Source organism: Phascolarctos cinereus, unplaced genomic scaffold (assembly GCF_003287225.1).
Source record: "Phascolarctos cinereus isolate Bilbo 61053 unplaced genomic scaffold, phaCin_HiC Scaffold_8;HRSCAF=390, whole genome shotgun sequence".
Lineage (NCBI taxonomy): Eukaryota > Metazoa > Chordata > Mammalia > Diprotodontia > Phascolarctidae > Phascolarctos > Phascolarctos cinereus.
This window is the reverse complement of record NW_027556291.1, coordinates 25,340,572-25,464,931: the sequence shown is the minus strand read 5'-3', so window position 1 is coordinate 25,464,931 and position 124,360 is coordinate 25,340,572. Positions and strand designations below refer to the sequence as shown.

At 40.2% G+C, this 124,360-nt stretch overlaps 1 protein-coding gene across 1 annotated transcript; it reads right to left on the bottom strand.

Moving 5' to 3' along the window:
* Nucleotides 1-16,658: 16,658 nt before the first annotated feature.
* Nucleotides 16,659-97,977, bottom strand: LOC110193055 (fibronectin type-III domain-containing protein 3A-like). Its single transcript, XM_078147737.1, has 26 exons — nt 97,805-97,977; nt 71,836-71,963; nt 68,261-68,345; nt 66,497-66,573; nt 63,033-63,291; nt 62,189-62,473; nt 52,081-52,136; nt 48,620-48,771; nt 47,488-47,547; nt 47,051-47,189; nt 43,987-44,040; nt 42,831-42,952; nt 42,568-42,745; nt 42,221-42,307; nt 41,135-41,273; nt 40,097-40,165; nt 39,772-39,890; nt 39,537-39,642; nt 37,993-38,168; nt 37,780-37,893; nt 30,592-30,741; nt 28,624-28,898; nt 26,263-26,475; nt 21,377-21,543; nt 19,443-19,564; nt 16,659-19,065 (listed from the first exon to the last, which is right to left on the bottom strand). The coding sequence occupies exons 2-26, from the start codon at nt 71,926-71,928 to the stop codon at nt 18,751-18,753; spliced, it is 3,612 nt and encodes a 1,203-aa protein (XP_078003863.1). The 5' UTR covers nt 71,929-71,963; nt 97,805-97,977; the 3' UTR covers nt 16,659-18,750.
* Nucleotides 97,978-124,360: the final 26,383 nt, after the last annotated feature.

Genomic DNA, 124,360 nt, shown 5'->3' with positions numbered 1-124,360 from the left:
TGAGAACAAAGGACTGGAACCAGGATAGTCGTTCTGCCGTGTGAGTAGAGAGAAGGTGATGAATTTGAGATATACCGCATAGGTAGAATTGACAAGACTTGGAAATTAACTGGGTGTAAGGGAGGGGAAAGAGTTGAGGATGACTCCAAGGCTGTGAACCTGAGGGACTGGAAGGATCGGGGTTTCTCAGCAAAAATAGGGAAGTTAGGAAGGGAAATGGATTTTAGGGAAAAGATAATAAATTTTGTTTCGGACATGGTGAGTTTGAGATACCCATAGTAGTCCAGTTGGAGACGCCCAAGAGACAGTTGGTGGTGTGAATCACTGGGGCAGACGGTGTGAATAGAGTTTAGTGATTTTTCCTCACATAATTTCAAATTGTTTTCCAAAATAGTTGGACTAATTTGTAGCTTCACCAGCAATGCTCTTTAAAATGTTTTAGCATTCTGAACTTAGATGATAAAAAAGAGCATTTGCATGCACTGAGCAGAACATGGAAGTTCCACGTGGTTCCACAAGAAATCATGAATCTCACACCACTGACTTGAGAATAAATTTTTTTACCTTCATAGCATCTTTCCTCTGGCATTGTTATTTTCTTGGCACAGCCCTCATCACCTTGTGTCTGGACTACTGTAATAGCCTGCTGGTTGGTCTGTCTGCCCACTTAGCTGTCAGTGATCTTCCCAAAGCATGGCTCTGCCCATGTCACCCCTTTACTCAGAAAGCTGCAGTGGCTCCCTATCGCCTCCAGGATCAAACAGAAAATCCCCTGTTTGGTTTTTAAAGCCCTCCATGACCTGGCTTCCTCCCTCCTTTCTAGTGTTCTTTCACCTTACACCCCATCATGTTTTTGGGAATCTAGTGACACTGACCTTGCTGTTCCCCCAACAAGACACTATTTCCTGACTCTAGATATTCCCCCTGGTTGTCCCCCACACCTGGAATACTCTCCCTTCTCATCTCCACTGTCTGGCTTCCCTGGCTTCCTTCAGATCCCAGCTAAAATCTCAACTTTTCCAGAAAGCTCTTCCCTATTTCCCTTAGATCTAGTGCCTTCCCTCTGAGGCTGCCCCTCACTCTGTCCTGTATGTATTTTGTTTGGATGTAGTTGTCTGCATGCAGCCTCCCTCATTGGACTGTGACATCCTTGAGATCAGGGACTGTCTTTTTTGCCTTTCTTTGTATGCCCCGTGCTCTCTCATCTGTGGCCCTTCTCTCCACTCACACAGCCACAAACCTAGTTGCTCTCTCTCCTGTACCACAGAAACAGGTTGCTAGTCCTTCTGCCTGCCTCATTTCCAGCCTCCACTCAGCTGCCTGCCAAGGTGATTTTTCTAAAGCAGAGGTCCGACCATGTTATGCCTGCTCAGTAAACTCCACTGGCTCCCTGTTGTCTCCAGCATCACATATGAGATCTCTATTTAGCATTTCAAAGCCTTTTACTGCCTCTCTAGTCTTCTTAGCCTCTATTTCCCTTCCTGGAATGAGCCGCTTCATATCGCCCTCTTCATGCCTTTGCCCATACCTGGAGTGCCCTCACTCCCCAAAACCTGGCTTCCTCCAAGACTTAGCTCAAATGCCCCATCTGTAGGAATGCTTTCCTGATCTCCTCAGGCATCAAATGTCTTCCCTTCTAAGAATACCTTTTATCTAGCACCATTTTGTATCTTCCTAGTTATTGGCTTGTTGTCTACTCCATTAGAATGTAAGTTTCTTGAGAGCAAGGACTGATTTTTTTTTCCTTTTCTGTTCTTTGATTCCCCATTGCATAGCTCAGTGCCTGTCACACAGCAAGCACTTAATGATTGTTGCCTGACTGCCTGAGGTGCGTCTGACAGAGTTGGACATCTGTGGTTTGCATGGTTACGGGTTTCATAACATTGACGTGCAGGTACCTAAAATGGAGCATTCACGTGACATTGCAGCTACAGGAGCATTAGTTAATGCGGCAAACAATGAGCCCAGGGCATTCATTCAAAACTAAGAAAGCAACAGGGAATGAATCACGTAAAATTGGAAAAACATCTAGTGATGGTGAATGGAAAGTGAAGAATAATTAAAAATAAGAAAAAAGCTAAAGGAGAGTAACTCTATCAAGGCCTTAAGTATCATTGAGGGGGAGAATCTTTGCCTTTGGGGGAAAAAAAACAAGACAAAACAAACAAATGAAGGTTTGGGGGAGAGAGAAAAGAGTATTGTCTCTCTCAGTTAAACTTTGCATTAACTAAAGTGTTAGGTAGTAACCCTAAGGCCTTATATTTGTGATGACTGCCTTAACAACAAAACCTCAAGTTAGATTTTGATTTTTGTCCAGATTAAAGTATCATCCTGTTACTTGGAAGATGACCTTTCTGGCCACAAGGTTCATCATAGCAAAAATAATGGCAAAATCTTTTATTTCAGTTGTTTTTAGTTGTGTACAACTCATTGTGACGCCTTTTTTTGGAGAGGTTTCTTGGCAAAGATCCTGGAGTGGTTTGCCATTTCCTTCTCCAGCTCATTTTATAGATAAGGAAACTGAGGCGAACAGGGTAAAGTGACTTGCCCAGGGTCATGCAGGTAGGAAGTGTCTGAAGGCATATTTGAACTTGGGAAGAGGAGTCTTCTTGACTCCAGGCCTGGTGCTCTAAACATGGCAGCATCACCTAGCTGTCCCAAAATATCTTGGGATTTTCATAAATTTTTATGTTCATATTTATAATTCCTTTTGAGATGGGTTTGTTGGATTATTCAGTTGAACCATACCACAAACTGAATATGTTTAACATGAACAGCTAGTATACTTGTTGTCCTCACAAACAGCCTGTTGGTCTATTTTGACACCAGTCACCTTCCGTTTTCTGATTTGGGCGATGTAATACAAATAGTCTTAAGTGCTGGATTTTGAAGTTACTTGCTGAAGTAATCTGAAACCTCCTTTTTTGTTGTAATTAAGTATTAAAATTTGGTGATATATCCAATTTTAAACTCTTAAGCATTTGGTGACTTTTGGTGTTGGTGGATATAAGAAGGCATCGCAGAAAATACATTTTAGCAGCCCAAAGACTATTTAGAGAACAGGTGATGCAAATGATTGTGGGAAACAACTTTTTGTGAGGAAAAGTAGTAGAATATTCCAGCAGTCTTAAGTGTGCTTTTTTTCTACAACCTACCAACATTGGCTGTTTCAATCCTTTGTCATCTTTGACAATTTATGAGTGGGAGGTGAAACCTGAGGAGTTATTTTGTATTTCTCTCATTGTTAGTGGATTGGAGCAGTCTTTCCTGTAGTTATTAATAGTTTTTAATTCTTTTTTTGAGAACTAGTGGTTGTAGTTGTCCTTCGTGACAACTAGTTCTCCAAAAAAAAAAAATCAAACCCAACCCTTTGACTCCTTATCCATTGGGCAATGACTTTTAGCCTTATAGATCTTGGTTCCCTACCTGTTTGGGATATCAGACTCTTATTAGAGAGACTTGATAGGAAGATCGTTTTTGCTCAACTGACAGCTTTCCTTCCCTATCCTACTTGCATTGATTTTGTTTAGTGTAAAACCTTTCAATTTCATCATGGACTTTTTTTTTTCCATCATGGACTTTCTTACTGAAAAAGGGGAAGTGAAAAAAAGTCAGTAACTGCCAGCCCATGTGTCTACTTTCCTAGCTGGACAAAATCTTTGTAAGAGGAAAGTACTTCGGTATCAAGGGCATTCTCCATGAAACCATGAGGAAGAAATAGGCAGGCTTTTGCAAATAAGATTTCTTGAGCGGACTGAATATTTATACCCCAATTCACTGAAAGATTCAGAGAATGCAAGATCCCACTGTGCTTATTGTTTGTTAACTTTTAAAAAAGTATTTGATTATTGAATTTTTTTACTGCTGTCTTTTGTTTTTACATCACCTTCATTTCCAAGTATAGTTCCTCCCCTCCCTTCTCCAAAGAATTATCCCTTGTAACAAAGGATTAAAAAAAAAGAAAAAAAAGCAGTTGAGCAAAACTAACCAGCACATGAACTGAGTCTAACAGTGTATGCAATGTTCCATACCTATAGTCCCCCACCTCTGCAAAGAAAAGAGGGAGGGACATTTTCTTCTCTCTTCTTTGGGCAAAGCTTGATCATTATAATTATATAATGTTTGGTTTCCTGGGTTTTGCTTCGGTTGTTGTTTCTACTTACATTGTTGTAGTCACTGTGTATATTGCTTTCCTGATTCTGCTTACTTTACTTTTTATCAGTTCATATATGTTTTATCTTGTTTCTCTGAATTCTTCATATTTATCATTTCTTACAGAGCAGTGATATTCTATTACATTCATATACCACAGTTTATTGGGCCATTCCAGTTGATGGGCATCTATCTTCCTTAATTCCAGTTCTTTGCTACCATAAAAAGTGCTATTAGAATATTTTGGCATTTATAGGATCTTTCTGTCTTCGAAGACAGATATATATAAAAATTATATATATGTGTGTATGTATATGTATATATGTATATACACACATGCTTGTGTGTATGTGTGTGTGTGTGAGACTCAAAGAATACACATCCATAGCCTCTTTTCCTGCCATCTTTCTCCAAGGGAGACTTTCATTCCTGCCAGGAGGGGAAGCAGGAAGTTGAGGCCAGATTCCACTGTTCTCCTCTCCTTGGAGAGAGGGGGTACTGAATTGAAGTCTATTTGCTCCCCTTAATATTCTTGTTAGTCTTGATCAGGTTCCGACTAACTTCTCTCATTTTAAGATCTATATCTGGGGCTTACCACTTTCCCTCCTAATACCAGTTCCACAATGAACATGCATAGCAAATATCAAAGAAACCCCTTTATCCAAATCATAGCAAAACAGAAATCAGAGAAGATATATATGTATATGTATATATATGCACATACATGCATATATAAAATGAGAATATGTACCAGACAATACAGAGTGGAGGAACTCTCCCATTGGTAGAGAGGTAACTCAGCTTATGCAAGAGAGACAGTTGTGGATCTCACCCAAGGGGAAATTCCCCCAAGTCACTAGTGCAGCAGGCTGGAGATAGGGACATGATAGAGACTGCCCGCTCTTCTCAGATCTTCCCAGAGTCTTTTCCTTCAGTACCAGTTGAAATGGGGTTGGTGTCTTCCATCTTCTCTTGAAGCTGGAAGCCAGGAAAGCCCAAAGTGACTCTATGCTTAACAAATGAGCTTTGGGACAGGGGTTACATTCTTCCCCTGGGCTGAAACTCTTTGCAGTCCCTTGCAAAGATCAGCTGGGCCAGGTCCTAAACCTATGAATTTACATCATGAACACAAACATCAGTGCTTTGAAACAACGAGGATGATTTTCCTGGTATCACAGGCAACCAAGTCCTTCGGTCCTGTTGAAAGTGAAATAAAACAAATGCACTGGAACAATACGTGCAGTAGACATGGCTGGCACTATGTAGAGCGCCACTTGCAAAGATACCTCAGTGACAACGTGTCTACCTGCATACGGGATATCTAGCACGTGTATATCCATAGCACACAGTGTGGCTGATTAACAGGGCAAAGCCAGCCAGTGGCAACAGTACCAATACCACTGGGCCTATAGATAAAGTACGGCTTCACTCTGAGCAGCAGCTTATACACAGACCAACTGGCAGACATTGCTGTAGCCTGAACATAACACAAAACACAGTCAAGTGAACATGACGGCAAAATAAGAAACAAGCCTTCTCAAGCATGCAGTAATTCACATGTACTGCAGTAAACATAAGCAATTATATGCCAGTCACTTTTCACATGAGCAGCCTCTACTGTTGTTGCCTAGAGACATGTAACCATCTCCTGGCTTATCTGTAAAATCATAACTTAGCCTTGTTCTCCAGTCACTGACTCATCTCTCAGCTCCTATACCATGGGCTGACCATCAGGATCATTGTAGATTTGTGTGTCTACACCTGGGCTGGCAGCCATGCCAGTTTGGCTCTCTGCATTTTCGTACTCTGTGTATTGAATCTGTATGCTCTGGAGCTTTGTAGCGGTTGGTGGCGTGAAAGGAGCTGCCTGGGGGGTTCAGCTCTCCTGCCCTGCAGTAATGCAGACAGTCTCCTTCACTGAATGTATTACTTTCAGTACCCATTTGTCCAGTTGGTGAAGGATTGGTGAGTGTCCATCAGTTCTCTTCACTTGCTCATTAGAAAGTACAACTATCTCTCCTGTGGGCAATCGGTAGTTGCAGTGAAGAGTCCTGACAGGGCCCCCTCCATTCTCTGGGGCTATTTTGTAAACAAGCAAGTTGTCCAGTCTCTCAATAACGTTGTGTGGGTTGGCTTTCCAACAGTTGGCTAACTTGTATGTCCCTGGATGAATGAAAGCAGTCATTTCTTTTATCTTCTTCAGATACAGGAAGCTGGTAGAATCCACTATGCAAGTCCAAAACTGAAAACCAATCCGAGGCATCTCGCACCCACAGCAGAGTGGATTGGTTCACTTTAGTCCTTTTGTTCAAAGTTTGGTAATAGACACACATCCGTATCTTTTCATTTTCCTTAGACACCACCTCTATGGGTGATGCATTAGGGCTGCTGGATTTTGTGGTGATGCCATTAACCAACATTTCTTTGATCTGGTTTCTGAGATCCATCACAGATAGAGGAATCCTCCTAGCTCTTTTTCTGAATGGTTGGGCATTGGGGAGCTGCATTCTGTGGGTTGCGGATCCCACATCCCACTCATGCAGTGAAAACACTCCTCTCCTCTTGCTCAGTCCCAGCCTCAGTCTCTCCTTTCACTCTTTTGGTATTAGGGAGTCCCCAAAGTCGAATACCTAAGGATCCAGCACAGAGGGTAAACGATTGGGACTCATGTGATGTTCACTGGAACTGAACCCCTCACCTCAATCCTCTTGTAGGCCTCTATAAAGTCTACGTGGATGGTCAAAGTATGTAGGAATTGGGTCCCAGCTTGTCACTTCCAGTATCCTCTTGGAATCTGGAAAAGACTAGAATTAGTTCCAATCAGTGCAGATACCTACTGAGCCCACATTGGAGGGTCTGGATATACCAGAGCCAGGCTATCTACTTTTCTCTTGACACCAACAGCTTCTTTAGGAAAAATATCCCAGACATGGCCAGTTCTTATCACTCAGATCACTAAGTTCAGGCTGTAAAGTTATTTTACCCAAATACTTGTCATAAAAAAGATTAGAAAATGATATCAGCTTGAGATTCACAGTCCGTCTTTTCAATTTTTATCATCACATCTGCATGAGGTCCTATGAATCCATGTGGAATAGACCCGTAGGGAATTGATGATGACTCGATCAGAAGATTTTAACTTCTCTTTGCCAGTATAGCCATCTAATCTGCAGTTATAACAGAAGGTGGCTGGATCTGTTACTCTGCTGGAGATGGTCTCATGCTAGGCATCTATGCCCTTCCATCTCTCCAAGGAGAATGGGATTGTGCCCTGCTCCCCGTCTCGGCCGTTTGGCTCAGCTTCTGTGCCCCCCGCCCAGCACTGGGGATGCTGTTGTTCTGCCCTGCTCCAGTGGCCCACGGTCAGGAAGGCCCAGAGCCTGGAAGTACAGGCCTCACCTCCGCCATTGTTGACAATGGTCTATGGTGTCCTTTTTTCTGCATTCTCAGGAGCCACAGGGACTATCTGTATCAGTTCCTGCCCGTGTTGTTCAATCCTGAGGACGAACTCAACAGGCTTTTCTCCTTTGTGCTGCACGGGAGTAGAGTAAAATTAGCGTCAAGGCCTTCTGATCTGCCCCCCGCCCCCAAATATCTGCACTAGAGATCATGTACATATCTGGCCTTGCCTCTGTGAGGGTATCCCCTACTCCCACAGCTGCCCCCGTAAGCTGACAGTCTCATCATTGTGTTCCAGGCACACTCTCATCTGTCCAACCGGTTCCTTGATCGTTCACCTTAGGGACGTGGTTCATGCTCAGAGAAAAGTGAAAGACGCCAATTTGGGGCCTATGCTAATTGCATACCACAGGGAATGTGTCCTCTGCCTTACTCCTAGACGAAGTAGGGCTCTTGGGGTAATTGTGCTGTGCAGTATGTCTGTAGGTATGCCTCCTCTGATTCAAAGGGCTTTGACTTTTTTTTTCTCTGACTTCTTTCAGCAATTCTTTATCCTCAGAGGATAGACAAGCCAGGAATTACTTCTGCTGTTCATTCCTCAGGTATAGCTCCAGCATCCAAATTCTCCGACAGGATTAGAAAACATTTTGGGGTATCTCACTTGTCTTAACATCAATTGCCTTAACCGTCCACTCTTCCAATCCCCAGTCCCGACAACCTCCCCATTCTTGAGGGCTCAGTTGATTTCTGACATTAGGACACCTTCATGTTTTTCATCTGCAAAAGCTGACTTAGCTCTTATCTTCTCTGGAGATCACTCCATGTGTGCCCACATTAATACACAAATATTAATACAATGAACAAACGTACAGTATTGTAGCTACAATGATCTATTGGAATAATATACCGTGCTAAAACAATACCATAGTACAGTAAAAGACCTGAATTCAAATGATGAAAAGAGTAACAATGACTTTTTCAGGTATCAGCATATAGCAAATAATTATACATTCAGTAGCATTCAGACTTTTAAGGAAAAGACTATATCAATTAACGTAGCAATTGCATTCACAGTAGGATGAAGCCAAACAGAGGTAAGCTAGATGCACCTCTAAAAAACCCAATAAAACCAAAGCAAAATGACATTGAAAAGAATTCTAGGATAGAACCAGGAAGAAACAAAATTGTGGCTCTAAAAAAATTCTATGTCCTATAAAAAAAATAAAAGAAAAAATGCAAACAAAAGTATTTCCCAGAATCAGAAGATAAAATCCCACTTGGGAAATAAACCTGACCACAAGCAAATGGCAAAAGCTTTCTTTCTAAATTAAGGACTTTTCCCAGGCCACAGTTTGTTTGCCCGTTCATCACTGAGGGCTAGGTTAAGAATTGAGACAAAAAAAAGGAAAAAGACAGCCTTAGGATTTACCATCACGGAAAAGTCATTCTTTGAGAGAAAGCTCCTTCAAGTTTTCTCCCAGAAAATTGTTAGCTTACAAATGCAAAATATAAATCAGGCTGTAGGTTAAAAATAGTTCCTTTTTACGCTTATTCTAAGCCATCAAAACCTGAACTATGAGCCTTATCAGGCTTGGGCTGAGGACTTTTATTGGCTATTGAATAAAAAACCTGAGGTGATTTGGGCTTACATTTAAAACTCAGTGGGCTAGTTCTGAGGGAAAAAAAACCACACCAAAACACAAACTGCTGGAGCAGCACAGGATAGAAAGTAGGGAAAAAACCCAACAAGTAGGCCTCCCTCTCCATCCATCATAATATCTTGCAACCATAAGTGACCACAAATTATATTGCTCCCACATGTCCACATGTGTTGAGGGTGCTGTGCTTGTGTGTGAGTGGCTCCGAGGATGTCTCTAACCTCTTCTCCACCCACCCTTCTCCAAGGGAGACTTTCATTCCAGGCCAGAGGCCACCACTTGGCTCTCCTCAGCGAGAAGTCTGTCTGTTCCCTGTAATTGTTCTTAGTCTTGGGGTATCATCAGGTTCCAGATGACTTTTGATCATTTCGTCATTTTGGGAGGAAGGAGGCTCCAAGCTTTACATGCAAGGCTTGACCTCTTGCCCTCCACAATGTTCCACAATGAACACATAGCGAGTAGCAAAGAAACCTCTTTATCTATATCATAGCAAAACAGAATGTGTGTGTGTGTGTGTACATGTATACACACATATACATATGCACACATATGAATGAGAACATATACCAGATGATACAGAGTGAAGGAGCTCTCCCATTGGTGGCAAGGAAACATAGCTCAACCAAGAAAGAGTGGCCTGGATCTCACCCAAGGGAGTAGCTGGCTGGAGATAGGGCCATGATGGAGACTGCCAGCCTCTCTCATGGCTTCCCAGGGTCTTTTCTTTCAGCAGGGGTTGAAGTGGGGTTGGCCTCTTCTGTCTTCCCTTTTGAAGCTGGAAGCCAGGAGCACCTGAAGGGATTCTATGCTTGAACAAGACTCACCAACTCTGCCCCACCCCTCACGTAGGGCATATCTACCAATAAGGAGAAAGTCCCATAGCAATGAGCTTTGAGACAGGAGTAACACATATGCATATGCATATACATATGTGTGTATATGTATATAGATATGTATACATATCTATATACATATATATAAATATAGGGTTCCATATAATCCTTGGGGTACATACACGAGTGTGCTAGTAAATATTTAATAACTGGCTCTCAAAAAAAGTATGCAAACACACTTTTAAATTTTATCTGCATTATTAGTAATTTCAAATTGCCTTCCAGAATGTTTAGACCAATTTATAGTTTGATCAGCAGTATATTAGTGTGCTTGTATATCTTTTTAAAAATTCAATTTAATTTTTTTCAGTGAATAAAACTCTCTGTTCTCCCTTCCTGTCTCTCTTGGAAAAAAGGAAAAGAAAAACAAAACTCTTGTAACAATAAAATAATATCGAGCATTTATATAATGCTTTAAGGTTTGCAAAGAGCTTCCAAAATATAATCACATTTTATCCTCGCGAACAACCCTGGGAGATGGGTGCCATTATTATCCCCATTTTGTAGAAGAATAATAAATATCCATAACCAAGGAAAACCAATTCCTGCTTTGGCCGTGTCTAAAACCCCATCTCTACCTGTGCCCTGAGTCCATCACCTCTTTGTCTGGAGGAAGGTAATATATTTCCTCCTGGGTTCTCTTGAACCATTGTTGGCCATTGTGTTGATGAGAGCTCTTCAGTCTTTCAAAGTTATTTGTCATTGTAATGTTGTTATTATTGTCTAAACTGGCACTGACTGTTCTCTCGGTTGTATTTCACTCTGCATGAGTTCATGCATTGTTGGCAGGTTTTTCTACAACCATTGTTTTAATCATTTGTTCTAGCCGAGGGTGTGCTGGTATGTGTTTGACATACGAAAAAATATGCCCGTTGACACACTTTTATTTTTTTCTTGCTAGGCAATGGGGTTAAGTGACTTGCCCAGAGTCACACAGCTAGTAAGTGTTATGTATCTGAAGCTGGATTTGAACTGTGGTCCTCCTGACTCCAGGGCCAGTCCTCTATCCACTGCGCCACCTAGCTGCCCCTGACACACTTTTAAATTTGATCTCTATTATGAACATTTTTGTCATCACTTTTTTTTTTTTAATAGCAAATAGTCTGCTTTGATCTGCGTTCAAACTCCTTAGTTCTTTCTCTGGATGTGGATAGCATTTTCCATCATGCGGCTTTTGGAGATGTCTTGGATCCTTGTATTGCTGAGAGGGGTTAAGTCTATCAAAGTCAGTCATCACTCAATGTGGCTGTTACTGTGTACAGTGTTCTCCTGGTTCTGCTCACTTCACTCAGTACCAAACCATACAAGTCTTTCCAGGTTTATCTGAAGTCTGTTCATCATTTCTTATAGCACAATAGTATTCCATTACATTCATATATCACATTCACAATTATGATAACTATCTGTGTATTTCTCTTCATCCTTCCCCCTCCCTTTATGCTTTTCTTTCTTCTTTCTTCTTTTCCCTCCTCACTGATGTTTTGCTTTTGACCACTGCCTCTTATTATCCCCCTCCCTTTTCTTTCCCCTTTTCCCTCCTACTGCCTATAGAGCATGTTAGATTTTCTATACGTAACTGATTATGTTATTCCCTTCTTAAGCCAAATCTGATGAGAATAAAGTTCAAACAATGCTCATCTCCCTCCCTTCTTTCCCTCTGCTGTAATAGGTGCCTTTTCCTGTGATGTAATTTACCCTTGTCTGCCTCCTCCTTTCCTTTTCTCTCGGTATACTTTCTTAGATCAGATTAATTCACTTACTTGGATCCATTTAACCCACTTGATTAAATTTTTTTCATCATTACATCAAAGTCAATTTATTACCCACCCCATTTATGTATACTCCTTCTCAAGAGTTACAAGTGTCATCTTCCCTTGTAGGGATGTAAAGAGTTTACCCTTATCAATAACATGTTACTTTCTGTCCCGTTTACTTTTTTATGTCTCTCTTGAGTCGAGCTCTGGTTTTTTTATCAGGAAGGTTTGGAAGTCCCCTATTTCATTGAATATCCATCTCCTCCCCTGAAAGATCATGCTCATTTTCACTGGGAAGTTGATCCTTGGTTGTAATCCAAGCTCCTTTGCCGTATGGAATATCAGAGGAGCTCAGTCTTTCAGTTGAGCATCATACGACATTGCTGTTACTGTGTATACTGTTCTGCTGACTTCACTTTGCATGAGCTCATATAAAACTTCCCAGGTTTTTCTAAAACTCCCCCCTCATAATTTCTTATAGGACAGTAGTATTCTATTACAATCATATACCACAGCTTGTTCAGCTGTTCCCCCAAATGATGGGCATCCCCTCAATTTCCTTTTTTTTTTTTTGTGGCAATTGGGGTTAAGTGACTTGCCCAGGGTCACACAGCTAGTAAGTGTTATATGTCTGAGGCCAGATCTGAACTCAGGTCCTTCTGAATCCAGGGCCAATGTTCTCTCTATTCACTGTGCCACCTAGCTGCCCCATAATTTCCATTTTTTTTTGCCACTACGAAAGGACCTGCTATAAATATTTTTGTACACATAGGTCCTTTTCTCTTTTCTTTGGGGTACAGACCTAGTTGTGCTATTGCTGGGTCCCATCACTTTTTAAAATCTAGAAATCAACAAAGCAGTAAGTCAACCTTAATTTTGCCTATTTCTGAGGTGTAAAAGCTCACACTGAACGTTTAATGATTGGTGGGCAGGTACAAACAGGCCGTTCTCAATTGATGCCTACCACCTGGGTTCCTACTTCTTTGCCACCACAAAAAGATCAGCTACACACACACACACACACACACACACACACACACACACACACACACACGTGTGTGTGTGTGTGTGTGTGTGTGTGTGTATGTGTATGTGTATGTGTATATATATTTCTTTTCCTCTTTGATCTCTTTGGAGTATGGTATAGATTTATGATAGATTTACTGTTTTACGGCTAGGAGCTTGTTGTTTTTCGGTCGTGTTGTGATTCTCCATGACCCCATTTGGGGTTTTCTTGGCAAAGATACTGGAGTGGTTTGCCATTTCCTTCTCCAGCTCATTTTACAGATGAGGAAACTGAGGCAAACATGGTGAAGTGACTTGCCCAGGGTCACACAGCTAGTAAGCGTCTGAGGCCAGATTTGAACTCAGAAAGAGGAATCTTCCTGACTCCAGGCCTGACACTGCATCACCTACCTTTCCTTCCTTTAGGTGAATGGAATAATAACTTTTTAGCTCTACATAGTAATCTTTTGGTAGCTTGATATGGCACTGAATAATGAAATTAATTTAGATAATATTGTTATCTTTATTCTGTTGGCTTGACCTAACCCAAAGCAATGAATATTTCTCCAATTATTTATGTCTGTATTTGTATAGAGTGTTTTATAAGTTACATTCATATAGTTTCTGTGTGTGTCTTAGCAGGATAGACTCCCAAGTATTTTAAACATTCTGTAGTTATATAAAATGAATGGAATTTCTTTTTATGTCTTTTCCTGCTGGGTTTTATTGGTAATATACAGAAATGCTGACAATTTATGTGGATTTATTTTCTATCTTATAACTTTGCTGAAATTATTAATTCTTTCACTTAATTTCTTAGCTGACTGTCTAGGGTTCTCTAAATAACCATTATGTCATCTGTAAAAAGCAGTACAATAATATTGTTTCCTCTTTGCCTAAACTTATTCACTCTGTTTCTTTTTTGTCTTATTTAGCTAACAGCATTTCTGTTGCTGTATCAAATAATAGTGGTAATAATGGACATCCTGGTTTTACTCCTAATCTTTTTGGAAAGTGCTCTAGTTTATCACCATTACATATAAGGCTGGCTCTTGGTTTTAAATAGACACTACTTATCACCTTAAGAAAAGGTCCATTTATTTCTATGTTTTCCAATGTGTTTTTTTTTTAAAGAGGATTGAGTATTATATCTTGTCAAAAGCTTTTTCTGCATTTACTGATATATGATTTTTGTTGTTCTTATTAATATGATCTATTATGTCGATAGTTTTCCTAATGTAGAACCAACTGTTCATTCCTCGTATAAATCCAAGCTGGTTACAATATATAATCTTTGTGATATGATGCTGTTGTCTTCTTACTGTTATTTCATTGAAATTTTGGTGTTAGTTTTCATTAGGGATATTAGTTTCTGGTTTTATTCCTCTTTTTTGACTCTTTCTGGTTTTGATATCAAGACCATATGTGTATCATAGAAGGAATTTGGTCAGATTCCCTTCTTTTCCTGTTTTTTTTTTTCCCAAACAGTTTATATGGTATTGGAGTTAGTTGTTCTTTGAATGTTTGAAAGAATTCACCTGTAAATCCATGTGATTCCTTTTGTCCTTGGGATCTCATTTATGGCTTGTTCAGTCTCTTTTTCTGAGATTAGGTTAGGAAGTCCTCTGTTTCTTGTTATGTTAGTCTGGGAATTTCATATTTTTGTAACTATTCATTTATGTAATTTAACTCATCAGTTTTATTGGCACATAATTAGGCAGCATAGTTTCTAATAACTTCCTTTATTTCATTTGTTGTGAATTCACTCTTTTCATTTTTGATATTAATAATTTGGTTTCACTCTTTTAAAAAATCAAATGACCTAATGGCTTATCTATTTCATTAATTTTTAAAACCCAGCTTTTAGTTTTATTTAGTAATTAAATAGTTCTTTTGCTTTTAATTTTGTTAATCCACTTACATTCATGATTTCTACTTTGGTATTTAACTTTTTAAAAAAAATTGTTTTTCTCATTTTTTTTAGTTGTATGCCCAATTTATTGATCTGGTCTTACTTTCTTTCATTAATGAAAGTGTTTCAAACGTTTTAAGATATAAAATTCCCCTAATGATCGTTTTACCTCCATCCCAAAAATTTTGGTATGTTGTTTCACCGTTGTCCTTATCTTTAATGAAATAGTCTATAGTTCCTATGATTTGTTCTTTGACTTACCATTTCTAGGATTAAATAATTCAATTTCTAATTTTTTATCATTTCTTATGCTCAGCAAAAGATGGGTTTAGTATTTCTGCTTTTTTGCATTTGTTTTTGGGGTTTTTATGTCCCAGTACATGGTTAGTTGTTGTAAAGATGCTATGCTCAGTTGTGAAATATATACTCCTTTCTATTCCCGTTCAATAATTGCCAGAATTCTGTCATATCTAACTTTGCTAAAATTTTCTTAAGGTCCTTGACTTCTTTCCTATTTTTTGGTTAGGTTTATCTAATTCTTCAGGGGGTACATTGAGGTCTCCCACTACTATAGTTTTATTACCTATTTCTCCCTGTAACTTTTGGCTTTTTGTTTAGGAATTTAGATGTTATACCACTTGGTGCATATATGGCTGAATATTGATATTAATCCATTATCTGTGGTACCTTTCAGCATACCCAGTCTCTCCCTCGAGCTTCATTACTACATCACCAGTTGCCCATCAGCCATTTTAACCTGGACACCAGAGACAGGTGTAACACGTCTCTAACCAAGCTAAACCCTCTTCTCTTCTGAACTTCCCTATCTCTGTCAGAGGCACCACCCCCCTTCCAGTGTCTCAGGCTCTCAATCTCAGTATCATCCTGGCCTCTCCACTCCCCCTCACCCTCCATGTCCAGTCGGTTGCCAGACTTTGCCGTTTCTATCCTCACAACATCTCTGGCGCAGGACCCCTCTTCTCCACGCACACAGCTGCCACCTGAGTGTGGGCACTCATCACCTCTGGTCTGTGTCATTACAACAGCCTCCTCACTGCTCTGGCTCAAGTCTCTCCCCACTCCAGTGTATCCTACACACTGTGCCAGAGGAAGTTCCCTTAAGGGCAGATCTGACCAGGTGAAGCCCCTATGTAATCAACTCCCTCCAGTGGCTTCCTGTTGGCTTTAGGATAAAACATGTACTCCTCTGTTTAGCTTTTCAAGTTCTACACAACCTGCTCCAACCTTTCTTTCCAGTCTCATTACTAGCCCTCCTGTACTCTGTGATCTGGCCCACCTGGCCTCCTTTCTGTTCTTCACATGTGACACTCCCACCTCTGTGCCTTTGCACTGATTGTCCCCTCTGCCTGGAATGCCCTCCCTCCTTACCTCTGCTTCCTACAATGCTGCTCTTCCTTTAAGATGCAGCTCAGGTACCATGTTCTACACGAAGCCTTTCCTGACCCCCTGCCAACGCCCCACCGCTGCTCCCAGCTGCTAGTGCTCCATCCCTCCCAGACCACCTTGTACTGATGACCTTGTGGTATAGGCTGGTTTTTATTAACTTGTTACTCACACTGAATAAATAGATTGTTAGATGTACCTGCTGTCTCCCCCATTAGAACATAAGCTAAGTGAGAGTAGGGATTGTTTCATTGTTTGTACTCATATCCCCAGAGGCATAATGCCTGGAACAGAGTAGGGACTTAATACTTGTTGAATGAAAGGGAAGCAAGGTAATGTATGATTCAGTGTATTGGGGTTGGAAGGCTTGAGGAGAGAAAGTTCAGAACAACTGGCCTAAGGATTTAAAAGGAAGACGGGTTTTTAGTATAAAAATCACCACAAATACATCTGAATATTTTTTATAATTTTTATTGGCCATTTAAAATATATTATCTATTTCATAGTTACAATTTAGTTAACATATATGTATGGCAGTGCTGACATAAGTTTGAGATGCTTTAAACCAATTGCAATAGAAGGGAATAAAGAAAAGCAGGAGAGATCTAGTATAGCCATACCACTAAGATGTTGTATCAATTTGGAATGTCTGGCATACTTTCTGAGACAATTCTAAGGCATTGAGATTTTCTAGAAAGTTAGAATTTTGCTTAGTATGTACTCAGCCCAATTTTTTATCTCTAAAATCTCTTACTTGCAAAAAAAATTCTAAGCAGGTTCTGTTTTCGATGCAGCTTTTTTCATGTTTTTTTTTTTTAGGGAAAAATAAATATTTGCTGAAGACAGATTATTTTATAATTTTTTTTAAGATAAAAGGGCAGGACAAATTCATGAAGCAGAATCCTAAATATCTGTATAAAACTGAACGTGGGGAAGAGGCGTCGATTGTATCATAAATGGTTACGTTCTGCTGCTAATACATTCAGACATACATTTTCCAGGACTTAATAAAAATAAATACAATACAAAATGAATGTATTTTTGGAAAATGTTAATTTATATTGCAGCATAATCTATTTTCAAAGAAAAATTTTTGTATGTTTTCCACACCTCAAATACATCTCAAACCTTAATTGTTTGAACAGCTGCCATCTTAGCAACATTCTTAAAACGTTGAGTTCTATCTTTTGAAAGACTGAAAGTTTAGCACACTACTTAATATAAAACATGCTACAAACCAGTGCAATTCTTGATGCACACAAAGATACAAAATGTCACAGAATATGCAAATATTTGTAACATATGATCTCATTGTCAAGTTAATTGAGACATAAAACATTCAAAATTTGTGGCTTCCAGCTTTCAAATTCACAAAAGAACCCTTGAAGTAGACAATTTTAAAACATTTGCAATAAAAGGCTTGAGAAGGACCAGTCGTATGAAGTGCATAGTGTCTTCTCTGCAAAATCCTCAAAGTAGTTTAATAATGGCAAATTGTAACATTAGATTGATCAAAATGCAAAACCGTTTTTAAGAGCAGATCTTTTAAAAATGCTTTATAAATGGTATTGTAAAAACGTGAGTTATTACATGTAAAACACTTGATCATTTTAATCAAGTCAGAGGGGCATACACAAATGTTGAATTTTCTCTTTAGGCTAAGAATAGTACAAAATCATTTGCTCAACTTTGAGTCAAAAGAGTAAAATATTTGTCATTAACGCACTCCTCCTAAGAGACAGTGCCCTTTCTCTTACCTCCCCTCCCCCCACAAAAAAGGTGCTGCAGACATTTTGTCAGAAGCACTGAGTATTAATTAACATCTTCTTCATTGCAAAGTGAAGTTTGTGCTGGGCCAAAATTGATTAGAAATGCTGGAAACTTTACTTTGAAAAAAAAAATCACAGTACAGAGGGTTATAAGACACATTTTACAATATTTCAGAAGAATGCAAGTAGTCTGACATGTACAGTACATTTCTCTCTATGTCTTGTTGTAAGTAAAGTTCCAAAATTATTGGTACCCTCGCATAGTACTTTAAATGATATTAAATATTTAATCTCAACATTAAAACAAAATTGTAAAGTAATCATTTCACAAAACCACAAATCAAGGCAGGCAATATTTTCAGTAAAAGGTTTAGAAGTGTTCTATGTAACAATACTATGCTCAAAAGAAACACTTATCATTGAAAATTCACAAATTCTAAACTATATCAAATCTTTCTTAAGAAACCAAAAACTTCTACCACTTTCTCAAATGTACTTAGCAGGACTTAATATCAATCTGTTTTTCTACCTTGTTGGATGTTCTGAGCTCAGCAGTTACATATTAAGGCAGTATTTCTGCTTTTCTCTTACAATATAAAAGCTGGTTACAAAAGACCCAGGAGTATTTTAATGCCAATTACATATCCATGGCAAGGCTTCGACCATATAATCCCTAGCTTTTAGGTGACATTTGAGAAAGAAACCTACACATGAATCTTACACAACCATCTTCAGCTACGATTTGAAATAGAATTTGCCAAATAACCAGAAATGTACAGACTCTGCTAAACATTTTTACCTAATTTATTTGATTAGAAAGTACTGGATGGCAACAGCACACAAAACAGCAATGATTGCAAATGCCACGACCAGGATGAAAGCAAATTGATCATCGGTTAAACACCTCTTTTTGTTTTTATTTTCTGCTGTTGACTCATCCTGGGGTGGATCTATAGCTTTCTTCTGAGATGAAAATACTGTACTGGGACTGTATGCTCCTAATAGTTCTTGTAATCCACCATTATGTTGATATTGTCGGCCAGCACATACCCGGAATCGATATTCACAGTTGGTTTGAAAATTCGTGAAACAGAAAGAGGTATCTGGCCCCTTATATACCTAAGGAAAAAAGGAGTTTGAAGATAAGAACAATTCAATTTCCTAGGGAATAACCAAAATCTCTAACGTCCAAGGTATTTATTTTGTTGAAGCAGTTCTGTTTACTGAAACAGTTATATCTGTTAAATACCTTAATTTCCATTTGTCTGGGGAACAGGCTTTTGTAGAGATGCATATTGTAAGCTATGGACCAGACAGATAAAAGAAGTAACTATTTCCACAGAGGCCTGTGTGTCTCTATAGGGGCTAAGATCTCTTGGGGAAAGGGCTGGGGAGATAACATTAGGCAAGATGCATTTCCTGACAGAATATCTTATATACCAACAAGATATCATAATACCAATCTCAAGAACAAGGTTTTCCCAGAAGTGAGTTACCTGATCGGCTCCTCTCCCACTGAGGAGCTGGAGAGTGTAAACAATGCTGTCTCCTTTCATAGGGGGTAGAGGCTCCCATGTAACCTCACAAAGATTTTCTCCCAGTTGACATATTTTGGGTGCTGGAAAAAAAGGGAGATTCCTTCTAAATTCAGAGGTTCCATTTTTCTTAGAGAACTCGACATTTATCAGACCCTCTCAAAAATGGTCTGCCATAAATACCTTCATTAATTTTATGATTCTAATTGTAAGAACCTTTTGATACCCTACATCCAAGGATCTTCACAGTTTAAAGAAAACACCAGGAATTTAAGCATTCCAAGTCAGTCAAAATTGGTTTTGAATCACCCAGTAAGACCTGGATGGCTCTGTGCTCTCTTCAGTGGGGCAGATTGTTATCTAGCCATGCACTATCACAACTCCACTCTTATCTGCATAGGTCTTTGGGTAAATTCTCTAGAAAAGATCTACTCAATGTGCTGGATCCCAGAGGAACACTCAGGTTGTCCCTCTGATGAGCCTCACCCTCAGTACATGAACTGGCCCACCTCCTTTTCTAGTCATCTGTGTTTTTGAGGGTGTGAGCAGTCCACTGCAGCAAACCATGTTTTATGACTTTGGGATAATCCTTGCCTTAGTTGGCTTGTATTCTTCTCTAGCGGAGGCAGTATTCCCACCAATGAGAGCATGGATCCCCTCCATTCTATTTACATACTTTCCAAAGCACTTTCACATACAGTTGGAAGGATCAAAGGAGATCACATATGCCATTATTATCCCCATATAGGAAAGGAAAAGGGAGCAAGTCTTTAAGTCATGGAGCTCTGGGTTCAAGTCCTGCCCCTGACACATAGTGGTGGTGTGACCCCGGGCAAGTCACTTACCCTCTAGTGCCCTAGGCAACTCGATAAGGCAATAGGCAGAGAAGGTGCTAACCTGCTTTGGTGGAGGGTGTTTCCTCATTTGGAAGTTCTCTAGAATACCAATGAAATTGTAGGTCCAGTCTGTATACGTTTTCTTACTATTAGTATTTGAATACCTCCTCTGCACTAGAATTACTGCTCAAATGCCTAGCGCGGTTAGAGTGAGGAGCTGACACAACCAGACTGCAGAGCTGATTACTGCTATGGGGTTCTTGGCTTTGCACAGCAGGAAAACTCTGTATGGTCAGGCAGACCAGGAAGACTGTACAGAAAGCAACTGAACTAACTTCACAACTGGGAAAAGCCCTTCAAGCTCATCTCCTACTGGCATTTTTATCTAGTAAGGAATAACATTTTTTTTTAAAAGCTCTTCAAATCCTTGATTGATTCGTGATCTTATCAATGTGAGTACTCCCTTCAGCAATGAGGAACAGACCATAACCATCCTCAGTTACAACTCTTGTCACCAGCAAACTTTTTATCTGTCTGTTTTATGTAGTACAAAGATTGCTTTCAAGGAGTCTCACAGAATTAAGCCCCTGGCACTGACTGACAGTGATATTGCCCTCTGAATCCATAATCATACAGCGCCTTGACACTTACTTGGGTCTGTGATGTCACTGGTGTCGGTATTCCCACCAGTGACAGAGACCGTAACCTCTATAATTTCCGGATGGTCTTCAAGAGTCAGACAACAGATGGACTGTTGTTCCACCCATAGTTGAAGCCTTTTCCTCTTGGTAAGTGAGCTCTCCTGGAGCTTATGCTGACAAAGCTTTGGAAAACCTACAGTCACTCTTCATGTCATTGTGAGTCGCTGGAAGAGGCCTTCTGTCCCACTAGATAAAAGCCTATTTTAAGGAACCTCAGAGAATTAAGCTACTTGATCTTACTGGTGGCAACACTGCCTTGGTATTGTCAGATACTTAAATCTTTGCTGCCAGTTTTTTATATACTAGGTATAGAAGTTCAAATTAAGATAACATTTAATCACATAGTTAAAATACTTACCTTTGAGTGGGGCTGGTGGAGATTTGGTTGTAGTGAAGGTATAAATATCAGAAAATGGTCCTTCACCAGCTTCATTATATGCCTGTATTTTAAAGTTGTAAGTAGTACATTCACTGAGTCTTTGAACTTTGTATGTATGACAAGGGCCATTAAGAAGTGTAACAAATCTGAAAGAAAAATACAGCAGCGTTAATGAAACATTTTAAACACCCAGTTGTGTGTAACAATTATTGTTATGTATGTATGTATATCAATTATTGGTTAGCTTTTATTTAAAGGTTTACATACTAGAATTCTTTCTTTAAATACACAGTTTTTGTTAAAACTTTTTCTTAAAAAAAAAAAAACCTCTTCCAAAACATGAATGACATTTTCATATAAACTTGGTCACAATATTTAGCAACCTGACATGTTTTTTTACTTGTTGGCTTTTCAGGTGTCTTGTTTAGATTGTATTCAAACATAAGGCAATGTTTATTCACTAGGAATACAAATCAATTAAGTTTCATTTTAATAAGATCACTTTCAAGGTCACAGAATACATTAAAAGGCCTGTAATTTGGCTCCAGCTATAAATGTCAAGGTGTTGAACTTGGCAGTGGAAAAGGATATTCAACATTTGACTGAACCATGATGACATATCAGTCTTCTCACCACTAAAGAAAAGTGCACCGATTCAGGGCGAAGTAGCAGAATTGGGGAGGGGGGAGAAAACAGGATGAAGGATTTGTAAATCTCTGTGTGTGTGTGTGTGTGTGTGTGTGTGTGTGTGTGTGTGTACACGTGTACTCTGAACCTTTCACCTGCTCATTCTCACCTGATGACTTCACCTCCAACTGAACTGTATCTTTCTCTCATCTAAAGCTATGTCCTCACCTATCCTTTGTTCCTTCCCTTCGTTCTCCTGGAAGATGAGGTGGTCCTTCTTATCAAAGCTAAGGCTTCCACCTGTGCCCTTGAATCTCATCCCCTTTCTGTTTCTTCCATGACCATCTTCCATCAAATACCCCCTTTCTCTTTGAATCTTCAATTACTCCCTCTCCACTAGTTCCTTCCCCTCTGACTACAAACATATTAGAGAAAACCCTATCTAAAGGAAAACTTTCCTAGAACCTGACTCCTCAAGCTATTATTCTTTCCTGTCCTTTCATGGACAATTTAAAAAAAAGAGTAGTCACTCCTTTACTCAGACTCTTTCCTCCAAGGTTGCTTAGTGACTTCTCTCTTTCAAAGTTCTGGTTTTCCTTGTCCTTTCTACAGCGATGGGCACTGTTGCATTCCTCCCTTCCCCTTCCTGACATTTTCTTTTCCCTGGGCTTTGGGGATATGAACCTCTCATGGTTCTTATATCCTTGGAGTTCTCCTTCTCTGGCTCCTCCAATGTGGGCTTCTCTCCCAAGGCTCTGTCTTTCATATATTTCTTTTTCTTTACTCTTTCACTTGGCAACTTGAAGAAGATAAGACTTTGTGGCAGGGGACGGGTGGAGATGAGAGTTGTCTTCAAGTATTGGAAGGGATATGAAATAGAAGCAGAATGAAACTTCTTCCTCTTGGCCCCGAAGGTCAGAACTAGTAGCAGTGGGGGAAAGTTGAAAAGAGGCAGATTTGGGCTTGATGTCAGGGAAAAAAACTTCCCAACAATTAGGGCCGTCCCAGAGTGAAGCAGGCTATATATGTAAGCAGACTTGTCAGGTATGATGAAGGGACAAAATGGTGTTCGAGGTCCCAACTCCAAAATCCTGTTGTCTCCTGCTGTCTATAAGCCATGGGAATAAATGAACCGAATAGACTTTTGTTGAATGGACTCACCTCTATGTACATGACTCCCAAACACTACCCACCCCAACCTTTTCTCAGAGCATCAGTTCTGCATTTTTCAAACGCCTGCTGGCTCTTTCCACTTGGACATCCATAACATAACAAAATTATATCTAGAACTGAATTCAGCATCTTGCTTTCCTCCCCCTAACTCTGTTACTTCTACTGATGGTCCATCTTCTTAGTCACCTGGACTTAAAAACTTTGTCCTTGGGGCAGCTAGGTGGTGCAGTGGATAGAGCACCAGCCCTGGAGTCAGGAAGATCCAAGTTCAAATCCAGCCTCAGACACTTAACTAGCTGTGTGACCCTGGGCAAGTCACTTAACCCCATTGCCTAACAAAAAACAACAAAAACTTTGTCCTTTTTGACTTTTCTTCTCTCTTTTTTCCTATCTCCAATCAATTGTCAAATCCTATAGATTCTACTTCAGTAATCTCATGTCTCCTACCTCCAATCAATTGTCAAGTCCTGTAGATTCTACTTCAGTAATCTCATATGTCTCCTCTCCTACCCCCACCCCAACTACCTTCATCTAGGCCCTCAGAACTTCCCTTTCCTTTTAACTTGTTTTCCACCATCCAGTCTCTCTCATCCCTAATCCATTCTTCACACTGTTGCCCAAGTAATCATCTTGGTTCATGGCCCTGATCATGTCATGTCTGCCTTAAAGTCTTCAGTGGTCTCCACTGCCTACTGTAACAAGTATCAACTTGTTATCCTAGCATTCAAGGCCCCTCGAAGATTATCTTCTTGGCCTCAACTCCCTCTTCTTCAAGTAGACTATATTCCAGCCCACTTGGATGAATCGCTTTTTACCTTTGTTCAGGTTTGCAATGCATACCTATAACAGGTATCCTCTCAACTGTTTAAATCTCTTCTTGCATGATTCAACTTAAGGGTTTGTTCTTCTCTACGTGGGCCTCTTTTTTGCACTTACCATACTTAGTTATTTGTGTCCACATTCCATCTGTCTCAATCCACCCACCCTGGTAGACTGGAGGTTCCTGAAAGGCAGTTATAGAACTCCATCCTCTTTCATCTCCGTACTCTCATATTTGAACACAAAGTGGGAGCTTAAAAACTGTTGTTTTTTTTTTTTAGATTGAACTTTGAATTGATGAGCTTTTACAGTTCTGTCATTGTTTCCATAACATGATTCATTCAAGATTCAGCTCAAACCTCACCTCCTCCAAGAGGCCTTTCTGATTCTCTCTGTTGTTTATTGGGGGGGGGGGGGAGGGCCCAGAGGGCGGACATTCAAGGTAGAAGTGACAATTACTTTGTATTGCCAGTCTTCTTATACCTTACTCCACTCCATCTACTATTCAATCTATCCACTTGCCACTTTCCTATGCCTTGCATTTTCATTCTCTCTTCCTCACACCTGAAATTCTCTTCCCCCTCCTATCTGCTTCTGAATTTCCTTGGCCTCCTTCAAGTCGTAGGTTACCTCTCCTCCTGAGAGAAGTCTTTCCCTGTTCTCCTTGGTACGTTCTTTATGTGACTCACCCCAATTGATCCTGTTTCTGTCTTGTTTGTCCACAGTTATTTTTCATGTTTTCTCCCTCTTTCCACTCCCTGAAAGCAGGGACTTTTTTGTTCTTGCTTTTCCTTTGTATCCCCAGCACTTAGCATACTGAAGGTACTTAATACATGCTTGCTGTCTAGCCATTCAGCCCCCAGTGGAATGTCAAGGTAGGGAAGGTTTTGTCTTTGTCTCTCTATCCCCAGCATCTGGCTGGTAGTGGGGTGTGTGTGTGTGTGTGTGTAAAATAAATGCTTGTAAAAGTGAAATATTTGACAGCCTTCCATATGTAGTGCACTATGGGGAATATGTAAAGAAACATCCTCTAGGAGCTTACAGCCTAGTGAGGCAGCATGAATGGACACACACTTGAGTGCCAAAATAAGTAACGCAATCTAACAGGAGCTCCAAAATTTCTGTAGGCTGGAGTGATCAAAGGGGAAGGCTTCCGAGGAGAGGTGGGACGTGAATTGGGTCTTAAATGAGGAGCAGGATTTGTACGTGTGAGGTGGGACACTGATAGGAGGCCACAATGTTAGTTAAGGTCTAGAAGAATGGCACATTTGAGGGACAGAGAGTATGGCCAGAGGTAGGGAATAAAGACTTGCAATACTAAGCTGAAGAATCTGGATGCCATCCTATGGGAAAAAAGAACCATTAAAGGCTTTTAGGATGGCAGCGGGATGATATGATGAAAGAGATTCATGTAATTATGAGACACGGAATGAATTGTAGAGGGAAGAAGCCAGGCACAAAGTGATGAGGGTGGAAGGCAGGGAATGGGAATATAACAATGGATGAAAGAGATAAGATTGTGAAGAATGAAATGGACTTGGTGACTAACTGGTATGAGGGGGCGAGGGGAACACTCAGATGATTCCATGTTTTGAAGCCTAGGTGACCGGAAGGACAATATGGCAGGTCCCTGAGCTGGGAGCTCTCCCCCTCCCTGTGGGTGCTGTCTGATGGCAGCATTTGCTGCAGCTGGACGCCACCACTTGGTGTCTGTCTCACCAAGGGTCAGCTCCTACTCCGAGAGGCCAGCTCAGCTTTGCTGATCCTTACAAGGAGTTAGCATCAGATCCCGCCCCGCCCCCAGCCTCCATGTATTGTGCCTTGATTCAGTTCTCCTCACAATGACCTTAAGGTCCACCATCTTTACAAAAATAGTGTCCAGTCAAGCACTGCCTACCATTTATCTGTAAACAGACATTAAGCTCTCCTTACAGATTTAAGATGAAGTCACCCTGCGCACAGGTATCTCAGGAAACTAGCACCTAGGGCTGATTTACTAACTTTGTTATACCTCCCCATTAACCCCCGTGGGGCCCCACCCCCACAGCAACCCTAATAGAAAAAGGGAAGTCAAGATACGAACCCTAAAGGGGGGGAGGATGAGGAGTTGGATTCTCTTCTCACCTTTTGTGATGAGTTCTCCAAAGAGAGTACATCCACAGGATAAATGAGCTGCTGAGTTTATAAAACCACCCAGGCATACAGAAAACAGAGTTTTCACCCATATTAAATAAGAAAGAGCTCACCTGCCAGTCTTATCTTCCATTTGCAGGTTGAACTGTATGGCGTTGGAGAGTGAAATTCTGTTTGGCCCGTCCCCCCATTTCAGTTTTAGACTCTGATAGCTGAAGCACACGCATTCAAGGACAGGAGGCTCTGGAGGTAGTGGCTTTGTTTTGGCTTTAATGGATTGGCTGAAAGGACTCTGTCCCAAACTATTGATAGCTTGTATTCTAATTCTAGATAGGGAAGGAGAGAAAAAATGTTAATTCACCAGTACCAAAGGTTTATAATACACTAATCTTTCCTTTCTGAAATATGGAAGGCAAATTTTCATGAAGCAAAATATTAACTTTCTCATCACTGGTGAGCATTATTCTTTATCAGAAAAGGAAAGAGGGCCTCAGTAATTTCCAATTTCTCTCAAGAATAATCATGTTTACTGCTATCACAGACAACAGAGTTGTACATCATAGTGGAGAGAGGAGAAAATCCAGCTCAGTTTTGCCTTCCCATGATGAATGAGTGGCAAATAAACCCCACCAACCTTTGGAAGTAAAAATGGGGATTTCCCCCCATGTTTCTAAAAATTAACACCTATGTACTGGCTTTTATGATCTTTATCATGATACATGTATACAATCTGGTCATGACTAACTTTTTTTTTTTTTTACTATCACTTATACATTACAATTAAAACCCACCGTAATATCACATAGGTGGTAACTTGCTATATTAACTGCCTCCTGAAACACAGCCTGAAATTGTGCTTTTTCAGGAGCAATGAATGACATAGGTAGGGTATACTTGTATGATCCCTCATTTTATCAAGGGTTTTGAGACAGCAAGAGAAACAGTGTAGGTAAGGAGTCCAGTTCTGCCTTTTCTTCAAAGCTACATACGTTTCCGAGTCCACGGCAAGTGGACTAAATATTGGCAAAATGAAAAATTCTTGTATTTCTGTGTTTGTTCTGAATTTGAGTTCATATAAACAAATTTAAGTTGAATTTAATGACAGAGAGTGAGAAATGACTCTCCAGAATTGAGATACAAAATTATCTTGAGAGGATAGTAAAATGGGGCCAAGGCTAAGAAGCATACACTGAATAGGGAGGGAGGCAACACAGTCCACTGGAAAGGGCACTGGACCAGGTCAGAGGACCTGGATTCAAATCCTGTCCCTGCCTATGTGATGTTGGGCAGTCTCTTCACCTTTCTGGGCATTGCACATAAAACGAGGTGAGGGGGGGGGGGGGGGCCTAAGGTGCCTTCCAGTTCTAAATCTATAACCCTGTAATCGATGGGAAGTCCTGAACTTGGGCAAAAGCAGACAATTACCAAGTATCACATGGGGAGAGTTAGAGCCAGACAGCAATATCTTTGAAAAAGACCTGGTGTCAGCCCCCAAAGCTACTTAGGATTTGTGAATATAACTTGTGTTCAGAAGCAGGGGATATTGGGAAGGTAGAATAAATAAGATTTAGCAACTAACTGGGTGAGAGAGAGGGAAGAGTCAAAGGGGCTCTGAGTTGTAGGTCTAGTTCAGGGGTGAGGAACCTGTGGCCTGGAGGCCACATGTGGCCTTCTAGGTCCTTGGGTGCGACCCTTTGACTGAATCCAAACTTCCCAGAACATATCCCCTTATAATGGAAGGCCCTCAGTTCTGGGTGCCACATTTTAGGAAGGTCATTACCAAACAGGTTAGACTCAGAAGACAAGTCGTATGGTCACAGTATCATATGTCTAGAGCTGGAAAGGACCTTAGAGATAATCTCGTTGAGGGCCAAAGATATCAAGTGACTTTTCTAAGGTCTCATAGGTGTCAGAGCTGGATGAGAGAACTTGAAATCATGGCATATGCGGGTCAGCTGAAGGACAGCTAGGGCTAAGGTATCTGTGTACAGTGAAGCTAACTGATCCACAGAGAACCTCAATCCACATTGGCCTCTAAGCACCTGGCCACAGATGGGTTTACACACAACTGAAAATATGCTGAAGGGGCACTATGCAGTGTGGCCGCTAGAAGCCCGTGTTGACGTTGACGTTGTTAGTACGTGACCGTTGGCCAAGCATGTACACACAGCGCTCAGAGAGGTAGCCAGGGACCGAGGTAAGAGTCCACCCCAGGCCAAGTATTCTTCATCATTCAGCGCCACTGTCACATTATAATGAGCCTGCAGTCCACTAGCTCTGGCTCCTTCACCCCCTGCCGTGAAGAACACAGAATCCCAGCCAGATGGTGCTCCACAATGGAGGGGACTAATAAGTTGTTCGTGACAGCAGGTGCCTAATGTACTTAACATTATTGAAATACAAACAGCCAACAAAACCAGGCAGTCCCAAGGCATCTATAAATAGAAAGGCCCCGAGTAACATGAGAAACTCACCTATACACAGTGTCCGGCTGCAGGTTTTCGAGGGTATAGCTTGTGACTCGATCCACAGTCACAATCTGTCTTTCTCCATATTCTATGTTATATCCAGTGATCTCGGACCCATGGCAGTTGGGTTCATCCCACTGAAGAGCAAGGCAAGTTGATGCCAAAGGAAGAGGGATCTTTCCTTCGAGCAGTCGTGGCAGTGACATTGCTCCTGGCACCGATGCCGGTGTTGTTACTATGCCTGTTCCCCCAAACATGCCAATTCCAGCCATATTCACGGCCTGAAAAGGAGGTGCTTTTAAAGTCCACTAGTAGCTTACTGGTTTTTGTTCTGAAATCTAACATCATTAAAAAAATTCTCTCACCATGAACCCAAACCCTTAATCCCCAGTGCTAAATAGAGAGCCGACAAGCTGTTTACAGACTGTATAGCTAGCTCAGTGAAGCACATACACATGGGTAATTAAGGCTGAAAACCTTCCTTTTCAGTCTTATTCTGGAACTTCTGATCTATTCTCCAGCCATCATCATATTCCCAAGCTGAGCAGAATGAGCTAAGCTCTTCTTGCCTATAAAACCTTCCCCATTATGAAATGATGGTGGCTGTTTCCAAGTCTGATGGATACAAGAATGGCCAGGAAATGGTCTTTCCTTATACATGTTGATTCATTAGGATCCCAGGGCCATATTAGAACTCCTGAGATACGGGGACATGTGGAAGCAGGAATGAAGGAGTAATGAGTTGGCATTGGGACCTTTGATCTTCCAACTGAGCAGAAAAATCTTTGTTATGTTTACACTCTAAACGTCATCTCTTACAGATATAGGAAATGCCCAAACTGAGATGGCTACCTAATCTCATGTGGCTTCCTTTGCTTATGAGATCTGAACAGTGTGGCTTTGTGACTTCTAGGCTAAACCCTGATCTTCTCTGTTTCCCAGTGGTCAGTTCCAAGGCTCCCCACTTTATCAGGATTCCTCTCTTGGTGGTCTCTCTGGCTCCTACTCCTTTTTGGTGGCTGCTGTGATCCCCTAAGAGGGGCAGGGGATTGAAGGGCTCACCTTTCCCTTCCTAACCATAGTTAATTGACCCTTATAGGAACTTTAGGGATCTGTAGAACACTCTTAACATGTCTTAACTCTTAAAGACTACTCCCACAAATGGCATGTCCTCTTCTCAGACCCATCAACATTTCCTAAGTTATCTGTTCTGTACAAAGCACTGTGCTAGGTACTGGGGAATAAACCAAGTAGATAAGACACGGTCCCTCAAAGAACTTGCAATATGTCTAACTATAAATCATTAAGAAAATTAAGCAGTAAAAACTCCTGAATGAGTGCTTCATAGGAGCCCAGAAAAGGAAGATATTACTTCTGGCTGGGGGTGGGGAAGGTTCCTAGAGGAATTGAGATCTGAATTGGGCTTTGAGGGATAGACTGGCAGGATTTGGACAGATCAGGGAAAGGGGTATTTCAGGCAGGGCAACTATGTGAGCCAAAACACCGAAGCAGGCAATTGAGAGACATCTTTGGGCCATAGTTTGGCTACAGCAGAGCGTCTTGTATGGGAGACAGAGCTGGGATGGTAGGCTGGGGCCACATGGTGGAAGAGCTTCGACTAATAAGCTAATAAGGGGTTTTGAGCAAGGGGGCTATCTTCATTCATGTCATTTGGGAAAGACACTATGGGGAACAAAAAGTATAGTGCAAGGTCAATGCCACTATGGCACCTGAGTGGGGAGAGACTAGAGGTCAGGAGAAAAGATCTCTACTGCCTTCCTGTGGGAAGCCAGATTATTAGGGATTCTTCCTCATGTCCCTCTTCTCTGCTTCCACATGCCTCAGAAGCCCTTTTGGGCTGAGGAGTAATTCTGGTAGGAGATCAGTGCGGCACAGGGCAGAGGAAGCCTCTAGATAGGTTAGCACTCAACTGAATTCTAACTTTGGAGGGAAACGTCACTTGGTTGTAGATACCTGTACTCTGCAAAAATAGGTAGTTGCAGGGGTAAGACCTTTCACTTCATAGTTCAAGCAAGGGCCAGTGTATATTACGTGCATTGATCCTTCTAGTTTGCCCCACTCCAGTCTGTAATCACAAATCTCGGCACCATTGCACATAGGAACCTGCAAGATGTACCAAACACAAAATTTGAGTGCCTCGGCAGGTGGCTCTAGGAGATGCAGCAGCGCTCCCTTCCCTCTAGAAACTTCCTAGGAGACTCATTACCAACATAAATGCAAATCAACCCAAGTGGCCAGAAACAGGTGGGCCTGTAAAGCACCAGCCTAGCTCTCTACAGAGGCCTATGCATTCAGCTGTAATTTGGGAGATGAGAAAATGAGGCCAAGAGGTTGGGGTTTTAGATTTTATGAAAGCCTTTAGAATTAAGTCCTGAAGGAAATAAGAAACAGACATGGTTTGGAAGAGAGGAGAGAGCATTTTAGACCAGGAAAAATGCGCTGGCTGGTGGTGCAGAGCATTCTGAGGAAGCGAGGAGAGCATGGGGCAGGCAGGTTTTAGTTGATTCAAGAGGCATTGCAGAAGCATTCTAGAATCTGGCTAGGTTTCTTGGCTACGCTGTGAAATGAAGGGGCAGTGTGTTGTACTCATCTTTGTTCGTTTTACATGAGCTGCTCTAAGATTCTCAAAGTGATGCCTGAACTGGGGGGAAGCAGTGCACTAGTAGGAACAGTCCTGGAATTAGAATCAGAAAAACCTGATCTGAGTCTTAACTCGCCACTTACTAGCTGTGTGACCTTGGGCAAGTCATTTTGCTCTTCCCAGCCTCCATTTCCTCATCTCTATATGGAGGGAGGAAGGGGTGATAAGATTTTTGCTGCTGTTGAGTCTTTTTCAGTCGTGTCCAACTCTTCAGGACCCCATTTGAGGTTTTCTTGGCAAAGATACCTGAGTGGTTCGCCATTTCCTTCTCCAACTTCATTTTATAGATGAGGACACTGAGGCAAATAGGGTAAGTGCCTTGCCTAGGGTCACGCAGCTAGTAAGTGTTTGAGGCCAGATCTGAACTCAGGAAGAGGAGGCTTTCTGCGTCCAGGCCTGGCACTCAATCCACTGCAGTGCCACCTAGCTGCCCTCTGGTAATATACTAAAACGATCATACTTCCCCCGTTAGGCGTACACCTCAAGGAAGCCAATGACGAAAAGAGAAGTCCCGTATACACGTAGTGCTTTGTGTAGTAGCAAAGAACTGGAAATAGAGTCCCAATGATTGGGAAATAGAATTGTGGTATGTGATTACAATGAAGTGTAATGCAGTAAAAAAAAAAATAAAAACCCTAAATATGAAGAATTCATAAAAACTTGGGAAGACAAATGAAGTGATACAGAATGAAGTAAGCAGAACAGGAAATCGGCACACACAATGATTCTAACAATGTAAATGGAAAGATCAAATGCTGTGTAATTTGAATGGACCCAAAGAAGTGATGAGCAAATGCAGCTTCCACCCTTTGGAGACTATGGGTATATATATACACTGATATATCCCCCGATGACTCTCAGACTTAGTTGATGTGTTGGTTAATTCAACCTGAAATTTTTTAAAAACTATTTTTAATTAAAGATGTTAAAAAAACCCCTAACTTTAGTTTTTTAGCTTCTTTTTTTATTGTTTGTTTACAAGGGATGCTTGCTAGGGAGAGCTATGTTCAGAAATCAAGGTAAGAGAAAAACAAAAAGCTACCAATCAAAAGAATAATAATAATAGAATGATGGTTTAGATGGCTCCTCAGGTCTGATGAAGCGCATACTTATTGTTGGATATAGGACAAATTAGAGGATGAATAACATGCCAGAGAGCTCCAATGTATGTAGGAGTGGAGGCATCTCTTCTAGCCTTGATTTTGCCACCAACTAGGAGTGTGACCATGAGCCAGTTTCTTCTTCCTCAGAGGGCCTTTCCAGCTCTAAACTTCTCCAGGACAGAGAGGCTATTCTAGTAATAATGAGGAGAGTCGGTTAGAGCATGTTAAAAGAGTGGTGGAAATGAAGAAAGAGGTGAAGAACTGAGAACATATGTTAATAGGCTAGATGTGGGGAGCCAAGAGAGGCAGGAGGAAAAAATGATTTCAAGTTATGTGATTACTCCACAGGCCGACCTGAACTATCAGAAATGAGTTTGAGGCCACTATCCCTATTGATTCCCTGACCCCAACTGGAGATCAGTCATTTGGCACAAATTATTCTCTTAGAGTAACGGGCTAATCAACTCCTGGGAGACAGAAAGCTTTCAATTTAAAAAGGAATCCAACTCTAGGAAGTACAAGTTAATGAGATAATTTGTAAACCTTTGTAAACTTTAAAAGAATATATAAATGTCAGTTCATGACCTATAAATATGGTTGAAAATTGATTTACACAGCCATTTTATCATTAGACCTAGGAAATTATCTAATTTCCTCATTTTATAGATAAGAAAACTGTAATCTACAAGGATTAAATGATTTGTTCAAAGTCACACAGCCAATTAGCTGCAAAGGGCCTCAGACCCGGGTGGCGACTTCCAGTCCAGGGTTCTATTCACCACATTACCACCTGTCTATAATTAGCCTGGCCCCAGGATTAGACCAAATCCCCACCTTGACAGGCAGGGGCCAAGAAGCTTGCTTCAGGTGTCTGACTGTCCCCACCCCACCATCCCCAAACATCTTTTTTTCTCCAGACTGATAATCACATCAGTGAAAAGTGTGACAATCTACTACCCTATGCCCTAGAGGCAGCTAGGTGGCGCTGTAGTGGATAGAGCACTGGGCCTGGAGTTAGGAAGACCTTTGTTTAAATCCGGCCTCAGACACTTAGTAGCTATGGAACCCCAGACTTAACCTCTATTTCCTTCCTTGTCCTTAACCATAAAAGGAGGATTATGATAGCATCTACCTTCAAGGGTTGTTGGGAGAATCAAATGAGATATTTGTAAAAATTGCTTAGTATGGCATCTAGCACATAGCAGGCACTTAACTAAACACTTGTTTCCTTCCTGTGGTTTACAGGATCACGGAGATTCTAAGTTGTAGAGGCTGCTCCCTTACATGAACCCTTCACTCCAGGCCCCATCCTTCCAGAGTCTCTCTGCTATTCTCTACCATTACCTTATGCCATCAGGAATCTCTAGTTTATTGTTAACAAACAGTCCTTCATATTAGACCCATACATCCTCCTGCTAGAAATGACTTTGTATATATTTTGTATCTGTATGTGTACATGCTGTTTCTCCCTGATAGAACACAGGCTCCTTGAGCAGAGGGAATGTTTCATTTTGTCTTTGTATCTCCTAGCATGGTGCCTGGCAACTAATAAATGCTTGTTAAATTGGATTGTTAAGCTTGGAAGCAAAAGGGATTTAATTTTTTTCCCTGCTATTCAGTAAAGCCTCCATTAATGTTCCACTTAAAGGTAACCCTGGGGTCTCTTTAAAGGGCTACATAAATGTCAGTTATTCTTGTTCTCAGAGGCTCTACCAAGTTCAACCAAGCTAGAAAGGCCTCAAATAGGGGGGCCTGGTGATAGACTGCAGGAAGGCCACCTGAGAACCAGCCTAGCTAAGTTTAGAAAGGTTCATAACCGAGTTGGCTGCTGTAGAGTGTATTTCGCACCCATAACATCTTTTCAGAGTCATCTACTAAATTACTAACAGAATTTAAGATCTGTTAAATATTCTATAGAGAAACATCTAGTAATAATTATTTCAGCGAGATTCAACTACTGCCAGTTACATCCCAAGAAACTTAGGTTGTGAGTCACAGAATCTCAAGAGTAGAAAGGGACACTGGAGCCCATCTAATCCAATCTTTACTTGAACAAGAATCACTTCTATAAAATGCTCAACAGGAGGTTCTTAAGATTTTGTTGCAGCCCTTAAGTGGGATCTTTGCTCCCCTACCTCTCAGGGCAGCCTATGCCATTTTGGTATAGCTGAAATCATTAGGAAGCTTTTCTTTTACCTTATGCCTCAATTTACCTTTTTGTATTTTCTACCTCTTGCTCCTAGTTTAGCCCTGTGGGGCCAAGGAGAATCAGTCTAATCGCTCTTCCAGGTGACATCCCTTCAAATACCTGAAGACAGCTAATGATGTCTCCTCAAGTTTTTTTTCCCAAGGCCAAACATATCAAGTTCCTTCAAACAATCCTCATGTGGCACGGCCAAGGCCTTTTCTTACTGTGGATTCCCTCCCGTAGAGTCCTTCCTAAAATGTGGCTCATATCACCTCCTCATCCCTAGAATTAGCCTGATGATGCTGTCACACCACTGACTCCTGTGGAGCTTTCAGGCCACTAAAGTTTCTAGATCTTGTCGTCTGACTAAGCCTCTCCTTTGCTTTCCCACCTGGTACTTGGGAGGCTGATTTAACTCGGTGATTAGATTCTATTCTACTTATCTTTATAAAATGTCATCTTAACAGATGGGACTTATTGTTCTAACCTGCCAAGATCTTTTTGTCTCCCATTAGCCAATGTCTTAACTAGTCTGCTGAGCTGTGTAATCAGCAACTTTTATAAGCATGCCGTCCAAGTTATTAATATCAAAACGTTAGACCCCAGAGGTCCACCAAGCACAGATCCCGGAACACTGAACAAGGGGGCATTAGCTCCCCCTTGTCTCCTGGGTAAATCTGTAGTCATACTTCTTCGGTCTGCAAAACGGGCAGCAGACTATTTCCTTCCTCTTCCTAAGACAGATGAAGACCAAACGTTCCCATATATTTGGAATGCCTGTGAGTGTTGAATTACAGAATGTTGTACTTACTCATCTCCAAATGAAGCCCTTTGTAAACCCAATGGATTCTTATTGAGGAAAATCACCTTTGCAATGGAACCTTTGAATGATTCCAAAATGAATACCTAGAGTATTTTCTTTTTCTCATTTAAGGGCCAACTTGCCTGAGCTAAAGTACTTCTAAATTGATTTTTCTTTTGTCCAGATCAGTGCTTTAATCATAGGGTACTCCCTGGGTATCAGTTTCCTCCACATTCAACTCAGAAACTCATCAGTAATTTATTCTTTGAGAGTTGCCTGGGGGCACGGAGAAGTTAAAGGGACTTGTCCCTGGTCAGGCTGGTGTCAGAGAAAGAACTTGAACCCAGCTCTTCTTGACTCCAAGACTGGCCTTCTACCCTGCATACTCCCTATAAAGGGTGTCCTCAAACTCTTGGTACAGTTTTAACCTTTAACGACTACAGAAGTATAAATGCTACAAACTGACAAAAACATTTGAAAGGCTAATTACATTTTGAAAATTTTGATATGTTTCTTATTAAAATTCAGTACAACCACCATCTTGGGCTGTATGTTTCTCAGTCAATTTTCAAACACTTGTTAGCAGCTGCTTAGTGATGGAAAGGATTGCATTTGTAATCCTCGCCTTAAGGTCACCTGAGGAACAAGGTTTTGATGCATATGTGAGAGTTTTGACACGATCCCATAAGAAAAAGTCTAATGTGGATCCATCAGGTGATTGAGGTAGCCAAGTAAGAGGACATCCTCTGCTAATCCCAGGTTTATTAAAATGTCAGTCTGAAAATATCACACACATAATGCATGATGACAGCATGTCCTGTCTGGCTAAAAATTAAAATGAAAAATTTATTATTCAGAATTCACAAAACTGAGTATAAAAGACATTTAAACTTTCAAAATTTTAAGTGTAGCATACTTCTCAAGTTCTTAAAGCTTAAAACTGTACTAAGACTTTGGGGACACCCTATATAAATTGATATTTACTAATATTAATGACTTTTTTGGTCATCAACAAATAACTTTGTTGACATGTTCATTCAACAAACATTTATTCAGTGCCTAATATGTATAAAGCACCGTGTGCTGGCTGCTGTGGGGCATATAGTAATGGCTAAGTCATCCTCTACCCTCAAGGCACTTTGTCAAGTAGAGGAGGAAAAACAATGAGGAAGGAGGGGGCTGGATGAGAGGATCATACCATCTTATAAATCAAGTGATAGGAGACTAGCACAATTTTTTTTTTAATTAAAGGAGTTGTTAGTCCCAAACATCTATGAAGGTCTAGTCTTTCTTTATCATAATGAATGAATAAAGAGGCATTTACAAGGGCTTAGGATGTGCAAAGCCCTGTGCTAAGCATTGGGGATGTAAATGACTTTCAAATAAGTTAAGAGGACAAAACTTTCCAATCCAAATGTCCCGTACTGGCTCTGGGACCTGGTATTCTGTCTACTGATGTAGAGTGTGATCCTTTATGGTTCCTGTCCATGTCCTACACAAGGGATCTACCTAAAGTGGCTTTCTCTAGGTCTCCTGACATGGCACGGACATGAGGGGGGCACATGAATTTTCCTCTTGTTTTCCCTCATTTTCACTATGTGACTGGCTCAGCTTTTTCCAAGCCTAAGCTTTTCAAGATTACCAATCATCATACAATAATACTTGCCACTTACTATTCGATTAAGGCACCCTGTCTTTGCTGTGAGCCTTCTGCTAAAGTCTGGAAAGAAGGGATCACATCTAATTCAGTTTAACCTCCCCCCAAACCCCAAGTCCAAACAACTGCTCCCTAATCTGCCCCTGGCTGTTGCTAGCCAGCCACATTCTTCCTACAAAATTAAATGGCTTTGAAGGCAACTCCAAAAGAAGAATTTAGAGAATGTTGTGAGTAATGTTGGAATAAGTATCCAGGGTGCATTCTGGTATGTTTGTTAGAAACAACAAAACAAATACCACCAAAACAAATGAGAAAAAAAAAAAGCAACCCCCCCCCCAAACACAAAGACAAAAACATACACAAGTCTCATTACTTCATAACACACCTCATATTCATCTGTCCAAATTTGAATTACATGTAATTTTGGTGCTATACTAATTCTGCAAAGTGATCTGATTTTATTGTCTTAGCTGTATTACGTGAAAATTTCATTTATTTACTGCTACAACACAGTTTGTTCTCCAAATTTATTACCCACCTCAAATATGAACTGGAGGGCAGGACAAGTGCCAATGATTCCATGACTGCCTTGTCCTTGGGGGTGTCCTAGGAAGAAGAGTCTGGAGCCTGAATTCCAAACCTTGCTGTGATGATGACTTAGAGAAAACCCTAGGCCTCAAGGAGAACTTCTAACAGAACCACTCAGCTTTTACATGAGCAACACAAAGAGAAGAATGCTTGATAACATACCTCCCAGCTGACAGCCACAGTAGTAGCAGTCTTACAGGTTAACAGAGGTGTGCCACACTGATCAGGAGGTCCTGGGGCTGTGGAGATCTGAGACTTGGCCGAATAAGGTCCAAACTACAGAAAGGTGCAACAGCATGAAAGAAACACTGAAAGCTCACGCTGATTGAGAGAGAAGTACAGATAAGTTTGAATTCAGCAGAACAGTTACCCTACCCCGGTCTTATTGGCCGCTTTAATCCAGAAGCTGTAGGTCCTCCCAGGAAGCAGATTGCTCACTGTGCACCTCAAGCCTGGGCCTTGGTAGACTCTTCTGCACTCAGTTTGGTCGGACTCAGCCATGTCTACTACGTAGTCAATTATTTCAGCTCCCCCATTCACAACGGGAGGAGCTAGGAAATGACAGAGTAAGCATTTAAAACACACTTCTAACACTTTATTTTACAAAATAGTTTTTAGGGCTCTCTGAGAAATCACTATGAAGGATTCTAAACGTGATTATAGCTTGTTAAAATGTTGGCTAAAGTAATGGGAAATTTCAAATTCTATTCGGTTTAGCTTCACTGAAAGGCAGCTTGGCATATCCATGGGAAGACCTGAGTTCAAATGGGCCTCGGGTGCTTGCCTGGTGTGGGAAAACAGCCAAACCTTTCAGTGTCCCAGGCAATTCTCAAATTTTCTTGCAATTTCTTGCAATTGAATCACAAGAAAAGGTATCCACACGTTGCCAGAGGCAGTTTTATAATGGGGAGGGAGCTTCCTACAACTGGTGAAATCAATAAAAAAAGCTGCATATCTTCTTATACCATTCCCAGGCATTTCCCCCAAAAGAAGAATCACTGAAGAAAGGAGGGCTTTAAAAAAACAAAACAAAACAACAAACTATAGGACAGGCCTCTCTTTAAGAAAGTGAAGAAACTTTGGCCTAAGCTGACATCACTAGTTAGTGGCACAGTTGGACCTAGAAGCTCCATCTCCTAAATCCAGGCCGGCCTCCTACCACACTCCACTGCCTGACCCACAATTCTTACCAACAAAACAATTTGCTAAGGTCACGTTCATTGCTGCTAAAGGGCAGGGGACGATCTGTTTACTCAGTGCTTAAATATAGAGCTGATATCATAATTGAAAATACAATGACACAGGTATGCTTTTATTTTGAACAAATCCAATAGACAAACAGCACCATTTACAAACTGGATGAAGCAGGGAGCCGTGATCCACTTCACAAATGGAATTGCAGCAGGCTTCCTCTAAGTTTTATCCTAGTGAACTGAAGTGCTTACTTGTAGATTAAATTCTCAGATGGAAAGGGCTAGGGTGGAAAAATTGCTAAATGAATATCACAAGGCATCTCTGCAATTATGGTGAAACTCAGTTCAAAGAATATGATTCTGATTATGTAAAACTTTTTTAGGAAAAAGGTATAACTCTCAAAAGAAAGAAATCCAAGAAAATCATCAAAAAATTCCTGCTTCCTTTACCAGACAAAAATGTGAATAACAGAGGTAACCATTGTATAAAAAACTGTTCTTTTCCTAAATGCCACATTATAAAGGGGTAACTACATTGTGGTTTGCATTTTTATTTTAAACTGACTGTACTTAGACTAACCTAACTATACCCAAACTTGAACCCTAATGCAGTAAAGACTTCATGTTTTTCTTTACAACTCTAAGATAATTTTCTTCTATCCCTCTTTTTCCCCACCCACTTTTCCATTTAAAATTAAAATGTTGGGTCACAAAATGGTGTCTTACCCCAGTGCAGGCTGATTTCTCTGGGCTTAGCCCTGTTGGCCAAATATGGAGACCGGCAAGGCCCAGGAGGAACAGCAGATGTGTGAATGGACAGGATATCTGAGGCCTGACAGAAGGAAACAACACATTATATCTACACTGAAATGCAAGTTCAATTTCTTTTAGGATTAATTTGTACAATTGTATAGTTTACTTTAGTACCTAAGTTTTAAACTATTTTCATTTTTTTCCTCACCTGGCTTTGCCCTGCAATTCCAAAGCAATATACTCTCAACTTATATGAAGTGCCAGGTCTGAGATGGTCACATACGTGTTCTCTCAAAGTGCCGTCATATATTACATTCCATGTACTTCCTATGGGAGACATGTAAAATATCCAATAAAATATCCATTTACAAACAGCTTAGTAAAATTTTGTGAGAGTCTATGATTTATGTGTGTTATTAAGAAATAACCACTTAAAAAATGAATATAACACATACATTCCAATTATACATAATAACCTAACTCCAGAGCAGAACTGACCTTACAATCAAAACCAGACCATTAAGAATCCTTACCATTTGAAGCTTCAGAAATTTCTAAAACGTACTTAGAAATTTCTGCTCCCCCGTTATCTTTAGGTGGATCTGAAATGACATTTTCCATATAAGAATTATTCTTAAATAAACAGACAAGTCTTTATCATTAAACTACATTAGTTAATGCCATAATTTTTTGTCACATGCCAATGTGGAACTCTGTTTAGTACTGTAACTATTTAGAAATGACTGGTGATTATCAAATATAGTATTAGGCCTTCTCTCCACTGCTACAGCATGGTGGAGAGGAAAGAGAGCTAGATTAGGAGTCAGAGCATATGGCTTCAAATCCCAGCTCTGCCTTGGGTGACCTTGGCCAACTAACTTCCCCTTTCTTGGCCCCAGTTTCCTCACCTGTAAAATGGGGGGGGGGGTAGCCTAGGTGACCTTGTGGCTTCCCTCCAGCACTAAATCTAGAATTCATTCAGGTCATCTAGGGGCATGGAGAGTTGAAGTGACTTGCCCATAGGTCCAAAGGCAGAACTTGTAACTAGATTTCCATGACTCCGAGGCTGGCCCTCTAGCCATTACACCCCCACTGCCTCTCATCCAGAACATTTATAATAAAATATATTTAAGTAACATCATTCGGCTCTCTAGAAAAGGTTATATGAGAACACGAATGCAACACTGAAAATGCTGAGCTGCTTTGGCCTCAGACATAGAAAGAAAACAATCTGTATAATGTCAACAGTTGCTTGTCAGCCTCAGAATCACTGATCACTAACTCTCCCCTCTTAATCATGCCTTTTCCATGAGAGAAATTATTCCCTGGTCCACCAAAAACCCAACAATTTCATGATCTGAATTAGACAACAAACTGCCACTTTTGTGGTCTTGATATAAGAGAGAATGACAATGTAATTAACTACTAAAATAAACTGTGTAGGAACAACTTTATGTCAGAATGGTTAAGAAAATAAAAGTCTAAGACAAAAATCAGACTAAACATTTCTCAATACATTAATGTTACTGTTTAGGAAAATTAGGGTAGATTTTTAAATATAGAAATATTACCCCATGCGACTTTCACATTGTATGCACGGATCTTCCCCTTTGTGTATGGTTTACTTGGGGGGCCTGGCTTATCAGGGTATGTGGTATATTCTACTTCTTCACTTGGGTTACTTTTTCCTTCACTGTTGTGGGCAAAGAGCTGTTTGAGTAGAGAGAATACATTGGTTGATCACTGGAAACATTCAACATATGCCTCAAATACCTGAATAAATTCTGCAAAATTTACAAAGCAGGTTACTTTGGAAACTGGATGTAATTAGAAAAGTGTATTTTCATCACTACAGAAAATAATGAAAACAACATACTTAAAAATAGGAAGCACAAAGTGTTGTTAATCACGTGAAAATGTTCAACCTCACTAATAAAGAGATGAAAATTAAAACAACTTTGAGGTACTACCTCACATCCATCAAATTGACAAGAATAATTAAAAACAATAAAACTCCATGCTGGAGGGGTTATAAAGAAACAGGTGCATTTAGCCACTGTTGACGAAACTGCAGATTAGTAGAATTTTTTTGGGAAAAGCAAAATCTGGCTGTACAGAGTAGAGGTTACAAAGATAATACTGCCCTCAGGCCCACTAACTCCACTGTTAATATTACCAAGAATCAAAAAGAACTCTGCCTTCATAGGTTTTTATAGCAGCATTATCTGTGATGGTAAAAATGGGAAGCAGAACGGTTAAATAACTTGTGTCACATTAATGTAAGGGAATATGATCATACAAATACCATTCCCTTATAGTATGATGAATAGAAACATGGACAGAGCTTTACGAAATAATGCAAAGCAAAAGAAAAAAAAGAGAGAGAACCTGAAGAGGAGAGAACACACAATGAAAATGTACAAGGAAAGGTGAGTGGAAGCAAATGGGCAAACTGATTTCTAATGGAGATGTTAGAGAAAGTGACTGAAAAGTCAGGATATTTTATGCATTGAAATTCATTTGTTTAAATGCAGATCATCAGAAAAACATTTAATTGGTTGCTGATGTTTAATATTATTTGTAAACATTTAAAAATATACTTCAATTAAAAATGAATGACCCCAATACACAAAAAATATACCCTTGCAGGCACCTACCCTAAATTTATATGAAGTGCTCCTCCGAAGATTTTTTAAAGTGCATGAGGGCTCTTCTCCATTGTATTTAGCCTTGAAACCATGACCCTGGAAAGGAGAAAAATGTGGACTTAGCAGGGACTAACCGCTTTCCACTGATAATTACAAATGGATTTAAAGTTCAGACTGGAATGAAAGGGAGCTCCCTCTGGTTTCTGAGGCAGGTGAAGAGGCTGAGATCTAAGAGCCAAAGTAGTCTAGGTTGGGCCCAGAGCAGAGGAAACCATGTGCATCTCACATGTGTCAATGTGGCCATCATACTCCAAACAGATAGCCAAAGTCCTATGTCATACAGAAGGGCAACTTACAGAGCCTTCTTCCTCCATCTCCAGTGTGTAAGTAAACTGAGATTCCTCAGTAACTGCCCCAGTAGGAGGACCCCATTCTAGTGACAGAGTAGTAATTCCTGCTTGATTTAGCTGAGGGGGAGGAGGTGCTGGAGGGACACTTCCTGTTGTGCTGAAGGCAACAGTTTCACTAAATTCACTGGAAAAAATAGGTTGATGAATAAAATTAGTAGTTGTTTTTTTCCCCTAAACCTTGAAAAAAAATTACAAGTAATATAATTTACCTTATTCCCAAGTTATTTTTAGCAGCCAATCTAAATGAATATTTTGTGGAAGGAGACAGCTTGGTTAGCTTGTACTGTTTAAGATGACCAAAATAGCATTCTTTGAAGGTTCCAGGCTTCCCCTAAAAACACATACACATGATATGTTAGTTACTGTGTTTAAAGCATCCTATTGAGGACAAAGTTTCCCAACTTAAACTATTCTGTGGGCTGTTTGCTTGAGGGAGGATAAGAGTGGGTGTCGGAAGATGTTGGAGAAAGAAAAGTGGGGCTTGAAGAAAAAGAAATGGAAGAAGAGGGAAAAGTGGAAGAGAAAGAGGTAAGCAGAGGAGGGAGAGCTGGTTAAAGTTTACAAGTTTTACCAAATAAAGACTTTTGGTAGTGAAATTTTCAAGGGTCAGTGAAAATTCGCCATATATTTGTAGTCGGGCAATAGTCATCTAAGTCACAGTGCAAAATACTATTTTCTTATGCTATTTAAAGTGGGTTTTTTGAGTCAAAATAACAAAGAAACTAAAGGAAAACAGGAAACAAAAGACTGTTAGAGAATGTAAGCTGAAAAGTCTATCTTACCTCTCTATTAGTTAATATACCCTAACAATAAAAAGTCACGGCAGCAAACGATTGATTTCCTGTGCTAGTGGGGATATGGGGGTGGCCGAGGGCAATGAAATCTAGAGATGCTCCCCAAACTTAACTGAAGTCAAACAACCCAGCACATCTGAGTGCTCGGACTTTTACCAGTGCTCAGGTGTTTGCACTGTGATGACATTTAAATGGTGGATCAGTGATTTGTAATGTTATATAAAACAGAATCCAAAGAGATTCTTTACTAAGGATCTCAAATGGATTATCAGACATCCGGTCATGGGAATTCTTGCCAACTATACCAATGACTTCAGAATAGTGCGTGGTCCAAAGGATCACATACTCTCCCAGTAATGATAGCCAGAGTTTAAATGGTGCAAACTCACTTCTCTGCTCTTGTCTGGGAGAGCTGAAGGTATGTACCATTACCTCTTTGGTCCACATGCTGAATGTGGAAATGTTTGTTCTGATGAAACTGTACTTCCACTCAGCTACTAACGTTTCATTTCATCTTCCAAAATTTCAGTGACATTTTATCATTTATAAAATACATGCAGGAAATGCTTACCTCATCCCATTCTAAAAGAAAACTGATTATTTTGGAGCCATTGTCATTAGATCCCTAAAATAATACACAAAAATAACATTAGGGCCACAGTTTTGTTCATTCAATATACTAATACACAGTGTAACTAATACCATATGTAATAAACCAGAGATTCATACATGTAGTGATAGGGACTGGGCCTTGGAATGCACATTAGCCCCTTCACTGCAATTTATAGTCTCAGAGTTTTGAGAGGGCTAATTGCCCGGCCAGTATGTGTCTGAGGCAGGACTTGAACCCAGGTCTTCCTGGCTCTCTTTACTGGACCACGATATATACAATACATGTTAATCTGTTTATATTGCTGTGTACTTTTTTTTTTTAAAAAGGCAAAAATCTACAAAGGTAAAGTACCTTTTGTACTCTTGTTTACTGTCATCCTAACTGAGGGATTTTTTGTCCATTACCCCAAAAGCAACATGAAAATTACTAGTTACGTTGAAGAGAAAGCAGAAAGCGAACAGCTTTTTCTGATCCCCCTACTTAGTAGTAACCTTCACTTTTAGTTGTCACTGAGCATTTTATTTTGGTTCTTTAAGATTCTTATTTAATGTGTTCATATGTAATATTATTGCTAATAGTGCCTACTGGACTGTAAAACCCATGAGGGCAAGGCTATATCTTATCTAGTTTTGTAATTCCTCCAGCACCTAGCACAAGGCTCTTATTATTATTATACTTAATAAATGGAATAGGCAGAGATATCCATTCGAAAAAAACCTCAGTTGACAGCATCAAGGAAAGATCGTCATCCCTTCTGGGGATGGCATGATTTTACAGTGGTTGTTTTACAGCACCCTGCAGTCTTCCCAAAGTTACCATGTCACCAGCCCACTCATATCCATTTTAAAAAGCACACTGGCGTCTGTGAGAAGGTGAATAGGGGAAGATGGTAATATTGTTTCTCCTTGTATTTTAGTTTCTAAAGAGGTGACAGGTTGATGGGGCCAGGCGACAGGTGAGTGGTGAGAATAGGCAGTTCATGCTTGTGCCTAATGAGCTTCTAATGACTTCCTCCTCGATGTAACATTGGTTTATTGTGCTACTGCTAGGTAGCACTGAAGTTGGAGAAATGAACCCTTGACAAGGCACAGAAGTTTTCAAAAATGGTCAATCATCCAATAAGTTTAATTTTCTCATCTGTTAAAGAGGAAGATTACCATTTTAGCTTGAGCTACTGGCAAACCTGATGTTATATAATACTTGTGTATCTGAAAACAACCAAATTAGGTAGAAAGCCTTCAGTAAATTGAATTCATTGAAAGGGCTCTTGTGATTGATTAGTCTGCTGAGACAGGGCGGCTTAGACATTCCAAAGGCAAACAAGGAGGATTTAGGCTAAAAAATGGAACAGCAGGATGCTATGACATTACTGAGGCTATCAAGAATGCAATCTCCTTCCAGATGGTTCTGTTGGTGGATAATATTGTGCTGACTGCACCAAGCCTCAGAATATTTGTAGGCACAATGAGATCTGGGAGAGATGGGCCTAACAATCTACACAGGGCAAAAATGATGTATGACAAATTCCTGTTGTCCAGTCTATGTACACTAGATGCCTGGTCCATCGAGTTAGTACATCAGCACATTTATTTGGGATAGGCAATACGCTGAGACCTCAGTTGATTAGGGGGACAGGAATCAAAGTTGAGAGTAACTCAAAAAGGACTGAAGAGACACATGGAAGGTAGACATAGGCCACAGCACATTTCCAGTGGTAACCCATGCTCAAGAAGTGGCATAATGGATATTACTGAGGAAATGTGTGATCAGAAAAAGAAAAGGGCTAGTCATGTTCTCATAACTAGACAGCCTGAGTGCTTCATTGCTCCCCATAAAGCATAAAAAAACAGGGGCAGCTAGATGGTGCGGTAGCTAGAGCTCCAGCTTTGGAGTTAGGAGGACCTGAGTTCAAATCCGGCCTTGGACACATGACACTTACTAGCTGTGTGACCCTGGGCAAGTCACTAAACTGACTGCCTCACTAAAAAGCAAAAAAAAAAAAAAGCATAAAAAACCAAAAAACAACCTAGAGGATAGCCTCCAGCACATTGGATGGCTCCTCTGTAGAGATAATAGATAATATATATGGAAGAGCACGGACCAGAATAGTATAGGCATGGATAGGCCATGATCTGCACTAATGGAGGGACGCCCACATTATTGCACTTGTAGATGCACTGAAAGATGAAGAAAGTGCAATAACATGTTAATAAAGATTAAGACATTTGTACCTTTTATAGAGAAACAGACATGGTTTTATACACTGGTTAGACTTTCATTTCATGCCTCAGTTTATATGAGACATTATACTGGGGGGGGGCACACAGAGAAGGGGAGAAATGTCTAGAGAACAGAACTTGCCAGAAGAGCCAGTGAAAAGCCTAGGCAAGGTGTGGAAAGTGAGATCCCATGTTGGAAAGTTGTACCTGGCATATTACTATCCACCATTAGCTTTGAGCCATCTTTATAACACGTTACTCATTTATCATAAAATCAATCAGATAACGTATGTAACATGATTTACAAATTGTAAAGGCCTATATAAATGCCATTTGTTGGTTATTTTTCTGAAAAGGATGTTATAAAGGCTTCTTTGCTGTGCCCCAGCACGTCTACTTTGTCTCCCTATGTGCGTGTGTGTGCGTGTGTGTGTGTGTGTGTGTATTTCTACCTGCCATGTTTGAAATGCTTTTTATCTTGAACTTAAAACACTCAATAAAATGACATTTCCATATACATAATATAACAAGGTTGTACATGAAACTGTGGGTCTCTATAATGTACAGCTTGCTTTTCTTTTAAATATATAATACATTCAATGTGCTTTCAAAGCTATCCAACTTGTCTGTGATTCTTTCTAAAGGTCTTCCATTCTCTTCTGTATTGCTTTTTTTAAAAAAAGATTTTTCATTGACCCAGAAAGATGCTTGAGTAACCTGCCACATTTCAAATTCAAGATACATCGAGGTGGTTTGTAGTTCAACAAAATGCTGGAACCTCTCTCACGATGGACGTTTCCTACCTTCCACTGTAAAATCAGGCTGTTCTTGGTTCGGTTGACTAGCTTAGGTACAGCAGGACGGTCTGGTTCACAGCTCTCTGTTGTGAAACTAATCACTTCGGAAGTAGATTCTTCTATAGAGCTGTATGTTGCTGAAACTCTGAATATATAGAACATATTATTATAAGCTTTTAAAAATATTTTAACTTACATTATTGAATTTCAGACCTACTCTAAACCCAGAGCTTGAAAAAAGTTGTAAAAGACCCCTATGTCTTTAGACAGAATTTTTAGAAGTTAACTCTAGGAAGTTGGCACTACTGTAGCCATCTGAGTTCAACCGATTTTCATCTCTCCCACTCCCTCCCCCTTCATACCATTACACTGGATGAAACTAGTCATCGTGCCGCAGCATTATCCACAGCAGCCAAAGAGGCCGAGAAGGAATGTATACCTACCGCACATGATAGTCAGTTGCTGGCTGGAGATCAGGTAGGCTGACTGTCACTTCATCCCCACTGTGAAAATTAAAATTACTTATGAGACCTTCAACAGATTAAAAAAGCCAAATAGCAAATCCTAACTGCTTATATTAACCTTTATTCCAAGTAAACACACCTCCCACTGATGTTATTTACAGCAATTAACTCAAACTGTAAATATGAAGAAAACAATTTTAGTAATAATGGAAAATACTTCATTTACATACCAAGGTCAAGTTAATACAGCATTACAAAATTAAAATTTTACCATTTTGGGTTGAAATGTGAAATCTTCTCATAATATATTTATATTTACCTAGCTTATTGAAAATAACTTTGAAATGGAGCCTCAAAAAATAACAAGTGTTATTTTAAAGAAGCTATGTAATTCCTTGAGTATGGCCCAGAACTGTTTTCCTAGGGCATAGGCCTCTGTACCACAGTATAGGCAATGGTTGTGTGGTTGGTCCTCTTTTCCATTAGTACTAGGTGCCCAAAGGTGCATGTCATTGTGTTCAGATTCATGCCCTGACTTTTTGGTGCCCCCAGCCTGGCCCTGGCCCATTGTTTTCTAGACAGGAAGAGGAATGAGAAGGTTGCTGATTCCAGATGCTGAAACTGCTCTTACATTCACTGAGCTGAGCTTAGGAGGGCAACTAGAAAAGTAGACAGATAAGTACTGCTTAAACTATAAGTCTGCTTTAGTGTTGAATCACAGTATATTTGAATACGTTTGTTTTTATTAAAAAAAAGTATCCTGGGATTAAAAAAAGTATACTATGTAAATATGTGTAAGACTTGCTTTTTAAAAAAAATGGATTTTAATTTTAAATTGTCTCACCTCCATTCCCCTCAGAAGTTTCTATTTGAAATTTTTGAAGTTTTAAAATATCAGCCACTAATTACAAGATAATAGTGGCTTTCTTACCAACTAAATGGAGAACTCCATTCAGATGTTCTTGTTAAGTCAACTCGAGTCTCAGACTACACATGACAAATTTGAGTATATTAAGTTTTAGATGGCATCATGAAATTATCAACTGCTTCAATCACTGTGTAAAATTTTAGAATACTTAGAGTGACAGAAATCTAAGAAAGGCAGACTTACATGTAAATAGTTTTAAATTTTCCACTTTTCCCACAGTTGGACAGTGCCACTTCAAATGTAAATGACACTGGACGGTTAGCATTTTCTTCATTCTGGGAATTCACCAGATGACTCCATGAGAGGACAGCTGATCTTGCTTGAATATTAGAAACCTAACAGAAATAATGAAAATTCAGGCTTCTGTTTCTGACATAAGAAATGAGAAAGCCTTCCTTTATCATATAATCTTTCCTTTCCAGATTGCTTTCTTTTCCAATCTAATTTATTAAGCACTTTGTATGTACAGTGCTGGGCTAGATACTGTTGATTAAAAGACCAAAAGAAATAGTTCCTGCCCTCAAGGACCTTCCACTGGGGAAGGAAAGAGAGGGACAAAGTGAAAAAAGAAGAGCTCATTTAGTCCAATGTCCTCAATTTGTGAGATAAGAAAGTTGAAGCCCTTATCTCCAGCTTAAGTGATCAGAGCCTTCACATCATATTCTTAATTTTTCCTAATTCCACGGGCTGTTCTGCAGGGGGGCCAGAAGGCTGAGGATACACACACAGTAGCCCAGCTTTGCGGGGAGATGCCTGGGGCTTGCATTATTCACTCCATCTGACCTGAGCCCTTCCTTCAAACCCCATAATTTCTAAACTCTAGGGTGCTCCCTTGAGATGACCAAGAAATTGTGCTGATGGTTGATTGTACTAGTTATAAAAGTCTTTAGAATATTCAAAGATATGAAGTCACTTATTTATTTTCTACACATTTGTATTCTGATATAACTTTCTCACAAAAAGGCTCATTGTTATACAAACTAAAAAAAAAAGTTACCTTGATAAAAAACCAACCAAACAAAAGCCTACTTCCATGTCTGGCCAGTCCTACTTGGCCTTCTTTGCTGTCTCAAGTCATCCGCCCTTCACCACCAATTGTGGGTGCTCCCCAAAGTTCTCTCCTGGGACTTCTCCTCTGCCTCTGTACTCCTTCCCATATCTCTCCCTTGAGCTTCATTACTACGTCACCAGTTGCCCATCGGCCATTTTAACCTGGACACCACAGAGACAGGTGTAACACGTCTCTAACCAAGCTAAACCCTCTTCTCTTCTGAACTTCCCTATCTCTGTCAGAAGCACCACCCCCCTTCCAGTGTCTCAGGCTCTCAATCTCAGTATCATCCTGGCCTCTCCACTCCCCCTCACCCTCCACGTCCAGTTGGTTGCCAGACTTTGCCGTTTCTATCCTCACAACATCTCTGGCGCAGGACCCCTCCTCTCCACGCACATAGCTGCCACCTGAGTGTGGGCACTCATCACCTCTGGTCTGTGTCATTACAACAGCCCCCTCACTGCTCTGGCTCAAGTCTCTCCCCACTCCAGTGCATCCTACACACTGTGCCAGAGGAAGTTCCCTTAAGGGCAGATCTGACCAGGTGAAGCCCCTATGTAATCAACTCCCTCCAGTGGCTTCCTGTTGGCTTTAGGATAAAACATGTACTCCTCTGTTTAGCTTTTCAAGTTCTACACAACCTGCTCCAACCTTTCTTTCCAGTCTCATTACTAGCCCTCCTGTACTCTGTGATCTGGCCCACCTGGCCTCCTTTCTGTTCTTCACATGTGACACTCCCACCTCTGTGCTTTTGCACTGATTGTCCCCTCTGCCTGGAATGCCCTCCCTCCTTACCTCTGCTTCCTACAATGCTGCTCTTCCTTTAAGATGCAGCTCAGGTACCATGTTCTACACGAAGCCTTTCCTGACCCCTGCCAACGCCCCACCGCTGCTCCCAGCTGCTAGTGCTCCATCCCTCCCAGACCACCTTGTACTGACGACCTTGTGGTATAGGCTGGTTTTTATTAACTTGATACTCACACTGAATAAAAGATTGTTAGATGTACCTGCTGTCTCCCCCATTAGAACATAAGCTAAGTGAGAGTAGGGATTGTTTCATTCTTTGTACTCATATCTCCAACACAGATGATTGATTGAAAAATCTGACTTAATTCCAAATAAAACTCATCTACTGTGTAGTTAAAGCCAGAAGCAAAAATAGTCAAAAGCCAAACAGGCACCCCTGGTGCATAGAAGAAAGGTATATTCATGGTAAACTTTTTTCTAGATTAATTTGGGCACTAATTTAAAGGCATTACCCATTTAAATTGGAGCACTATATTTCATCACTTTAGAGAATTTCTTTCTTTCTTTCTTTTTTTTTTGTGAGGCAATCGGGGTTAAGTGACTCGCCCAGAGTCACATAGCTACTAGTATCAAGTATCTGAGGCCGAAGTTGAACTCAGGTCCTCCTGACTCCAAGACTAGAGCTCTATGCACTGTGCAACCTAGCTGCCTTGCACTTTAGATAATTTCTAACAAGGCATTAGTACGATGACTATTTGGCATTTAAATAGTGCTTTGATAAGTGATTGCAGAATACTTTAAGTGTAGTTTTTTTTTTTAAGGGGAGTAGGTCATTATGGACAAATTAAGGTACTCATTTCAAGCAATTTGCTCCAAGTTGCAGTAAATATACTGTTCAAATATATCTGCACATTTGGGAGTCTATTAGGAATGGAGCAGCTCCTTCCCACAGCTGCAAAGTCAACCCTTCTCCAATGCGTGCAACCCATAAAGTGTTAGGGAAAACATTTTAAATTCAATTGTCTGGTCAGAGAGAGCTTCAGTGCTTTTTTAAATTGATACTTATCATTAATTCTCAAAGATTTTTGTTTCTTACTCTTGATCTAGGTCAATTTTTTTTTCTGCCTGTTCTTTAAAACATAGAGGGGCAGTGTGATGTAAAGGGATAGAGAGCTAGTCAAGTCCCCCTTCCCATACATACTTGCTATATGACCCCAGTTGAGTCACTTAACCAAACTCTCAGGCAATTCTCTCAATCTCTAAGGTGTAGAAAAGGGACCAACCTGCACTAGCTCTTGGAGTCTCCTCACCTGGGAGTGCCCTATATCTGAAAATATAGGTCTACCTCTTTCCTCCTCTTTAGAACATAAAATGATTGGAGGTAGAAGCTCTATGTTCTCTAGTTCTAGGCATCAACATCTCATTTATAAAATGCTTTACAGTTTACAAAGTGGCTCTCTTACCATAAACCTGGGAGGGAGATAAGGCAAGTATTATTATCTCCATTTTATGTTTGAGGAAGCTGAGGTTTGGAGAATGTACTTGACTTTATGTAAGGGCCAAAGTAGGGCCTCAAAGCCAGGTCCCTGTGACCTCAACGGCAGGATTTTTTACACTATATCAATGCTACCTCTCTATACAGTAGACGCCATATACTTTCATTAAATAATAAATAACTATCCCTTTCTTTAGCACATGCTGACTTTACATTTTTGTGTATTTCACTGATGAAGAAAAAGCATGATTGGATTCCATGTTTGTCATTCTGCTCCAGGAAAAAAGAAACCACATTTATTTTAAAAACCGATGAAAAGTAAGTCTGGAGAAACTATTTAGCATTACTTACTATAGGTTTTCCAGTGCTAAAGAGGTCCTGCAACTCTTTAATTTCTTTTTCAGGTTCTAGGGAAAAAAAACAACAACAAATACACACACATACACACACACAGAGAAACAGAAAGATCATTAAAAGGAAAAAAGGAGCAGATAGTAGTGTATTACCTAATTATAACCACAAGATGGAATCAGATTCATTAGGAGCTCTTCACCAAAGGGCTTTTACTAATCATCTAACTGCCAGTCATACTGCTAGCCCGAAGTATAATAGCATAGAGTCTAAGAAGCCCAAGACAACTCTAAATGAATACTAGTATGGAAACCATTTTTAGTACAAGGCAGTGTGGTTTTTCCAATATGAACATCTCTCCTAATTAACTTTAGCTGAGCAAAAACTTTATATGAAGATGAACTGTCAAATTAGAGCATGTCTGTTTCTTATTACCCTTCATTATGCCTGGTTCATTTCCAATAGTGAGTGGTAGTGGTATTAGTACTGGTGGTGTACGCAACTCCGGTTCAGTTTTAAGGGAGATCGTATAAAAATAAATGTAAATCAGAGGATTTGAGGTTTATGGACTGTAAACACCCAAAACAAAATCCAGAAGGAAAAAACCCTAAGTCCCCAAAGTCCTTTTTTAGGCTCTGTGAATGTTGCCATTCAGTTCTCCAATAGGACTTTCTTTCACATAAAACTAACCAAGCACAGACCAAATGCGCCACGTTGAAGATAAAAATCCAGGAATGCAGAAGCTGTGTACAACAGGGGCAGGTTTGTTTTTCTGGGTGGCATTAGTGGTTTGCTTTTTAAAGCCAAGGCAACACACCTGTAACCTCCTAATTACCTGTTTCTATTAGGATTATTTCAGGAGGCACTTCTTACACTATCAAAATAGTCATCCAATTTGCACGTGTGAAATTAAAGGCCTCAGTTGGTTAAGAGTAAATGAAAATTGACACTGATGCAGTTAATATCTTTTCCAATTTCAAAAAGCACTGGACAGCCTCCAGAGTAGACCATGTTGAAAAAGTTTGATGAACTTTTCAAAGTGTTAACAAGGTAGCCCTCATATCCTCTATAAGACAACAGAGGAATTAAATTGAAGGGAAAAGGTGCTCATTCAGAAGGCTCTGGGAAGCCTGGATGTAACACATGCTATTCCAGAAGGGGCAGAGGGGCTCAAAAACTGTCTTCTGATCTGATAGGAAGAACCTGAGCAAAATAAGAGTATCTTGATTTTCTGTCTCATCAGTGAAATGTTTCCACTTTTATCATGAAGATACAAAGAGGTACAGTTAAGGGCAGTGCTAATTATTTGGAAATCTAACATGTAAATTAATATTTTGAAATATCATCTGGAAGCCCTCCACAGAAACCCAAGACAAAAAGTTACCCTTTTGGTGTGGTCCTGACCCACCCTCAGTGTAAGAATGGATGGCACAGGAAACAGCTGTTACTGTTGCTGTCCTGTGTTCTCTTTATTATAGTAGCTTTCTATAGGGTTCACCCCCCCCCAAAAAAAGAAAAAAAAACAAGAAAAAGAAAATACTCAACATACTGGTCAATAGTTGCAACTTTGTGCTGTCAAAGTATTAAAACTCAACATCAAACATACTTTTCTGATGCACATTGAAGCCAGAAAACCAATCAGATTGATTAGTAGATAACCCAGAGGAATGCAGAGGTTAAACACTCAAGGGGGCACCACTTCTCTGTCACTATGCTGATTGCTCCTGCAAATCCCTCATGATCTGACAAGTATTTCATTTGCTTGCTGACATGCCATTTTCTGTGTGATCCCAATCTGTAAGCCGTCACCTCCACAACACACTTTGGCTTAGCTCCTACTTTCTGTAGTAATACTGGACAAGTGGCCAGAAAGGTCAGACGCTTTATTTTCAAGGTATTAGTGATGGAAATGAACCTTATGCTTGCTTTCCATTGTACCATTCTTAGAGAAGATGATTAAGTGAATGCAGATAACCCTGAGAATCCCAGTATCAAGGCTGTCATAACTCAACATGGTCATATATATGACACACCCACGGAGTTATTGGTTTCCTGCATATTGATATTTATGTCTTCATATCTAGTAAGGACTTGCTTCTCTCCGATCCTTATGAGGAAATTTGTTTCCTGTTGCCTTCCTCTCACCAAGCTCTTTGGAACTCTCCTGGGTGACACTACTATTAGAGTGCAGTGTATGTTACGTTTGGGCAGCCAGAGATGAGGTGCCAGACCTGGTCACACCATCCCTGTCCTGTATTCTAAGAGCACCTTGTAATCCTTCCAGGGCTAGAGTTGCTGCAAGGGAGGAACTGCTACTCATTGGATCTCTGCAGCGGGAAGCCCCCCATGCCCCACTTTACAGGTGAGCTAGGAGGCTGCTTTTTCTGACTAGCTGATGTTAGCTCTTCCTCCGGTCTACTGCTCCATCAGGAGTTGGCAAAGGACACGCTGTTCTTTAAGGAATTTGTTGTTTTACTGGACTTCTATTTTTCATTTCTACTTTCAGCAATCATTTGCCCTTCATAGCAAGAGTAAGCCTTGGGCAAATAACACTTCACTTTTGTGTAACAAACCATTATGTTATGTCACTTCAAACATTAGAATTTTATTACAGCAAGCTTTATAGCAACATTCATTCCAAAATAACTGTTCTCTCTTCTCTCAACCCTTCCTGCTTTGACCTTTTCCACATACTGCAATTAAATCCAGGCTTCCTCACTTCTAGTCATAACTCTGCAATGTTTACATTTTGTCAAGGCCTCTGCTGAGAATGTTTCTATCCTAAGATCTCTCCTCTCTCTGCTACTTGCAAGATGGTCTTAGTAGTACTAAGCAATAAAACTGGAGTGTGGGGAACCGCGGGTTCACAGCCTCATAACACTAACACATGCACACGCGCGCGCACACACACACACACACTCTACCACCAATACAAGTCAGCTGCGGCACAGTCCTGGCCACTGGTCTTCCTCCCACTAGCCTCATCCCCTCAGGATGAGAGAATAGCATCACACTGGGAAGTTCACTTCAATAGAAGTGTGTTCTGTTTCAGAGAAGCAAAGCCTCAATAGCATGAGCCACGAGGGACCTCAAAGATCGGCCATTCAAATTCTCTTACTTTACAGATGACCAACTCCCAGCCCAGAGAGGGGAAACAACCTACCCAAAGTCACTCAAAGGAAAATGGAGATCTTTTTGATACAATATACTATGCTGCTCACTGGGACTAAACATTTATCAAACATTTTCAACTTGGTAACAAAATACAAAACATTTTGAACAGGACCACCTTAAGCGTCTGCGGTACACAGTAATAAATACATTTCTGCATTTTGGGCTAGGTTCTCTTTTCCACACACACCTTTTTTCTTCTGTAATCTTTTCTCTCTTCTACTACTTAAAATGGAGTGTGTGAACCCTGCCGCTTTCGTCTTTGGTTCCTAGTTGCAGGAATGGGCTTGTTTATCAGTTCTGCTAAACATAGGAGGGAGGTGGGGCTCTTCTAGGATGACATCATTGAATCTATATTCCCTGAGAGGTTCTGGAGGGGGGGTTCTTGAGGAGGGACATGACATTAGTTGCCACTGGTTATCATTCTAGATTATTCTACAAATAATACAAAATCCTTTCAAGAAGTGCTTGAAGTATAGTCATACATGGTCCTAAGTATCCCATTATAAAATGGAATTCACCTCTCTACATTTCTTCGCCTTTTGAAAAAGAACACTTGCAAGATTAGTAGTAAATTTTCATATCCGATTATGGTAAAACCTCAATTAACCAGATTGCTTAGGGTAGAAGGTTAAATTTCTCAACTTTAGTAGTAAGCTTTCTTCTCCTCTTAAATACAATATATATCAATGTATCTTAAAATACAGTCCTTTGGAATATCAGTAATCTACAGGATGGTAGAAAGGTGTAAAATTAGACTGAATATATATTAATCCTAGAAAATGGCTTTTTAAATAACTCTGAAACTAGTTTCTCTTAGGATCAATCCAATCTTTTAAAGATTGGGTAGAAAAAAAGATTGAACATTCTTTTTAATAAAAATATTATCATACTGTAATCAATCTAATGACCATTAATGACACCTATTTAAAGGTAGCCTGTCGTGACTTATTTTGTAGCGGAGGCGGCTTTTGTCAAATAATTTGTTTTGCAAGTTCATACTTATACAGATACGTATGTGTGTCTATACATAGATATACCTGCACATATAATGAATTTTTTTTGGGGGGGGCTAGGCACTGGGGTTAAGTGACTTGCCCAGGGTCACACAGCTAGTAAGTATTATGTATCTTGAGGCCATATCTGAACTCAGGTCCTCCTGACTCCAGGGCGGTGCTCTATCCACTGAGCTACCTAGCTGCCCCTATAATAAATTTTTGATCTCATCAATGTGAGCACTCTCTTTTATGTGGGCATGTAACAACCACACCTTCTTATCTTGTGACACTACCATCCATCTTTTCCTGAGTCCTCCAGGGAAGCTTTACCTATTGTGCTGGGGGGCTGCCTTCTGGTTCTCTAAATATTTTGTGGCCTTCTGGGAAGCACCTGGGCCAGCCACCTGTTACCCCTCACCTGTGCTACATGACCATCCAACCTCCTTGTGCTCTTGATAACTTTTACACCATTTCTCACACTCAAGCCATAGGTGCTGCAGCTTTGCACTTACCATGCATCTTTCCATTGCCCTTTGGGTCACCTGCAAGTCTGATTCTTCAATGATTTGCAGCCATAAAGCATCACTGAAAGAGTGCTGCTCTCTGAAAGATGGGCTTTGATGGCAGGCGACAGCTTGGAATCACGGAAAGTGCCACACAAATTCCTGAACGGGCCCTAGCCGGCTACTTTAATTCTGGGACCAGCTCGCTGTCCCTCTGTGTTGCCTGAGATGATAAGAGCAGCTAGCATTTTAAAGTTTGCAAAGTGCTTTACTTATGTTATCCCATTTGAGCTTTACAAGCACTCTGGGATATAGGTGCTATTTATCTCCATTTTACAGATGAGAAAAGTGAGGCTGACAGAGGTTGTGATTTCCACAGGGTCATACAGCTGCTATGTGTTTGAGGTGGGATTTGAATTCAGGTTTTCCTGACTTCAGGTCTAGCACTGTCTACACTGCACCAAGTAGCAGTCTCATCTCATAAGGCTGCCTGTCCAACCTGGGAAACAGGTGTTCTTCATTAGGTTGGCTTTTTTTCTAGGTGGATAGCTAGGCTAATCTCATCTCTGAAGTAACTCTGAAGCTCACTTGTCCTTTTCCAATGACCAAGTCATCGATCCAAAGGAACACTGGGAGAATCTCACCATCTAAAGGGAGACATTCTCAGTGACAACCAAAACCACTTTTGTTGAGCATACATCTGTCTCTCCATTTTATGCTTTGCTTGATAGTGACAACTTTTTGGAGTCAAAGGACCTGGGGTCAAATCCTGGCTCAGAGTGGTATAATGGATAGAGTCCTGGAGTCAGGAGACCTGGGTTCAAATCTTGCCTCTAATGCTTACTAGCTTTCTGACCCTAGCAAGTCCCTTACCTGTCTGTGCCTCAGTTTCTTCTGTCAAATGAGGGACTTGGACTCAATGGCCTCCTGAGGTCCCTTCACTTAGATCAGACTCTGAATTCTTGAGCGTGGGTTCAATTCCTGAAGCCAGAGCTCTTAGCGTTAATTTCCTCCCCAGGGGTCCTTTAAGGAGACACTTCTATGAAGTGTGTTCAGGAGCCTGGGGGCAGGAACCACTTATTTTTGTACTGGCCCCACCTATAAAGGGTTTATACATGGCCCTCAGGTCTGCTGGCCACCTGATCAAGAAGCTTGCCTAATGGAGAGAGAACCAGCCGTGAACTCTGGAGTCCATGGAATCCAGGCCCTCCCCACCACCAAGCGCTGGCTTCCTGATCTCCAAGACTGCTGCTTGCATTGGTAGACAGAGCTCCCTACCTGGTGGCAATCACAGTACGGGCTGGGGTAGACCACACAGCCTGATCCCTTTGGACAACATGAAAGAAATCCAAATTCCCAGCAGCTGGCTAGGTGTCTTATCTTTTACTGAAGTGTTTTCAGCTCCTATTTGTCTAACTGCCGACTTCTAAAAATGAAGGGGGGGGCAGTTGATGCCTTTTGGTTTTACATCACAATTGTTCTATAAAGAAAAACCCTTCTCTCTCCAGAATGCTAACCACTAACTAGTAAAGATGCTTCCCCATCTCCAGGCTGCCCCCAGGCCATATCGAGATTCTTTTTGGATTGAACCTGTAAAATTTCATTGGCATAGGGAACTCCAGAGGATGAAACTAATTCTCCCAATGTACCTACCTTATAATTCCTAGTCTTGGACTTGCCTGGAGTCTCTGACACACAGACAATGTGTGTCAGAGGTGAGACTTAAGCTCAGGTATTCCAGACTCTGAGTCTTGCTCTTCATCCTCTCAATTTGCAACTTAGGGCCCCCATCAATTGCAGACCAGACCCAGATGATGCTTGGGCTTTAGGCCACAGGATACAGGGCCAAGGTCAGAGATTTCATTCTCATAAAGAACTCTCTTACGACGAACTTCCCTCTACCAATTCAAGTCAGCACCTTCTTAGCAACCTAGTTTTACAGAGTTGCCTAGGGCACAGAGGGGTGGAGTAAGTGACTTGCCTAAGGGGTTATAGAGCCAGGGTAGGTGAGAGGCAGGGCTTGAACCTGAGACTTCATGGATCTAAGGCCAGCTCTCTGTCCATTCTCTAGACACATGCTGTGGCTAGGTAATAACCACTTCTTTATAACCCTTTTGTTATTCACTCTTGACATGAAAGTCTTGTCTAGCAAAATCTAGCTAAGGTGTTTTTTCTTTTCAAGAATAAATGGTTTATATACTCTGTTGGAACATCTAGTTTCTGTTGCTTTTTTCTCTGCCCTTTTCTAAATTGCTCCGATATGCAATTTTCCAGGCAATGCTATTAACCTGTGTGTCTTTGCACAAATCCTCTGGTCCAGCCAGTCTAATTATGGTCCTCTACTATCATATACTAAGCGGAGGGTATGACCTGTTTCCAGCTGCCCATTTGAAATGGAAAATTTTCAAACCACTTAGTGCAAATGGTTAGGTTGTCAATTTACAAAGGACACAAAGTGAGAAGGGGACTATTTAATTATGGTGGTGTACCTTAAGTGCCTTTCGTGTACAGTATGTCACAGCTTGTCCATTCCAGCCACGTGCACTATTCCTTATATGTGTAGGAAAGCCATATTTGACTGAGGACAAAAGAGGTGTCCACTGCAGGAAATATACCCGCAAATGATAAATTGAAGGTTAAAAGTCGAATAGATCTTTGTCCTAGATGAGTTGAGAATTCAAAATGCAAAAGATAATCTATTTTTCTCATAATTCAATGTTATTCTCCTCTCCCCCAAACAAGTCTCTACATCCTAGCCTGTGCTGTTCTAGAACCACATTCCCAATTCTTGCCTTTGATTTAGACTTTAGGGGCTGAGCTTTAGAATATACAAGACTTTTTACTAGGCTACAAAACTTGCACCAGCACTTCACACAGTTACCAGTGTTGTGGTAATAATGCATAATGAACCATCGGGGCTTCTTTCTGGCAGTAAGCCTCTGGCTCTATGCTAATTGATGACAGTGCCTTAATCTGGAGAAGAGAAACAGTCTAGAGGTTAAAAAAAAAGACGAAAACAAGGAAAATGATGGGAATAGACATAGTCTGGGTGCAAAGAAAAATAAACAGGACCATATTTCATCGCTCAGAAGGAAAGATACATGACTTAGGCATCTATACTACAATATAGAAGGGTATAACAAGAAATAATAACATTGTACTGTGCTGCGTGGGGATGATGCTACTGACCCACTGGCAGCAGGGCAGGGTTCAGTCTTTCCCCCCCGGTACTAATGATAGATTTATACTGACTGTTTGTTGCCCTTCGTACACATTTGTGAGACAGCTGGCATTGTTAGGGTAGACTGTGGCTGTGGAAAATCACAACTGGCCTGTACACAAATCCAGCATCTGACCGAGGCCTCCTAATACCATACACTAACTAAGCAAACTAGCTATAGTCAATGAGAGATGGAGTATCTACCAACACCAAAATGAGATGCTCATTTGGGCTTCTTAGTCCCCAGAGGACCACTGATTTCAATAAACATTTGATTCAACAAACACTCAAAAGACTGAATAGTTTGCTTTGAGAAAGTGATAAAAGCCTAATCAATCTTCCTCACTACTGAAGGGGGACTTTGAAATGGAGAATGGAAAACCAGATTGTTTGCCCACCTGTATCAGGGTCATAGCCCCGATCCCTAAAAAAGGGTTCCCTTTCACCAAGTTGGGTTGAATAGCTCCTGATGAAGACAGAACTGAAAGATGACAGGAAAAGAGTAGGTGCTCTAGCTTGCAAACAAAATGATGTTATAAAGAATGCTGAAAAGCCACCTCCAACTGGGAGAGCAATGAAGTGAAAACACTGGTGGTTAGCAAAGCACCCTGTTTAGGAAGTTCCTGGGATTCACAGAGTTGGTTGGGAAGACACAAAAACAGTTGGGTGGATACCCGATCCTACAATGGGAAGCTTTTATGCTGGATAGAGAATTCATGCCAATGGTAAATAACGAAGTAGGCTTTCTGTTTGTGCGTGTTATTTAGACCAGGCTGAGCAGGGAAAGGAGACGGTAGGGGGGAGATTCTTTCGGCTTTTGCATGAGGAATTCCCCTGGTCCCACTATTTTCTATAAAACCATAGTAGTCTCTGGGATAGTTACTCTGGGATCCTGCAGCAGACACATGCTCCTTCACCACCACCACTCCCTTCCCTGCCAATCTCCTCTCTCTTTCTCTGTCACACACACACACACACACACACACACACACACACACACACACACACACACACACACACACACACACACACACACACACACACAGAGGCTTCACGTGATAGTCTATCTCATTCTTAGGACACATAATCTCATTACATCTACAACTGTAACCACAAACCTTTCAAGTTGTGGCTAGCACCCTTAATGCCAGAGAGCAGTTTTTCCTTTGTAATATAAATTCAGTATCTGCAGTAAACAGCAAATTGTTTATTTGTAAAACTTATAAGGTCCTTTTTTTTTTTTTAAAATAAAAGCTCATTTTCTATACAGCTTGTCTTTGCTATGTTGGAGAACATTCTTAGGTTTTAAAATCCTCATTGGAAAACCAAGTGGCTTCTATTTACACCTTCTGGGGTGTGACATTCCAATTTTGCTGACTATCATTACAAATCTCTTGTCCTTCCGTGGAGCAGAAAGTTCTCTAGCACTGACAACTTGCTGAACTGGATAATGTATTAAGGCTTTGGGAGATGACAGCTATAAATCAAAAACAGAAACATTAGTAAATCTACAAAAACTAAAGGGGCTTAATAGTAGCAAATTAACAGAAATTCCTAAATTAACTGGACAATTCATAAGCTAGTCGTTTTATGAATTGGTTAGGATCCTGGATTAAATATGAACTGATTTTACTGGTTGAAAATAAAATAAAAGGGGACTTGCTTAAGGACGTTTGGCAAAATTTTATATGGAGACATAATAAATTTTCAACATTTTCCAAACACCTTTTTAATTATATGAAAAGCAAACAAAATCCCACCTACCTCAGTTCTGCAAAATGACCTCATTTCTTTCCCCCTTGCAAGTGTGAAATTAACTAGTAATTACATAACAAATGTATTCCCATAACAAACTAGCTTTGGGTCTTCTGGTCACCCAACTCCATTTGTTATATCACATGGCTCTACTTCAGTAAGTCAATAATAGGAGACAAGTGGCAGAAACCACATGTGGCATTCATGGCTGGCATTCACTGCCACATAAAGTGGAGGACAATTACTTTGGAACAGGAACTTCCCCATGCTTTTAAGAAGCAGGTGAATTGTGGCTCTGTGTTCATACGACAGCTCAAATGGATCATCTCAGAACAAACATTTGGAATCTGAGAGTAAAAAGGACCAAAGGGGAAAATGTTTTAAGATGCACTGAGGTTCTCAGTCTGTCATTTTTGTCTTTGTTTTTTTCTTTCACAATAAGATGAAAAGGCTGATCTTACCTTCAGCTTTTGCATCTTCTGCTGGGCTGTCCTTTGCTTTCCCACTTTGTTTCTGCTTAACGGGTTCTTCTACGACATAATGCCCCTTTCCATATCCATTCTCAACATCAGTATTGTAAGAATTGTGAACTTTAGATAGGGAAGAAGGCGGGACACCAGCTTTGTTGTTATTGTTGTTATGCCCAATAGCATGCCTGTCTTTTATTCTCTTCTTCAAGTGCTCTTGCATTTTACCAGTTCTTTCGTCACGAGGAATATAATGCGTTCTTCCATGGGAACGGGATTCTGAAACAGACCGGGGTCATACTGGTCAATCAGTGTTGGAGACCCCGTGTTTACGTAACCAAATAAGGGCCTGGGCTGACAGAAGGGACACTTTAACTTCTAGAATGGGTCTCCCTTTGCTTCAATTGTGATTCCATGCTGGGGTTACAGAGGGGAAAATCGTCTACAAGAACATCAAAATGTGACCTCGCTTCTCAAAGGAAAGGCCTAAGGATAATAGGCAATATGGCCTCCAAGAGCTTTAACATTCTCACTATACATCTCTAAGAGAGAAAAACGTTCTTATGCTTGTCCATCATGGTTTGGTAGTGCCATAAGGTGGAAAAAAGTAGTACCAAATATAGTTTTCAGTGAGGTACATAATCACAGGGAATTTTCACGTAACACACCCACAATCACGCATAAACATTTTCACCACTTATGATTTATGTACATCATGCAATAGTTATTTGTTAAAGTCTTACCTCTCTCTCTACTTTTTTTGGAACAAGTATCTAAGATAAAAGGGACTGATTACAACGAACTGAAACCATTTTCTATTGAGAACAAGCAACCTTACCGTATTCATGGTAAATGCGTGGTTGTGGCAGCGGTGGCGGTGGCGGTGGCGGTGGTGGCATTGGATGTTGGTGCATATACTGGGGTGGGTGCAATTCTGATCCTGGAACTGGGGGATACATTGGATGGGGAGGGTGGGCAAGCATAGGAGGATGTGGATGCATGTAATGTTGCAGATGTGGAGGAGGATGCATGGGAGGGTGGTATTCTGCAGAATGGGGCAAAATGACAATTTTGCGAACTCCGTTTTCTTCCACCACCTGAGACAGAACACAGGATCATATTAGTAAAATAAAACAACATGACATGCTTCCACATTATTTTTCCTATTAAACTCTAGATTTGTCATCTCATACACATAACCCGTATCTACGAGAAACCTGGTTAATGAGCAGTACACTAACACATAGGGACTTGCTCTCTTCCCTTTGAAAGTTCAGGCGTCAAAGAAACAGATCTCAGGCCCACATTACAACGCACTGCTTGACAAAAGAAAATTCCTTAATGAAAGCAAAATATACTATACAGTGACTTAATTGGAGATATTCCTAATTTGCCACGTAGAAGGCATGACTAAGTCATTAAGGCAGAATTGGGATGCTGCGAAGCAGAGCAAGTTCCACAAAACGAGCAATGCCCATTCAAGGACCCACAAAGCTTCTCTATCTACTAGATGCCAGAGTCCTTGAGGGCAGGGGCTTCTTGTCTACCTTTGTATTCCTCCCTCCACAGGACCTGGGCACAATACTTCATCTTTAAGGAAACAATAAGATAAAAATAATGCTTTCTAATTAATCTGACAGCAAAGGAATACAGCCTTTTGATCAAATTGCTTTAAAAAGTACAGCAGTAGGTTCTGGTAGCCAAATGGGTTAAATTTCCTAAAACTGCACAGAATTAAAATGAATTAAAGCACTTTTCATTTCTGACAAATTAAATTTACTACTAGAAAAATAAGGAAAATAGTGTTTATGTCACCATACACCAAAAGTAATGGTTACATTATTACTAATAAACTTGTCAGATCTGAAAAACTAGCTATAAATTACTTTATACATAAGCTGAAAGACAGTACAGTATAGTGGGTAGAGAGGGGCCTGTAAGCCCTGGGTTCAAGTCTTATCTTTGATCCATTCTGGTCCTGTGACCAAGTCACTGAACCTCTTAGTGGTCTAGGCCAGGGCTGTCAGACTCAAATGGAAATGGGGTGTTGAGGGGGGACAAATCTGGATATAAGGATCCCTGTGGCTGCATACGAACAAATGTTATCTATGTCTTATTGTATATTTATTGTGTTAAATACTTCCCAATGACATTTTAATCTGGTTCCAGTTGACTTGGGGTGTTGGGGCCACAACTAAACCCGTATTTGATGCCTCCACTTCAGGCAATTCTTAGCATAAGATTCTAAGTTGGTGCTCACTAGGAATGTGCTCATTGGCCACTGTAGAGGTAGAGAATAGCCTCACCTAGCTACTCCCAGGGCTGCAGTTCCTATCCCTATCACTACTATCATTTTACAGGATTTTTTCTCAGCCTTGTCAAGTTAGGTTTCTCTAATTACCTAGAAATGAAGCTTATTACCTCACAGGGAAGTTTTGACGACTATTATCAATAAGGTATGAATATGATTGTACCATGATTTATAATGAATCATGAATTTCCAACAGTTACATATAGAAAGACCATTTATTTAGTTTTCCAAGTTCCTGTAAGACCCTCTGCTACAAGCATATTTAGCTTGTCTTTAAGGTAAAACAAAACTCATAGCATTTCCTGTTCAATTAAACAGGAATTATAGATGTGGAAATGGTAGTTATGAAAGTCTTAAATTCTTTGTGACATGAGAAAGTGTGATGATCCCAGAGAAAGTTTAGCAAAAGGGAATGTGTCAAGTTCAGAGAATGTTATGAAAGTGTCAGAGACCTTACAGACACTTCATATTATTAATGTAATTTTGTGCGCACACACAATATCTATATACACATTTGAAAATACTTTCAAGCTGTGTTTATATGTGTAATTTGTTCTAAATGTTTCAAGAAACTAATTTCCTCCAACCATATGGTGACATAGATCAGAGTTCAACAGCACTGCCCTGATTATCTCTTCCATTTCTGAATGAAAAGACCAAACATCACAAGGCTAAATTCCTGGAGGGTCCACCCCCCCCCACCACCACACCAACCCTCTTCCACTCCCTAACCCCCTGCCCCGACTGGCTCACGTGCCACACGCTGGCACTTTTCCCTTCTTCACTTCTAAGCAGGACTTTCAGCAGGAATATTCTCTCTACAACCAAGAAGCACAGGCCTTTTGGATATGTGCAGCTTCCCACTGCTTTGCAAAGCTTACTGCAAGGAGCAAACTCATGGAAACATTTGTCTCCTCCTCTAGAGATTTTTAATCTGAACTCTAGTTCCCCAGTTTTCTCAGGTTTCTTCTTCCTGGCAGATCACATAAACGTCTGCATCCAACACTCTTAGCAGCAACCTACCCCCCATCACTAGTTGGTACCGCCACTATGAACACTCTTCTTTCACCTACTTTTGCTTTCCTGGGGATTTTTAATCCCCTCAGACAAGGTCTTCCTCTCTCTGGCTTCTATCACTACTATAGCTAATGTTAGTAAAACTTCGAAAAAACATTTAAATCAAAAAATAGTTATCACCATAGATTAAGAAGACCAAGTACCCAGTATAAAATCAAGTCTGATTTCAGATAGGAAACATTACAGTGGGGAGATGGAAACAACAAAACACACCCTTTAAGCATAATAAAAATACTGGCACATGAAGTATCAGGGAACTTGGACCACTACCTGCCAGAGTGCACTGTGATTAGCTTTACTTTCTTTTTATTGTTAATTGGATCTCCAAATTCTCAACGTTGCATTTAATAACACATTTTATTTAGAATTCCAGGGAAATTTTTCTCTGAAGCCCCTTAAATATCTTCAGCATTGTTCAAACCAAACTTTCTAAGCACTGTTTGATACCATGTCCTGAAGGGAATCGATTCATTAAGAGAAATACTGCACTACTAGTTAATTAACACATCTCTTATTTTTCCTTTTCTTCAGATTCCTAGATCTAGCCCTGGCTTTGAATTCATTACATAAAAAGTTCTGATTTAAGGCACTGAGTACCCTCTACTGAAGGATTGGTCAAATAATACTAAGGTTACTGTTTTGCAATATGTTGACAAATGTTTCAGGGGAAAATTAATTGGTTTTTCCAAACTCACTCAATTTAAGACTAGAAAAAATATTAAATACTTTACATTATTGCTTTCCTTTTAATTAAATTGAGATTATAAATTCTCCTTGAGGGCAAGGACCAGTTTTCATTACTGTATACTCCACAATGACCCACCACAGTGCCTTGGCATTTAGTATTTCTTGAATGAATGAATAATCTCTAAAAATTCTCGACACAAAATACCGAATAAAATCTTATGACATACCTGAGACATATAACCAGGAGGAACAAATATCGGTGGCATCGAGCCATTTAGTGACATCATAGGAACATGGGCTGGTCCTAAACCAGAATGATTTAAAAACATTGATATCAAATCAACACAGGCTCACATTACTACAATAACATACTTACATGTTATTTTTCTTATTAAACTACAAATATACTACAGAAATAAATAAAGGCTAGGACTGTGCTACAGAAAATATAGTGCTTCAAGACAAAGCTGTTATCTACAAAATCTTAAATTACTTTAAGCCCTAGGTCATTTCGTTGCTAGCACCAGAGTCCACTTTATAACTTAATATGTTATTACTTATAAATAACAAAGATCAAATGCTAGTCAGACTTCAACTGTCCTCATCCTTCCTTTACTAGTGGTAATAAAATGGAAAGAATGCTGGTCTTAGGAGTCAGAACACTTGGGTGTGAGTCCCAATTCAGGGCCTATTTAATCAGCCATCTGAATATGGACGAGTCACTTAAAGTTCTTTAAGCCTGAATCTCATCTTTACAACGGGGAGAGTAAGACTTGTACTGTCTACCTCATAGGGCTGGTGGGAAGAAATTCATAAACTATAAAGCCCTTTGAAAATTGGACCTTTTATCATTCTATTTAATTATGAAAAATACACACATTCCTATAACATATGTAAGAAAATGACTGAGAATGTTACATGGCATAGAGACTAAAGCATGCCATTATCCTTGTCTTTGACAGAAAGAAATAGGGGGTAAACTAGTATTGAGCCCAAAGAGTAGGAACTATCTTTGTTTTGAAATCCTAGAATGGTAACATACCCATAACAAGATTTTAAAAAATTACCTAGAATACTCATAATCAAAATGTCATATACATATGTGAACAATATCTGAGGTTTCTAGTAGTGTCGGGTAGCGATGTGGGATCCAAGAAAGCAAATGTGATCTTAGGTTCTATTAAGAGAGGCCGAGCATCCAGGAATAAGGAGGCAAGATGCCCACTGCCCTCTGCCTTGGACAGACCACAGCTAGAATGCTGGGGTCAGTTGTGGGCACCACCTTCTAGGGAAGGAACCAATAAACCGAAGGGTTTTCAAAAGAAGTAAAGAGGGTCCAGGATGGAGAAAGAGCTCAAGGTCACGCTATATGGCGATCATTTGAAGGAACTGAGGATGCTTAGCCTGGAGACATGGAGTGGGGGGTGGGATGGGGAGGATGTGAATATAATGGCTGTCTTCAAATATCTGAAAGGTGGTCTTTTAGAAGAGAGATTTGATTGGATCTGCTCGGCACCAAAGGACAGGACTAGGAACAATGAGCAGAGGTTATGGAGAGAACCATTTAGGCTGGAGATCAGGAAATGCTTCCTAATAATGAGAGTTGTCTTGGTGTGGAGAATGGACTACCTAAGGAAGAAGTGGGATCTCCCTCATGGAGGCCTTCAGGCAAAGACTGGGTGATTACTGGTGGAGGGGTGGCAGAGGAAAAACATTTGCATTTGACCTTGGAAATATGACTTCTGAATTATTTCAGGGCTTGGCACATAGTAGGTACTTAAAAAATGCTTACTTACTAACTGACCTTTAAGTACCTTAATCTACCAGAAGTTGCTGGCAAGATCTGGACCATAAGCCCTTGGAGGTTCTGCTAATAGTAATAAACCTCCAACTGAGGTATGTGTTAACCCAAGAATGATTAAACAGGTTTGATACAGTTACTGAAAACACAAATGTTTGGTTTCACTCAAATACCACACAGTTGATTAAACCTTCACTTACCTGGATACACTGAACGTGTCCATCCTCAGTTCTAATGGTGAATGTTTCTCCAGGATTGACCTGTACCAATATAACCTACAAAAAAGAGCTATATAGTTAAATGTATTGTCCTTAATGACTGGAGAAGAGTCTATCTTTGTTTATTTTATGAGGGTCTCAGGATGGTCAAGGGGGCCCACTGGGAGCAATCCAAATCTCTAGGGAAGAACAAAAAGCTAGGCCAATTAAATAAGCCCAAAGGAAAAATTTAATAGACCAGTTCCTTTAAATACATGCAATTCCTCCCTCCCACTCCCCCCACCTAGCCCCCGGCTTTTTTCACTGCACCCCTCCAGCTAAAAACTGGAATCATAATAATTCAGGATAAACACATAAGAATTTCTCATCAGAAAACAGGTGCTGAAAGGTGTAAAGAGGAAAGCTTAATTCAGTTTTGACTACAGGGCCCCTGAATACTTGATGAACAGTGCACTGGAGACTATATGGTCACCTTGTAGACTTCCTGTACTGGGCCAGCAGCTGTGACTAATGACTAACAAAATGAACACTAACAGTGCCCTCTATATGTAAACTGGTGCAGCTGGTGACTATTTTAACAAGGCCTTCTCCTTAACAAGCTGCTATCAAAGTTAAAAGCTGAATGGAGTCTCTCTGGATTTCATTGCATTTCCATTTGTTAAATCACATTTTACTGGGGCCTTCTGCCTTTGACAACTGAGTCCCTTCTCGAACCCACTCCCATTCCAATGGAAACTTTTTTGTGACAATGAAAATCAGTTAAACAAAAGCGTTCAATACAGACAACCTTATCTGAAAATGTATACAATATCTTGTCCTAGTAGCCCCCCACCTTTCTGCTGTAAAGGGAGATATTTCATTGTAGATATGAAGTGAGGGTCTGACATTCCACGTGTAAAGTTGGATTTCTCTGGAATGGTCACGTAGCCCAGTGGTATCAAAGTCAAACAGAAATGGGGACCATTAATCTGTACATAAGGAGTCCTTCAGGCTGCTTATTGACTTAGTTTTAAGTGGAATATTATCTTTGTTTTATTGTATTTTTATTTCTTTTGTTAAGTATTTCCCAACAACATTAGCATCTGGTTTGGGCAGCACTGTGGGCTGCATGTTTGACAGCTCCGATGCAGACCATAAGAAAATGTCAGCATGGCAATGGATTTATTAAAGTTGAATTCATCAATTAATCAAACCAACAAAAGTGAAGTCTAAGCTATTTTGTTTTTGTAAAATTATTACAATTGGAAGATACTAGTAGCTAAAATCACTGCTGTTCAAAATGGCACTTTAAACGTAAAAACATTTAAACTTAACAACTACAAAATTGTCTGAAAGAGTCAATCGGCTATGTTTCTATACCAGCAGTTAGGTGGCATAGTGGATAGAACCTTGAACTTAGAATCAAAACCTGGGTTCAAATCCTGCATCAGACACTTCCCAGCTTTGTGACCCTGGGCAAGTCAGTTAATCTCTTGGAATCTCAGTTCCTCACCTATTAAATAAGGCTAAGAGCACCTACCTTCCAGAGTTGTTGTGAGGATCTAACGAGATACCTTATGAAACACGCTTTGTAAACCTTAAAGGGCTATATGAATGTTTGCTATCATTATCATGTCCATGATATCAGAAGAAAGTTAAGGCAGCTTCAAATTTCAAGAATGACTATCATCAGTTTTGATAGATCATGGAACTCTAACATAGAGGTCATATCCATTCTGACAACACCTCTGATCCAGGATGACAACAGAAGTCATCGTCCATCCAGGAAGGATCCATTCTTTACACCAAATCAGACTGTTTCCACTTATGAAAAAAAAACTCAATCTGCTTGAGTTCCCAAAAGAACAAATGGAGTACAGTGGAAAAGAGTTAGGAGACACAGATCCTGATTCTGTTCCTAGCTACGTGACTTTGGCAAGGACATTTCACTCCTCTAGGCGCCAGTTTTCTCAAGAATAAAATAAAAAGATTGGGACTAGCTGATTTCCAATGTCCCTTTTGCCTCCAAATTCTAGGACTTCTATCTTTAGCCAGGTATAAGAGGGGTGACCATCTTACCAACCAATATAATTAATTTTATTACTATTTGGGTGACAGAGGACATTGGGATAAGAGGGAAAGTTATTCCCTTATCCTTTATTCAAAGTAAAATTTCTTCTAGACAAGTACATGTTGGTTTTAGAAGTCAACTTGACACTTAAGGAGCTGTTTTATAAACATTTAGGCTTCAGAAGACTGCACTACTGTTCCATGAATGAACCTATTATTTAGACAACCTATTATTTAGACAAACCATCCTTTTAATGCATCTTTATTTTATAAGTATAAATTTTATTTTCAATAAAAGTAAGTATTCAAGATACTACAATGTTCAGGCAATTTAATAGAAGAGGCATTATAAAATAATGGAGAGTGTTTTGAACTTAGAGTTTACTCATTTAGAAAGCAAAGATCAGATGACTTACAAGGTCCCTTCCACCTCTAATTCTATGAATGGTCCATGCTGGGTCAAGAAAGTGCTATCCAGATAACTGGTATTAACATTACCCAAACATGTCTCTTTCTAAAAGCTTTTACAAATATATTACAAATAATAAATTTTTAAAATTTATTTTTATTTTATTGATGTCTCTTATGGCACAGTGATAATCCATTATATCCAAGTACCACAAACGATTTAGCCATTCTCCAGCTGATGGGTATCTATTTTGTTTTTAGTTCTTTGCTACATCACAAATGTGTTGCTATGAATACTGTGGTATATATGAAGCCTTTCTTTCTGTCTTTGACCTCCTCATACGCTTAGCGGTGGGATCTCTGAGTCAAAAGGTATGAACATCTAGTCATTTTTTCTTTTGCATAATTCCAAATTGCTTTCTAGAATGCCTGGATCAATTCACAGTTCCACCAACAGCGTGTCTGTCTTTTCACAGACCCTCCAACGTGGACCAATTCCATATTTTATAATCTTTGCCTGTTTGCTGAGTACGAGGTGAGATCTTAAGAGCTGTTTTAATTTGTGTTTATTAGTAGTAATTTGGAGCAATCTTTCACACAGTGAATAGTTTGGAGATCTTCTCTTGTGAAGTTTGTTCATATTTTCTGATCACTTATCTAATGAATAATAGCTTTTGGCACATTAATTTTCTATATGTTGGATATCAGACTCTTATCAGTGTTAGTAAAATGTTAAAAAAATACGTATGTGCCTATCACATATACATACACATACACTGTTTGTAAATCAACTCTTTCTGACATTTTGGAGAAAGTCCAAAATTGTTACCCATTAGGGACACCAAGACTTTTTATGTATCTGGACAAAGTTACGCACAAGTAGATGAAACCAAAGAGATATCTTTGAAAATGAGTGTGGACGATGATCAGCACTGATAAAGAAATGATGATTATACTGTTGGTAATAATGACTTAAGAAGAACCAAAGACATGAGCTAATTGTTGGGGTTTTGACTCCTGGCATCTGCATAAATTTTACTAAGTAACAATTATGCCAGGCTTGAAAATACCAAGCACCACCTAGTCTCACCTGTTGCATGCTGTCCCCATTCACCATATGAGGTGGAAGAGGCATGTCATTCATTACGGGTGTAGGTTCTAAAGCAGGAACCTGTTCAGCCATAATACATAAAGGGACTGCTTCTTACATTGATTAGCCTGTAAGAAGAAATGAAGTCTTAGGTTAATTAAATTAAGTTCATGTTTCTTTCCCTTTCCCTTTTCAAAATGCTCCAGAAAGTAGACGTCTTTAAGTAATCTGCTTTCCATAAAAGTTTCATGAAAATTGCTTTTATAATAATAGACTTCTAATAGAGGGCTTTAAAATATCACACGTCACAACATGTATATACATACATGTATACATGTGTATGTATATGGACATGTATGTACACACATATAGGCAGGCAGGTGGTACAGTGGATAGAGTGCTGGGCCTGAAATGAGGAAGACTCATCATTTCCTGAGTTCAAATCTGGCCTCAGACACTTACTAGTTGTGTGACCCTGGGCAAGTCACTTTACCCTATTTGCCTCCGTTTCCTCATCTGTAAAATGAGCTGGAGAAGGAATTGGCAAACCACTCCAGTATTTTTACCAAGAAAACCCCGAATGGGGTCACAAATGGAAATGACTGAAAAACGACGAACAACAATACACAATGTGAGTGTCATAACCACCCTGTGAGCTACAAATATCATTACTGGCAATTAATTACTCAAACATTAGGCACCTACTGTGTACAAGGAGGCACTGTGCTAAGTGCTAGAGATGAAAAGACAAAAGTGAAACAGTCTCCATTTCCAAAGAGCTGACATTCTAGTGGGAGAGACAACATGTACACATAGGAGTATATACACAATGCACACAAGAAGGATACAAGGTCATTTTGGGAGCAGGGGGGCCCTAGCGATGTTGGAAATCGGGGAAAATTTCATTAAGAAGGTCACACTTAAACTGTGTCTTGAAGGAACCTAGGGACTCTTAGGGGGCAGAGGTAAGGAGTATATTCTAAGCATAAGGGACAACTAGCGCAAAGGAAAGGAGATGGAGTAGGCTGGTACAGCTGGAACGTAGACTGTGAAGAGGGAAGTAAAGTATAACAAGACCGGCAAGGTGGAAGGGGCCAAGTTGTAAAGACTTTTAAATGTGAAGCAGAGGACTTTCTAGCTGAAGCCACTGGAGTCTGCTGTGCAGGGAGGTAAAAACGTCAAACCCGCATGTTAGGAAAATCACTTTGGCGGCTGAGCCAAAGTGATGAACTGGAATGGGTATAGACTTGAGGCATAGACCCCAACCAAGAGGCTACTGCAATAGTCAAGGTGAGAGTAGATGAGGGCCTGAACTAAGGCGAGTGGTAGCTATGTAAAAGAAGAGGAAGGGAGGCGTATGAGAGATAAATGTGGAGAAAGACATGACCAGATTTGGCAACTGATTAGATATATGGGGCAAAGCAGAGTGATGAGTCAAGAGTGAGAGGGTGCCAGGTTACCCCCATTTTACAGGTGAGGAAACTGGCTTAGAGAGGATGTGTGACTTGCCCATGGTGACGCAACTTCAAAGTGTCAGAGGCAAAATCTGAACTCAGGTTTTCCTAACCCCAAATCCAGCACTCTAGCCATTATCCCCTACCTCATAAATGAAGGGCAGTACTGAAGGTGGAATTACAGATTTGGTTCTTCTCATATACTTGTGAGAAGAGGCAGCAAATGCGGCTCCATTTCAAAGAGCAATGAATGGGTGAACAGCAAACCAAAGTTAAATAAGATAGATACAAGTAGGTGATTCCCAAGAACAGTACATTTCTAAGTCCACTGGGTAAGATCAATCATTCTACAATGCGTGAAGGATCTACTGCTTTTGAGAAATGTTTCATAGTGGCATGGCCAGAAAAAGAAGCCAGATTTCTAGCTCTAAGTCTATTCATTAAATCAAACTGCATCAACTAAACTAGAATTTCAGTCAGGGTACTAGAAGTTTCCTCATCTACCCAATGGGGAAAAATAATACCTGCCTTGCTTACCTTACAGGATTGGCATAAAAATATAATGAAATAAGTAAAATGGAAAATATCTGGAAAAATATAACATATACAAATACAGAACAGTTCTTATCACTGTGAGACCCAGTAAATCTTTCCCTTTTCACACCAGATAAAATGCAGTTCTCTTACATATGAACACCATGTAACAAACTACCACCCGATTCCTGAAAAAAGGCACCAACTTAGACCAGCCAACATTTACGTCTATCAGTTTCCCAAACTGTGTAAGACAAAACTGAAAAACTACCTTGAAATTCACCACGTATACTCTTAGATAGTTAACAACTGAGAAACCACAAATAAATACAATATTGCTTACACTGTACCAGGAGGACAAGCAGAATCCTATGGCAGAACAGAACAGCATAAATACAGCATGGAACTTTGTTCCCTTTCCCCATCAACCCCTCAAAACCGTCCCCCCTTTACCCTTTAAAGGAGCTGATAACAGCATGAACTTGCCATTTGTCGCATTCACTTTTAAGCACTGCATACTGGATCAGAGATTTGCCGTGAGGGCTTAGAGCTTTGTTATAACTACCTTCCTCATTGATGATGCAATAATACACCTCAGGCTGTCTCCTGGCAACCGCTCTGTGCCTGAAGCTGCCAGTGCCATACAAGATGAAGATTTCAAATGGCTAAGACAGCTATAATAATAATTGCAACAATCTGGGGCCCAGCTGAATTTGAGTATAAAGCTTAATGATAATAGAAGCTAAAATGCACTACAATTAAAAGACTTTAAGTCAGCTGTGGAGATCAGGTCCAAAATTCTACTGTCTCACACACAGACGAGATTTTGAGCAGGCCCATCAATCTCAGCAGTTACATTATGTTTATTGCCATCAACTGTGATACATGATCTGTAAAAGCATGATATTACCAGTCACGAACGTGGGCTATCCTCCCTCCCGCAGTACCCATGGCCATCTGGCCAGGTGCACACTGTTTGCAGCCCTGCTTTATCATGTGTTTCTTCCAGCCCAGACTCTGCCAGCTCCCCAGCTCCAAAGCAGCTAAATGGCTGCTGGTCTTAGTCCAAGTGTTAGACAGTAGTTCATTACACATTGCAGCTTCCTACTCGAAGCATCCAAGCTTGTTTAACAGGGTCTTTCCTTCTTAGGCTCAGCTGCAAAACAGGTCCAGAGAGACAATGAATGGTCTTTGCTGCACTCAACAAACAGTTGAAAGGCCCAGCCCTGCGGATGCAACTGTCCTGTCTAGTTTACTGTCCAACACATTCATTCAGACACTTCTAGGATGTTAGAGCTGAAAAGGACCTCACAGATGATTTATTCTGACCATCTCAGTTGCTCATTACACCACCTCCCTTGATCTCCACAGCATTCAGGGGAAATAGTCATGAAAAACATTTTATAACCTAGGAGAGGAGTAGCTTATACATCTAAGCCTGCTACCTTTATTTTCTGCTCACCATAGGCAAACACACAAAGATCTACTTGTACACGTGCCTCATAATAATAGCTGTATCACACTAAACTGAAGATGTCATGAAAAAAATACTGTTGACACTATTGCTATGATTATTGTTATACTTTTCAGCAACTTTAGTATTTGTATCTGCCATATAGATGGGTACTTATATGCTTGCTGATTGGCTGAATCTCTCTAAGAATATTCCCTAAGAATGTAGAGATAAAACCTATAGTTAATATCCCTTAAGTTTTTATATAAAAGGTAAACACTGCACTTCCCAAAACTGCATACCAAGTCAGAAAAGCACATACCTCACATAAAATACACTACTATTTATTTGCTTTTAGTTAACAACAGACAAAACTGCATAAATTATTTAATCATTCTTGATTACTTCAGTAAGTTATTTGCATTTGAATGTCAGACCATGTCATCCAATTTACCATTCTCTGAATTACCACAGCATATAAAATATATTCATATCAGATGACATATAATTATCCCTACTAAAAATACCTGTACTATAGTGCTGCCAGTCGCAATGCTAAAATTAAATTATGCTGGAAGTGATGAGTCTAAACCCCCTATTTTTAGTGACTTATAGCTAGGCCTTAAAAATCTTCTCTTCCAGGAATGTGACATGCCACACCTCAGTTCAGGAACCTAAACTTAAGTCTTATAAAAGAAATGAAGTGTTTTAAGACAAAAATTCAATTCATTAGAGAAGGGGGGAAACCCCTTCAGGAATTCTCACCATACTTGGTTGGAGACATTCACATGTAGTAGGCTTGTGTATTAATATCTTGCCACCTACAGTTCTAAACACAAACATATCTAACACACTTGTTCATCTCTGATAACTTTAGGTTTTCTCCTACTGTTCTTGTAGGTTATGTGAAGTTCAAGCTACAGTTATTTTTTATTTCATATAAAACAATTACCATTCACATACACATGCATTTCATGAAGGCTCCTATGCCCAGATAGTACTTGAAAAGATGTCCCTAAGAAAATTGGATTGACAAAGAAGAGAGCTAATCTGTTTTAGGTAACCCAAATCCTCACTCATAAATTACTTTGCTTAGGTAGCACCTATAGGCAAAGTAGGGTATTGCAGCTGAGCCCTGGCAGCACAAATTCCTAGAGAGCCGAGTTAGTGGTTCCTCAGTATAAGAGAAAATTACTCTTTTGCGGGGTCGGGGGTCATCATAGTGGCCAATAACAGAGGAAGGATCCTGGAGTTATCAAAGGGCTGCAAAGAAAAAGTGAACTGTCAGACAGATTCTACAACTGCCAATGAGTCTGAAGCTCTGAGATACTACAATCTCCAGCTGTGCTGAAGTCCAGCCTCCTCCGTATTTCCCCTTTCTTGTTCTTCACTGCCCCCCCCCCACTTACTCCATCTGTAAAATAAGGAAGTTGGATTCTTTGACCTCCGTGGTCTCTTCTAGCTCTGACACAATAATCCTATACCATCCCTCATCTGAAATCTAAGAGTTCTTCACTCACACCTCTTTTATAGTTACCACACTCTGTCTTTTATCATAGTTATTTTTATATCTATGTACATACATATATATATATACATGTATGCATATATAAAATTATAAATAAAATAATTTTCTCCCATGTGAGAATCTAAGATCTGCACAAGTGGAGGAAGGGCCAATATAAGTGAAATCCACTGAAACACCAAAATCTACTTGAAAATGCACCTGTATTTCCTAAATATGTAGGGGTACACCCAACTAAAAATGTAGATAAGGATATTCTTAACTTAGAAAAAAAATATTATATAAATGTGTCAGGAGACTGAAATTCCAAGTTAAATACCGAGAAAGCCCTGTCACAGGCTCAGCTCCATTTGATTCTAGAGCTAAAAACTGGCACAAACCCCCCACTTTACATGTCACACTTAAATACCTCTAGTTGCCAAGATTTGGATCACTCACTCTAGGAATTCCATAAGTGATTCATGAGCCACATATAGAAACTCCTCAATATAGTACAACATTTCTGGGATGGAAGTGTCAGCCAAATTATTCACATAACATTACATGAGAAAAAGTTGGCCCAGAGTTGCAGAGCAAATCTCAATTTTTTGAGAAGGTAGAAATATGAACCACCAACATGGTAGAAATGAATATTTTTGAGAGTTCCCTGAAACAAGAAATTATTTGGCAACCTAGAAGTAGATCTAAACATTCCAAAAGAATCAGAATGTGCAGAGTGTCTTTACCTTGCTCTGAGGATCTCCAAGGGTGATAAGTATCATCTATTAATTATGACATTAATTCATTTTAAAAAGGATAAGCATGTTTTATAACCATTTTCAATCTGTCTCAAACTAGATTTCATTTTCTATGTATGGCGGCTCACATTAATGTGTTATTTTCAGGTTTTTTTTTTTTGGCAAGACTACCTTATTCTCGTATAACTAAAGATTCCACAACTGTTACTCTAAAAAAAAAAAATCAGGAAGTGATTTGACATGCACTTTATGCTGGATTATCACTGAACAGATGCTGGCTATTTCTTATGGAAGGGTTTTCAAAATTTCCATTTATACCACTTCACACTTTTTCCCCTGTCTATTAAACATTATCAATACTTTCTCATTCTTCTCCACACATGACTCTGGCCCTTTTCTGGTTGCTTTAACCCTGTTAAAATTTGGGGGAATCGCACTTTATTTAAGGTCCTATGTGGCTGTGGACATGGCTCTATTCAGTAGCAAGTATGATTTTGTTTAAAATTAGCAAGAGGTCTTATGGCTAATCATGCTGATAACGATAGATAAATTAATTGCCAAACTGGTAAATAAATAAGGCTCCCCAAAACATTACAGGTACACTCTTGAGTACTATTTCACAGTAATATCCTTAACAAATTAAGCCAAATAGCACCCAGCATGCCCCTGCTGTAACACAGTTTGGCTGGTTAAGCATTTATGACATCGTTAATTCGGAGCTGTCCTCCAAACGTTTCACCCAACATCATGTTTTCAAAGAATCAATTCGATTCTAGAAGAGCATGCCAAAAGTTCATAAGCAAGGCTAGCTCCAACAGGTCTCCACCACTTTGAAATGGTATTAAGAGTAAATCAAAAAGGACCCTGGTACTCTTGGCAAAGTGGTTCAGGCATAAGACCTTTTGAGATTATTTTGAAAAATGCCTAGAAGCCCTCTGACTTTAAGCTGTCCTGTAAACAAATCTCCAAGGAACATACTCAGTTTCTGCCCCATATAAGAACTCACGTTTATTTAGCACTCTGAAAACCTGAAACTCCTTTTCTCACAATAATCTTGTGAAGCAGGTAGTCCAAACATTATCCTCATTTTACAGATGAAGAAACAAGCTCTGAGAAGTGAAATGGCTTGTTCACTTGTGCACAGAGAGCTAGTGTCCGAGTCAGGAGTGAAGCTCACATCTCTCCTCACTCCAGGCCCAGCTGCTCCTCCCCCCACACTGGGCAGCCCGAGACGGTTGGTTATTCAGCTATTTTTCTTTACCATCTTCCCAGCCTCTTTAGAACTCCACATACCAGTGGCTCTTGAGGAAGAAGAGAACATTCTTGCATAAAAGGAGGGGAGGCTCGAGTAGCAAACAGAGGAGTGGAGATTGAGAGCCAGAATGACTCTTCTAGTCCAAGCCCTAATTTAAACGGGTCTCCTGACTCCAAGCCTAGCACTGACTGACCCCTCTTCCTTAGTCTCCCTGGTTGGATCCTTAGCCAGGTTCCACCTGATAACTGCCTGTTCCCCAAGGTTTTCTCCTGGGCCCTTTTCTCTTCCCCCTCTCTACTGTCTTACTTGGGGAATCTCATCAGCTCCCATGAATTTAACTGTCATCTCTACGCAAATTATTTTCAGCCCTAACCTCTGTCCTGACCTCCAATCTCACATCTCCAACTGTCTATTGGATATTTCAACATATCCAAAACTCACTATCTTCCAACCCTCCCCCCCCATTCCTCCCCTCTTCCTAACTTTCCTATTAACTGAGGGAGCTAGGTGGGGTAGTGGAGTCAAGAAGAGGTGAAGTCAAATCCAGACACTTATTAGCTATGTGACCCCGGGCAAGTCTCTTGAACTATTTTAGTTTCCCTATCTGTAAAATGGGGATAATAATAGCACCTACTTCCCAGGATTACTGTGAGGATCAAATGAGAATATTTGTAAAGTGCTTTGCAAATTTGAAAGTACTATATAGATGCCAGCTGTTTATTATTATTTCAAAGGGCACCATCCTCTCAGTCACTCAACCTAGGGTTGTCCTTGACTTCCTCACTCTCCCATATCCAATCTGTTGTCAAGTTCTACAATTTTACCTTCACGATATCTCTCTAATGTGCCTTTTCTCCTCTGATGAAGCCACCGCCCTGGTACACCCTCATCACCTCACGCTGGGCCATCTGCCTGGTCACCATCTCTCCCCACTCCAATCTATCCTCTACTCAGCTATTGAAGTGAAGTGAGCACATCACTTCCCTTCATTCAAACTCCAGTGGCTCCCTATCACCTCCAGAATCAAAATGAAGGTCCAATCTGGCCCCTTCCTACATTTCCAATCTTTTTATACCTTACTCCTTTCCACATACTCTATGATGCAGTGACATGGGCCACCTTGGTGTTCCTTGTAAAAGACTGCATCTCCTAGCTCTGTGTGTGCGGTCCTCTCCATCCTTCACTCTGCCAAGTGGTTTCCTTCAAATCTCAACCAGAATTCCACCTTCCCTAAGAAGCCTTTTCCTGTTCTCCTTAATGCCAGTGCCTTTGTTCAGGGATTATCTCCACTTTACCCTGGATCTATCTTGTTTGTACATAGTTATCTGCATGTTGTATCCCCCACAAACTGTGAGCTCCTTGAGGGCAGGGACTGCTTTTGCCATTCTTTCTTTCCCCAGCACTTAGCTCAGTGCCTGGCATATAGTAGGTGCTTAATAAATGTTTCTTGACTTGGCAATCTACTAAGCCACGTTGCCTCCAGATTAAGTTTCTTGTCAGGTTCTAACTCAAATATCATCAAATCATATAAATTCAAGAAGACAGGGCTAAGAAACTCCTACAGTAAACAAATACTTTAAATGAATTTTTGGGAAAAAAACAATTTAATTCAGTAATCACTAAATTTTAATAGTCTTAAAAGGAACATTAGTGATAAATTCTAAATACCTTATTCTACTCCTACAAATTTTGTAACCTACCTGAGCTTACTCTATTTCAGATATTTCAAGAGAAGATGCCATGCATACAAAATGTGCTTAAACAAGATTTTCATAATAATCATACAATAACGACTCTTTCAGATTTTGAGGGAGGCATATTTGTATTCTCCTGGATACTGGCTTTCAAATAGCAATCTGCCTTCCTACCTCATCACTCAACTGAAACAGCTGTCTTCAAAATTCTGAAAGATCTAACTGCTAAGTTTGATGGCCTTTCCCCATTCATCCTTCTTGACTTGCCTCCATCATCAGACGCTGCTGACCGACTACCTTTTCCCTCCTGAATTCCCTCTCCTCTCTTGGTTCTTTTAGGTGGGTGTCCACTCAGACCTCTTTTCTGTATCATCATCCACATTCTCATTGCATTCTGTTGGTAGCCTCCTTGGCTATCATAGGTTTAATTGTCAGCTGTATGCAAATGATTCCCAGATCAATATATCCAGCCTGAGTATTTCTTCCGAACTCTAGTCTCTCATCACCAATTTCATTAAGTCTCACCGACATCTTAAACATGTCCAAAACAGAATTATCTTTCCCCTCAAACTTGCCCCTGTACCACCATCTAGTCCCCTAGATTCATGACTGCATTATCATTTGGACTCCTCACTCACCCCACCCCCCACTCCCAATTCAGTCAGGTGCCAAATCTTATCATTTGTACCCGCATGCCATCTTTTACAGGGCCCCTTCTCTTTATTCACACAGCCACTACCCTAATTCTTGACTGAACTACTCAGATAGCCTCTGACTTAGTATCTCTAGGATAAAATAGAAAATCCTCTCTTGGACATTTAATGTTCTTCACAAGCTGGCCCTACTCTACCATTCAAGCCTTACAACACATCACTCCCCTCCAAGCACTCTATATGCCAGCCAAACCAGCCAACTCCCCATTCCTCATACCTGGAATGTATGCTGTCCTCACCTTTGTCTCACGAGCAGCAATATGGTTCAGTGGATAAAATTTGGCACTTGGATTCAGAAGACCTGAGTGGAAATCCTGCCTTAGACACTGGCTAGCTGTGTGACACTAGGCAAAGTCACAACTTTTCTCGGCCTCAGTTTTTTCATCTGTAAAATGGAGTTTATAGCACCTACCTTATAGGTTGTTGTGAGGATCAAATGAGATGTGCTTTGCAATTCTTAAAGCACTATATTCATATGCTGGCTATTATTATTATTAAAGAAGGAATTCAAGCATCACTTCTACATGAAGCTATTCCTGATACCCCCCCTCTCACTGTTAGCATTGTCCCTCTCTACCCTGTATTATTTTCTCTTTGTATTTATTCTTTATAAACTGAGGCAGCACAGGGGACAAAATTGGACGTGAAATTAGGAAGACCCCAGTTCAAATCCTACCTTGGACACTTACCATGACCTTGGGCAAGTAATTTTAACCTCTCTGACTCAGATTCTTCATCTGTAAGATGGGGATAATAATAGCCCCTACCTCCCAGTGTTGTTTTGAGAATCAAATGAGATAATATGGAAAGTGCTTTGCAAACTTTGAAGCACTAGTAAATGCTAGCTATTATTACTTATTTATGTACTTGTCTCCCTGATTAAAATCTAAGTTCCCTTTGAATAGGAATTATATAAACTCTTTACATTTGATTCCCCAGCACTGAGGACAGTGCCTGGTACACAGTAGGTGATTAATAACTATTATTGGTTGGTAGATACTTAGTAAATCGGTGTTGCTCCTTTGATTGATACATAGGTTGATAATGGTCAGAATTCTAGATGTTTCTGGCAAAAAAAACCCCTTCATTATTCTTAAGCACAGTATAAATGTTCTGTAAGCTAAAATAAAAACAGGTAATAAGTGAAAGATTAGATTTTAAATTCCTTGAGAATGGGAACCATGTCTTATTAATCTAGCATATAGTAAGTGCTTAATAAATGGTCAATTAAATTGAATTTAAAGGAACAATTTAAATTACAATAAGCTTTATTACATAACTTTGAAAACCTGAAATTCTTTACACATAAGAATCTCTACAATTGTTGCATCCAGGAATTAAAGGTACATTGAAGTACTCCTTAATTTCTTGAGTCTTTGGTTTAAGAAAACTGGTATTTCTAGACTAAACTTCCTTTACTCACTAGGAAGACCTTAAAAATTTATAGGGAGAAATTATTTCAAATTTTATATTCACTAAGAACCACATATACCATGACAAAATTGTTTGAGGTATTACTATACTCATAGTTTCAGATATCCATGATAAAAAAAAACACTGATATGATAAATTTTAAGAGTAACTTTATCAAATTTCCAAAACCTAATGTTGATATCATTAAGTTTTTTCTTTGGTTTCAAATTCTAGAAAAACGTTTCCTCTTGGAATGAGACACTAATGGATAATCAGTAGGCAACAATAGTTTTTAAAAATTTCAAAATGGAGATTGCATGAAACAAGCTATGTATTTAAGGTTGTTGGAATGAATGTAAACCTGTTCAAAGGTCTTTCAGGGATTGGTGACTTTGGGGTAAAGTATGCACGATTCAACATGAAGATATGCCCAAACACACTTTTCTGTTTTTTAGTGACCAAATTCCATAATGATGACCATCTTTGACAAGCCTATTAGACCCAGAGATGCAAATTAGCGCATGTTCATGTGCTCTGAGGCTGAAGGAAATCAAGGAAAAACTCTGCCTCTTCTTATTAGACATTCAAGAAAAATCAGTGGGGAAAGAGGGGGAAATACATGAGTATATTTCTTCGATGCTCACATTGCTTTAGCCTAGTGATAAGGGAAACTATCAGGATCTCTGGGAATTTCCCAGGATGACAGATCCAGTGCTGGAAGGAACCTCAGAGGCCCTCTATTCCAAACCCCTCATTTTACTGATGAGTCAACTGAGGCCTACAGAGGTGAGGTCACTTGCTCAGGGTCACGTAGGTAGCATGTACCAGATGCTGGATCTGAACCAGGTCTTTTGACTCCAGAGCCAGTGTTCTTTCCACCAATGCTGTCCTGCCTCCCAAACAATCTCTGGGGTGAAGATCTTCTTAGCGTTTGGCTAATGTTTCTGTTATAGCACATAGAGTGCTGCAGTTACTGGGAAAACTACATGAAAACCTCAGCTAGCTGTGTGAGCCTCACTTTTCAGTTCCTTCATTTGTAAAGTGAGGATAACATTTATAGTATTTACCTCAAGATTGTTGTAAGCCAAGTGCTTTGCAAACTTTCGAGCACTTGGTAACTCCCAATGTAGCTACCAGATAGCACCTATTAACTAGTGACAAATGCTACAGGCTCTTTCAAAAATTTTTCTCCACCTAAGGCAAAAGTCACTGGTACATAGCTCTTCACACCATCCTGACTACTCCTCAAAAGACAGATAAGGCTGGAGCTTGCTGGTTTTAAACAACCTACAAGGCTGGGCTACCACTCAAAAGTATTTTAAAATGCAAAGTGGAGCACAGCAGCACAACCCAGATTTTTTTTCTCAAGGTACTAACAATGTAGATCTTAGAAAATAATCAAACTTATCAGAAATCATTTGAAGTTAAGAAAGTCTAATGAACTCATCCATAAGTAACTTTACTTTCCAAAAAGTGAGAAGTGAGCTTGGTTTAACAGAAGGGACAGCTGAGCTGTAACATCTGAAAACACCATCTGGTGAAAATACACTGCACTGTCAGTAATATTTTTTTAGCCAGCTGCTTTGTAAGTACTTGAGTTTGGAGCCAGAATTTTCTTGGCCCCATGAAGATCCCTTTCACATGCATTCTACAAACAAATACCCACAGCTTTTCATTGATAATACAGCGCCAGATTTTATGAGCTGAAATAAGATGGCACAGCAATAAAGTTATACCTTACTGAAGGACTGTCAGAGGGAGTGAGCGATAAATGAGAAAATATGAATGTTTTTAGCTAGCAAGGGTCCTTAGGGTTGGTATACCTGAAGAAGGTTGCTTTAAAGGTCTGGATAATTGTACAATACTCCCTCCCTCTTTTATGAAGAGGTAGAAAATACTACTCCTAAATACACCCTCCAACCTTGAGAGGGGAGATTCTTAACCTGGGCTCTGTGAACTTTTTTAAACATTTTCAATTTAACTGGTGTCCTTTGCAATCCTACGTGTTTTATTTTGTACACTTAAAGACATTATTCTGAGAAGGGATCCAAAGACTTCACCAGACTTCCAAAAAGGTGGATCCATGATACACAAAAAAGAACCCCTGATTTAGTGAAACTTGAGAAACTTCTACTCCCAAGAGACTCACCAGGAGATGTAGGGATTGACTGGAGACTCATTTCCACTGCAGGGAGGGTTTCTGTTCCTTACAGCCCCCCCCCTCACTTTTTCACTTGCATGTCCCTGAATTTTCTAGAGGTGATCAAGACTCTGCAGGGATTTCCTAGTTCTTAAGTTGTTCAGGAATGGGATCAAGTATTCCAACAGAATTCTCCTTTGGTCACAATTCAGATGACTGGAAAAGCGGACTGAGATCCCTCTGGAGAATCACTGGGGCTGTGCATTAATAATTTGGAGACATGGTAAAAAAACCAAAACTAGCTTTCAACACCTCTCAAGAGTTGGACTCAGTAAAACTGAGTTACGTTGGTTATCTTCCGACAACACAGTTACTGAGACATTGATACTTAAAGTCTAAAATAGCTAGCAGGACTGCCATTTTCCCTAGGAACCAGTTTTCTTAAACTGAAGCGGAGTGGCATTAAGTACTTCTATGATGGCAAATGACTTTTTACTTATTTTAAGATACTCAGGTGTCAGCAGTACAATAAACTTAAAACAACCCATGAATACTTCATTTTTGTCTAGGAAAAAACTCACAATATTATAGAAATAGTACTCTTTACAATGACTAAATTAAGTTCAGTGGAAGTCCATGTTATTCACATTCTAAAGAAACTGGTCAAATCACTAATCTCAACTCGATTTCTTAGACTTAACAGAGTTGAGAGGTAGCTGTTTTGGGGCCCAGTCTGAGTCAACTGTCTCACCTGCGCTGAGTCCCTTTTCCCAAAAAACAATTTCTTCTGACTGAAGATGCTGCAACAAATTAAAGAAAACTACACGTACTCCTTTTGCACTCATTAAGAGATACAGAAAAGGCTGGGGGCAGATGGAATACTAACTGTTTTAAGGGTACAATTGAAGAAATGTGTGTCTTGGAAGGTTAAGTTGAATTAGTAAATTACTATAAAGTCAAGGTAACTGGAACTTGCAGGTCATGTTATCATTCTCAAGGTCAGAAAGATGTATTTTGGTACATCCACCCTTGAGAAGAGTGCAACTCATCAGGGAAGGATGCCCAATACCATTTCTCTGGCCACTGGAGACACTGCAAGGGAGAAGAAGTTAACAGGCTAGGAGTATCAGAGCAATGTTGGGGAAGTAGAAAGGTACAGTTATCGCTCTCCCAACACACTCAGGAAGCCGGTAAATACTTCTACCTTGCATTTAGTTCACAATGAGCTGTTTAGAATCAGAAAACAGAATACTCTTGTAATCCCAGGATGAAGGGGCAAGTAAAACAACATTATTATAGGCTTTCTAGGATACAATGGGTTTAGATGAGTACCCTGTACATAAAAGGCCTCATGATACACCCAGGGGATATCATTTGACCTACCATCTTGGTTTCTGTGGCCTTTTTGGGGGGCAGCTAGGTGATGCAGTGGATACAGCATCAGGCCTCAGACACTTACTAGCTGTGTGACCCTGGAAAGTCACTTCACTCTGTTTGCCTCAGTCTCCTTATCTGTAAAATGAGCTGCAGAAGGAAATGGCAAACCACTCCAGCATCTTTGCCAAGAAAACCCTAAATAGGGTCATGAAGAGTCAGACATGGTTGAAATGCCTGAACCACAACAGAGTAACTGTGGAATTTAGATAAGTTAAATCTAAAATCAGTTTAATGAATTGGTTCAACTTCATGTGACATCCAAGCTTGATCAGTTTCAAAAGTCTCAAGATTAAGAGAAGTCAGTCTTGCTATGAGAATTTGTAATGAGAATACTATTGCTGGATTCCCCCCACCCCCACCCCAAACATAGGCAGCACTTAAGAGAACTGTCTTGACTTTAACTGAGGATGATCTGTTCTTTCCCGTCTGAGAAGCATGGATGGAGACAGAGATCAGAAAAGGGTCACAAAGGTTTTAAAGAAAACCCCAAACCTGAATAATCTATGAATATTGAGCAGAGTTATGAAGAGTTCACCTCTAAGCACTTGTGAAAATTACTTAAGCTTGAAATCCAAACTATTACTCCTGTAGAGAGACACCAGAATAGTTGCTTTACCTTCCAAAATCAATTTCCTAGCTTTACTGTCTGGTAAAGTAGACATTTCAGGATTTGAAAATACTTACCTTTGGCAGAGCATCTGTCCCTCTTTTTGTTGAGAAATAAGTTATGCGCTATGTTTTGAGGAGAGAACAAAGAACTGCTCAGTGCTTAAAAGATAAAGAATCAACCTAAGGTGCTACAAACACCTGCGTAACCTGGCCACTTAACATTTGAGAGTAAAACCAGGATTGCATTTCTGTTTGTCTTTGTCACAAGGATAAGTATATCTTCATCATGTGAAGCTAAAATTCTGATATCAGATCAAACATGTGGCACAAATATAGCAACCAATAAGCTTTAGTGTCATCTTCATTGATGACATTTCAGTCATAAAGTGGAGATCCAAATAAAAAGCCAATATAGTAGGTTATTTTATTTCTTAGCCCAGATAAGTTAACATTTGTTTTAACTGATGCTTTCATCTCCCACATAGAGTAAGATAAATAACTACATAATGAAGGACAGTTTGACAAAGGCTTGGTTGCCAAGGATTTTTTTTCAGTGTAGAGAATCTCTCTGGCTGTTTCAAGAAGTGCCCCTCCCCCAACATAATCTATTTTCCATCTCATTAGGTAGGTCAATTAACTATTCTCTCTACTAAAGTACCTTGCTCAATGCGGCTTTTTAATTTTGCTTTCCACTCTCTTGAAATCTCCTAATAAATTCTTCTAGAAGCTACCAGTCTGCTGCTTTTTTTCTCCCCACAACTTTGTCATTATTCTCTATAGCTGTGATGCTTCAACATGAAGCAGTCCTTAAAGAAATTATCATGTGAGGAAAATCACAAAATGCTGAGGGACATTTCCACAAAGGGAAAAACAAAATCTCATGAATTCATCTAGGGAAGTTCTGTGTGTATTAACCTTAAACTGAAACAAAGAATTAAGCAGAAAACTCTGGCATCAGCCACTTCAGAATCCGGGAGGCAGGAGGAAAAAACAAACAAGCTCAAAGAGATATTCAGCCACCTCTGCAGGATTTACAATTTCGACTTCTGGCTAAGTAAAAGAAAAACACCTTCAGAGTTTCAAAAGTGCTTCAAGATTTGCAGCAAAGAGAGGTTTAAATGGCCTATTGCACATAATAATAAAAATATTTTTATGTCCTAGTACATACCACATAGAGAAAATAGCTCAGCCATGAGACTTACATGCATTTAAACAATAACACCAATGTAGAAAAAGGAAAAAAAGGAAGCATAATAGTTTATGGATTTTTTAAAAAATAGAAACTACTGTATTCCCTTATTGGTCAGATAATCATCACTACCGTATATTACCTTACAGAAAATGAAAACAAATCTAGTAAATCAGATTGGGCTAATTTTGAAAACGTTCAGAAGAGTGGAAGTGCTATTCTAAAACTAAACACATTTTATTCTGTGACATAAATGTGTTCCTTTCAAAGAGTACTATTCAATTTTTTTATTCTAGGCTCTACTAACAATCTTTCTTTAAAAATACAACTACCTCTTAGAATAATTCAGCCTGATTCAAGTTCACAATAGCCAATCTGAATGCTCTCAACCCCAGAATTTTGCAGGACCAAAATTCTAGGCTCTGACTACCCGTAATTTCATAATTTTTATTACCTTTTTTCATTTCCAACAGCCAAGTGTGTGCTTCAATTCAGACTGCAGAGTTCACTGTGTAGCTCATGTTCCCTACTCCATTCCAAAAATAGTATTCATCAGACTTGGAATTCTCCATGACAACCACTTACTCAGGTCTTTTATTTTTTTTAAAATGGAAATATGAAGTTACATACAGGTGCATTAAAAAGTAAACCCTCAAATATTACAAAAGTAATTTCTGGAATATACTATTGTCAAGTGTTTGGAGATTTAAGCCTTCTGGGAAATTTCCAGATTGAAAGCAGATTAACATGTTCTGTTACTCCTTTAAATTTATATTAAACGTCAGTGCTAATTAGGTAAAACTTTGAGAAGGTGTGATCTTCCATTATTTTAGTTTTGGCCACTAACAATATAAAACTGCATCATTATTCGACTAAACCATGTTGCCTCATTTATAAATATCATAATGCTGATAAAAAGTGTAGTTTGATATAATAATTATTCATCATAATAGTCAGCTTGAGGTATAGCATGAATTAACAATATATGTTTACATGTAATAAGACAATGAAAGATCAGCATATTACATATATAATTTCTTTAAGGATTTATAATTGTATAGCTCTAGTGAAAGCTACTAAAATGATCAAGTGTATCTGACATTAATTTTTTCTTTGTTTGATATATGTCATAAGGATCTACATTTATGACAAAAAGCGAAATGATGTGTTACATAGCAGTTACACAATAACAACAAATTTTTAATCGTGGTATTTTCCCAAAGATACAAGTAATGGATGAGGACTATAGAGGTGGGCTATGAGGAAAGCAATGAAAAATGATCAGTATTTGCACTAAGTAGATCAACAGATTCCCAAAGTCAGGAAACATCAACATAAAGGAGTTAAATTACAAAGAATGGTACCTCCACCCCCAACCCTGAACTCAAGGCAACTCTAGTTCCAGGCCTTGTTCCAAAAGGCAACTAGTTTGTTTCTGAGCCCAGGTCCAATGTAAGACAATTTTCATTGCATACTAATTAGGTTAGCTAGACAAAATTTGGTAAGTTTTTCTCTCATTGAAAAATGAATTTAGTTCCTTTTAAGCAAAAATTCAACACTTTGGCCTATTTACAATAGAAAAAAACCAAATGAGTGTAGAATGCCTATTGTCTAGACTAACACACAGTTCGATGGCCAACCCATAAAACTGGGCCATCCATACATATATCTTGGAAAGACACTGTGTGTGGACAAGGAGCTGGGCCCCAAGTTAAACAGGAAGAAGAAAATGAGCTGGATTGCCTTTAGGAAACTGTGTAGTGCTTCTAATGACTCAAAGTTTCATCTTGAAAACAAAGACCCATCTCTTTTGTAACCATTATTATTCTGATGCTGCTATATTTCTGAGTCATGGGAACCCCCCCCCCAATCAGTATTCGAGGTTACCCCAAAAGGCTTTGGAGAGGTATATGGTGGGTACAAGAAGACTGCAACACATTATAATCCCAGGACTGTACAAGAGAAGAGGCATAAAGAATGTCATTGGAGAGATGCCTGACTGGAAAAGAAGGTGAGTTGGTCATGTAGCAAGAACAAGAAATAACCAATGGGCAGCCTGTGTATTCCACTGCTGTCCATGAAATGTTAAGAGAAGTAAAGGATGCCCCCCCCACATACTAGCGGGGTTCCCTACAGAAGATGTATGGGAAGGTATAAAAAAAAAGTCACCCAGGATGAAAGAACATGAATGAGTTGTGATTTACATAATTGGAAAGAACACCAATAGTGATAAAAGATCTGCTGAAATATAAAAGTAAGCACATGCTATGGAATTAAATGATTTGGGTGACTACAACCATAAAAATAAGGCAAAAGCTTTACTTAAAGAATGTTAACTCAATTCAATAAACATTTATTGAGTAAAATACTAGGTGGTGCAGGGGATAGAGAGATGAATTTGAGATTAAGACCCAACTTTAAATCCTGCTTCAGTCACTTATTAGCTGTGTAACCCTGGGCAAGTCTCTTCACCTCTCAGCCCCTCAGTTTCTTCATCTACAAAACGGGGATGACAATAGAATCAACCTCCCAGGTTTGTTGTAAGGACTAAATGAGATAATATATGCAAAACTACTTTGTAAACATTAATGTGTTCTATAAATACTAGCTAGTATTCAATACTATATGCCCAACACTGTGCCACATATTGTGGGGGATATATAAAGTAATATATGGCATGGTCTTTGCCTTCAAAGACTTTCCAATATCTTTGAGATGTATCTTACACAAATGAAATATTTTACACATGGGAAAGACAGAAGAGGTGCTCCCTTACTTCTGAATGCCTCGGTTATATAAATGTCCAACTGAACAGGCAAGACCAAAAGTCTCTTCACCATTTCTACTCCTCTACATAGAAACCAAGCTGTTCTGGGTCAATGGTACCACCTGGTGGCCAACACAGGGACTATCTGACCCAACATTTCTGTCTCTCTCTGGCCCTCCTGCCCCCTCACTCCAGCCAAGGGAATGAAGGTCCCTCCAACTTGCTTCTTCTGCCACTAGCATTCAGTTAATTCCACCTCCAGCAAGCACTTACTTAAATGTACAAATAGTCTTTTAAAGAGAACCATGGGTTCAAATCCTGCCTTTGATGTCCACTACCAGTATGACCTTGGGCAAAAGAAAGTAACCTCCCTGGGCCTCAGTTTTGTCATCTATAAAAGGAGTGAACAAGATGGCCTTTAAATCCCTCCCAGCTACATATCAGTGATCCTACAAACCTCCATTCTTCTTCCAGCTCTAGCCTAGGTACCTCAGAAAATTCAGAGTTAAAAAAAGGAAGAGAGGATTGACCTATGATTGATAACCCTTAAAAAATTACTAGTAAGACATCTGTGTCAAAGGAAACAAAAGCTACAATTAAGAACTGAAATTAGACATGACAACGAATAAATGCTATCAGCCTTTAAAGTCCTTGAAAATGCCTTGAGTTTTGTTTTAGAATTTTTGGTACAAGTCTACCCTTGTTAACTACTCTTTTCTCAAATGCCAGCATCTACAATAAAATGCCTCACTAAATTGTTTAAATTACAATCATAATAGCATTCTTTTATTTTTAATTTTTAATTTCAAATACCATATACAGTATTTCCCTTGCATTGTATGTTAAGTGTGGCTCAGCCTAGGAACATAACCATCACTGATATAATTTTTTCTACAGGAAAACTTGTTCTACCATTCCAAAAAACTTAGTGAGAAACTTTTCAAAAAAGATTCTGTTTGGAAATTGGGGACTTTCTATATATAATAAAGTGCTAGGCTTAATGTAATACAACCCAACAAACATACCTTAATGGTGTCACGGATGGTACTACTGGAGGTGCTAAGGAATAAAGGACAAAGTGTCTGCCCTCAAGGGGCTTCTTGTTTCATATGGGACAAATGTATACAAATTGCATTCTAAGTGCAAAGGAGAAATTCAAAATACCAGAAGAGGTTGTCGTGAGGAGTAAATGTGATGATATATTTGTATTTTCTAAACCATAAAATACTGTAAAATGCAAGTTGTTATTAACTGTAAATGCTGTGCATGATCAGAAAGAGGGAGAAATCAATGTGGGCTGCAGAAGGCTTCATGGAACATTGTAGGACTTAAAGAGGACTGCGATATCCAACCCAAAGCACTGCTTACAGAATTTTACACCAAGCTCTTTCTTTGTCCTCATGTTACTTTACAAGTATTTAATTTTTGATGATATAAAATATTATTGTGGGAAATGGAAAATTTTGGAAAAATTAACAGAGTAATTTAAATATTGAAGCCAAAACTGAATGTAAATTATTCCAATATGTGAACTCCCTTCTCTGTCATATACAGTGACTACTATAAAATGTACTTATTTGTAAAATTGAAGGACTGATTATACCTGTCTCCTTGCCGCAATATTGCTGCAGCATACTAAGTAAGCATGGGTGAAGGCAGAAAGATATTTCTGAACAAATACCCACCATCTCCCCAATGGAATTTATAGACGTCCTGTGGGCAAGTGGAAGATCAGGGTAGAGATACAGAATCAGACACATTATATGCATATAAATATTATGCAAAACTCTATAAAATTCCTACATAAAACTGGAATCATCACAAACAAAATGCTAATCTTTAAGCTATTAAGGGTTAAGTGAAAAAAACTATAGCTTATTTACCAAATCCTAAGAAAAGTACATGACTAATTTGGACAAGTACACATTTTTGGTGCACCTTCAAAGCACCATGTAGCCCTTGTTATATATCATCAAGACAAAGACCATCAAAAATAACTATCACTAAATATCCCTAAACCATTTTCAAAATGGTTCTAAGTGGGAGAGAGAGTAAGCATTGAAAACAGCACATACAAGGATAGCTTAAATACTAAAGGCACAACTTTTAAGTTGCCCTACATAAATCTAGACATAATGAATAAGGATGTTTTTAGAAAACAAAGATTTGGAGAAATTGCTATTTTGAATGATTTGATATTAGCAGATATGCATATAGAATAAAACGTGAAAGATGCTGGGTACACTTAAAAACAACAGCTAGGCAATATTTTTAAGATAAGCAGATTCCCATACAGCAGACCACAACATTTTCATGCCAAAAATTAACATTCCCATACACATGGGAAGATTATATTACAGTTTTCTGAAGCAAGAAAACAATATGCTTGCTGAAATAACAGATCATTTGGGGATAGGGTTCTACAATTATTAAAGGTCTCAAGAAAGCAACAGTCCTTGAGGACAGGCAACAAAAAAATTATGGTTGCACTTTGGAAAAAAAAAGGCTGAGAAAATTTGATGGAAATAAGTCATAAGTAGTATAGATTGGGTAAACATGGCCTTGATCGCCAAATCCTGCAATCCTAGAACTAGTTCTAGGGGGCATGCCTTGACTTAGTCTTAGGACAGTACAGGAAGCCCTACTTCGAACAGTAGGTTACTGATTTCTAGAACTAATTACCCCCAAGAGCTGATAGAGGCTAAAATATGAATAGCTTCAAGAATGATTTACACAATAAGTTTGTGGATGATAAATCCAGACTGGGATATTAGGAAAGGTAGCGATATTTGGGATGCCTATGTGTGACCTTGTGGAGTGTAAGTCATAGAGGGCAACCATGCGTTCATCTAAAATCTCCCTTGTTAGCACTATCAGACATAGAAAACAAGGTAGGATGGACCATTGGTCTGACCCCCAATGACATTTCTTAAGTAAGATTTCCTCCTTAAAGTAACACTATATTTAAGTTATACTTACTTTATAATGAAGGCCAAAAAAGGAAAGTCTGAGCTACAGATACAGTCACCTTCTAACTCATAAAATTATGTTTAGCTCTGGCAAAGATCCATGGGCTCATAGGGAGCATGTGTTATATTCTAATTCCTAGACAGACTCTCAAGCCTCAATTTCAGGGTTGTAGCCCCTTACTCTTTGATGCAGTGAGTGATACTTCATGATCTGAAAAACAGTGGCTCAGGCATGGAAATGTGAAGGGCTACTGTATTAGACTAATATCTATAAATGTACTGCTTTCATTGACATAATGTAACCTCAACTACCTAAATGTATCTTAATCTCCAAAGTACAATTTTCCGTTCTAAATAGTATGGTCTTACTCGAATATTGGAATAACATCTTAGCACTATGAAGTGTGCAAAAGGAAGTACAGTCTGATTTTTTTAAAGAACTCATCAATTTACCCTCAGAAGGACACAAGACGTCTAGTAATTTCTCAATTTTTAGAATCTCAAATCACATTAAATATAAATACACATATTGTCACCTAATATTTAGTCTTAGAAAGGCTACTGACTTTTAGAGGTCCTTCAGCTACCACTATAAATTAGTCTTCTCTGTACATCAAGACTGCTGATATAAATCAATAGTGCTAAGAGATTTTAATATATTTATTTATATTAAAATTTTTAATTCCACCCAGTGAGCTCCTCCTCCCCCAATTTTTAAAGGCTATATGTATAAAGAAAATATTCTGACTTGCCTTTAAACAACAACAAAACTGAACACTTTATTTCATAAGTTTACAATTATCTTTATGTATACTACATGTTTTGATAAACAGTCAGTTATTGAGTTGGCTTCAAATTAATATTTTGTTTTTACCTGGAATGAAAGCACTAAAGATAATCCCAAGGTCCAATCTTAAAAAAAAAAAAGCCTCTCTGCACTTTTGAGAGAATAAACTTGCCTACTTTCAAGGTCTTAAAGTGCCAGATGACTTCTCACTTAATTTTGAGTCACATCTGAGACACAGCCAGAGCAAACTGTATTATGAACTATCACAGATTTGAAGCATAATAAAAATGAAACTGGGATCAGATTTTCCTTACTAAGAGAATTGCAGTGGCGTTACATACGCAGTAATTTTACACAAAGCCTAAAAAAAGGTATTTGGGACATTAGAATACCCTGTCTGTACTGACATAGGCAATCTGAATTAGAAGTGAAAGAATTACTCACTCATTTTACAATAAGCTCTTCAAAGATATAATAAAGAGGTCAGTGTGTACTGTACTTACTCTTCAGCTAAACTCTGGCTTGCAGAAAGGATAACTGCTGAACCTAACTACCTTAACCTTGGCTAATTTAACCACAGCTTGCTCTGAGACAGACACAAAAGCAGGTGAAATCAACATTACGAAAAACATAGTACTTCGATAATGCAGACATAAATTAAGTAGTACTGATAATCCAATGAGAAGAAAAACTAACATTTTAGGGCATTTTGCAAACTTTTGTGACTGTTGAAAACAAAGTTTTAATCTTATCTTCACATTTATCTCAAAAGCAGAATAAAGTAAAGCTCCCTAGAACCTTGTGAATGGAAAAACATTTCCAGGATATATTTACCACAATTTCAAAGCCTCTCAAGTTAGCGATCCATTTATCTTCTGATTGAAATTAATCTTTCACTTAACTTGTTAATAGACTTTCGTATGAACATAACTTTGCAAGTATTAGTTTAAATGTTCAGAATTAGCAAAGAATAAAGGAATGAAGTGCATATAAAAGTATAATACGTCCTGCTGGTATTTCCAAAAATTAAAAAAAAAAAGGTGAAAGCTTTTAGGTATGTGTCATAGACCCTTGATAGGATGCAAGTAATACTATTTCAAAAATTAGCATTTTTAAATATAGGAAAGTGTTTCACTTATGGTTTCAAGGCTCTAAGGAGAGTTCAGTGAGGCATGTACTCACATTCTGCAAGGTGGAGTGAAAGAAAGAGGGAAGAAAAGTTGGATTTCTTTCCTATAAAGGTGTGCATGTTATGAATTAATTGAGTATGGCACCTAATTTGTTTGGAAATCTGGCACAATCCTTGCAAAATCACCACTCAGTTCTTAAATAAAATCCACATCAGAACATTTACCCAGGTTTAATTTTAAAAAAAAAATTTAAAAAAAGGAAACAGTCCTAGACATGTGTTATTTTACCTCATTGCCAAAGTGCTGCCTGCTTCAGGCCAACTCTTGGAAAAGAAAAACTTGTTGCAACAGTACCACTTAGAGTTCCCCAAATAGCTTGTTTCAAAGAACTACACAAGGCACCCATTCAAGTAATTCTCATAATAAAAAGTATAGGGAGAAAAAGCAAGTCCATTTCTACTTCGTTTTGTAGTACTCAAGAAAAAGGTGCTCAAATAGCACCAACTTTGCTTGGGAATAGTCAGTGATGAAGAGGAATGGCAAAAGATACCATAATGGGGTCAGAAAAAGAACTCTTTTCAAAAAAAGTTATTGTCAAAAACATCTCACTGCAAAGACTTCTAATGAAAAAAGCACACTGGTGCTGAAAGACATCATTTATTTGCACAACTTAATGAATGACATCCTAAAACCAAAGTCGTTTGTCCTTAGAACAGAATTCTATTCACTTACCATGGTCACCTTTTGTTTACCCTATGTATCTGTGGAGCTCTACATGAATATACACACACAATGGCTAAATAGCTTGCTTTCCAAATCCTACAGTAAACGCGGAATTACAGGCACTTGAATCTACCTCGCACAAGAGCTTGTCACCACGACCTATTTAAGTAGTATAGTTTAAGCTAGAAAGTGCAGCAGTTAGGCAACAGGCAGTTTCAAGCATTAGGAGGGCTAGATAACGGTCCTTTCACCCAGGGAGCACCGGACACTTCAGCAAAATAACTACCCACAAAGCTTAACTCGCCTCTCCCACAGTCAGTAGGTCTTGGTTGGAAAAGGACAAAAAAAGCATCCACCTAAAGAACGGCTGAACTAGCTGGGCCAACTCCCCACCCCTCCGCCCAAACGGTGCGTTCCCAGGCAGGAAACAGACCGTTGGCCGGTTACCGGTTATCCGGGGACTCGAAAGCAATCTAGTGGTGTTAGGCTCTAAATCACTACAGAGCCGGAGAGGAGAGGAATCCCTTGGCCAAGGGAGCCGTCCGTGGCCGCTGCCGATCTCCGGGAAGAAGCCTCCGAAGACTACGTGGCATTAGCAGGCGACAGCACAAGTGCCCAAGTGCTGGTGGCTGCAGGGGAGGTGGCTGAGGGTGCGGGGGCTGGGAAAGAAGTCCCTCCACTCACTCCCGACAGCGCAGGGGACAGAGGCACTTTTTAAGCAGCAAATCCAAATACGGCTCCAAGATGTAAAAGGAGCCCTCAGGCTGCGCTCCCCCTCCCACATATTCGGAAACTTTTCCCTCCAGCAGCCCTCCCAAAATATCCCCCACCTCCCCCCCTCCCCCGCTCCGTCCGGCCCCCGCCCCCCGCGAGCTGCCTGCCTACCTCCCCCTCCCCCTCCCCCCCTGCTCCCTCACCTCCGCCAGGCTCTCACGCTCAGACCCGGGCTGAGCCGCAGAGCTGGGCTGGGCTGGGCGACTCTCGCCTCGCCGCCGGGTAACTCTATCCCCTCCGCATCCTTCCCACTCCCCGAGGGCTCCCAGCCTCGCCTCGCCTCGCCCGGGCTCTGCTCGCCTGCTAGCCCCCCCGCCCCGGCGCTCCAACTGCCAGTGTGCGCCGCCGCGCGCCCCCCGCCGCCCGCCCTCCCCGTTCGGCCCAGGCCGGCCCGCGCGCCCCGCATGTGTGCGCCTAACAGTAACAGCCGGCCGGTCGCCGCTGCAGCGAGAGAGAAGGAGGCACGGCGGCGATGTACAGCAGCAGCTGCTGCCCTGCCCTGCCCCTCCCCCGCCGGCGAGGGGCTAGGGGCGGGGGGCGCGGGGGAAAGGCGCGGGGAGCTGTCTGCTCCCTCCGCACGCGCGGCCGACGCTGCCTCAGCCCGACACCGACCCAGCCCAGCTGCCCGGGGTGGGGGTGGGGGGGATACGGGGTACGGACACTTACTGCCTGCCACACACAGGGTGGGAGAGAAACGGGGGGCTGAGGGGGCAAACGCGACACTGACCCGCCCTCCCCCACCCAGCTGCGAGCCGTCGCGGTCGTCGTTGCCCCAGCGCCGCAGCCGGCAAGGTGCCGCTTCAATCTCAGCGCGGAGCCGCTCGCCCGCCGCCGGACGACCCCGCCATGATGGAATGTGGCCACTGCGCATGCGCCGCGGTGGGGGGGTTTTGGAGGGGGTGCGAGCGGGGAAAGCGCAGGACCCTCGAGGCCGGGGGTCAGGGCACAGACGGCGCCCAGAGGGACCGAGCAGGGTAAGGCCAGGCGGTCCCGCTAGCGGACGCTTGGGGCAGCGGACTGGGGGACCTGGGCATGGGACATTTGCTGCCCCGCTCTGCCCGCCAGGTTGCGGGCTGGAGGCTGCCCCACGTTGGTCCCCAAGGCCCGGGGCAAGCCGGGCTGTGCAACTTACCCAGGTGTCATGGAAAAGTAGGGACAGTCTGGTGGTCTTTGCCACTGATGGCTTTGAAAAGTCACTACCAAAAGAGAAGCGGGTGAGCTCGAGGGCTCCGGGGCTCCCTTCCTTCCTTCCCCCTCTAATGATCTGCAGCCTCTGTGATCGACTGGCCGGGGATTCCTGGCTGTCACTTAGATTATGTTCTGTCTCCTCGCCTGCTTTTCCTTGGTTGTGGCCCTGGGAGGCCAGGGAACGCTTTCTCCCTCCTCCCTTGCTCCCCAGCCCGATGAGGCTAGAGTTCCCAATTTGCAAACAGAACCACGTGGGAGTTGAAGCAGAGGGGATTCTGTTTCTCTGGGGTTAGCAACAGCCCACAAGTGCAAGGGTTGGGGGAAAGAAAAAAAACACACCAGGAGATTGCTGAATCCTAGGGTTCCACACTAGTATCAGCTAACAAAGGAACAGCAAGGGGGAAAGGTCAGGGGCACTGAAGAAATACAGTAAATAACTCTTAAAAACCTCCCCAAATCAGAAGTGACTTTGGGAGAATCCCCAGTTGTAGCAACCATAAACAAACTAGAATGAAGAGTTCTAGAGATGCTAATGTTTATCTGGGGTGAAAAACCCAAAAAACAAAAAAACCAACCAACCAACCAAAAAAAAACCCAACTAAACAAAAACACACACACAAAATACCAAACACCGAACACCGCACCCCCTGCCCCCAACCCCTACCCACCTCTCAATGGCCAGGGCTGGAGCCCTGGGACCAGAGGGGTGAGAAGAAAGGAAACGAGCATTTACTCAGTGATTACTGTATGCCAGACACTGAGATGATGCTTCTGGGGGCACTGTAGAAGAGCAGGAGCCTTGGCCCGAAGTAGGATCTGTGGGGACAGAATCTCAGAATTGAAAGAGGCTCCAGTGCTGGTGGAATCTAATCTACACCTGAAAAGTTATCCCCAGGCCAGTACACCTTAAGAAGGGTCATCTGCCTTTTGCTTCAAGGCCTCTAGTGAGGGGGACTGAACTACATCTCCTGGGAGTAAATGGGGAACAGCTCTTATTTTTAGGAAATCCTGCCACACATTGCTTCTAGTCCTGCTCTTTGGGGCAGAGTAAAACTCCTAATCCCTCTTCAAAAGGCAGAAAGGTGTGAAGAAAGGGCAGAGAGTTGAGCAGAGTGCCATGTGTCTGGAACAGAGCAAAAAATGAATGCAGGGGAGTTCTGTGGTCAGAGTCCAGAAACACCACTCTGAAGTGACCAGTTTGGACCTGAAATAGAGGGCAGGTTCCAAAATACAGAAGCCTGTTCCCCATCTCTTCCCCCCCCCCCAACCCCAGAAGCCAAAGGAGCAGAGATAAATAGCTGCAGTGTTTGGACTTGTGGGCAGAAGGACAGAGCAACCCAAAGGACAGAACTCAGCAACAGCCAGTTCAGACCTGAAACAAGGGTGGTGGACCTGCAAAAGAGACTCTGCAATGCTCTGTCAAGCTGAGCAGTACATGATTGACCTGTAACTTCTCGGTAGAGGATTTACTTCTGCCTGGAGTATAGGAAAGCAGCAGTATACTTTAAACATCCAACTGAGTTTCAGCTGTATCGCTCTGGATGCATTTGGGGGAGAGTGGAAGGGGAAAGGTCATCATGTTGGGAAAGCAAGGACCATGACCTGCTTGTTTCTTCTAGCAGAGACAGCTTTCACCTCTCCCTCCAAGGGCACAGGTTCTTCTTTATGCACAGTCAATACTTAGTACAAGTTGGCTGAAAGTTCCTTTGATCCCATTGGTGGTGGTGGTGGAAAGATACAGAGATACCCTATAACACAGACCTTCCAATCTCATGGGATGAAGGACGAGTATATGAATAACAAAATATGCCAAATACAAGGGAAGACAAAGGAGAAATTCAGGCCAAGTGCTTAGAGGAAGAGAGGTCCTTTTCGTCAGAGGGACTGAGAAAAACCTTCTCACAACCAGGTGACAGTTTAGGCCAGATGATCTCCGAGTCCCTTTCCAGCTTTAGATTCTAGGATCTGATGATTCATAATGAAAAAGAATCTAAGGCCTTTAAGAAGACTGAAGCCCCCAAGACATTTCAAAATAAGGCTCTGACTCCAAAAGATGTACCACAGGCCCCAGAGCTGTCGCTCTTATGTACCAAGGAAACTTAGCCTGAAGAAAGCAACTGTCCAGACCTTTTGAGGGGTACGGACTTTAAAACATCCCCAACGAAAGCAATATCATTAACCTTTAACTCGTTCATAGTGCCCAGCATTACCCTTCAGAATCTCCCAGATTTAAAGGTGCCACCTACTTCTTCAATCTCCTCTCATCAAACCTACTTTTCTTCAACTGTTAGCAATCAAGATAAATTAAATCTTCCTTCTTAGTTTTATTGGATTCTGTTTCCTCCTTCCAGATGTCTTTTCTGCTACTTTCAGTTGTTAGTGTCTTCTCATCACTGTCTATCCTCTATTCTGTGTCATTACCGGCGCCCCCCCCCCCCAATTTTAATGTAAGCTCCTTGAGAGCAGACTTCTCCCTATTGTATTCGTTTCTCCATTGCTTAGTACATTGTATGAGTAGATGCTTAATAAACTGCTTGTGGATAGCTTGAATCCTACCTTTGCTACTTATGTGAGCTTCAGGGAAGTTCCTTTCCCCTCTCTGGGCCTCAATTTCCTCCTCTCTAAATGAGGCAGTTGGACTGGGTCAGGGGTCCATGAATTTGTTTCTCAAATATTTTAATAACTATTTCAAGATATCTTCCTTTGTAATCCTCTATATTTTATTTTATGCATTTAAAAACATGATTCTGAGAAGGGGTTCATGGGGTCCATGACACCCACAAAAAGGTTAGGAACCTCTGGAGGAGATGATTTATTGAAGGTCTCTTCTAGCTCTAAATCTGACAGAATAAATGATTTTTGAAGGTTTGCTGAATCCTGAAAAGTACAACTTCATTACATCCAGTGTCCTGTTTTTGTTTGCTTTTTTCCTGGTGAAACACATCTCTGATTTTGCAATAGAAGTCATTGGCAAAATATGAGCCACTTAACAGAAATTTGCCTTACAATACACTTGGCCAGATCAACTCTATTCTGTTAGCTAAGGTTAGCTTTATACCCTTATCTCATACTTGTAATAGCTATACAGAAAAACAATTTGGATATCCCATGGAGCTTATTCAAATGAGATGTGTCTTTATTTCCATGTCTTTGCTGGTTATTGTACTCAATAATATCTCAACTATTTTCAAGTGACTTTAAAATTTAAAAAAATTGGTCTATATAGTCTATTTAAAGATGTATGTAACTTTTACTTATAGGTTGGTGTATTTTTAAAGGTAGTAGAAATACATAAGCATGATAAATTTCTTCTATTTGAAGCCAAAGTTGCATGGCCCTGTGAATTCCCAGCATGTACTTTGTTCATGTTTTGATTCAATTGTCTTGGACCAGGAAAACTGTGGTTAATGATGCCATGTTATATAGTGGATTTATTTCTCATCTCCAGTACTAGAGTCCCATATCCAGAGCACAAAAGTTCTTAAGGGGTAAATGCTTTACATTCTTTATGTTGAAGAATATATGCTTTCTAAAGCTTGGCAGTAATTATGAAAAGGATTCCCTGGAGATAATAATCTAGTCCTTGATCACCATGGAAAGACTTCTTGAAACTCCTGCTCCTTTTCCTTTTATCTTATGCACTTGAAAGGATATTTTGGGGTTTGTGGACCATTATGGTAAACCATTGTTCCAAATGGGCATTTTAGAACAAAGATGCCACCACCACCTCCCACCTCCTGCCCTGCACTCTGCCTGCTGCCCCTCCTAGAAAACCTGGTGATTTATGACTGGTTTCAAAGCTTAGCCTAAAACCTGCCATCATACTCTGAAGCTACGGCCATCTTGCAGATTTGAATCTACTCCAAAAGCAAAAAGTTGGCTAAATCCTTGCTTAAAGTGAGATACAAGTATCCCAACATTAATCATTATAATTATAGTAAAGTCCTTTTTCTAATGCTAGTTTTGGAAAACAAGTATACCACCTGTGTCATGGAGAGAGAGGTCTTAGACATCTACCATATTGATGGGAGTGTGGTTTGGCCCTCGGTATGACACACATTATGGAATATTGAAGTGCCTTCTAGGTGATTTATTGTATATTACTGACAACCACTGATGCTAAAGATAAAATTTGCAAAAGCATTTTGAAGAGTGCCACTTATGCTTGTCAAGAACTCAGATCAGAACTGGTAATGAGACTGTGACTAGATCTGACCTGGTGGCCATGACATTACTGAAATGGCTTCAGCACAGTTGAGTTGGGTTGGGTTTTTCCCCCAGCCCCAGTCCATGGCCGGGTTCCACAAAATCAATTGGTTTGACTTCATGGCAATCTGAATCAGCTGTTGGAGCAGCTGAGAACATTGAATTGGTCTAGTGTTTTTCAGTTGGCTAGGTAGGTCCCCATTATTCCTGAATAATCTACATACTGTTAAGTGATATGCATATGGAGATGTGCATCCCCAGGATAGCATGACACATTTGAATAGACAGGTACAGAATGAGAGAATTTCTGAAAAGGACAGTTGCTGGAGCAGGGTGGAGTTGTAGAATCAAAGGCCACAGGAAGTACTAAAATTAAGATTTAATGAGATTTTTGCTCCCCTGCACTCTGGGGAACATATGTTTTCCAAGTGCACAGAAGAAAAGGGCCTTATCCACACCATTGTGGGGATAGCCTATTGCTATCTCTGGAGCTGGTGGCTTTTTATGTTGCAGCTGGGTACGACTAATTGGTAGGAAGGCCTTCCAGAATGGGACAGGAAGGTGTTCCCAAAGGTGTGGGCCAGCCCCATTCCTGATGCCCAACAGATCAAGGTATGGAGCTGTGGCCAAAACACCGAAGGCCCCCAGTGCAGTCATAGGTGACAGACAACAGTCATGTTTGTGATGCGATCACCCTTGCACCTCCCTAACCCCCCAAAAAGTCTCTGTGTGGCTAGTACAAGAGATGGGTTTGCTTCAGATCATGTGTTACTTGGCTGAAAAAGGTTTCCAGCTCTATTTTATTGCTTGTCACGTAGACAGGCTCTTCGAAGCATGAAAAACAATGTTTAAAGCCAAATAATGGTCCAGTTGGAAAAAAGGCTTGGCTTGTCACTCCCATGCTAGACCACAGAGGCTATTTGGGCTGTTGGGTTGGGTTTTTACTTCAGTTTAGGAACCATTGTTGAGGGACACAGTTGAAAACTCCAATGAGCGATCATCTAGCTGATAGCTTGTTGATGCCTTTGTAGAGGAGTTCCCTGAAATAAACACATTAAAGCTTAAAATAATCTACAGCTGATTACACTAAAGCCTTAGTTTTCCGAAGCATGAATAACTTTCCTCTCCTAATTAAAATCTTTTAAGCTAAATTGAATCGTAAATGAATCTGAATGGAATAATGATACTTAGATAATTTAGTAATGAAAAGAATAGCATCTGCTTCAATTAATGGTCATAATATTGAGCCCTTGCAAGTTATCTAACTATAGACTATACAACTTTCATGCTTTAAAAAAAGTTGCACTTTGTCTGCCTTCTCTTTAGATTCTTTCTTAACTAATATTTTCTTTGGCCTCAATTCAACGTTGGCCAGCATAGGCTGCCTTCTCTTTGAGTCCTGACTCTGTTGGAAACATCAACTATCATTTGTTCAACAAATCAGTCACCTAACCCACTGGGAGAAGAAGTCTCAGCTCCCTTCTACATGTAGGGAGCTCTAACAAACAGCCCCATCTGCCCAGGGATCAGAAAAATTGTTGTTTAACATGTTGGGGCATTTTCATTCAATGAGAGAGAAAAAGTAAAAGAAAAAGTTGGGCAGTATTACATCATCATGAAACTTACATGAGCTCTAATTTTCCTTAAATGTAAGATAGATGAGAAAAATGTATTCAGTCAATGATAATTTCCCAGGAGGCATTGTGGTACTGTGGAGAGATTGCTCGCTTTGTAGTCAGAGGGCCTGGGTTCAAATCCAAGTTCTAATAGGCACTTCATCTTTGAATCTCATTTCCTCAACTGTAAAATGTGAGAGTTGGATCAGGTGGTCTCTGACCACCCTCTTAGCTCTCATCCTGTGACCCTATGGGTTACAGTGGAGGAGAGGTATGACATGCATGTGCCTTTCCTGCAACGACCCATGCATGTTCCCAAAGCATACTGCATATCTGCATTATCCTGCTTCCCCTTCACTGCCTCTGAGCCTCACCTATTCCTTCTGCTAAGTCTTAGCAGGCCAATGACTGACTGGTAAACTGACAATAAGGTTCTCCTTCACTCGAGAGGACTTGAAGTGAGACTAGGCCAGGTTTGGAGGTAGTAGCCAAATTAATCCAATAGAAATGGGACATATTTAGGGTCTCTGAGCTATAAATTGTTCACCTGCTGCCTCAATAGCAACAGGCTAACCAGTGAAGAAAGGGTCTGGTAAAAGAGACTCATGAGGAAAGGGTGATCCATAGAGAGAGGGTAACCAGAAAAATTGGCAAAAGGGACAAGCAGAAAGAAGTTGGGGTGGGGAGCTCAGGGATGGTGCCTAATTGAGATTCTAATAATAATAATAATAATAATAAAAACTATATCAGGGTCACAAAACTTTAGTAGTATATAGAATTTGATCGTTTTATCACATAAAAGTATGGCCTCTGGTGAAATTGATAATTTTTTTTAGTAGTGCTAACTCCCCGGGATAGCAGTTCCAAAGATCACAATGGAAGAGAAAGAGTTAAATATCCACTATAAATCACAAGATTATTTTAGTTTGGGCAGAATAAAATCACTGTCCTGGAATTTACTCTTGTAGAAGAGAACAATGGAATTTTAAATGATTAGGTATTTACTGGGTGTCTAGAATGGCTTATACACTGCATGGAACAGAATGTTCTGGATGTGCTATCAGAAATAATCCATTTTCATTTATTAGAGGCAATGTAGTATAGTGGGAAGAACACTCACTGAAGTAGGGGTTAGAAGACCTGAGTTTGAATTCTAGTTCATCCACTTACCAAGCTTTTTTGACCCCAAGCAAACCCCTTAATGCCTCTGACCCTCACTTTCATGCCGGGGTCAATAGTGTTTGTGCTACTCACCTCATAGAGTCATGAAAACTCAGAATAGGAAGGGACTTCAGTGGACATCTGGTCCCACCCATGCATGAGTAGGAATCCCCTCTATAACATTCTCAACAAGTGGCCATCCGGCCTCTGCTGAAGGATTTCTGGTAATGGAGAACTCACCATCTCCTGGGGCATCTCAGTCCACTTCTGGATAGTCCTAATTAAGAAAAAAAATAAATCTAGTATTATTACAATAAACTAATTTACAAGTACCCACTTAGCTTGCATTCACACCTAACACTGGGTGTATCACCAACTCAAACTTACAAATTTCAGCTATTTACATCTCAATCAACGAGGCTGCTTCTTCTTTTGATCATTGCTCAATGATCTCCATCATTCTGTTTCAAACGATAAGCAATTAAGTTTTAGGAACCTCTCTGGTTGCTAAATTTCCTCACATGAGTATATCTTATTAATGTATAACATTACTGAAATATATTTCTATGTCTTAGTTATTTCTATTTTTCTATTGCTATTTTTTTGCTTCTTTTTTGAGTCTTTAAAAAGTGCATATTTGCTACGTATTTCTCACCCTTATTGACATAGACATTTTGGTGCTAGAAATTTGACTCTGAGTAATACTCTGGCTGCATTCCATACATGTTGATATGTACTACCTGTTTTATTGTTATCTTTGATATATTCCACTGTTGTCTATAATTTTGTCTTTTACCCTCATGCTATTTATTAAATAACTTCTTTTGTCTTTCTGGATCTATACTTTTAAATTCAAAGTATCAATTTTTTAACTACTAAATTTATTGCATTATGATCCATAAGTGTAGTGGAAACAGGTTCTTCTATATTTACCTCTATTTTTTTTTTGTGCCCAGTGAATGATCAGTTTCTGTGTACATTCCATGTTTGCTCAGAAAAAGATATATCCTTTGCTTTTTCCATTGAGTTCTCTCTACATGTGTTCATTCTGGTTTATGCGCCCTAGTTACCTCTATAATTTCTTTCTTATTTATATTTTTGGTTGGATGTAGAAAAACTCGATGGAAAAAGCAAAGGCTTAAAAATCAATAATAGTGAAAGATTTTGATATCATACTACCATAATGTGCTACATCCAGCCAAAAATATAAATAAAGAAATTATAGAGGTAGCTAGAGAGTTTTTTTCCTATTTTTAAAAATTCAGTTTTGTTTTATTTTCAGGTTTGCATTATCTCTCTCCTATTTCCCAACTGAGAAAGCCTGAGTACCAAAACCCCCGTTATAAATATATATAGTCAGGTAAAACAAATTCTTGCATTGCCATGTCAAAAAATAAGGCACAATTGAGTTTTTCCTTGATAAATTTTACTACAGAAAAATTAGGTACATAGGTGTATATATAATATTTAAAATCAATATATTCTTATCTTAAATAGGACCTATTAACATAATATAATGTCTTTTATCTCTTTTAATGCTTTCTGGCTTGAATTTTCCCTTATCCACTGTCATCAGTGCCACTCCTACTCTTTGTGAGTTAGCAGTAGCACAGTAAATTGTAGACTAACCTTTTCATCATAAATTCCCACAAATCATTCTATATGAAATTCATCTCCTGTAAAGAACAGTGTTAATTCCTGTAAAGAACACAATGTTGATTACTGCTTTTTAATTGTCTATGTAACTTCTTTTTCTTGGATAGTTCAATCCATTTATATTTATGATTATCATTGTCAAATTTGTCTTTTCCCTACCATTCTTTTTTCTTTCTTTCTTTCTTTCTTTCTTTCTTTCTTTCTTTCTTTCTTTCTTTCTTTCTTTCTTTCTTTCTTTCTTTCTTTCTTTCTTTCTTTCTTTTTCTCTCTCTCTTTCTCTCTTTCTCTCTCTTTCCTTCCTTCCTTCGTTCCTTCCTTCGTTCCTTCCTTCCTTCCTTCCTTGTTTGTTTGTTTCTTTCTTTCTCTTTCTTTCTTTCTTTCTTTCTTTCTTTCTTTCTTTCTTTCTCTTTCTTTCTTTCTTTCTTTCGGCAATTGGGGTTAAGTGACTTGCCTAGGGTCACACAGCTAGTAAGTGTCAAGTGTTTGGTCTGAGTCTGGATTTGAACTCAGGTCCTCCTGACTTCAGGGCCAGTACACTGCGTCACCTAGCTTCCCCCCTTACTGTTCTTTATTAAGCTATTATTCAGTTTATAGGATGAAAATACAGTCTTTTTGATTCTTATTGTTACCATCCAAACTTAACCAGGCAAAATTCCACTATCTTGTACTATTAATCACATACCGTTCTTTAACTATGGACTTCCCCTTTATTTATATGATTGATGCTTTACTTTGGGATTTCCCTTTCCTTTCCTCCTTCTACCTCTGATTTAATATTTTTCTCTATCTGAAACAGGCTTCTGGAACATCTAGCTGTTTAGCCAATAGAGTACTACAAAGATGCTCACATTATTTGACAACTGGTTTTTATTGTTCTGAGAAGTGTGATTTATTTTAAGCACTTATCTTTTTGGCTTGATGACTTGGTGGTTGTTCCAAAACCTCCCTGAAGTGCCTGTTTCTTTGCAAACTTTTCAAAGTTCATGTGCTTTGCAAATGTTCATCTTTTGCCTTCAAACAGTGCACTTTGACATTGCTCTCATTGTTAGGAAGTCTTGCGTTTGTAACTTCTGTCCATTGCTCCTGCTTCTGTCTTCTGGCAGCCCTTTTCCACTGGACAGCTTTTCAAATATTTTGATTGCTTCTGTCGGGTTTTTTTTTCAGGTTTCCCATCATATACTCTGTCTCAGTCTTTTTTTCATTATTTCCTCATGATTTTTTTTTGCATCTTTTAATTCTAATTTCAGTTTATAAGATTAAAGGATCATAGATTTAGAGTTGGAAAGGACCTCAGAGGGCATCTAATCCTGCCTCCTCACTTTACAGTTGAAGAAATTGAGGCCCAGGTAGCTTAAGACACTTATTCAAGATAACACTAAGGCAAGGTTGGAGGCTGAGTCCTCTGACTCCAGAGTTAATGTTCTTTCCACCATCATGTTGTCCTTGAGAAATATAGGGGACAGAATGATGGGGTTGGAGGTAGGAAGATCTGGGTTCAGATTCCTGCCTCTAACAATGGCTAGCTAGGTGACTCTGGACAGGTACCATTTATCCTCTGTGTGCTACAGGCAACTACTTAGGACTTTTTGGCCTGTGCCACAAGTGGGTTGCTAATTCAATGACCTTTGCATGTTCAGTTCCTCCCTGATGTTTATTTTCTATAAGCTCTTCCTTCATCTGTTCTTGTGATTAAAAAAAACCCCTAGGGTTAATTCTTGCATATGTTCTTTAAATGTGTCATTTTTCATTTGAGGGAGGGCCTCTTTTTTGAACAGGGCTCTTGGGTGGCACAGTGGATAGATTGCCAGGCCTGGAGTCAGGAAGGCCTGAGTTCAAATCAGACCTCAGACACTTACTAGCTGAATGACCCTGGGCAAGTCACTTTACCCTGTTTGCCTCAGTTTCCTCATCTGTAACATGAGCTGGAGAAGGAAATGGTAAACTGCTCCAGTATCTTTGCCAAGAAAACCCCAAATGGGCTCACAGAGAGTTGGACCTGACTGAAATGACCCAGCAACAGCAATGACAACAAAAGAAGCCACTTTTAGGACATCTTCCAGTTGTTTTTTTTTCACATTGCTAATGGTACATTAGCCACTTCATTTCCTCTGTGTGCTTTTTTCTTTTTCTTTTTTTTAGGGGTATTTTGAGAAGCCTGGCTCCCTTGTAACCTTGACTGGAGAGTTCTGGCAGCTAGCTCTAATTGTTAAGAAGTTTTTAATTTTTTTTTTCTGAGATCCAGCCTATATTTTCCCCTCTGCAATTCCGCCCCCTCATCCTCCCTCAGTTCTGTTTTCTGGGGCCAAGAAGAACAAAGCTAAATCCTCCTTTATATGATAGCCTTTCAAATATTTGAAGACAGCTAGCATGTTCCCCTTGCCCTTCCTTCTCCCTTCCATTCTTTCCCAGGCCAAATATTACTAGTTTTATCAACCTGGTTGAAATTTTATATACATACATGTAATATATATATGTTATATGTAATATGTATATGCTAATATATGAGGATGGTTGGTTTTATATATATGTGTGTACATATATATATATATATATATATATATAGTATTTCAACTATATGTGTTGTGTATTTCATTCTCTCTCTCTCTCTCTCTCTTTCTCTCTCTCTCTCTCTCTCTCTGTGTCTCTCTGTGTCTGTGTCTGTCTCTGCCTCTCTCTGTCTGTCTGTCTGTCTCTCTATATATATACTAGGAAAGTCGGTCACAAAGGCTGATTACTTTCAGCTTAGTCTGGTGCAAATTCTTGAGACCAAATGAGAAAAATGGAATTTAACTTGGGTAAATGTAAAGTAATGACAAGTCACATTTATATGGTGCTTTGCACCTGGAAAGTACAACTCTTACACCGACTCTGTGGGGAGAAGTGATGTACAGCATTAGCTTTAGCTCTGTTTTATGAGTGAAGAAATCCAAGCTCAGAGAAAGTTGATGACTTGCCTATGGTCACACAGCTAGTAAATGGAGCATCTGACATTGAGCCCTGGGGCCTAATTAAGCCCTTAGGTTCCAAATCCAGGATGCCTTTGAGTATGCCGTGCTTCTTAGTGTTCTGACCCCTGATTTCTTCCCAGAAGCCCTTTGCTGGGAAGACAAAGCTCCCAAGGTAGGCCATTCTATTCTGGGATTTTTTTTGATTCTTAGGAGGTTTTTTTCTGAACATCGAGCTAAAATCTACCTCTCCACATCTACCCCTCTTCCCCAGTTGCTTCTAGCTCTGCCTTCCAGGGCTAAGTAGAACCAGGCTAATCCTTCTAGCAAGGTCCTTCAGATTTCTTCCTTGATATCTCTGACTTCCATTTCCCAAAATAGAGCAAGAGGTGAACACTCAAAATGGGCATCTGACAGAGGCTGAAGGCGTTCTAAAGAAGATTAAGGTAGCAAGAAAGAGGGGCAAAGAGAACTGACCTCAAGGCCTTCTGCAGAAAAGAGCTCCAAAGTTACCTTGTAACTGAATGCCTGGGACATTGGGGAGACCTTTTCTAATGAATAATGTCTGGAGTTTGGCTTAGCAACTTCTGCAGGGATCAGAGTAGTTTTGTCTCTTTTTTATTATGAAATTAACAAACAAAATAATTTAGGATATGAAGAACAAAAAAGGATTGAAAGAAAACTGTGAACTTCTGTTAGGTATAAGTTTTTTTTAAGTATATATTAAATTTAATAAGGTAGTAACAAAATTACCCTGTTCATTTGTAAGGGATCACAATATATTTGGAATTATTCCCTCTACCCCTACTTGTGCTGCCCCTCCCCACTTTTTCCACTTAGAGGAGATTTGGGGGCAGTGGATTTCTTTTGTAAAGGAATTCGCATTTTCACTCCTAAGCTGGAGTTTTTGAGGATTACATGCTGAAGCTGTGGAATTCTAGGTTCAGAGCTTTAAGAGATGGAAGAGAAGGAAATATAGAGATCATTTAATCCGACTCTGCCCTGAGACCCAAAGAAGGAAACTAAGGTCATATAATTATTGATATAGGACTGGAAGAGACTGTAGGAGTGGTCAAGTCAAACCTGTTCATTGGACAGATGAGGTAACTGAGGCCCAGGGCAGTTAAATGACTTGTCCAAGGGCACCCAGGTTGTGACAAAGGCAAGAAGTGGATCCATGTCCTCTGACCCTAAAGCTATGCCACACATAGGGAAGATGGCGCAGAGCTTGGCTATAAACCAAAGTCCCTTACCTCCACATTCAGGAATCTTTTGACAGAGTTGCTCATGAGTTCCTGGACCTGGGTCTTAGTCCAAGACTCATTTCCCTGGAAATGATTGAAACAAAAGCAACTGGGAAAAAAAGAAGACAGTTTGGGGAATCAGTCTACTGATACTTTTTGTAAAGAACGGATATCATCTTCCTCCCAGTTGTAGGCTGGAAAGGGAAGCATTTGGCCTTCACTTGCTTTAAGGAATAAAGAATTTGAGCTGTGAAGATATGATTTTGCCTGTTTATTGGGAGTCCATGTCCAATGTGGCTTGAGGCCGAGGAGGTTTTGATACCGTTATCTCTCAAAAATGTGAAATGGCCTCCATGCATTAAAATGGACCCAAACAAATGGATGATGATAACCCTCAGGAAAGTTGGCACAACTGAAATCTTTTCTTTCATTTTGCAAGTGTCTGAAACTTAAAAAGATAACTGCCTTGTTCCTCATACTTTGCTGCTACCTTGTATTCTTGATGAAAAGAAAAGAAGTCATAAAACAGAGTGGACAGTACTGGTTTGAATTCTGGCTTCACCTCTGAGCCTCAACCTCCTTACTTAGTCAAAATGGTGGTAATAATGCCTTCCCTACCTACCTTTCAGGATTACTGTGAGGAATGGACTTTGAAAGCCTTGAAGGGCCATAAAAATATGAATTATAATCATTCCACCAAGCAAGGTGGAGGTGGCATGATCTAGTGAAAACATTGGGTTTGGAGTTAGTGAATCAAGGTTCAAATCCAAGCCTTGCTACTTATTCCCAGCATGACCTTGGTCAAGTCACTTCTCAACCTCATTTGTCTCATTGGTGGAACTTGACCATTCTATAACCAAGGAGTGGGGATAACACATGTATAAATAAATACAATGCAATGACTATTGCATGGCTATAGGGCAATATCATTAACAAAAATCGATTTACAAATTTTCAAGACAATCCTGGCAGAGTAGAAGGAAATAAGTGCCTGAGAAGTACCAAGAAAATGCTTTCCGAGTTTAGAGAGAAGGAGATGGCTTCTGGGGAGGGGGGAGCAGAGAAGGCGGTAGCAGCGATGTCTATTTTTGGAGGGGGAGAAGGGCCTATTTCCCTTGAAATTTTTCTTGCCGTGTTTTCATGGAGTGAGTGGCATTTGAGCTGGGCTTTAAAGGATGGGTAGGATTTCGACAGGTGGAGAGATGTTGGGGGAGGGCATGCTAGATGCTGTGAGCCTTCGAGATGCCTGAACTCCAAGTGAGCAAAGGCACACTTAACATCTTGGAAGCTGCCCTTCTCATGTAGAAGGTCATGCAACAGCTCGTCTTCAAAGCTAAAAGTGAAGTGGAAATTTGACATTGATCCAATTTCTGAGATCAATACACAACAGGACATATGTTGGGGGACATTGCATAGTCCAGCTTGGCCAGCATGTTTGGTACATGAAGGGGAGCAAGAATAATAACACTGGAAAGGGGTGGGGGCTGGGGCCAGATCGTGGAGGATTTATAATGCAAGCACTGTATTCAGTAGGTGGCTGAAGTTTTTTGAGTAGAGAATGTCCTACTGTGCTTTTATACTGGCCCTCACCCTCAGGAGGACAGGCTCAGGGCCTTTTCCTTTATCTGTCCCCTGTGCCTCACATGGTAGATTATGCAGAAGGATAGAGACTAGCCCTGTGATTTTATTGGTATGGGGAACTCCCAGGTGTGGAAAGTCCCTCTCCCAATGTAGGTCAACCTCTTCTCTGTGCCTTTGAGTCTGAGAGGTTCAGTACTAGCTGTGAGTCACACAGCTAAGCTGAATCCAAGTCTTCCTGGCTTTGAGACCAGCTCTCTGTCAATGACTCCAGGCTGCCTCTCACCTTGTACATACAAAGTAGGGGGCCTGAGGAATGTTTGTTGAGTTGAATTGGCTTGTCCAATATGAATCCCGTCAGTACATCTTAACTATCCAGCTGTAGCTGTTCCCCTCAGGGCCTAGGACTTCCACAGTCGTCTTCACCCTGGTGAACTGTACAGGACCATAGAGAAGCCTGACCCTCCCACCCAGGCGGCTGCTGAAGAAGCCACAGCAGCCAACTCTGGCCAGGAGACTGAGTGCTGGAAATGAATACTCCTTGTTCAGAGTGCAGAAAAGACGATTGTGCTAATAAAAACAGTTCTTCGTGCCATTTTGGGGAGAGCCTTCTTTAAATGGGATTTGTTTTTTCTTGGGCTTTGGGGCAGGATACATTCACAGACAGCCAGGCTTCCACCTCCCCTCCCAGAGAGGGGAAGGGGGGGGGGGAAAGAGCCTTAGCCTGAATCCTCTCACTCAACAGCCAGCAAGAGATCTTTCCCTCCAGCTGACTGGCCTCTGCTCAGCGACTAATCCAGGAGGGCTGCACCAGGACAGATTTAGAGCTTCTTTAAATATACATATGTCACATATACGCCGTCTTTTCAAAAGAGCTGCCATAGCTTTTTTTCTACTGTAACATGTTACCCAGATTATTTTTACTAGGGGCTACTGTTACTGTGTGGTGATGAGAAAGTTGACTGCCAGGAAGAAGTTTCTTCATGCCAGGTGTTACTTTTGGTCAACTGACAGTGGTAGGGTGTTCGCCAATTTAGGGCATTTCGTTTCTTGAGTCAGTTTCCCAGATAGACTTGATCACATGTTTAAAAAGGACTATGTTGAAAGCTGGTGATTGAAAAATGGCCAAACCTCAGTTACTTTTTCAACTAGCTACAAAGTTTGGTTAGAAATAGGACAGTGAAAATGGGGGCAAGGATATCAGTCATCACTTAGTTGGGGTTCATTTTAGGTTACCTGACAACCTGGTTAGGAATCCTTGTACCATGTATGGAGGGTAATGAAAATTCAAAAGCAATGTCATTTCATAAAATTGGGAAAAGCAGTAGATGGAAAACCAGCTTTTAAAAAAATAAATTTCATATTGATATCTTTTGTTTTTATATCTCCAAAGTTTTCCGAAGAGAAATATCTCCTTTATCTCCTGCTCCTTCTCAACTAGAGAGCTATTTCATCTAACAAAGAGTGTTTTTGGAAAAAGAGCTTTACAGAAAACTTGAGGAGAAAGCTAACTAAACAAAACCATCTTGAGGGTGTTTTAGAGTGAAACTGGAAGGACAACAAAAGGTTGAGGAATGGAAAAGATCTGGAAAGATGTTTATAACAAACTCTTTTCTCCTTTTCCTCTTCCACTAGACCAAATGCATGCATATATACAGCTTTCAACATAGTCCTTTTTAAACATATAACATGTATGTGTATAAACATATATGTGTATATATTCACATACACACACATATATGTAAGATATACATACACATATAGATGTATTCCATGCTGAAGGGGACACAATTTTGAGATCATTGAAGGATTGGTTCTCAAGATACTTGAAAGAGGGGAGAGTAGTAAAGCTTTGAGAAAAATCTTAGACTTTATTATTACCAAAGAAGACTAATAACTATTAATCCATATGCCTATTTCCCCATCATCTCCACAAAGGCTTTATGAGCATAACTTCCACATGTATTACGGGTATCCTTCATGAAGGTACAAGAAGGGAAAAGGCAGGCTTCTGTAAATGAAATACTTTAGCAGACCATCGGCAGCTGGGTGGCACTGCAGTGAATAGAGCACCAGGCCTGGAGTCAGGAAGACTCATCTTCCCGAGTTCAAATCTGGCCTCAGACACTTACTAGCTGTGTGAACCTGGGCAAGTCACTGAACCTACTTGCCTCAGTTTCATCATCTATGAAATGAGCTGGAGAAGGAAATGGCAAACCGCTCCAGCATCTCTGTCAAGAAAACCCCAAATGGGTCATAAAGAGCCTGATGTGACTGAAATGAGTGAATAACAATAACAACAATAGTAGATCATATCTTCATAGTCATACATTTGGCTGAAAGGTGAAGAAAATAGAAGTTCTTATTGTGCTTATTGTTTGTTGACTGTAAAAAAATCATTTGCTATAGGATGTGGTGACACACACCTACAATCCTAGCTACAGGGGAGCCTGAGGCTTGGGGACTCCTTGAGTTCAGGAGCTCTGAGCTATAGGGGGTTAAGCCAATGGAGTATCTGCACTAGGTTCATGCTTAATATGGTGAGCCCCAGGAGTAGGAGTGGGGCACCAGGTTGTTTAAGGAGGAGCACAATGGCCCAAGTAAGAAGTGGAGCAGGTCAAAGGTCCCATGCCAATCAGACAGAAACAGGACACATGAGTAGCCATGGTACTTTCAGCTTTGGCAAGATAGGGAGACCTATACTTAAAAACAAACAAACAAACAAACAAACAAACAAACAAACAAACAAACAAACAAAACATTTGATTCAGTAGAGCAAGATACTGCCTTAAAGGTTTTCCCATGTATATGCCAAAAATAACACAAGATTCCTTGAATGATATTCAACAAAGGTAAGGTTGGTAGACAACCCTTTGAGTGATACCTTTTTTGTATTTACATTGTCTAGGGTATTTGGAAAGCAAATAATTTGTTTAGGTCTGGTTTTCTTTGTTAGGAATGCTTTCAATGCCTCTTTTTAAAAATGTAACATCTGTTTTCATTAATGGTTAGGGTTAGGTTTTCAGGATATATCACCTTGGATCGTATCATGGCCTCCTTTGCTCTTTGGTAGACAACATTCCATTCCCTCCTGCTGTGTCTTGTGGGTGTACAATAGTCTTGTGTTATTTGAATTTCTTTTCCTTTACATTTAAAGGTCTTTCTCCTGTTGTTTATCATTGAAATTTTAAAGTTTAACCACTATGTGTCCTGGAATTTTCAGCTTAGGGTTTTTTTTCCTCTGGAGGTAATCTGCGGATTCTTTCAACTAGCACTTTGTTGTTTGTGTTAAGAAATTTGGAGCAGTTTTCTTGTATTATTTCTTATAGTTCTGAGAGACGAATAATACTCAGGTTGTCTATAAATTCTATCTTTGAAATCAGTATGTTTTGCTTCTATGATGATCATGCTTTTATTTAACATCATTGCTTTTTTTGCCTCTCTTTTTCCAGATTGTTCTTCACTTATTTACATTCCCAACCAATTATTCTCTTTTTTGTTTCTTTGGTGAGACTTGCCACCTGGATTCAGATTTTTCTTTTCTGCCAATTATTTCTTCTGTGCAGGTCATTTATTCTGATTTCACAATTCTTATTTTTCTTTTAAATCATTGGGTAACATCCTACTGTGATTCTGTCTTCTCTTGAGGATGTATAGGATCCTCTCATCATCAGGTGTTGATTCACTTTCCTTTGTTTTGAAATATTTAAAAAAGTCTGGACTTGTTTAGCTGATCTGGAGAATATGTTCTCTTCTATTATTTTTCCTTTTCTGTTATTAATATCTTCCCTATTGGTTTATCTGCTTATGCTCAAGGACTCTAGTTGAGTTCTTCCCTCCTGAGATCTTTGGTAATTTCAGTCTTTTTTTCCTTTTATTCCCCTATTGCTCACTTTCTGACCCATTCCCATTTGGTTATGGTTCCCCTGAGGGCTGGACCTCCAAACTGTCTCATCTTACTTCCATGCTGAGCAATTCACATTTCACTGGCCTCAGTCTCTATCCCAAGTGACTTTTGGGCTGAATGAGCTTCAGCTGGATGTGAGGCCTTTTGATTCAGGCAGGCCTGGTTAATCACATACACTCTGGTGTCCTGCCCCACTTCTCTCTATTCCTTGTTTCTCTAGCTGAGTACAGCTGCAGTGTAGAGCTATAATGCAGTCCCAGCCAGAGCAAGCTTCTGCCTTTTGGTTTTCTGTGGCATTGAGAGGAGGAGGCAGGAGGGAGTTGAGTTCTGTTGCAAATCTATAGGTCAACTTCTACAGCTTTGTCAGAGCATGATGTATGGTGGGGTAGGAGGTGGTGAGTGATCAAGTTAGGGGTTATGGATTAGCCTTCTCATCTGTTAGTTCATTGGATTTTAACATCTTTGGGATTCTCAGTGTCTTAAATTGAGGAGGTAGCTAAAAGTCCTTTATTGCTTGTGCATAATTCCTCTACTGGAGAGATTTGAGGGGTAAGGATCAGAGGAAAGCATCCAGCCCTTAATCTTTTTTAGTTACAGGACCTGGAAATCTCTAATAATATCAAGCCAAATCATAAAACTGGGAGAAATATGTTCCCCCAAGGTGTCTGTCACTATCATGAAGAATGTCTTCAGTGATCCACATTGAAGAACAATTCCCTGTAGATGGTGAGGTACTCCAGATGCTCTTGTTTGTAGATGACATTGTACTAATATCATCGTGCCCCTGAACATTGCAGGGCCTCTTAAATGAGATCCATAAACACTCAAAGGAGTTTCGCTTGACTATTCACACAGGAAAAACTAAGTGGGTGAAGAATGCCTATTGTTTAGAGGGGGCAACTATGGCCCTCTGTAAAATGAAGGGATAAAAATAAATGATGTTCAAAGTCTCTTTTAGCTTTAACACCTATGAGACATATATCATTAACAGTATCTGTCCAAAACAAGAGAGAAAGACTGTCAGTAGTGCTTAAGCACTACAAATCTTGCCCCAGATAAATTGAGACTTTGGATTGGCTATAATCATTAACATTCAATGGAAAAAGAAATAGATTAGGAGCTAGCATGGTACACAGTGATCTTAGGCAAGTTACTTACTATTCCTGGGTTGGACTAGATGACTTGTGAGGTCCCTTCCAACGTTAGATCTGAAAGATAATGAAGAAAGGGCTGACCTGGCATTGTTTTTAACAATAAAAATACCCTATACAGATGGAGAAAGAGTCTCCTTATCTGTTAAGCTTCTGATGTAGATCTAATTGCATAGGTGAGAATCTTGCACTGACCATTGCAGACTCTAACCCCTAACACCTTATAATGAAGTTTCATGTGTTGCTGTGTCTCCCCTCACAAAAAAAGAAAGAAAAATTGAAGTGAGTTGTCAGTCTTCCGGTAATAAATATCACCTACTTTAGCTATGATAGCATACTGCCTGGACTGGAAGATTTTCCATCTTGGTAGAATTCGACAGAACTTGTTTTGGCCAAACCCAAGCTCATCTACTTGACACAGCGAGGCACTGTTCAGAGAGGACTCCAATGGAGATTTAGATCTTGTCGCAAATAAAAATGAGTAGATTTATTTGGAAAAGTGAGAACTTTCTTGGCTTCCTTTGATAATTATTTAGATTTTTTTTTAATCTTTAAGAAAGACTCAAAGTAGGCAGTGATTTTAATACATATTTGCCAGAGAAGAAGCAGAGCCTGGAGCCTGCCTTTTTAAGGAAATAGATGACATTTTTTTACACCATGACATTTCTGCCTGTCTGTGAGACACCATGAACCATTCAATTTATTGAAACAAAAATGACATGGGGGAGCCCAAATGGCCATTTTGGTGATTTGAATTGATCTAAGGAGCTGGAGGATTATAAAAGTCTCACTTCACTTTTGAGTTTTGTAGACACAGCCATTGTGTGACCTTCCACATGAGAAGGGCAGCTTCCAAGATGATAAGTTAGTTGTGCTGAATTTCTAAGATAGCACTAGCAACATACATAACATTTCCCAGATCAAGTGACCAACTATGAAGAAGGATTGTAGAGGTCAGATTCATGGTAATCCCTGCGGATACAAATTTAAATGCCATATGGACGGGTGTTCTAAGAAAGTCTGCTCAGCAAAATTAAAGTTATGCCTTTGTAATTTAGAATGGAAAGTCTAGCTCTGTAACTTAGTAAAGTTACAAGGTGATCGACCCTGGGGATTATATGAAGTGTAAGGAAATAGACATGGTGCACAAATGTTCAGAGAAATTAGTAGCTATATAAAAGGTTTTTTTTTTTAAATGTTGACACCCTCCCCTCCCTTCCCCTCTGGAGAAACCGAACCCTAGTGCTGAGCAAACAGCTTTTTCGGGATTTGAGATTCTCCAGAGCGCTTCTTTATGATGGGACAACATCCTAAGGTATTTCTCCTTGTGACCCTTTCCCCCAACTACCCTTTTGTACCCGAGGGCTAAGTCTGGCATGGCTCTGGCTGTCCTGACTATACTGGACTCTGAACCATCTAAGTGTTACCTTGAACCCTGATCTTGGCCTCAGGACCAATCTAATGTCTCTATGCTTCTTCAGAACCGCCTTCACCTGCTATCTGCCTGGAAGTCCCTGTCATTATAATTACAAATGGAGAGGCAGTGTAGCATGGATTCCAGAAGACCTGACTTTAGGTTCTGCTTATAATACATCCTGGCTATATGATCCTTGGCAGGTCATTTAACTTCTCAGTCCCTCAAGTAACTTTCTAAGACTATGAGTTGTGAGCAGGATGATCTGCACTGGTAGAGGGAACTTACTCAGTGAGAGCTCCCTATATCCATGAAACCACACCACCAGTTGAAAAAAATAGCCAAGCCAATCCACAAATGTCTTCTTTCTCTACGTCTAACTCTGATTGCTCATTGTGACACAGAGATGAGGGACCCTGACTCCTGGAAGATTCTATCAGTGAAGCACAAACTCTGGTCAGTCTTACCAAGCTCCAAGGAGAGTCCCTGAAATTAACTGGGTCTATTGCCCAAGGATCAGCCTTTAGCCAAGGGTCATCACCAATAGGCTGGATATTCTTTGATCATGGCAGCCCATGAAACAAATGGCTAATGGGTTGGACAATAAAGATGAGAGGGGAAAGAGGTACTTTTCTCCCCTGGAAGGAATGAGTCAAACAAAATCTAGGCACTGTGGGGAGAAACCAATGGATTTGGACACTCACAATGCCAGAAGTGGATATTCTTTTTGAAACATGCAGACATTGATCTGTCTATTGGAGACTGAAATAAAGGTGTTTAGATAGACAACTATTTCTTGAGATGCAGAAACCAGTTTGGCAAGACTAAAAGCTTAATGTGCTATGAGAGATAGGCTAATTTAGGTGTTGATGAGAAGGTTTGAAATGGCAGTTGGAGGGTTAGCCTATAATAGGAATGTTATTTATACTATAACCCAGGAGTAGAGAACATTTTTTCTATCATGGGCCATTGACCTACAGTTGAAAAAACCCAAACCACACAGACATCCCCCCTCTCCAAGAATTGAGGACTGCACTCAAGTAAAAAGCAACTTGGTTTAGTTTTTATGAAAGAAATGTTCAACTATTCGACTCATCTGATGTTTAAATTGAAAACAGAGAATACACCACACAGTGAACATACATTTAAATTCTATATTATGTCTCATTAAAAGGAGGAGATTGGGCAGTGGAGAAGAGGGAAAGTGTGAAATCAAAAGAAAAAAGAAATTGAGCAAAAGAGGTAGAGAAACAGGGGTGACAAAGACATATAGGGAGAGAGAGACATTCCTAGGAAAAACTGCACCAAGAGACAGACAGAGAAATCAAGCCTGAGCCTGAGACCATTGTCAGAGAGACCATCACTACTGATCCTGGTTATACTATGTGATGTGTGTTGCCAACCCAAGTGAAAAAATGCAGGTTACCATGGTTAGGAGCAGTTGTGCCAGCTACCATGGGGTGTAGAGGGGATCTTGTGGTATGGAGAACCACCCTGGGGAGGAAGTGAGCCCTCTGGGTGCTGGCATCATGGGCCAAAGACCCAGTGGTCCAGTTCTGGCTCTGGTTGAGGAAAGAAAGGGGAAAGGGTGGGAGAGAGTAGGGATTGCTAGAGTATCATCAACATGAACGCAAATTGCACTGGGGCCCTCCCTAGCTGCTTTAGGGGCCAATACTTGTATTGAACCATATACTCTACTTAATGGTTACCCTCCCATCTCTGAAAACCCTTCCTTTTGTGGACAATCCATGGTTGGAAAACTGCTGACCTAATTCACATTGATGGCATCCACTTTAATGGTTCAATGTTAGCCAGAGAGACAATGATGCTTCTGCATAATTTGGTTCCCTGTCTCCATGTTCTGTGTTGCTCATGCATACAAAATGGGGGATTTAGGTACTGGCCTTGGACACACCTATCCAATTGCATAGCATCTGGATGCAATGAAATCCAAATTTTCATAGCATCGCATGTACCTCTGTGGTTTCTGGAGCTCTCAGATCATGTATTTCCATTAGCACTAAGTTAATTAAAGAACAAAGTTAACTGAACTTTTCTTGATGCCACTCAGCTGAGATGCTAACCCACTCAAGGCCCCAGTTTCCTCAGCTGTAAAATGGGGAGGAGGGAAAGGGATTCCTTCCAAATTGGAATCTTCTAACTCCACTCTCAGGCAGCCATGGAATCTCTTTCTGTTTTAGAAACATGCCGACATCTTTTTTTTTTTTTTTAGTTAGGACTTGTGACCAACTGCTAGGGCTTTCACCTCCCTCTAAGGTTACTTTCCATCCACTTTGCAAGTCTTCCGTATATTCCTATATATGTACATGTTGTCTCCCTCGTTAGAATGTAAAATCCCTTGAGGGCTGAGACAGTTTTTCCCTTTTAAAAAATGATTCCCCAGCCTTTGGCATATAATAAGGCCTTAGTAACTTCTCCATGGATTGCTTTCATCTCCAAGTGTAGAAGGTTGGCAGTTGGTTGGACATGTACAATCTTAGAGACTTGCCTGGGACACTAAGGGGTTAACTGACTTGCCCAGGGACACATCGCCAGTATGTGGTGGCAGTGGTGCTTGAATCCAGGTCTTCCCATCTCAAAGGGTGGCTCTCTAGTCACTCCACCATCCTATTACAGTCAGACAGATAGATGGGATGAGGAGAGTAGGAGGTCAACTATATAATAACAGTATTGGAAATGGCAAAAGGAGAAAGCTGCCTCTAAAGATTAAAGAAATGAACCAGAAATCACGGGAGCTGGGTCAGAAGGGCTCCATTTTGAATCCATTAGCTTTCAGGGTTTTTGAGAATAGTTGTTTGGAATTGGCTTTGATTTTAAAGGTCTTGTCAGGTATAATTTTCTTACGATTGAAAAACAATTATTTTAAATTTTATGTTGATTTTGCTTTTTGATAAGTATACTTTGGTAATTTACCAGAGTGCATGTTTTAAGAAGTTGTTCTATGTATGTTACTGGCTTTTCATCTTTAACAACATGGCTCAAAAGTCACTGCGTGTCTATACGTCTGCTTTCTTTTCTCTGTGGCCCTTAATGTAAGTCTTAGATTCTAAATGATCACATTTTTTTGTGCATTAATAAACATTCACACACCATAATTTGTTCATACTAAAGATTTTTTTCTACCAAACTTCTGACCTTTAAGTAACAGTTGACCAGTTCAAGCATTTCAAAATGTCTAGCACACAGTTAAGGAAAAAAAAAAATCTGTTTCCAGGGTCAAGTGTTGCAGTAGTATCAACAAAATTGTCAAACACTCAAGAGGTGAACCTCCAGCCTGGGAGATCCTTGGTGGAGAGTTCCTGGGAACACATGAGTGGCATAAAATGGAAGAACTCACATCTATGAGATCCCAGGGGCATCGAAGCATCACAGTAAGGGAGCACATAGTTTACCTGCGTGGGTGTTTCAAATGAATGTTTATTTTCTATCCAAAGGACATAAACTGACCTTTACATTTGAAAGGGGAAAATCTGGTTAAATACTACCCCCCTCTACTCACCTTCATGAACTGTGTACCTAAATTTGAGCCAACCTAGATTATTTGCTGTTCCCCAAACAAGTCCCATGGCCCACATCAGAACTTGGACTAAGGGGGAGGCAGCTGTCTAGGATACACCACACTGCAGGGTGGGGGTCAGAAGATGACATTTTAAATATAATTTTTTATAAATGCCCCTAATTTTAATGCCAGAAACTCCGCTTTGGCCAGCATGTATTTTTGTGTTCGTACATAAGATAAGCAAAGTACCAGTGAAGGCTAAAAGCCACTGGTGGAGAGTAGCACACCCAGTAAAGATGCCTTGTTCCCCCTGGGCCCCATTCAGCTCCAGGTCCGTGCCTTCACTCATGCTGTTTCCTGCCTCTGGAATGCCCTCTTTCCAGCTCTCTCTACTGAAATTTCTCTTATCCCTCAAAGCCCAGCTTAAATGCTACCTTCTCCATGAATCCTCACTTGATCCCCTTGGTAGCAAGATATTTCTCCTACTGCTGAACTCTCATAGTATTTTGATTAAAATGCTTATTCCCCTTACTTTGGGTTATATTCAATTGGAGATTTGTTGTAAGCTCCTTGTGCGCAAGGATAATGCCTTTTTCATTTTTCTTTCCCCACTCGGTGACTAGCAGGGAGCCCTGCACATAGTAGGCATTCAGTAAATGAATGGATATAGCTGAGTCATCATTGATATCACATAATAGACTCTTCTGTGTGTCAATCTTTTTGCCTGCTAAGTTGTCAGGTATTATTAAACTCTCTGGAGTCTAGTGTTCTCTTAGCCAATCAATCATCCAACGTGTATATGCCCAGCAGTGTTTTTAGGGACTGTGGAACATAACCAAGTGATCACCCTCCTGGAGCTTGCCATTACTTGGAAACCTCTGAACTGGTCCCCCATGCCTGGAATGCACTTCCTCCTCTCCTCTGGCTCAGACAGCACCCAATCCATAAGATCTTTTCTGATCTCCTGTTTCATTTCTGTATTTGTATTGCCAGTGCCTAGCACAGTACTCTGCTGGGCACCAGTTGGTGTTAAGTAATTGGGATTAATGTACGTGATTAATGTACATAAAAGAAATATAGGGCAATTATGTGCCAATCCTGCACTAGGGACTCAGAGTAAAAGAGATACAGAAAGAAGGGAATCTTCAGCCTAGGCTGGCATGGCCGTAATCCAGAAGACTTCGTGGAGGAGATAAGGCTTAGATTTGGCCTTGAAGGGTAGGTATTTGGACAGGCTGGGAAAGGGATCAAATGAAATAATATTATGTCTAGGATACTAGACAGGATAATATAAGGGCTCAGCACAGTGGCTCACACACAGTTGATGCTTAATAATTGCTTATTCCGTTCCATTCCAAAGGAAGAGTATATCAAGTGTGGTCCAAACAGCATAGGGTATGAAAAGAATGCATGCCTAAGTGTGTGTGTGTGTGTGTGTGTGTGTGTGTGTGTGTGTGTGTGTGTGTGTGTGTGTGATGGTTGGTGAAAACAGCCAAACTGGAGTGGAGGGTTTCTGTTGGGGAGTAGTGGTGAGACAGGTTGGATTGTCTAGGTGTCCCTAGATTATGGAAGGCTCTTTGGGCTTGTTAGGCATCAATCCACATTCTCTAACTAGCTCTTCCATACCTTTAGGCAG

Bases quoted from the DNA above. Each gene is read 5' to 3' on its own strand.
- LOC110193055 (XM_078147737.1), bottom strand. From the start codon at position 71,928: ATGGCTGAACAGGTTCCTGCTTTAGAACCTACACCCGTAATGAATGAC. The intron at 68,346-71,835 runs GTGAGACTAGGT...TCTTTTTTGTAG, and splicing joins ATGGGGACAGCATGCAACAG to GTTATATTGGTACAGGTCAA. The intron at 52,137-62,188 runs GTAAGATCAGCC...TTTTTTCCCTAG, and splicing joins AGAAGATGCAAAAGCTGAAG to AACCTGAAAAAGAAATTAAA.